The sequence below is a fragment of the Schistocerca nitens genome, chromosome 5, assembly GCF_023898315.1.
Source record: "Schistocerca nitens isolate TAMUIC-IGC-003100 chromosome 5, iqSchNite1.1, whole genome shotgun sequence".
Lineage (NCBI taxonomy): Eukaryota > Metazoa > Arthropoda > Insecta > Orthoptera > Acrididae > Schistocerca > Schistocerca nitens.
Window position 1 is genome coordinate 457,087,224 of NC_064618.1, and position 144,179 is coordinate 457,231,402.

Below are 144,179 nucleotides of genomic sequence, written 5' to 3' on the forward strand. Positions count from 1 at the left end.
CTTTCACTTGCGATGGTGTTGCCGACGAAAATCCACGATACTACACAGTTACACTTTGAGCTGCGCTACATTTTAAAAATTTTTACTTGGATACTATTTACACTGCCACAAGTGCTCCAGAAAGAAGTGCATTTAACAGAGTGAGGCGATGAATAGCTCTTCTTAGTCGCGAACTTACTGGTGTTGTGTTAAAACATGACAGTTTCGGATCACATCTTGAATCCAGTAACCGAACTACTGACTCGAAGCTTTGAGAATGCAGGCGCCGGACTTGCTAATATTTGAAGCAGATTGGCCATTGACGATTTTGTTGTGGTTGCGGAAAACATCGTGCCAACAGATACAGATACCGAACTGGATACCGTGTACGCTGGGACACTGGAACATGATGCCTGCTTGATACTCAGATCAGGTGAGTGAATCACAACATTGGTTACAAATTGTAAATTGCGAGATTGTGGCGTGTTGCGGCGTGCTACGATCTAGCCTGTGGCGACTAATACGAGAGGAGATTTACGACAAGCTGTTCTGATTAAACAGACTTCAGACGGATACGTACTAGTAGGTAACGATGACTCGAAATGTAAATTTGCCCCGCTGTTACTGCAGCTATCTTTGGATCTCCGAACGTCATCACATTTGAACCAAGTTCCCTGCGATATTTATTGCCCCAGTGGCGAGTCAGACATATTTAAACGACCGTCTGACATCTGTGGTCTATATTCTTCATCACATAAAGGCACTAACCTAGACAAGCAATCACATAAGTGGCAACAAGAGGTTTTTCCAATCACGGAGATCCAGCGCCAAAGTATTGTAGCTAGACGTGCAGGGAAGTTCTTCGTTTGTTAACTGTGACAATGCTATACGGTTGGATGAACATGACGTGGAGACATCGAATGTTCATAACAATATCAAAATCGGGAACTATGCCAATCGTAAACAATATAAACGGATGACTTCAAAGTCCTTGGACAAAAGGTGATTAACTTTTGAATTTTTATGTTTTGCAAAATTTCTAAAACGTTTCATTTAGTATATATTTTATGAAAAAAAGATTTTATATCGACATGTATAAATAATTTTGACAGTCCTATTTTTATTTAATAATTTCTAAATTAAAAGCTGCAAAATATGCAGGGAAGGAGGAGAGGGGATGGTTCACACAAATGTGACCACTGTGACAAGGAGGGGAATGGGGGAGGGGGCTCTCCAAAAATCATTAAATTCGTGTGACGTAAGTTATGGATGGCCTCTAACTAGAACGGCAGAGTTTGAGCACATCGAGAGAAATCAGGTGTGAAGTATGCCATTGAGACGTTACAACGGCCGTTCGGCACTACTAAACGTGAACAAAGAAAGGACCAAGCTCTCGCATTTATGATACAGCACTCCACACTCTGACAGATGAGTTGGATGAGAATCACCAGAGGAGCGTATTAATCCCATGTGGCAAGGGTAAGAAAAATTGATTCAGAAAGTGTTACGTATGCGCAGAAAATACATGTTTTAGGATTCTCGTTATTAGCTTTGCTGTTTCCTAAATCTGGTTTTAAGTATTCGCCTCTCCTTAAATCGTTCCAGACGCACACCGCTACATAATTTACGATTCTGACATATCGGTCGTCGGTGGTCTGTTTCAAACCATTTAGGATTCACGCTACACATTACATTTTTCACATTTTTTATAAAATAACCCAACAATATTTTTTCCATTACATACTAAAAATATTTTTGAAAATTCTGATGAATCAATATGTACTGACTCCCTCGTGTAGAATATACCGAACTCGCTGATTGAGGATTTGAAATTCTCTCGATGTTGACTTTCGTTGGCAGTTCGAGAGCATTAATAGTCGACAGTCACTTTCAGTTTGAATGTGACTTTGTCGCTGCGTTCACTCCATACTCGTGTCTTCGAAGCAGTAACGTTTCCACAAAAGGCATTTAACGAAGCAAGAGCGCTCCTGAGAAATTCGGCTTGTGCAACTGTTCTCGGCTGCGTCGCTTCCTCGGCTCATTTCACCCGAACGAGTTCCTGCCCGGTACTTACCGCCACCATTAGGCGCCCAAAGTGGGCCCAAGTTTCTCCCGCGTTAGTTCCCGCCCCACGCCGGTTGTCGCTAGACTAGAGGTTTCCACACTACGCTTCTACAGGTGTTACTCCATGCTGCGCGTAATGGCAGAGCTCACTCATTTAAGCAGCAAATCGAAAAAATAAAGATGCGTTATTGCCGTGGGAATAAGCTGCAGAACTGGTTCTTACGTCTCCAGATTCTCTTTATTTTCATTTAGCTTCATAGAAATAACACAGACATTTTACTCTCATTGTGATGTAACGTTGAAAAAGTTTAACATAGTGGGGATCAGGTTAAGAGACCAGACTTGTACTGGAGAACAGTGTGGTTAAAATGTTTTTCGCCGAGGCTTCATCCAAAGCACGACCCATTCCCTCCTCCATATTTTTTTTTTTTCCAAACCGATTTCGCATTTCGTCTTTCATACTATTGCCGTTGATGAGATGTTAAAAAAAGTAGTCTTGGACTCAGCACTAGACTAGAAAGATAATACCGAATAAAAACAAAGTATTTTCATCTGTATAAATTTATGATTTCGCAGCTTGAGTTTATCGCCGGCACTTTGGGAACTTCTAGGCAACTTAAGGGAATTAATTTTTTATGAAGTCGGAGTAGAAGAAGACTTATTTGAGTTTCAATTTAATGTCAGCAAATTAACGGAGGGTTGTCATATTCCCATGTGCAGTCAATGAATAGGCCTTTTTATAATCGTTAAATGAATCGAGACAGTGTTGCAGTTCATCATGAACCTTACGTCTTTCTTGATAGCATAGTTATTTGTTGTCAGTTCTTCTATTTTTAGGTTTAATAAATTAATTCTAGTATAATTTTTCATCTACAAATCCATGATTATAACAAGTCATAAAAACTGATGTGTTATAAAAAATGTGACAATTTGAACTCAGGTTGTGTTTAGCAGTATTCTCATATTCATCAGTGTTGTATTTCCATTCCATCGTCTCTTTCTCACCCTCTGTTCTAAAACAAACGAGATACTAATATTTCATTAATTATATTACACTGATATAAAAGCAAAATTAAGAGTATTCCCTCAATTTCAGTTAGATATGAATTATTTTGCTACCATCAGATCTTAAGAATTCAGTTTAATATATTAACGTCCTAACTCAATTGCGCCGGTTCCAAACCCGGGTCCTCACCACACAAGAGGTGAGGAAGGAGTAGGGGGAGGAGTAACAACCTCGTTAAAAAAACAAGGTTTACCTGAGACTGGTGATAGTACCTTGTAAGGGCTCCTTGCTAGGACTACAGTGAAGACCTCAATGGTAGTGAAGGCGGAGGGGCCGGCCGGTGTGGCCGAGTGGTTCTAGGCGCTTCAGTCTGGAACCGCGCAACCGCTACGGGCGCAGGTTCGAATCCTGCCTCGGGCATGGATGTGTGTGATGTCCTTAGGTTAGTTAGGTTTAAGCGGTTGTAAGTTCTAGGGGACTGATGACCTCAGATGTTAAGTCCCATAGTGCTCAGAGCCATTTGAACCATTTGAAGGCGGAGGGAATAGTTCTCGGTATGGCGGAACTAGCAGAAGAGGCAACCAAAGGAAAAAAATCCACTTGGCGTCTGTCTTGAAACAAGCGGCTAAGTGGTCAGCGTCTGTTCACCAGTAGTGCGGCTGAAATCCGTTCCCTTGAGCTAACAACCTCGAGAAGAGTCCTTAGGAGACTTGTTCCCCTAACCCAACAAACAAGCAGGAATGGATACGCACCCTGTAAGAGATTTTACCCCAGTGAGTAACTTCTAAGGAAGTTAAAAGTAGGCATTCGGATTCTGGGGGCCTACAGCAATATGCGAAGGATGAGTCGGAGCATCCTGAAACCTGCCTTAAGCAAGCAACAAACGAAATTAAACACAAAAATATAAACTATTTGGCAGCTTTCAACGTAAACTCACTTCTAAAAATAGTAAAACTTAAAACGTTAATAAATTTTATAAAACAGAAAAATATAATGATAACAGCACTCCTAGAAACAAGGTATACTGATGAACATTCATTTGATTCAGAGGGCTTCAGAATCTTCAAAGGGAAGCCGGAAAAAAGAGTTATGAAGAATTTGGAACAGGATTAATTGCAAACCAAAATATATTAAACTTAATAGTAGAATTTAAACCTATCAATGAAATACTTTCAACATTAACCTTCAAATCAGTAAACAAACTGTATACCATTATAAATACAGATGCTACAACAAATGAGGAAACCAGAACACAAAAAGAACAAATAGAATTTTTTTGGCAGGAACTGTCAAACACCTTAGACCAGATTTCATCCAAAAACACAATAATATTTCTGGGAGACTTAAATGCTCAAATCGGCAAAGAACGTCATCACCAACCCATAGTAGGCAAATTCCCTGCACATAAAAGAACCAATGCAAATGGAGAAAGACTTATTAGTTTATGCAGAGAACATGACATAGTTCTAAAATCTACATTTTTGAAAAAACTCCCTAGGAAATAGACTACGGATGCCTCCGAAACCAGTCTGTGGGGAGAAACAACTTGACCATGTTGCTATAAGCAGACAGTCTACATGAGAGATATTCAAGGTAAAAGTTGCTAAGAGTGCAGGTTTGGATTCAGATCACTATCTATCTATCGTTAAATTCAAAATTAGGCCAATATATAAAAGAAAGAGCCAATATCAACCTAAAAAGTTTGACACTCAGAAGTTAACTAAGGCAGATAATTTCAGGACACTTTTGGAAAAGAGCACATCTAAAACATGATAACAACTTCAGAAAGACATGGTACAGACAGCAGAAGAAACCATTCTCCTTACCAAAAAATGGAAACATGCCTAGTGGAATGATGAGTGTGACGAACTAATCCTAACAAGGCAACGAACTTGGAACACATGCAATGCAAATAAAAATGATAAAAACAGGAACTCCCTAAAAGAAGCCTGGAAGCAAGCATCAAAAGGCCTTAAAAAGATCAAAGTACAATACATGAAAGACCAACTAGAATCAATAGACTCCAACTTCAAACAGAACAATTCTAGGGACTTTTACAAAACTTTCAAAAGTAGCTTAAAGAAATACACTCCACCTGGTCTATTTTTCACGGACCCAAAAACGCAGAAAACTGCATATAATAGCGCAGAGAACTGTAGAATACCTGCCGAATGCTTTGAAGAACAACGAAACTGCGATCCACCGAAAGTAAAATTTAATTTTGATATTGTAAACCAACACTACCAGACTCAAAGCCGCCAACCATAGAAAAAATAAAAGAAATCATAGAAGACCTTAAAAATAATAAAGCGCCTGGAGAGGATAATGTAGTTGCTGAAATATGGAAGTACTCTAGTGACAACATGATACAATGTCTATCAGAAACAATCAAAGAAATCTGGACAACACACAGCTTACCACCAGAATGGACATCTGTACTAATACATCCACTACATAAAAAGGGAAGAAAACAGACCCTAACAATTATAGGGGAATCTCCCTCTTACCAGTGACCCATAAGATCTTAGCTAAGGCGCTTTTAAAAAGAGCACAAGAAATACTTGAACAACTACGGGAGTATCAGGCTGGATTTAGGAAGGGAAGGTCATGTGCAGAACAAATATTAAACTTAAAGAAAATAATGGAAATGAGGAAAATCAGGAACTTAAAATATGTAACTATTTTTGTAGATTTTAAAAAAGCCTGTGATTCAATTGACAGAAATACACTGCTTGATATCTTAAAAGAATTGGGACTCGATACTAAAACAACTGAAATAATTAAAGCTACTTTGACAAATACATTAGAGAAAGTAAAAATTAAGGGAGAGCTCTCAAAATCGTTTGAAATAATGTCAGGTGTCCGAAAGGGAGATGGTTTGTCACCTCTGCTTTTCAGTTGTGTGTTAGAGAATGGCGGAAGGCCATCAATACTAAAGGGATTCAACTAGGAATAAATCCAAACAAGATCCCTGTCGACTGTTTAGCTTTTGCAGATGACATGGCATTGATTACAGGTTCGCTAGATAATGTCGAAGAACAAATAAGAGAACTGAAAATAGAAGCAGCCAAAGTAGGACGAAAAATGTCCTTTGAAAAAACAATGTTCATGACAAACATCTGTGATGCTCCTCAAAATATTGCAGTTGACAACAATACAATACACAAAACAGATTCCTTTAAATTCCTAGGAGATTGGGTTACAAACAATGCAATAGAAATGACAGCTATAGAAACTAGAGTGCAGAAAATGGAAAGAGTATTTCATATGATCAAAAACGTTTAAACAAAAAATCCTTGTCCTTGAACACGAAATTAAGACACTACTAAACAGTGGCCAGACCTGAAGCTCTGTACGACGCAGAACCACTTAATCTAACAAGAAATGGAGATCTTGAGATATAGAGAAGGTCGAAAGAAGAATTTTAAGGAAAATACAGGGAGCTAAAAGAAACGATAATGCTGAATATAGGTTAAGACCAAACAGAGAACTATACTTAAAAACTGAAAAACTAACTGATGTAATGAGGGAGAGAAGACGACAGTTTTGGGCATATATTCACAATGGATAACAACAGACTAACCAAGCGGATATTCACATTACTCAATAGCTACAAATCCAAGCCAACATGGTTCATAGAGACTGAAAAGGACATGGAAAACGCTGGAATTACAATAGACACAGTAGAAAACAGAACAAATTTCAGAAAGGCAGTTCAAAAGGCAGAATTTCAGGAGAGAAAGAAAACAGCTAGACGAAAGTGAACTCAAGAAGAAAGGGAACAACACTCTAAAAGGATGAAGGAAATTTGGAAACTAAGGAAATCTAATACATTAAAGAGTAGCCAAAGTTGATTCATCGTACACTCCAAACGGGTTGTTCGAAAGAATAAGATATTAACGTACTAATCTCGAGGTAGCCATCCAGTTCCTCCGATGTTATTACTTCATATACGCTGCCATTATACCCAAAAATTTCGGCTTCTGAGTACTTAAGTAGTGCCTTAATGTTCAGAATTAGGAACTGTAGGTATGTATACAATTTCTTTCTGGGAAAGAGCTGTTTTTATTTTCTCTATTAACACTCGCTTTTAGCTTTGCTAGGTGACTGAAATACGCTAGTTGACTGGGATACTCTCGATCAGATGTTGAAACATAAGGAGCGAAACGTCATCTATTACTTGTGCAGAAACTAGGCAGCATTTGCAAGAGCTGAAAGACATGAAAGAGGTGTAGTAGTTGGAAAGGCAGTGAGGTGCTGTCGTAACCTGACTCCGATGCTATTCAACCTGTACACTGAGCAGGCTGTGAAGGAGGCTAAGGAGACATTTTGGAAATAATTAAAATTTTGAGGTTTACCGATGACGCTGCAACTCTATCAGCGACCTAGGAAGAGAAGCTGAACAGAATAAATAGCATATTGAAAACTGTATGATGAACGTCAACAAGGAAACGAATTAATTGAAATGGAATGTTGATGAATTAAGTCAGGCGATGCTGGGGTACTAGATTAGGAAATGAGACAGTAGAATTAGTTGTCGAGTTTTGTTATTTGTACAAAAAAATAACTGGAGGTGTCTGAAGTAAAGGGGATATAAAAAGCAGACCGGAAATGGCAAAGCGAGAATATCTAAGAACTAGAAATTTGTCAATGTCGAATACAAATTTAAGTAAATCTGTGTTTGGATAAGTTCCGCCTTAAGCAAACATATTTTTCTTCTTTTCTGCTCAGAAATGATTCGCTGAAGTTACCTCATCACAGAGTTTTTAATTTGATTCCCATTAAATAAAAGGAAAATTGGTTTTCTATATGTGCATGCAGAAACTCGGTTCATAGTTTAATATTCAAAAAACTGGAGACAGAGAAAGAAACAAAAAACATTTTGTAGCTTGTTATCACTTAATGAAATTTCTGGACTTTACTGTACCTTGCATTGCAACTGCCGTTTTCAAAGTTTGTCCTCTGCAACCATAGAGTATTCATTGTACAAAAAATTAGATTGAAAGTTTACGAATGAGAACACTAGACTGTTGTCGTTAAACTTACTTCTTTAGTCTACATGGAAGATTGTAAGTGTTTGTATTTGCGCGCGCGCGCGCGCGCGCGCGCGCGCGTGTGTGTGTGTGTGTGTGTGTATGTGTACGGTTCCACATTGTCTTGACCGTGAATCCGTGCATTAAACTTGCACTGTGTCACTGTTCACAAAGTATGAAAACAAGATGCGACCTTAATGTGTTCTGGTCATGAATTATAAATCTTGTTTTGGTCTTAGGCTTTGAAAAGTCTCTCTCTCTCTGCGTGTGTGTGTGTCTGTGTGTGTGTGTGTGTTCGTGCGTGCTTGCGTAATTTTATGAGTTTGGGTCAAATGTCGAAGTTCTTCAGAGAACAGAGTTGCATAGCAGAGGGCTGTGTATTCATTTACTAATTTACTATTTCTTTTCTTTATGCCATCGAATTCTGTAATCGATAGCAGAGGGCTGTGTATTCATTTACTAATTTACTATTTCTTTTCTTTCTGCTATCGAATTCTGTAATCGATAGCAGAGGGCTGTGTATTCATTTACTAATTTACTATTTCTTTTCTTTCTGCTATCGATTTCTGTAATCGATAGTTTTCTTCAGTTATTAGTTTCGCGCGCGGGGGGTGGGGTGGTGGGACGGGAGGGGTGGGGGTTCCGTAGATGTATTTGAAAATTTTAGTCTACTGTTGATGTCTGCTGGTCTGAGATCCAAACTGTGATATATCCTGTAAGAAGATCTGAATAACCATGGAATACTAGACTATGTTTTACGTGAGACTGCTAATTGTTCGGAGGTAGGATGAGTCACAATGGGTTGAGCAGCAGTAAAGAATATCATGTTTCATTTTGCAGTCGGGATTTGATTCAAACAAATATCCACACTGAACATGAATGTGTGCTTTGTTACCTGTCAAATTTCCTGTTATGATGAAACCAGGTGCATATATCGCTGTACGAAAGTGGTAAGTCGGGTGGTAGTGGTCCTTGTTAATATGCAGTGGAATGCGATAATATACGACGCAACGTGTAGCAGGAATAATTGCACTTCATATATAAAATACTTTGAACTGCAAGTTCTAATAGAAAGGATGCCAGCATGCATGTGATAGCTCGCTGATGGCGCATAACTGTGGCATTACCAGATTTCTGTTTCTCACAGAATTAAGCAGCTGAAATACAAAATAAATCTGGTTAAGGCACTTAGTAATAAAATGACGAATTTTCACCCAATGTACACATTATTCACAATTAATTTAGAGATACAATAGCGGCAATTTTACGTTTATAGAGAAAGTAGTGGGAAACAATGAGGACTGTAGGAGAGCGTTCTTTATTTATTACAAAAGAACAACATAACAGTTCCGTCGACTCTAATATCTTGAGTCCAAGGAAATACACTGCCGAAAAAAATTATTACACCTTTTAGAGATCTCCAATTCACTCAAGATTTATTGTTGCAACAGTGGCCATAGAGTACATGAGATGATTATATCTGCGGATCAACAGCATAAGCAGTTATTAGGTATCAGCTATCGAACCATGCTGAATGACTCATATTACTACTTGGTGTAATCTCCACTCGTTGAAATGCAGTCGCTGACTCTGGCATCTAGTCCATCCCACAGATGTCAAGTACTGTCCTGGGATGCCACGCCTGCTCGACCTGTTACGTACTTCTGTTACATACTAATGTAAGAGCTGTTAGTTGATATGTTGAATGAGTCACATCTCGTCCTATAATATCTCACAGGTGCTTCCTTGGAAACAATTCCGGAAGTCGTGGTGACCAGGAAAGTTGTTGCACATCTTGTAGAGCCTGTTGAGTTTCACAGGGAGTGTATAGGTGGACTAACCTTGTTGGAACAACACATCACCATCCTCTTGAAAGAACAGCAAAAGAACAGGTCTAAAAACATTCTCATGTACCGAGTACTGGTTAGCGTCCCCTCCAGAAACACAAAAGGTGAACGGTATTTGTAGCTTATCACATCCCAGATCATAAGGACTGAGGTGGGGTCATTGTGTCTTGGACGAAAGCACTATATGAGACAGCGCTCACCATTTCTATGCCAAACGTGCGAACGAACGCCACTTATGTGCAGACAGAATCTGATATCATCGCTGAAGACCATTGCGCGCCATTGCAACTTCCAAGTGGTCCTCTGACGTCATCAGTTGGGCCGTGCACGTTGATGCTGTGGCATGACTGGAAGATGGGCTACAGGTGTGTGTGTGCACATAGTCCCACTGCTGATAATCGGTTCTCAACAGTTTGTGTTGACACATTTGGGCTCACAAGCTGTGCTGTGGTAACTGTACAATCTGCCACTGCTACCCTTACAATGTACAACGATCCTTGTCTGTGCTGTATGGATGTCCAGAATCTCTTCTACGGGTGAGAGAACGTTCACATGACCACTGATGCCAGCATCGTTACACAACTGCAGCAGCACATCTGACTTGTGTGTCAATTCTCCGAAAGGACCATCCCGCCACTCGGAGGGCTACAATTTGACCCCTTTGAAACTTGCTCATTCGGCTGCAGGAAGCCCAAGTGCATCTCTGTGACATGGTTGTCTGCTTGCTTCATTTGTTTGCACCACACCGACACAGATGGCGCTCTGGTAGCTGTTCCACTACACTATCTGTTGGTGGATGACACTGCAGTATATCTACTGTCACCCAGGTGGCATTTAGCATCACTGGATCAAAATCGCTGTTGTCTTTCCAGATGCACTAATTTTTTTCTGGAAGTGTATTTCTTAGCGTGCTACTTAATTACATGACAAAATTTAATCTGGTATGATACCTCTAAAGTGTTCTGCGAATCAGGAATGTCAGCTATTGTTTTTTAACGATTTTTCCGTTCTGAGAACCTAATACTAAAATTTCTACTTCTCCCTCCGATACACATTGAATTACAGTCATGACGTGTTAGCTGATGAGTACCAGAAGTATTGTATTTGTTTGTGTTGGTACTGATTTTCCTTAATTTCCTCTGCATTGAGTTATCTGTTTTGGAGGCTATTTTCAGTCTTTGTTTTTATCTATACTGTGATCTGTTTGTGGTTGTAAGGGAGGGTGCACCATTTTTTACTTTTGTGGATGCTTCTCGATCATGTGTAGTTGTGTTCTGTATTTTTATGTTCTTTGTACATATGCATCTATGTTCTTTATATCTTTGTATGTTGGTGATGACTGTTTTTGAGTGTTAGTCGTTCCTTTTCTCTTTGTTTTAATTTTGTGATTAATTTGTCTATAATACTTATGCCATATCCATTCTCAACAGCTGTTACTTTGATTATCTGCAGTTCATTTTTATAATTTTCTTCATTTAGTGGAGCTTTATTGAGTCTGTACTGTATCTATAGTGCATGCCGTATACTATGGCCGTAAGATGTCCAGACGGCAGGGCATGCGTGGAGAGAGCGGAGTGGTAGGGTTGCGGGCAGGCACTGTAGGGGAAGTGCCGTTCTAAACTGTTGCCTACATTCACATTTCTGTAAATATTCAGTGGAGCCCCTTCATGCATATGCTTGCGTGGTAACCATTCTTTGGTCAGTATCTAAAAATAATTCTGCCAAAAATGCAGCGATTTATTATGGCCTTGTTTGTTAACCATTTGTAACTTTTAGAGAAGTGTCACAAGTGTGGAATGTTGAGTAAAACCTACACATTACTCTTATTGCCATCTTAAAATTTGCTTCTTTTGCCAAAACTCAACGGAGTTTATACTGTCTCACCTCACTAAAATGTTGTGCAGACGCAACTGCGAGAGATTTCTGAAACAGTGGTTTATTAAGTTTATTAGTTGAGGAACTGAGGAAAAGTAAGGTCAGCATCTTATGGAAAAGCACATCCTCGGTACAAAACAAATGTATAATGACTTTACTTACGTTGTTCAAAAACCTGTAGCATCTTTCGTTTCACCAGCTGTCGGTGGCCCTCGAAAATTACATTCTTTCATCGAAAAGTATGTAGTAAGTGGAGTAACACGGTAGATAGTGAAGTTTTGCGTAAGAACGATATGGCAAAATACTCTCCTCTTTGTGTGCTATGGTTTTCCAAATTCTAATTTAAGTATCAGAAACCGTTTGTGAAATATGAGGAGTGTTATGGATATATCATTCTGGCTTTATCGCTGGCGCGTTGCCATCGCAAATCAGTGTGCAACGTCAGATCAGTTTTTTCAGACACTGGTGACAGATAGGGACCTCCACTCAAGTCTAAAGAAAAATTCAATACGTTAGCTAAATCTCATACCCAACAACGTATTATGTAATATGCACCAAACGCAAAATCATAGCTATTCCCATTTTTCATTGAAAACTTTTTCAAATTTCGCATAGTGCCTTATTTCCATGTAAATATCACAATAACTATGATCATTAAGGAAATGATGGGCACATCATAATGAACCTCACACATGAAACTACAAGTAAAGCAAAAATGAATTTTTTTTACTGAACAGCATCTGTAAAATGGTTTGAGAAACACAGCACGGCGTGCGTTTCTGTCATCGCCGACCGACCGAAAGGTGACAGACGTTGGTCGGAGTCCCCTTCTGAACAAACGAATAAACTCGCCTAGTGGTTTGGACGAAAACTGGTCAATGTGCATCGGCCACCATATTATGCGTGACCTTGATCAGGAACGTGCTTGTTAGTGTGTCATAGGCTGGTTGAGTTTCTTGCGTATGGCTGCGCTAGTAGTATCGAGTTTCCTGTGTATGGAGAATTGATGTTGGTTCTTGTGTCTGTGTATTGTGAGGTTAAGAAAATTTAACGTTTGTCTTTTTCCATTTCTAAGGAGAATTTTAATTTTGTATGGACTGTGTGTATGTCATTGTGGAGTTGTTGAGTGTGACTGAGTGTTTCATCTAGAAAGCATTTGTGATGTCATCAGCTTAGCTATGTCTGTATACAATTATGTATTGTTTGCGTCCTACTAAGGTTTCTAATGTTTGTTTCTCTCTGTGATTAAGGCATGTGTTGGCTAGGAGTGATAACATGCGAATTCCATCTTGTTGTGAATGGGACTGGTTGTCAGTTAGGCTTTGTGATACATTTTGGAATGTTTGTTATTTCTTTAGTGTTTGGTTTGGTAATGTCTTTCTGTTGTTCTAGGTGCTGTTTGGTGATGTTGATGCTCTCTATGATAGGGACATTGCTGTTTGTGGGTATGTCTGATGTCGATTGATCTGAGTGTGGCTATTGTGATATGTTGATATGTTTGGTCTTTTGTATCAGCACTTCAGTGTTGTGTATGCTTCTTCTGTTCATGTATACATAATGTTTCTGTAATTATGAGTGTAGAAGTAGAGAGGATATAAAATGTAGACTGGCAATGGCAAGGAAATCGTTTCTGAAGAAGAGAAATTTGTTAACATCGAGTATAGATTTAAGTGTCAGGAAGTCGTTTCTGAAAGTATTTGTATGGAGTGTAGCCATGTATGGTAGTGAAACATGGACGATAACCAGTTTGGACAAGAAGAGAATAGAAGCTTCCGAAATGTGGTGCTACAGAAGAATGCTGAAGATAAGGTGGGTAGATCACGTAACTAATGAGGAGTTATTGAATAGGATTGGGGAGAAGAGAAGTTTGTGGCACAACTTGACTAGAAGGGATCGGTTGGTAGGACATGTTTTGAGGCATCAAGGGATCACAAATTTAGCATTGGAGGGCAGCGTGGAGGGTAAAAATCGTAGAGGGAGACCAAGAGATAAATAAACTAAGCAGATTCAGAAGGATGTAGGTTGCAGTAGGTACTGGGAGATGAAGAAGCTTGCACAGGATAGAGTAGCATAGAGAGCTGCATCAAACCAGTCTCAGGACTGGAGACCACAACAACAACAACAATTATGGGTATATTTCCCTGGCTAGGTGATACGTAGGTGTATTACTGAAATTTACAAGTGATCTGATTGGTACATCCTTCTTATGGATTTCTGGTGGGCTATATAGAGTGGGCGCCTTGGGTTACCTTTTGTTGCAGCTATTTCATTTTCTGTTGCAGCTATTTCTGTTCCTGCATGAAATCCTCTTTAAAAGTATCTGTGTATTTATCTGGTAAGTTTCAAATGGCTCTGAGCACTATGGGACTTAACATCTGAGGTCATCAGTCCCCTAGACTTAGAACTACTTAAACCTAACTAACCTAAGGACATCACACACATCCATGCCCAAGACAGGATTCGAATCTACGACCGTAGAGTTCCAGACTGAAGCGCCTAGAACCGCTCGGCCACACCGGCCGGCTCTGGTAAGTTTGTTTTGGGCTACTTGTAATCACTTATCCATCTTCTAGTATAGTGCAGGGTGATTTAACAAGAAAGAACAGATTTCAATTGTTTGTTGCAGATAAACGATGGAAGACAGAAATAAATTGTGCATGCTACTGGGTAGAGGAAGGTCCAAAACTTTATGTTCGCATAGACACTATACCATACACTCAACATGAGCAGCATGCATTGCTTGAGAAACACCATTCCGATCACGGATCGACAGGTACCTGTTTATTGAACTGACGTGTTCAACAATTCGATTTCTCTGCTCTTGAAGAGTTGCTCCAATAGGTGGACAAAGTCTCTGCCTTTTATGTGCCCCACTGCAAAAATCGCTAGGTGTGAATCATGTTGATGTGGGAGGCCAAAAACAATGAAAGCAGTGTTGGTGTCCACCTCCTCCAATCCGATGTTGTGGGATGATGGTGTTAAGATAACAGCAAACCTCAAAGTGAAAGTGAGTTGAGGCGCCATCAGGACTATAAGTGAAATCATTGGAATCTTTGTGAAGTAGGGGAAACAACCTATTTTACGGCATGTCAATGTGTGACATTCGTGTCACAGTTTCCTTTGTAAAAAGGGAAAGGTTCGTAAACCTTGTGAACAGAAATGGCACAAAACTCATTCAGTTTCTGAGAGGCTCTTCCATATTCGACGATGACACCAGGATTTTGCGATCCTCAAATTCTTACATTATCGTGGTTTACTTTACCCGATAGATTAAATGTTTTATCGGAAAAGATGAATTATTCAGAAAAAGTCTCCTTTACCATATCATGGAAAACTGAAATGCAAAATTCGTACTTTCTGTTATGGTCACCGGGACAGAATTGCTACAGTAACTACAACTTGTAAGGTTCATATTCAGGGGTCGTTTCAGAACACACCACACCATTATCTGAGGAATTTGAAGTTCCTAGCCTGACCATCTTGTGAACTTTCGAGTGCTTCGCGTGAACACAGATACGCATACATTTTCATCCGATGCGTGTGGCTGACCAGTATTCTTCCCTCTGGATATGCAACGAACTTCCAAGAATTCTGTATGCCACTCTTAAATCTGCTTGTGCAGACACGAGTTCTTATTCAATGGACGGCTGAATGCACGTTTCACTTGAACAATCGACTGATTTCGTGCAAATTCCGACACATCATGTTTCTACAAACAAACAAAGCTCTGAATCTTTCTCAAGTTATACCTTAGTAAGCCATCTGAACTTTGAAAGGACTCAACCAATAGGAAGCTTGGAGGCAGAATCAGTTCTCGAGGCCTAGTGCCTGACACAGGAAGACAGACTCCGGTCATCCGCCTGCTTCCATGATGTCGAGGTGCAGATTCTGCTATGTAGTAAAGACCCTTTGTTCTGTAATAATGTATAATTGCATAGGTCGTATTGCACCTACAGATTGTAAACGATAACTGTTTATGACGCAGTCACACGCCTCCAGTTAAGCCGTTAACTTTACCATTTATAAAATGTACTTTTGTGAAAATTTTGCCTCGTAGTTTTATAAATTTGAACAACGCATAATTAACAATTAAATCTTTTTGTTTCCCTGGCCTTCCTGGCAGGACACTGCTGTGCAAATAAGGGTTAAGTTTAGATCGAATTGGAAACATAATTAGTTTTTGCATAACGTGCTCAAAAGCCTTTTCCTTTCATTAGGCTCATAGGAAAAGCCGGTAGCATAATAGGACAAGAGAACATATATAATTTCGCGCGGGGCGCTTGCTTTGTAGCTTAGGTGGCTTTTGTAGGCCAGTTTGAGGCTGTTTCCCAACTTGATAGACCACAAGTGGCTTACATCAAATTTTTCATCTCGAGTTAACCTACACTACACTACAATGGTAAACAGTAAATAGTTATCGTTTGCACCCTGTATAAGATGCAATTCTTGTACATGTCTAGTAAGTTGTTGCATGAGGTCTATTGTAAGGGTTATAGTTCCAGTTTTGTCTTCGTTAACTTTTCTTATCCCCCTACAATTCTTCCGCTGCGCTTTGTGAAAGTTGTCACCAACATGAAACTTAAAACAAAATCAGATTACGGTTGTTCACATATGGGTCAGATATTATACTGTATAATGGAGTAACGTTTCAGGTTTAAAAACCATGGTCAAGAATGGAGACCTCGGTGGTATGGACACGTTGTGCGGGCACCACCTACCGCTGTCATCAGCTCCGCCCATTATCTCACTATTGAAGCGTGTAGGCAGTGTGGCAGACATTGTAAACGCAGATGTAAGATCAAGAAGCCTAAAGCCACAGGAAGCGTTAAACCGGAAGAAATGGCATGCGTTAACCCAAAATGCAGACCCTGTTCTAATGGGCGCTAAGAAGAAGAAAGGAAGAAAAGAAGAAGAAGAAGAAGAAAAAGATAGTCTCTTAAGAGCTTACGGGTTAGAGTAAACAGTAGTGGAAGGCTTTCAGCAGGTATCCGTGCAGATTTAAGAGTTACATAGTTTTGATTGGGCAAGCACTGCAGGAGAGTCGTTGTACATCAGAGAGAGGTTTACTGTTAATATAACGAGAACGTTCGATGCAAGAATAACTAGGCAACATATTGCTCCCTCTCAGATACATCTCTCAAAAAGTCCATAAAGAGAGAATCAGCGACATCAGAGCTCATACTGAGACTTACCATCAAAAGTTTACCATCAAAATTTCTTTCCCTGTACCATTTACAACCGTAGCATGAACAAGGGCAAATCATAGTTGTACAGAAACACCCTCCGCCACACACTAAAAGTTGTTTTATGGAGTTCAGATGTATATGCAGATATCTGAAAGAGAAATTAAATAAGTTTGTACCGGGCGAGGTTTCCTGGAGTTTTCCTCATTTGTAAGACAAATTCTGGAATTGGTAGTCTTCCTACCCCAACCCCATCGTGCTTGCATCTGGATGAAAAGATCTACGCCTTACACAGGCCTGGAATGTCAAACAGGCCGATTTTAAAATTAGGTTAAGCAATCCAAAAAATTTAAAAAAGTAGCCGAAAAGTTTTTTTCTGTGTTTGGTGTCAGAAAAAAGATCTAATTAGTGACCAAGAATACAGCGCGATCAAAAATTTTCATTTAAGTTCCCGAAATTACGTTGCTTATATTCTCAGATATAAGATATGCTGTTTTACAGCTCGTTATCGTTATCTTGTCACAGTTAACGTGCATTTCACTTGTGGGATTGCAGAGTACCTACACACTATCGCAATATTTCATACACTATACGTTCACATAAATATATATTCAGTTTAAAGACAAGATTTTAAATTTAAAAGTTGGCTTTTGGTTAGATGTTCTGTCAAATGAACAAATCGTGTGTTGTTTTCTGCTGAACGTAGTTACGAAGGACGTTGAGTAAGTAATGGAACACTTTTTTCCGCAAATTTCGCTCGAAAAAATGCGAAATTTGCAATGGGTCATCGTGGTATATTCCAGCTTCAGCCCCTACAGTTTCGAAGTTTCTCTATCTGGTGGCGCTACACATAGCCTTCAGAATGGCGTCTGTAGCGGAGGTGCGTTGCAAGCAGAGAAACGTCATCGAGTATCTTTTGGCGGAAAACCGGAGTATCGCAGATATTCATAGGCGCTTGCAGAATGTGAACAAAGACCTGGCAGTGAACAAAAGCACGGCGAGCCGTTGGCCGAGACCTCTGTCATCACCGCACAGCTTCATTGGACTGTTCATCCCCATCCACCCTGCAGCTCGGATCTCGCACTTTCCGACTTTCAACTGTTTGGCCTAATGAAGGATGCATTCCACGTGAAGCAGTACACAGATGATGTGTAGGTTATTGATCAGCAAGACGTGGGCTCCGACATCGACCAGCAGAAGTGGTACCACGTAGGGATACCATCTCTCCCAGAAAGATGGCGTAAGGCCATCGCACTAAAATAAGCTTATGTTGAAAAACAGGGTCTTGTAGCCAAGATAGTGGGGAATAATGTGGTGTATTATATTCTCGAATAAAACCAATCTGCTTTCAGAAAAAAAGGCCTCTCGTGTTTTCGACAGATCGTAGCAACTGTCTGCTTGAACATTTTCGAAGAACAGTTGTGTTACCGTTCTACGGGCATTTTAAAGGCGATTCGGACATTGTGAGTGACTTGTGACGTCAGCCCAATGGCGGAATAAGGAATTCTGTTTTGGGAGTACATCTGTCGTGAAAGTAAAGGACTTACTAGGGCTGAAGTAAAAGTGAAGATACACTCGATGAAGTGCACGGAAGTTCCTTACTGAAGCGAAAGAGAAATTGTGTGATGAGAACTAGCGAATGTTTGCCGTTAACAATATAAATAGAAGAAATATTCGACGGAACCAACATCAGAATATTTTGTGAAAACGTTGTATGGAAGAAAAACTATTGCCTAATGATATAAGGGCAAGCACCTTGGGAGAAAAGTACGGACATTGCAGAACAAGATGAGTGTGTGCTGGAAGGTCTCATCACGGCATAACTCACAATGGAGGAACAGATGTTCATTTTCCATCAACTCGACACACCTCTAGAATGGTACACAAATCTGAATAAAGCACTTGCCAGGTCGATTGACTGATCGTACATCGCAAACCAACTGATTTCTGGGTGTGTTGTCTTTCTAGGCCATTTCTGCAAGAATGAAGTTTAGTTCTCGTTACATCTCGTGTTACCAAATTAACCGCCGGCTTGGGTGGCCGAGCGGTTCTAGGCACTACAGTCTGGAACCGCGCGACCGCTACGGTCGCAGGTTCGAATCCTGCCTCGGGAATGGATGTGTGTGATGTCCTTAGGTTTGTTAGGTTTAAGTAGTTCTAAGTTCTACGGGACTGATGACCTCAGAAGTCAAGTCCCATAGTGCTTAGAGCCATTTGAACCAACCAAATTGACCAGACACATCGCCAGTTTCTGAGAAGGCAATACAAGCGATGAGAGGGCTTGACGGACGCTGTACTACACTTGTGGCCCAAGTTAGATCCCTGTAAGGGCGGAGCCGGCCGGTGTGGCCGTGCGGTTAAAGGCGCTTCAGTCTGGAACCGCGTGACCGCTACGGTCGCAGGTTCGAATCCTGCCTCGGGCATGGATGTGTGTGATGTCCTTAGGTTAGTTAGGTTTAAGTAGTTCTAAGTTCTAGGGGACTTATGACCACAGATGTTGAGTCCCATAGTGCTCAGAGCCATTTTTTTTGTAAGGGCGGACTAAATGCTTCAGACTTCAGACTTACAGGTGTCAGATCACGTATTATGTTCCGCTGTGGTGCAAACACAGCCTCATGAAATCGTCAAATAATTTGTAATCAGTCTCTACATTTTCGCTAATCCTTTTCTACAGCAATATGTGCTGTGCGAAACACAGGCCCAGTGACCGCGAACGTACGTCTAACATATTTTACATATTCAGTGGTGCTACAGCTTAGCGTCCTGCCACTGTGTCCCTTGTTTAGTTGCCGGTCAAGGCGCTTTCTCGACTTGCAACGCAGCACTAGAGACGCAACGCCCGAAGGCCAGAATACAAATCAACGGCAATACGCCCCGCTCGAGGCTACGTGACAGAAGAAGGCTTTCTGGGAGCAAACAAAAACGCACAGTCTGCGGCGCCTCCGGTCGTCACTTTCTCCGTTCGTTCCTGCTCTTTTCTTTTCCTTTTGACGACCGGCGCCTCGCTAGTGACGAATGGTAAACAGCACGGGCGGCTGAGTCCGGCACTTAAAGAAGACTGGAGTCAAAGGAAACATCACGACTGAAGCAGCGCTCCGTTAACGAGTGTGTTTGTGAAATCTCTCTCTCTGTTACAGTTACAATAGGTAACGTAATGGGAGAATAAAACAAACCAAGGCCACACACTCCGGCAGTGTCTTCCCTCTGCTGTTCCGTGAAGCCCAACACTTACCGTAAGCATTTGTTCTTCTCAAACAGCTCTCAGTCTGTGAAACTTTAAACTTCATGTTGCAGACGAGGTTTATCGGCACGAACGAAAAATGAAGAGAAGAGGAAGTTATCTCTGAAACCGAACTTCCACAGCACAGTTTCCCACGGAAGTGAATCATGGTAAATGTAAATAAAAGACGGAAAACATTTTTAATTGCTACTAATTATAGAGTTTTTTTTCCATCATCAGTATTCTAACTGGTTTGATGTGGCCCGCCACGAATTCCTCCCCTGTGACATCCTCTTCATCTCAGAGTAGCACTTGCAACCTACGTCCTCAATTGTTTGCTGGATGTATTCCAATCTCTGTCTTCCTCTACAGTTTTTGTCCTAATAAACTCCCTCTAATACCATGGAAGTCATTCCCTGATCTCTTAACAGATGTCCTATCATACTGTCCTTAGCCGGCCGCGGTGGTCTAGCGGTTCTAGGCGCTCAGTCCGGAACCGCGCGACTGCTCCGGTCGCAGGTTCGAATCCTGCCTCGGGCATGGATGTGTGTGATGTCCTTAGGTTAGTTAGGTTTAAGTAGTTCTAATTTCTAGGGGACTGATAACCACAGATGTTAAGTCCCATAGTGCTCAGAGCCATTTGAACCATTTGCCATACTGTCCTTTCTCCTTGTCAGTAATTTCCACATATTCCCTTGCTCTCCTATTCTGCGCAGAACCTCGTCCTTTCTTACCTTATAAGTACACCTAATTTTCGCCTGGAGCACCACATGTCTAATGCTTCGATACTCTTCTGTTCCGGTTTTCACACAGTCCATGTTTCACTACCATACAATACTGTGATCAACATATACATTCTCAGAAATTTCTTCCTCAAATCAAGGACTGTGTTTTATACTAGTAGCTTCTCTTGGCCAGGAATGCTCTTTCTGACAGTGCTAGTCTTCTTTTAACGTCCTCCTTGCTCCGTCCGTCATTGGTTGCTTTGCTGTATATGTAGCAGAGTTCCTTAACTTCATCTACTTCGTGACCATTAATCCTGATGTTCCGTTTCTCGCTGTTCTCATTTCTTCTACTTCTCCCTACTTTCGTCATTCTACGATTTACTCTCAGTCCACATTCTATACTCATTAGTTCATTCCATTCAGCACATCATGTAATTCTTCTTCACTTTCACTCAGGATAGCAATGTCATCAGCGAATCGTATCATACATAACCTTTCTTTTATTTCCATCATTGGTTATTCGTTGTACAGATTGAACAGTACGGGCGAGAGACAGCATACTTGTCTTACCCTTTTTAATCCGAGCGCTTCGTTCCTGGTCGTCCACTCTTAATATTTCCTCTTGGCTCATGCACATATTGTATATTACCCGTCTCTCCCTATAGCTTACCCCTATTTATCTCAGAATTTCGAACATTTTGGACAATTTTACATTGTCGAACGCTTTTTTCCGATCGACAAATCCTATGAATGTGTTTCGAGTTTTCTTTCGTCTTGCTTCCATTATCAACCGCAATGTCAGAATTGCCTCTCTGGTGCCTTTTCCTTTCCTAGAGCCAAACTGATCGTCATTTAGCAGATCCTTAATACAGAGGTACTAGATTAAAAAGGTGAGGAACCTAGTCAATAGATGAATGGTAGGTGCAGAACATTTTTATGCTCCGAGGACTTGGTTTTCGTAGGGGCAGCAAAGTGGAAAAATCGTAGGGAAAAACATTGATTAAGTTATGTTAAGAAGGGTTATAGAGGATATTGCGTAGTACATGGAGACTTGAAAAGATTGTAAAAAGAGAAGAAGAGATAGGAAAAGTCATCTATGTAATCGAGAGACTATAGAATTTAAAAAAAAATTTTTTTCGGGAGAATAAAAAAATACAGTGTGAGACCAGAACCGGTCTACAGGCGGCACCACACAAGGAGATAAGATGGTTGGTAAACATACACTATGTGATCAAAAGTATTCGGACACCTGGCTGAAAATGACTCACAAGTTCCTGACGCCCTCCATCGGTAATGCTGGAATTCAATATGGTATTGACCCACCCTTACCCTTGATGACAGCTTCCACTCTCGCAGGCATACGCTCAATCAGGTGCTGGAAGGTTTCTTGCGGAATGGCAGCCCATTCTTTACGGAGTGCTGCACTGAGGAGAGGTATCGATGTCCATCGGTGAGGCCTGGCACGAAGTCGGCGTAACAAAACATCCCAAAGGTGTTCTTTAGGATTCAGGCGAGGACTCAGTGCATGCCAGCCCATTACAGGGATGACATTGTCGTGTAACCACTCCGCGACAGGCCTCGATCGTGTTGAAAGATGCAACCACCATCCCCGAATTGCTCTTCAACAATGGGAAGCAAGAAGGTGCTTAAAACATGAATGTAGGCCTGTGCTGTGCTGGTGCCACGCAAAACAACAACGGGTGCAAGCCCCCTCCATGAAAACCACGATCAGACCATAACACCACCGCCACCGAATTTTACTTTTGGCACTACACACGCTGGAAGATGATGTTCACCGGGCATTCGCCATACCCATGCCCTGCCATCGGATCGCCACATTGTGTACCGTGATTTGTTACTCTACACAACGTTTTTCTATTGTTCAATCGTCCAATGTTCACGCTCCTTACACCAAGCGAGGCGTCGTTTGGCATTTATCGCCGTGATGTGTGGCTTAAGAGCAGCCGCTCTACAATCAAATGCAAGTTTTCTCACCTCCCGCCTAACTGTCATAGCACTTGCGGTACATCCTGTGCCTATTACACATTACGACCCTCTTCAACTGTCGGCGGTCGCTGTCAGTCAACAGACGAGGTCGGCCTGTACGCTTTAGTGCGTACGTTTCCACTTCAGTATCACATCGGAAACAGTGGACCAAGGGATGTTTAGGAGTGTGTAAATCTCGCGTACAGACGTATGACGCAAGTTACGCCCAATCACCTGACCACGTTCGAAGTCCGTGAGTTACGCGGAGCGCCCCATTCTGCTCTCTCACGATGTCTAATGACTACTGAGGTAGCTGATATGGAGTACCTGTGGAGTAGGTGGCAGCACAATGCACCTAATTTGAAAAAAACTATGTTTTTGGGGGTGTGGGGATACTTTTGATCACATAGTGTATCTTCTTTTGCAGTCCCGTATTAATCAGCAGTTGAGTACGACCTCCTCTCACATAAATTGGTAAACAGAGTTATTCAGCTAAGCTGTTGATCCAAGATATCTCCTGAACCGTTTAAGATATCACAATCGTATTTTCCACCCTAACGAACTGTGAAAATTTCCTCATTAAAAGAGGTCCGAGGTATGTTTAAAAAATTCCGGAACTTTGTCCACAGAATTTTTCGACACTTTATTTTTACTTATTGTAGACGGTCTCTTTTAGAAATACTCTCCTCTTCAATTGATACATCGCTACCAATGTTGTTTCCAGTTCCGGAAGCTGGATCGCGCAAAGCACCGTCTGAGATTTTTTTTTTTATCTCGTCTATCGTCGCAAATCTTCGTTCTTTTCAACTGGGTTTTCAACCTTGCGAATTAAAAAAAAAAAAAAAAAAAAAAAAAAAAAAAAAAAAAGCCTGAAGTGTCCAGGTGGGGAGAGTACGTAGGATGAGGCAGCACAATGATTTAGCGTTTTGTTCAATAATCACGCACCAACAGGGATGAATGTGCGGGTGCGTTATCGTGATGCAAGAGCCATGAATTAACTATCTCGCCACATATCAGGCCACTTCCTTCTCACATTTTCGCGTAGGCGCGTCCCGATAGTACCGTCTATTAACAGTTTGTATTTATGGCACGAATTCGTGATGAACTAATCCTTCAAAGTCAAAGAAAACTATCAGCATGGTTTTGAATTTTGACCAGACCTGACAAGTTTTTCTTGGTCTTAAAGAACCGTTCCCGACCTATTGTGAAGATTGAACCGAGGTCTCAAAATCATAAACGTAGACCAACGTTATCACCATTTATGACCCTCTTAAGGAACATCTCGTTCTCATCTGCGCGATCCTAAAGCTCCCCACAGATTGCGAGGTCTTTCTGGTCTTGACTCACGAGCCGCTGCTCGAACTTGGCGGCACCGCGATGCGTTCCAAGTTGCTGTGTCAGGATTTCATGACTTGATCCAACTGAATTGTTACATCCTTCTGCAATCTCTCGGTCAGTCAGTCTTCGATTGGCACGCACAATTCCGTTCACATTCCTGACATGAGCGTCGTCGGTAGACGTCGAAGGGCGCCCTGAACGAGGGTCATCTGTAACTTCCGTCCGACCATTTTTAAACCAAGTAAACCATTCGTAACACTGAGTAAGGCGTAATCACTCATCAGCGTAGATTCCTGCATCATTTAATGTGTCTCTGTAAAGGTTTTCTTGAGTTTCAGCAAAATTTAATGCAGACTCGTCGCTCCCCTAACTCTGTTATCTCGAAATTCGCGAACTGTGCGACACAACGTTCTACTCAATACAGCAGTGAGCAATAACCATCAGACATACGACAATGAAACTTCCGGTAGTTACACATTAAACACAGGCGTGTGCGGGGATGCCAACTGCATCTCGCAGACCACTGGCGCGAAATGACGAATGTTCCGGAATTTTTGAACAGGCCTTGTATAGTTTCTTTCCATTGCTATATTAATGACACAGATATCACTAACAACATCGTTGTTTCGAATGGAAATACACTAACTTATAGTGTTAGTACTGTTGTCCCAAACGAGAGAAATTCAACCACGTCTCAGTCTTCAAAATACGATTATAAGTTTCGAAGAAATTAGAATATTTAGAATTTAGGCTTTATCTGGTTTGAACATAAAACAGATCACTGCCCGCACGGGAATTCGTGTTGTTATATGGAACTGTCACTTCAAAATGAAGAGGCGCTCCAGCTTTATGTAGCTAGGAGGGTCTACTTACAAAAGCGGAATAATGGAGATAGCTGTAGTTTAAAACTGACACTAATTGAAGTTCGTTACATGTTGTTGGAGCAACATACCAACTCGAAGGCAGAAGACGTGGCACCTAGGGATGATCCACCAGTTAACTACGGCAAAACTTCTGTTGGCGTTTCTGCCAGAGCAATCAGAGGATGACGCACTTCAAAAATTGACTGGATTTGTAAAACGAGAAATTTGAGGTGTAAATATTGCTAAATAATAACTTCTTGTCGTGATGTTTAATATCAATATCCACATTCACGTGCAATATTATACTATCAACAGAACCAAAAAGATATCACAGAAGATGATGGATGTAAACAGTTACCTAAAATTTCATTTGTGCCACCAAGTTTCCGAAATGCCAACCGTCTATTGCAATGCACGTTTTCAGGCGCTGCTGCAAGGATTTTTGGAAAGACGGAAGAGGTCCCTAGGGTGTCATTGCACATGCTGTAACAGTGTGGTGTTTCAAAACCCTCTTAGGTCGTCGGAACTTGTGAACAGACATCATCTTTTAGTTTATCCCAGAGGAAGAAATACAGTAACGACAAATCAGGCGACCGTACAGGGCAACTGATAGCGCCTTCACGTTCTGTCCAATGACCAGGACAGAGACGGATAACCGCTTTTCTAGTGATAAACGAGTTGTGAACCGGGTACCCATCATGCTGGACCCACATACATTTACGTAATTCAAGTAGTACTGTTTCTAGCAACGTCGGAAAGTATTCGGTAACAATTTGTGCATATATTTTATCTGTTAAGATGAACACCGTGGTCTAGGGGTAAAGTCTTTGACTAGTAATCAAAACGTCCTAAGCCGATAACTTCCAGCAGAACCGTCTAAGGCTCTGATTCAGAGCCTCCACTCGGCTCTGTACCAGAGGTCCGCAATCGGTCATGTCGACTATCCTGCTAATGGTCAGCTCTGCTTTCATCTTTTGACTGGCAGCTTTTACCACTTCTGTTAGCCGCTCTAAACCAGAGAGAATCTCTTCTGATCCAAAGTGACACACATCATTGGTACCGACGTGAGCAACCACCAGCAGTTGGCTGCACACGGAGTGCACATTGGTTTTCTTACCCTTGTTATCAGCCAAGTCCCTAACGGGCCCCATAACGCGCCTAACGTTGGAGCTCCCAACTACCAATAATCCCACCCTCTGTGATTCCCCGGATCTTGCAGTCTGAGTGGTTTCCTCTGAAACAGGACAGGCGACAGTGTCAGCCACAGGCAGCAAGTGGAACTTGTTTGTCAGACAAACCGGGGAGGGCTTACGTGCAGCCGCCTGGGAAGTCTTTCGCCGTGTGCTTCGCCCCGGGGCTACCTCCGACTCGACCACAGATGAGGGGTGCGAGTAGTAACTGGGTTGGCCACCGGTGAGAACCGATCGGAGGACTCTAACATCCTGGACGTCCGTTGGATCCCCACGGTCGGCCCACAACAGTGCTGTCCATCCACTTGGGCGAAACGATAAAATACCTGACGGCTTACCAGAGAGAACATCAGCATCGTTGATAAAGAACGTCCGTCCTCAGAGACCAAAAACAGGAAAATTTAACGTAATATTGGTAAACTGCAGGAGTATCCAGGGCAAGGTTCCTGAATTAGTATCGCTTATTGAAGGAAATAGTGCGCATATAGTATTAGGAACGGAAAGTTGGTTAAAACCGGAAGTGAACAGTAACGAAATCCTAGACACAGAATGGAATATATACCGCAAGGATAGGATAAACGCCAATGGTGGAGGAGTATTTATAGCAGTAAAGAATTCAATAATATCCAGTGAAGTTATTAGCGAATGCGAATGTGAAATAATCTGGGTTAAGTTAAGTATCAAAGGTGGGTCAGATATGATAGTCGGATGCTTCTATAGACCACCTGCATCAGCAACCGTAGTAGTTGAGCGCCTCAGAGAGAACCTGCAGAACGTCGTGAAGAAGTTTCGTGATCATACTATTGTAATAGGGGGAGACTTCAATCTACCAGGTATAGAATGGGATAGTCACACAATCAGAACTGGAGCCAGGGACAGAGACTCTTGTGACATTATCCTGACTGCCTTGTCCGAGAATTACTTCGAGCAGATAGTTAGAGAACCAACTCGTGAAGCTAACGTTTTAGACCTCATAGCAACAAATAGACCGGAACTTTTCGACTCCGTGAATGTAGAAGAGGGTATCAGTGATCATAAGTCAGTGGTTGCATCAATGACTACAAGTGTAATAAGAAATGCCAAGAAAGGAAGGAAAATATATTTGCTTAACAAGAGTGATAGGGCACAAATCGCAGAATATCTGAGTGACCACCATCAAACGTTCATTTCTGAGGAAGAGGATGTGGAACAAAAATGGAAAAAATTCAGAAACATCGTCCAGTACGCCTTAGATAAGTTCGTACCGACTAAGGTCCAAAGCGAGGGGAAAGATCCACCATGGTATAACAATCATGTACGAAAGGTACTACGGAAACAAAGAAAGCTTCATCATAGGTTTAAGAGTAGTCGAATCATAGCTGATAAGGAAAAGCTGAACGAAGCGAAAAAGAGCGTAAAGAGAGCAATGAGAGAAGCATTCAACGAATTCGAACATAAAACATTGGCAAACAATCTAAACAAGAACCCTAAAAAGTTTTGGTCATATGTAAAATCGGTAAGCGGATCTAAATCCCCTATTCAGTCACTCGTTGACCACGATGGCACCGAAACAGAGGACGACCGAAGAAAGGCAGAAATACTGAATTCAGTGTTCCGAAACTGTTTCACTGCGGAAAATCGTAACACGGTCCCTGACTTCAGCCGTCGCACGGACGCCGAAATGGAAAATATTGAAATAAACGATATCGGAATTGAAAAACAACTGCTATCACTTAGTAGCGGAAAAGCATCCGGACCAGACGAGATACCCGTAAGATTCTACAGTGATTATGCTAAAGAACTTGCCCCCTTTCTATCAGCAATTTATCGTAGATCTCTGGAAGAACGTAAAGTACCTAGCGACTGGAAGAAAGCGCAGGTCGTTCCCATTTTCAAGAAGGGTCATAAATCAGATGCGAATAATTATAGGCCTATTTCGCTTACGTCAGTCTGTTGTAGAATAATGGAACATGTTTTATGTTCTCGTATTATGACGTTCTTAGATAATACAAATCTCCTTCATCATAACCAACATGGATTCCGCAAACAGAGATCATGTGAAACTCAGCTCGCCCTATTTGTCCAAGAAATTCACAGTGCCGTAGACACTGGCGAGCAGATTGATGCCGTATTCCTGGACTTCAGGAAGGCATTTGATACGGTTCCGCACTTACGTTTAGTGAAAAAAATACGAGCTTACGGAATATCGGACCAGGTTTGTGATTGGATTCAGGATTTCCTAGAAGAAAGAACACAACATGTCATTCTTAACGGTTCAAAATCTGCAGATGTAGAGGTAATTTCGGGAGTACCGCAAGGAAGCGTGATAGGACCTTTATTGTTTACAATATACATAAATGACTTAGTTGACAACATCGGTAGCTCCGTGAGGCTATTGGCAGATGACACGGTTGTCTACAAGAAAGTAGCTACATCAGAAGACTCGTACGTACTCCAGGAAGACCTGCAGAGGATTAATGAATGGTGCGACAGCTGGCAGCTTTCCCTAAACGTAGATAAATGTAATATAATGCGCATACATAGGGGCAGAAATCCATTCCAGTACGATTATGCCATAGGTGGTAAATCATTGGAAGCGGTAACGACCGTAAAATACTTAGGAGTTACTATCCGGAGCGATCTGAAGTGGAATGATCACATAAAACAAATAGTGGGAAAAGCAGGCGCCAGGTTGAGATTCATAGGAAGAATTCTAAGAAAATGTGACTCATCGACGAAAGAAGTAGCTTACAAAACGCTTGTTCGTCCGATTCTTGAGTATTGCTCATCAGTATGGGACCCTTACCAGGTTGGATTAATAGAAGAGATAGACATGATCCAGCGAAAAGCAGCGCGATTCGTCATGGGGACATTTAGTCAGCGCGAGAGCGTTACGGAGATGCTGAACAAGCTCCAGTGGCGGACACTTCAAGAAAGGCGTTACGCAATACGGAGAGGTTTATTATCGAAATTACGAGAGAGCACATTCCGGGAAGAGATGGGCAACATATTACTACCGCCCACATATATCTCGCGTAATGATCACAACGAAAAGATCCGAGAAATTAGAGCAAATACGGAGACTTACAACCAGTCGTTCTTCCCACGCACAATTCGTGAATGGAACAGGGAAGGGGGGATCAGATAGTGGTACAATAAGTACCCTCCGCCACACACCGTAAGGTGGCTCGCGGAGTACAGATGTAGATGTAGTAGAAGTGTCACCAACTCGGCTCGCATCTGCGCACAGCAATCGCAGTCTCTGTCCGTACTAAAGACCGTGGAAAACTAAACTATGAAGATAAACGGACTATCGGCACGTGCTGCGCAACTCTACTGTAGACCCTGACGAAAACGCACGAACTGCGTCTAGTAATATGCAGATATTCAAAAACCTAACTACCGAAGCACTCAGGTGAAACTAAATAATTTCCCCCTGATTAAGAACTTGTAATACGTCACAAAAACGGTTTGCTTTCCGACGCAAACGAAAACGCGAGAACTGTGACTAGTAGATATTAAACTTACACGCAGAAACTCAAGAAACTAAACTATTATAGCACATAGACGGTATAATTAAATTCACTTCTGGTTAGGAACTCGTAAATGTCACAAAAGCGTTTACTTCCCTGTTGCTGCGTCTGTCTCGGTCGGCTACTACTGCCTGTCTATGGGCATGTTGGATATGTTCTTTAGCGCAAGCTTCACCTGCTGGACACTAGGACACAGGCAAATTGGTGTTCGTATTTTCTACTGTATGCAGGTGATTTAAACGGTTCTGATATGTTTTATTTATTAAGACAGAGGGTTTGAATTAGCACAACCTTTAAAATTTTGACGCGCATGAGTATGTGTCCCGGGCTGCACATTATGTTCACGAGTGTCTCGCGCATACCACAACTGCCCTCTCTCAGTGAAACTGTCTGCCTTAGTGCTTCCACACCCTCTTCACGCTAGTTCACAGACTAAGTACTGATAGTATGCCGCGTTTACATCGACCATCTCTTCATGATTATGCTGCACACATGGAGGTGATATTTTAATTTTAACTACTGGTGACGCCTTTGGCAAGATTGTTTTATGCATCTCCACTGCAGGATGTGATTTTAGTAAGTGAATAAAAGTTTTTGTGCTTGTAACACTTTGGTAATTTTCATGGTTACATAAAGCTATAAGCGGTTTTTTTTTCTTCTATCTCAGTTATGTTGCCAAGTTTTTTTGCTAATGAAGGTGTCTTCCCGTTTAGGTGTATTTTTGCTTCTTAGGACGATATATTTAGATATACCGAAATCGTGGTCACGAATTTCAAAAAATCTTTATCCTGCAACTGTTTGGCTGTTATCATTTACCGTGAAGATTTTTAACAATTGCTGCTTCAGCCATGTTTAAAATTTTGGAGTTACTAGTTTTCATAGACAGATCCAGTTACGAGTTTTCGTTGCCCATCATCGATATGTCTTAATTTGAGCAAAAAATTTCTGAGAATATGCATTTGGCGACCAGTATTGTATGGTTGTGAGATGTGGACTGTGGGAAAGTTGAAAAAGAATAGAATCAAAGGATCTGAGATGAGGTGCTACAGAAGAATGTTGAAAATTAAGTGGACTATAAGAAGAGATTCTCTGCGGAATCGATGAGGAAAGGAACATATGGAAAACATTGGCAAGAAGAAGGGGCAGGATTATAGGTGTTAAGATATCAGGGAATAGCTTCCATGGTACCAGAAGGAGCCGTAGAGGGTAAAAACTGTAGACGAATACAGAGATTGGAATACATCCAGCTATTGATAATATATCTATTACTACAAAGAGCGGAGTAGATGCGCAAATTATTCTTCTTGTAAGTGCTGTTCTGAGACGAAAAGGTTGGCACAGGAGCAAAATTTGTGGTGGGCCACATCAAACATTCAGAACACTGATGACGCAAGAAAAAGGTTTCTTCAGTGAAGTTGGAACCAATCACACAGTCTCCACTCATGCACCACTGCCTCTGATGTTCAGCCTGTCTGCGGCATTCTCAGCGGCCGCTATTGATTATGTCATTCTACGGATGCCGCATCTCGTCGACGTCTCCAGCGCTCATATTGAACGAATTGTTTAAGAGAAGGCTAATAATAAAATCAACATTATGCCATTCTCACCTGTTTCTCCTTTCCCGCCCACGTTCCATTTCTAATCCATTGCATATGGAAACATTTATATACGTCTTTCTTGCATTCACAGCGCCAGATTTGCATCTGGTGGCCAAAACTGAAACTAATTTTTTTATCAGCGTAGATCGGTTCCGCATTAAAGCACTAGCATGTCTACTAAGTTTCGCTCCCATACGATAATTACAGCCCACACCTCTGTGAATAGCTGGACTTAAATTATAGCCGCCGGTTACATTTGTTATGTAGCGCTTTTATGCCGGTCTTGTAACACTACGTTTCCTTCTCTTCCAATGTGACGTATTGCCTTATTTGCGTTTGAAATCACGAAGACAGCAATCGATTTGAGGTTCAAAACAGATATAACCTAAGTTGTAAATACTGTAACTGCTCCAAAACTAGACCCGTAAGCGGATTTGGAAGACTGAAACGCCACTGAATTGCTAGAGCTCAATACCGATATTTGTGTAATTGATATAGCTAAGAGTAGAGAATGTGTGTCGTTTGGTGAGGACTTTCTCGCAGTTCATCTGGGTGAAAAGAGAGCTACAATATCTTCAACGGTTTCGATAATGTCCAAGGTGAACAGCTCAACTGACTTCCCTTTGTAACGCACAATTATCGAAAGTTTTTTTTCCGATGCCAGGTGGAAAAAGACTTCCACAGCAAATGTCGCAACAATACTGATCGCCACTTCAGAGCTGTTACCTTGAAAGTGGCTGAAACAAATTCACCCTTGAGGTCTATTATGTACAGAAGAACTCTCTGCTATCCTTTTTCGTCTGTACATTGCACTGTATGGGAAAGATGCCTCCAAAAGCGAGAGCCACTATTATTATGTCCCGCAAAAAATAGCGGCTGACGAATGCAATATGAACATTGTGAAAGCAATATCCGACGCATCGCTGTGGGTCGTTCTTCAACCATTAGAATCAGGGCAACGTCCGTAGACGATGCAATAACCTTAGTGTTCTGCTTCTACTACAGTAGACAGAGGAAAATACCCCGCATTGTGCGAAACATTTATAGAGGTTCTAATAGTAGCCGATGGCATGTAAAATCCGACATCCATGACGGATTTCTTCGCTTTAGTAATCGAAGAAACAGGTGAACATACCTAAAATAATGAAAAAAAGGTCGGTTACACGATAAATCACACAAATATAAATGTTGTCAGTTCAACTAAGTACCTACGGATAACACCTAAGCAACTACAATCATCTGAAGTTGGAACAGTCGCATAGGTAATGTTGTGGGGAAGGCGAAACAAAGACTGCGTTATATTGGCAGAACATTTGGAAGGTGCAACAGATCTTCCAAATGGACCGCCTACACTACGATTTTTCATCTTCTGGCGTATTTCTTCTCTGCACGGGCCCCTTACCCCGTAGGATATCGAAAAAGTTCAAAGAAGGGCAGCCAGAGTTGCAGTAGCGCTGTAGAAGGGAGAGAGTGTCACGGATATGATTCACAAGTTGGGTGAGAATCATTAAAACAAAGGCGTCTTTCGATGCGGCGGATGTTTTCACGAAATTTTGATCTCCAACTTCCTGCTCCTAGAGGGAAAATATTTTGTTAACGCCAACCTATATAGGGAGAAATGATCTTCCTACTAAAATAAGAAAAATCAGAGGTCGCACGGAGAGATTAAAGTGTTCGTTTATCCCATGCGGTGCTTGAGAACGGAGTGGCAGAGAAATAGTATGAATTTTTTTTCCTTTATTATAATTTCCATTCCCCATCTGGGGCGGGCTGGCAGAAGCATAAGAGCTGCTCTTCAGCCGAGAGACATAAATAGACGGGAAGACATGTAAAACAATATAAAGAAGACAACTTGGCGGAATATAGAAACAAAAAAAGGCGGAACAGAAGAAAAGAAAGCATACAAAGCGATGACTATAAATCGGAGATAAAAATCTAAAAATTAGTATGTCACACAAAAAACACACACTAGATTAAAAGGCACCAGGCAAATTACGGCTGGAGCATAAAAGTCATAGAACGACGAAAACAGCCATGTGATGGACAGTGTAGCATGGAATATTCATAGACGAAAAACAGGTCGAGCACACAATTAAAACCACGTCATTAGAGGGCACTGTATAACGGCACCGAAACACAACACTAATGCATCACACTGGTAATGTATAAAAACATGGGAGGATCTGCCAGGGGGGGGACTTGGGAAAAGGGAATAGGGGAAAAGGAGGCGAGGAGGAGGGGAGAGAAAGGGGGGCGCGCTAAAGGAGGGCCAGGGAGGAAGGGATGGGTGAGGAAAACAGCTGAGGAGGGGGTGCAGAGACTCAGGGAGGAAAATCCGCTCTGGGAGAAGGAGCGACGAGGAGAAAAGGGGGCCCTGGGGAGGGGGGTAACAACGTCAGGTTACAGTTGGAAGTAAGGGTAGTTGTCACGGCAAAGGTCAACATCTTGGAGGGGGAGGTGCTGGAAATTGCCCTGATGAAGGAGATGGAGGGTGTGGAGGTGGAGTGAGGGAGGGATACAGCGATAGAGGTGCAGCAATGTGCAGGGGGTGAAGAGGAAGGAGGAAACCAGGGGGTGGGGAGGATCAAGCCTGCAGACAGTGTAAAGGATGCAGAGATGTTGGAGGAAAAGGCGGAGGTGAGGGAAGGGAATGAGGTGTAAAGGAGCTGTGTGGGGGAAGGAAGGCAGATACGGAAGGCAAGGTGGAGTGCATGGCATTCGAGGATTTGGATGGCCTTGTAAAAGTGGGTGGGTGCAGAGATCCAGGCAATGCTGGCATAACAGAGGATAGGACAGATGAGGGATTTGTAGGTGTGTAGGATGGTGGAATGGAGTAATCTCCATGTCTGGCCAGTCGGAGGTGGGAATGGGCTTTTTGCTTAGATGGTCAGGAGGTGAGGGCTCCAGGTGAGGTGATGGTCGAGGGTGAGGTCAAGATATATCACGGTGGGGGTGAGATAAATGGGACATCCACAAAGTATGAGGTAGTAGTGATGGAGATGGAAGGAGCAGGTGGTGCAGCCCATGGTGGAGGGGTTGAGACGAAGGAACCACTGCTTCCACCAAGTGGTGAACTGGTCAAGGTGGGTTTGGAGGGTGTGTTGGGAATGTTGAAGGGTATGGTTCAATGAACCTTCTACCAGGCATTTAAGTGTGAAATACAGAGTAATCATGTACGAGTGCATTCTGAATAGTAGTGCTCTGAATTTTTTGTGTGAAAACTCTTAATGCTCTTTAACATTCTGCAGCTTTATTCTTCATGTCTACGTATCTGCACCTCTGTCGCTGGAGTGCTCCGAACACTAGCGTGTAGTATGCTAGTGTCTACCGAAACTATGTCTGTGCATGAGAAACAGCGTGCTGTAATCGAGTTTCGTATTCCTTAGGCATGACGATGTCAAACCACACGCGAGATCTGCTACATCTGCAACAATCCGCCATTGTCGTCGGTCATCCTCCATGTAGTTCCAACTTTGTCCCGTCCGATTTTCAACTGTTTCGTGTTCTTAGATAACACCACCGAGAACTTCACTTTGGTAGTGATTAAGAGATACAGTCAGTTCCACAAGAAAGTGAACGCCATAATTTTAAATGTAACGTCCGCAGCTACATCTATGGTAGTGGTCTCGAATCTGTAGTCAATGCGCTTTTGCACAGTGTATAGATAACCAGTGTGAAAGTTTAATGTTTTGTTTTGTCGGTTGCAGTTTAAAATTAGTGCAAAATATCTGAAGCGTCACGAGGCCTCCTTGTAAATCATCCAAAGGGACCAAAGCTTTCATATGGAGCTGCTGCTAAAATTCTTAGACAATCAAAGACATTCGTTGCGAAGTGGGTCAGAAGATATTTAGAGGCTAGAAACGTGCTTAACGTGGCTATTTGCACTTATTAACAGCCAATTTAAACGCTTAAAAAAATATTCAGTATTTATCAAAAATGGATTCTGAGGTCCGTTAAGAAGCTGTTTGGTTCGAACGAGGCAAACTGAGTGCTTCAAGAGAATAATGGTCCGAAACATCGCAGCCGTCTCCGTACAGCGTTGAAACAAGACAATGGGGTGTCCACGATAGATTGGCCTGCAATGTCTGCAGATGCCAATCCGATCGCAAATGTTTGGTCGTATATTAAGATGAAGCCTAAAGAAAAGCCAGTATATATTATGAAGCAGCTGTCATATAAAATCAGGGCGAGATCGTTACAGAGAGAACATGACGAAAGTCTCGTGAAAAGCGCGCCAAAAAGGTGCCAAGCTATAATCGGTAGTGGCGGCAATTGGATTAACTACTAGGTAATTGTGCAGTTAGTAATAACATGTATTTCATGTAAACATATGTTTATAACAGTGCCTTTATCTCATACAGATAGCGGCGTACACTTTCTTATGCAACTGACTGTATAAGCAGCGGCGCGTCTGTGGTTCCGTCAACAAAGTCAAACATTCTGTTGGGAGAAACGTGTTCGTCTCCAGGCTGACTATATTGAGAAATAAATATGTAGGCATGAGGAATAAAGATGTAGAATGTTAATGACTTTTATTTTATTTTAGAAGCTTTAAGAATTTTCGCATGCTAAATTCGGAGGCACGTCCTCGCAGATGTTGACAAAAAGGCCTTTACTGGACGACATCTTTGTGAATTGCTTTCCTGGATCCATTTATAATGGGCCAAATCACCAGTGATCTACGAACAGACATAATCATATTATTAATTTTTACGAATTTTCGGTGTTACTGTTAATGTGGCCGTCTTTCACTGAAACTGACCACTCACATATTTCAGAGGTTGATACGCTAATTCTCCTTATCAAGAAGTCAAAAAAATGGTTCAAATGGTTCAAATGGCTCTGAGCACTATGGGACTTAACTTCGGAGGTCATCAGTCCCCTGTAACTTAGAACTACTTATACCTAACTAATCTAAGGACATCACACACACCCATGCCCTAGGCAGGATTCGAACCTGCGACCGTAGCGGTCGCGCGGTTCCAGACTGTTATCAAGAAGTCGTTCAGTACACTGCTCTGTAAGTGAAAATCTGGGTCAGGGTTTCCAGTGGCAGTTTTTTGCTCTACGTCTGCCAATCTTATGTAGTTGGTGGTGGTTCCTCAAAAGATGGATGCGCGAGATAATTCTCTGAGAAGAGGAATTTGCCTTTATAAAACTGTAGCCTTTTTGGTCCATCGACAGGTAGTGAGCCTGGCATTCTCATTCCCCTGGACACGCTCCAGAAGGAATGGTGAAAGGCATTCCTCCAGCAAAGGAACCATCGAATTCTTCGCAGAGGCCCTTTTAGCAGGATAAGAAATCTCTAGGAAGGTGGGCTTCTCTCCGGGCGTGCAAATGTCCATTACGACACATGGGAGTAACGTCCAGTGTAAACTTCAAAATACAGCCTCCTGATTGGCTTACGCTGTCATTTTCGGCAGAGCTCGCGCTTTTGCGCTGTGCCTACGTGCAAAGCTTGTTACTCGTCCATTTCAGAGTCACGTTATGGAGTTCGAGGAATCTGGCTCTATCTGCCCGCCTCTGAACGATTGGCTGAAGTACCCTAATGAGGCAGAAAATAGTAGGAGATTGTGAATTTTAATTCCTCGGAAATTAGAATCTGGCAGAAAGACAGACGAGTTGCAGACGGGTCTTGGAGAGCTCACTTTTTCTCAGGTTGTTGTAGACTGAGCACACCGCTTTAGGTCTTTATTCATTGATGTCTTTGCTTGAGGCTTTGAGCAATGAAGGTGATCGACGAGACGGGCCTTGCTAACGCTGGAAAGATGTCTGTGCTTCAGCTTCAAATACTAAAAGAAGCCTGAATTCGTATCTTCCAGCCGTTGCTGTCGCCATCCTGTTTTGGTAAGATGGCACACTTCGCGCTCGCCAAGGTGTTTAGAAAAAAATCTAGCTCTCTCCCCTCGGGAGGCGAGTCAGCCCTCTTAAGGTCACGCATCCAGATTTTTGCTCTCAGTGCGCGTTGCGGCAATTTAATGGTGTTCACTGCTGTCTTCCTGTGTTGTTTGTACACCCAATTAACAAGCTATGCAGTCACTGTTCGTGACCGCGACTATTAACGTAGCTGCGTTTTATCCTTCCTACCCACGGTGCCAACGCTATACTTAAAGTAGTATTTCTTTACCCAACTGTTCATGGTTCTTTTTAAGATGTCAGTGGGTAATTTTCGTGTTCAAAGACAACAAACCTCTTTGTTATGGTGTCCATTTGTTTCTATTCATAGCGCCTCCATTTAATGGCTCAAATGGCTATAAGCACTATGCCACAGCTGAGGTCATCAGTCGCCTAGAACTTAGAACTACTTAAACCTGACTAACCTAAGGACATCACACACATCCATGCCCGAGGCACGGTTCGAACCTGCGACCGTAGCAGCCGCGTCGTTCCGGACTGAAGCGCCTAGAACCGCTCGGCCACCGCAGCCGGCTCCATTTAATTTATCTATGTGATTGGTGAGGTATCCATTAGTTTCATATTTAACTGGGCCACCACTACTAATAATCCTTTAAATAAGACGTTTTCCGTTTCGCGACAGTATACTTGTTTTCAGTTTATTTGGATAAACATTTGGGGTGGTTTCTCATTCTGTAGCGCACCAGAATTTGGTTTTATGCATCCTAGGGGTATGCTACAATCACAACCGCCATCCCGCATTACGAATGTACATCACACGGTAGTGTGGCATGTGCTGCGTAAACGGCCAGACTTGTGCTGTCACAAAATGTTTAGCGAACGGCTGTGTAACAGCGAAAGTATTTTTTAACTTGGATGTTGTGTTGTTTCAAGGCACGTCAGTGTTTCAAGTGGTGTGTAAGCTTAATTTGTTATTAAGTCTTAAATGTTATAAATTATTTCTGTTGACCACTGTGTGGGAAATACGAACATTGCGTGAGACAATGTATTCTGTTATAGTGTGTTAGATGTACGATGCCATAACTTATTCCTTGGAGGGCGTTCACAGCATTGTAGCTTCCAGTGTTGACAAAAGCGTGTGGTTGCTTTAAGGGAAAGGGAAGAATCAGAAGTGAACACGGTAATGCCGAATTCAGCTCCGTAGCCAAAGTCGCTTACGGTGTGCGGTGGCGCTCGACTCGGAGATCTTCAGCGCCAGTATTTAGAGGACGAGGGGAGCAAGTGGTGGTTTTACAGTTCATTTGTGCCAGTGTCCCGAATTAAATTCCGAACCTCCTTCCAGTGTCCCATGACACTACTTATAGTGGTCCGTTAGTCGGATGGCGACGTCTGGTCTGGCGGCCGTCTTGCTGCTGTTCAAGAGGAGAAGGCTATGTACTGGCAACCTGTTGCACCCTCTCCCTTTTGTCATCATCATACATCAAGAAAATAACACTATGCTATTCACTCATTCGTTACTGTCAACTACTGTCGCCGGCCGCGGTGGTCTAGCGGTTCAGGCGCTCAGTCCGGAACCGCGGGACTGCTACGGTCGCAGGTTCGAATCCTGACTCGGGCATGGATGTGTGTGATGTCCTTAGGTTAGTTAGGTTTAAGTAGTTCTAAGTTCTAGGGGACTGATGACCACAGATGTTAAGTCCCATAGTGCTCAGAGCCATTTGAACCATTTTTCAACTACTCTCAGTAGATGTACTTCAAACACAACTCTCACACGGCGTCAGAACAGCGGCCATTGTGTGCAGAGGAAGAAAGTCCTTTCCCGTAAGGAGGCTGAACTTACCCTTTATCCCAGCAAACAATGACATACGATTCTCTCTTTCCGTTAATGAAGGTCCAAAAATTCCAAAAGTCACTCGCGTAGTAACTTCAGGATGTACACCAAAGTTTATGTAAATTCCTATGCCAAGGAGGGGGATACATGTGATTGCAATCGTATAAATGTAGTGCTACCAAAACAAAGAGGACCAGAAATAATCATAGAGAATCTCCGTCTAAACTGTTTATATGTGACAGTACACACCACATCACCATCAACACAGGTTACTGGCATGTGCTGAGGAACTTTCCCAAGTATCCGTGTCTCAGTTCGATGTGTTGTCAGGCGAGCCTACTAGCCTGAGGAGGAGTGGTATCTGTTGTCCTTTGGACAAGGCTTGCACCTTCTGCTCCATGTGTAGCCGGACATTGTGGTGCTGAAGTATGACACGTGATGTTCTCCGAAAAGGAATAAGTAGAATGTGTGCATTATTGCGTGGCCCCTAGACACACAGGTGGCGCGCTAGGGGAGGAGATGGCGGTGGTGGTAGGGACTCTTGCAGAAGGAACAGCGTTGTTGCGGAGATGAATTTCTACAGCGTAAGCCTTTACACAAACGCATATCGCGCAGAACTTGTAGGCTAAACTAGTGAGTCTGCAAACGATCATAATAACATTCAAATTCGACAAGCCATCCGTTTATTATTAAAAAAATGGGTACAGCATTACACTGAATTTGAAACAGATTTATTGTGGCCTACCTTATACGCCTTTTTTTCTCTTGTTACCATGTTAAAATTAGCTTTTTCCCCAAAACAGAGCGATGTTTATATAATTTCACACTACTAAGTGCTAATGCAGTTGCAATTGCAACAGAATCCAGAAACACTCTACTTTTAATCACACAACCGAGGACAAGTAAGGTCGATAGCTTATGAAAATCTTATGGTCGGTATGAAAATGGAACTGCATTCCTTCAATTAAGTTGTGACAAACCCATACTAATTCTCATTTCACTAGCTATCGATGGCTCTTCTAACAATTACATTACTTCATTGAAAAAATCTGTAATGACTCGTATATCACCATAGATAAGAAAGTTTCGTATGTCAGCTGTGTTGCAAATACTCTGCCCCTTACATGTCATCATTTGCCAAAAATTCGTTTCGTATCTCGATCTATTTGTCTAATATGAGGGATGATGTGAAAACTTCACTTCCAGTCCATCATTTGCGCACCCGATCACAAGTGAGTGTACTACATACTGCCCATTTTCTCGAGATTGGCGCTAGGTATAAGTCTCGACTCAAAAACTTTTTTCCGTACTTCGCACTATGTGATACAACGTCCATCAAATGCAGAGTCATATCGATCACTATTTTTCATTGAAAACTATTCGAATTTTGCACAGCACCTTACGAAATACAAATTATCACAGTAACTCTGACCATTAGCGAAATCATATGCAGTACATCTGACAAATGAGGCTATTATAATATGGACGAGATATTTTTTGCAGAATCGTTTGAGAGAGGTTGTAGTCCGTTGGCATGCAGACACCTCCATTCCCACAATGTAGCCGAGGTGTGCAGAGAATATTTCGTTGATAACGGACGAAATGCACAAGTCAGTAGGCGACAGGCCAATGAGGTTGCGTCCCTGTCGCAGCAGCGCTGAGAACGAGGGTGCATTTCGGTGCGTGGGTCAAGTTATCTTGCGTGAGCTCTACTGCAGGCTCAAAAATCTTTGAAATGTAGTAGCTGCTGATCAAACTCTCCTCTAACGTAGGATCTAGGAGTATTGTGTCATACAAAAACACTATGCATTTGACCGCTTTGCTACTCATTAACGCACTTTGAAAGAGTTGTGCGCATCACAGTAGCCAGCTATCACGTATGAAACCATCACTGTAGGGTTGGAAATAACATGTTACACGTTTTATTAAATGTCTAAGCTCTGCAGCATTTGTCATTATTACAGATAATAGAAAACTTTGGAGGTGAAAACGTCAAAAAGCTGACTTCCATTTCCTTTTTTCACTCACCAGTGTCTTATGATATCACATCGTACTACGCCACTTTTGAAGGAACAAATTCGCTAACTGTGTAAGCAACACTATACCCAGACATCACGTAAATATATTTACGTAACACTGTACCTCTTTCGACAACTGGCCTTGTTAAGCAGTCACAATGAATATCCGCTGTTCTTTTTTTATTTCTTACAGGATCACTACTTGAATACGCAACCATGAACACTATACACTAACATGCTACACTATGTGATCAAAAGTATCCGGACACCTGGCTGAAAATGACTTACAAGTGCGTGGCGCCCTCCATCAGTAATGCAGGAAATCAATACGGTGTTGGCCCACTCTTAACCTTGATGTCAGCTTCCACTCTCGCAGGAGTACGTTCAATAAGGTGCTGGATGGTTTCTTTGGCAATAGCAGCCCATTCTTCACGGAGTGCTGCACTGAGGAGAGGTATCGATGTCGGTCGGTGAGACCTGGCACGAAGTCGGCGTTCCAAAACATCCCAAAGGCGTGCAGTAGGATTCATGTCAGGACTCTGTGCAGGCCAGTCCATTACAGGGATGTTACTGTCGTGTAACCACTCCGCCAGAGGCCGTGCATTATGAACAGATGCTCGATCGTGTTGAAAGATGCAATCGCCATCCCCGAATTGCTCTTCAACAGTGAGAAGCAAGAAGGTGCTTAAAACATCAATGTAGACCTGTGCTGTGACAGTGCCACGCAAAACAACAAGGGGTGCAAGCCCCCTCCATGAAAAACTCGACCATAACCTTAACACCACCCCATCCGAGTTTTACTTTTGGCACTACACACGCTGGCAGATGACGTTCACCGGGCATTCGCCATAACCACACCCTTCCATCGAATCGCCACATTGTGTACCGTGATTCGTTACTCCACACAACGTTTTTTCACTGTTCAGTCGTCCAATGTTTACACTCCTTACACCAAGCGAGGCGTCGTTTGGCATTTACCGGCGTGATGTGTGGCTTAAGAGCAGCCATGAAATCCAAGTTTTCTCACCTCCCTCCTATCATAGTACTTGCAGTGGATTCTGATGCAGTCTGGAATTCCTGTGTGATGGTCTGTATAGTTGTCTGCCTATTACACATTACGATTCTCTTCAACTGTCGGCGCTCTCTGTCAGTCAACGGACGAGGTCGGCCTGTACGCTTTTGTGCTGTCCGTGCCCCTTCACGTTTTCACTTGACTATCACATCGGAAACAGTGGACCTAGGGATGTTTAGGAGTGTGTAAATTTCGCGTACAGACGTATGACACAAGTGACACCCAATCACCTGAGCACGTTCGAAGTCCGTGAGTTCCGCGGAGCGCCCCATTCTGCTCTCTTACAATGTCTAATGACTACTGAGATCGCTGATATGGAGTACCTGGCAGCAGGTTGCAGCACAATGCACCTAATATGAAAAACGTATGTTTTTGGGGGTGTCTGGATACTTTTGAACACATAGAGTATGTGTATTGTTTTATGGTGGCCTTAAGTCTTTATCTAACAACATCCCTACCAAGCGTAATATGTAACACTGATTGGAATACAAACACTGTTTTAAGGAAGATATTCCACCTTAGTACTGCATAATTTATGAACAAATTGCCTCTACCGGATGTAGCACTTCGGCACTAACCACTATTGATAATTCGTATTGTGCTTCGTATTACTCACGTCACTCCGTGAGTGATCAACATCACAGTAAATAGAGCTTTACAAGAATTATTCGATTACAAGATAGTATTAATTGAGACATATACAGTCCTACAATGCTGCACTTGAATACTAGCTGTGCCAACTTCGAATGTAGTGCATGTTCATACTATTTCCGTAAAAGCGAAACGCTGTTCCTGTACTGACTGATTTTCTACGAGAAGACCTTGCCATGCTATCACTCCTACACTCCAACTATTTCGAAGATCATGTGTAATTTGACTTAGCCTTTTCTACGCTCAACTTCCAAGATAAATTCCACGTATACTATGCTTAAACACTTACACATTCCGTCTAATAACTTCATAACAGTATTCAAAAGAAGTAGCACACTAGTAAAAAATCAATCTCCTCGTAATGAGTTTTGTCACTTATAACCACAATGCTGTGCGGAATACCTCTCACAGAATTATATCTTCCGAACAAATGAAATACCGGGAGGTTTAACGTCCCATCGACAACGAAATCATTAGAGACGGAGAATAAGCTCGGATCACGGAAAGATAGGGAAAGAAAACGGCCATGCTCTTTCAAAAGAACCATCCCGGCATTTGCTTGAAGCGATTTACGAAAAACACGCAAAACCTAAATCAGGATGGCCGAACGTGGATTTGAATCGTCGCCCTCCCCAATTCCAGTCCAGTGTGCCAACCACTGCACCATCTCGCTCGGTAAATGAAGTACCAGTTTGACGGTAAAGTGATTTGTTAAAGAAATCTTCAGTTATCAGTATGACGATACACAATCGTCCATCAGATGTCATTTTGCACAGAAAGCCCGTTTTGGGACTATGTAACTTAATAACAAATAGTTCTTGCCGTTCATAATTTCAGTACACGACACTCAAAGACTTACTTTTAAACCTCGTAGGATTATATCGCGATCCACTTTATGTAACTCACCGCCCAGCAGAGTAAATGTTCATTAAATCATACGCCATTAAAGTAACGTTCTTCAAAAAATCGATAGATATTTTTATTCCGATGTTCATAGGGCAAATCAAGGCTTAAAATTCTCATTTAAAGAGTACAAATCTTTCCTCTAAAGTCAGCAATGAATGTAACTGCACGCCATAGGTGTACACTGAAGAGCGAAAGAAACTGATACACCTGCCTAATATTCTGTAGGGCCTCCGCGAGCAGGCAGAAGTGCCGCAACACGACGTGGCATGGTGTCGAATAATGTCTGAAGTGGTGCTGGACGGAAATGACTGCATGAATCCTGCAGGGCTGTCCATAAATTCGTAAGAATACGAGGGAGTGGAGATCTCTTCTGAACAGATATGTTCAATGATATTCATGTCTGGGGACTCTGGTGATCAGCGATAGGGTTTAAATTCAGAAGAGTGTTCCTGGAGCCACTTCCAAAACCTTCACGTACCGTTCGATAGTCACCGTATCATCAAGAAATATCGCACCGGTTATTCCGTGTGACTGGACATTGCACACCACACAGTCACCCGATGAGGATGAGGAGACTTCTCTATTGCGAAGTGCAGATTCTCAGTCCCCCACATGCGCCAATTTTGCTTATTGACGAACACATCCAAAACAAAGTGGGCTTCGTTGCCAATTAAAAACATACAGCGCGTACAAATTCCCGTCATACCCCGCGGCCGACGGTGCAGTTTGAACGTCCTAAAGCAAACCGTTCAGAAGTTAATGACGATTCTAATTGATATAGTTCAATAATTGTCACCCTGTAAATCAAATACATATATGAACAACAAACACATTTACATTTAACACACTTATAAGGCTTTAATTCACCTACAGTTAACCACCAACGTGTTTGAGACGACCAAAACTGATGGAAAAAAAAATAATGCTCCTACAAGTTTTGGGGAAAAAAAATAATGCTCCTACAAGTTTTGGCATCAACAAAAGCAAAACGAGGATAATGGAATGTAGTCGAATTAAGTCGGGTGATGTTGAGGGTATTAGATTAGGAAATGAGACACTTAAAGTAGTAAAGGAGTTTTGCTATTTGGGGAGCAAAATAACTGATGATGGTCCAAGTAGAGAGGATATAAAATGTAGACTGGCAATGGCAAGGAAAGCGTTTCTGAAGAAGAGAAATTTGTTAACATCGAGTATAGATTTAAGTGTCAGGAAGTCTTTTCTGAAAGTATTTGTATGGAGTGTAGCCATGTATGGAAGTGAAACATGGACGATAAATAGTTTGGACAAGAAGAGAATAGAAGCTTTCGAAATGTGGTGCTACAGAAGAATGCTGAAGATTAGATGGGTAGATCACATAACTAATGAGGAGGTACTGAATAGGATTGGGGAGAAGAGGAGTTTGTGGAACAACTTGACCAGAAGAAGGGATCGGTTGGTAGGACATGTTCTGAGGCATCAAGGGATCACCAATTTAGTATTGGAGGGCAGCGTGGAGGGTAAAAATCGTAGGGGGAGACCAAGAGATGCATACACTAAGCAGATTCAGAAGGATGTAGGTTGCAGTAGGTACTGGGAGATGAAGAAGCTTGCACAGGATAGAGTAGCATGGAGAGCTGCATCAAACCAGTCTCAGGACTGAAGACCACAACAACAACAACAACAAGTTTTGGACGCTTACAAGTTCCTTGCTCTGGAGTATGTAATAAGGATATGTGCTGTTCACTTCAGAACCTATAGTTGACAGACATTTAAACATTTAGGCGCACTGACTCCCTTATGATATTTGTTGCCAACAAGTTCTAGCAGTTCGAAAGTAAGAGTAACGTCATGAGATCCAATATTAGGAGGAGGAGCGTCTTACGCCACACATCACTCAGCTTTAGTATGGCACAAAAAGGAGCGAGGTATATAGCCACAAAAATCTTTGAGCGCTTACTGAGGTGAAAAATCTACTGTAAGATTAAAATTAACTTCAAACGTAGTGAAGTGATATGTGTTTGACATCTTCTTTTACTCCGTATAAGAACTTCGTAATGTGCAATGCAATAACGTGTGTGTGTGTGTGTGTGTGTGTCTGTGTGTGTGTGTGTGTGTGTGTGTGTGTGTGTGTGTGTGTGTGTGTGTATGTGAAAAGGTAGAAAGGTTCAAATGGCTCTGAGCACCATGGGACTTAACTTCTGAGGTTATCAGTCCCCTAGAACTTAGAACTACTTAAACCTAACTAACCTAAGGACATCACACACATCCATGCCCGCGGCAGCATTCGAACCTGCGACCGTAGCGGTAGCGCGGTTCCAGACTGTAGCGCCTAGAACCGCTCGGCCACTCCGGCCGGCTGAAAGGGTAGAAAGCGAGAGAGAGAAAGAGAGAGAGAGATAGAGACGGGAAGACTCTGCAAAGAGCTAGTCCCACTCACCAAGTGGTTTATATAAAGATTGCAACTTATTTTGGTCCAAGGAGCTTGCAAATAACTACAGAACTAATTCACTTTAAGCTGAAGCGCTAAAACGCTGCAGTCTGGTACTTGGCAAGAAACTGGGTTAACAGAACGAATTTCTAGAAGTTTGGTGCCTGGTACAGACTTGAAAAATACAACCTCTGATGTGAGAAGGCGATTCCTCTCTGAGAGATTTCTCTCGCGAGACGCAACGTCTCACTATTGCCGCAGGTGCGTTCGTTCTCGAGCGATGTGAAAGGGGTCTTGTGATAGCGTCTGCTGGCCGCAAAACGCTTCATTTGAGAAGCGTGACGCCGCTGCGTGGCGTTTGGCAACAGATGTGCTCCAGTTAGCGCTAACAGGGACGTGCGAACGTCCGCCCCGCGCCGAACCAAGAGTCCCCTCCGCCCAATGATCTGCCGATCACTTGCCACATTACTCTGCAGCTTTGGCCGCTCCGAGCTGACAGCTCACGTTCTTACTTGACAAATCATTCACGGATATCCTACATTTTGCAGAAATATGTAGTAAAGCGTTCTCTTCAAGGCATATCAGGTGTCTTGCTCCTACTTTCTCCTTTAGGTCTGTTGCCTCACACGGTAATAGAGATGATGATTCTGGTAGGATTACTAACATAATAAAACACTCTCACGCAACTCTCAGCTTATTCACTGGAGAATATAAAACTGTTTTTGGAATGCTGTGTATCGGTGTGTTGAAAGAACTCTGCTAAACTGAAAGCAAAATAAGCAGATCTCAAGAATTAGAGCAATTTTCTAAGGATGTACGTCTGGAGCACAGCATTGTACGTAAGTGAATTATGGGAAAATGGGATAAAAAGACAATCGAAGCGTCTGAGATGTGATACTATGCAAGTTACGTACGCTGATAAGAAATACGCACGTTCTCCACGGGATCGCCGAAGAGAGGAGCATGTGGAAAATATCGACAAGAAGAAGGGATGGGGTAGTAAGACGCACCACGAAGGAATTATTCGAATAGGACAGTAATTGGTAGAGACAACCAAATGATTAAAATTTCAGAAAAATTTGATGATTTATTTCAGAGAAAGAGATTCACAAATTGAGCAACTCAATAACGCGCTGGTCCACCTCTGACCCTCACGCAAGCGATTTTTCGACTTAGCACTGATTGACAGAATTTTTGGATGTTCTCCTGAGCGTTATCGTGCCAAATTCTGTCCAGATGGCCGTTACATCGTCAAAATCTCGAACTGGTTGGAAGACCCTGCCAATAATGCTCCAAACGTTCTGGACTGGTGAGAGATTCGGCGACCTTACCGGCCAAGGTAGGGTTTGGCAAGCACGGAGGCAAGCAGTAGAAACTCTCACCGTGTGCGGGCTGGCGTTGTCTTGCTGAAACGTAAAATCAGGAAGGCTTGCCATGATGGGTAATAAAACGAGCCTAGAATATCTCGACGTACCGCTGTGCTCCAAAGGTGTCGCGGATAGAAACCAAAGGGGTCCTTCCATGAAAAGATATGGCGCCCTAGACCATCACTACAGGATGTCAGGCCATATGGCGGGCAACAGTCAGCATTACATCCAACCACTGTCCGGGGTGTCTCCAGACTGTCTTTGGCCTGGAATCTCATTGACTGGAGTAGAACTGTCTTCAGTGATGAGTCGCGCTTCGAACTGAGTACTGATGGCCAGCGAAAACGTTTCTAGAGAAGCTCCAAACAGTGGTGGGATACAAAGCTGATTGACGACCGCTATATTGCCCGACAACCAGGAGTGATGGTCTGGGATGCCAATTCTTTTCATAGCAGGATCCCTCTGGTTTTCTTAAGGTGTATATAGATTAAATGATAGAAGCGAAATAAACCTGAGAGAGACTCTCCCCCCCCCCCCCTCCCACACACACACACCAAAAAAGAGGTCTGTGTCAGGTTTCACGCTGTCCCTTCCCTTCAGTCTACATCTACATCTGCATAATACATACTCCACAAACCACCATACGGACCATGGCGGAGGATACCTTGTACCACTGCTAGCCATTCCCCCATTCCCACTCCTGTCCCACTCGCAAATAGAACGATGGAAAAACGACTTTCTTTACGGTTCCTTACGAGCGCTGATTTCTCTTATGTTGTCTTCGCGGTCTTTACGTGAGATCTACGTTGGTGGCTGTAGGACCTTTCAGCAGTCTGTCGCAAATGACCGTTCTGTATCCGTTCTCAATAGTGTTTCGCTTGAAGAACGTCCTTCGTTCCAGGGATTCCCATTTTAGTTTTCGGATCATTTCCGTAATACTCGCGTGTTTATCGAACCTACGGTAACAAGTTTTTTGCAAACCTCTGAACTGTTTCGGTGCCAACCTTTAATCAGACCTGGAGGGAAGCAGTACTCAAGAATGGGTCACAATAGTGTTCTGTATGCGTTCTCCTTTGTACATCAGCTGCATTTTCCTAGGATACTCCCAATAAACCGGAGTCAACCAACTATTCGTCTCCCCTACAACTGATCTTAACGTCCTCGACCTGACTGTGTTAAACAGCACTCCACTTATTCTGTATTCGAACATTATATAATTTTTTACTTACTCAACTGCATTAGCCTCCACTAATACAGATTTAGATCAAGCTTCCATGGTCAGACCAAATAGAAAGTCTGTCAAAATCCCTCTCTATACTCCTATAGTCACTGGACTATGATACTTCCTCGTACACTACAGCGTCATCAACAAACAGTCGCTGGCTGCTGCACACCATGTCTGTCCGATCCTTTACGTGTGTAGAGAGCAATAGCGGTCCTCCTGACGATAGCTTCTTCTCTGAAGAACGCTCGCCATTCAGAACAACGTACTTGGTTCTATTACTCGAAAAGGCTTCGAGCCGTTCATATATCTGAGAACCTGTTCCGTATGCTCGGACTTAGATTGACCGTCTGCAGTACGGCACAGTGCCAAACGCTTTCTGGAAATATAGGAGTATGGAATCTACCTGTTGCCTTCATCCATGATCCACAGGATATCGCATGACAAAAGGGCAAACTGAGTTTCGCATGAGCGATACTTTCTAAACCCTTGCTAAGTTATGGATTGAAGCTATTTATACATCTCTCAAGAATATTATTATATTTGAAATCAGAATACGCTTAAAAAGTTTATAGGAAGTGGACTTTAAGGGGCCGGCCGAAGTGTCCGTGCGGTTCTAGGCGCTACAGTCTGGAGCCGGGCGACTGCTACGGTCGCAGGTTCGAATCCTGCCTCGGGCATGGATGTGTGTGATGTCCTTAGGTTAGTTAGGTTTAAGTAGTTCTAAGTTCTAGGCGACTGATGACCTCAGAAGTTAAGTTGCATAGTGCTCAGAGTCATTTGAACCATTTGACTTTAAGGGTACTTATATCTTACTTTTGCCGATCATTTCTTTTACCTTTCTCCCGTACAGGAGTAACATGTGCTTTTCCCCAGTCGCCTGTGACTTTGCGCCAAGCGAGGGATTAGCATTAAATGCTAGTTAAATATGCCAAACAGTAAGCTCTGTAAATGGAGATTCCGTTCGCATCTAGCGGCTTATTCGTTGTCAGCCCTTTCAGTTCTTCAGTCATTCAGAGTTCTATATCTATAGCTCTACTCTGGAAACCACTGTGAAGTGAATGGGAGAGTGTGCTTCCCGTTGCACCACCTATTAGGGCTTCTTCCGTTCCATTCGCGATTCAAGTGCTTAAAGAATGATTGTTTAAACACCTCAGTGTGCGTTGTAATTAGTCTAATCTTGTCTTCGCGAACGCTACGGAGGCAGTATGTAGTGGTTCTAGTAGATCCCTAGATTCCTCATGCAAATAAGGTTCTTGAAACGCTGAAACTAGGTTTTCACGCGATAATAGCGTTTACTTTCAAGTATCCTCCAGTTCAGTTTTTTCATCATTTCTGTAACGCTCTTCCATGCGCCGAACAAACCGGTGACCATTCATATTACCCTTCTTTGTACACGTCCAATATACTCTGTTACTCCTTTTAATCCATGGCCCACAAACTTGAACAATATTCAGAGATGCGTCGCACAAGTGTTTTGTAAGTAACCCACATCCGACCATCCAGATTTAGATTTTCCGTGATTTCTCTAAATCGCTCCAGGCAAATGCCGGAATGGTTCCTTTGAAAGGGCACGACCGATTCCCTGCTCAATCTTTGACACAAATCGAGCTTGCGCTCCACCTCCAATGACCTCGATGTCGATGGGATTCTAAATCCAATCTTTGTTTTGTAAACAATGGTTATGTAGATTTATTGCACCACCATGGTATCCTTCAAATGAACCTATGCCCGCCACCTGCTTTACCTGTGACAGCCTATGTGATGGTTCCTTTTCATATCGTACAAATTGTTACACCCAGATATCTATACAGCTGACTAATTCCATTTGTGACACATTGAAACTGTGGTCACAGGAGTCAACGTTTTTTAGTTGAAGTGTACAATTTTGGATTTTTTATCATTTAAAGAAAAACGGTTTAAATGACGATTTAAAGCAAGTTCGCAATCTTCCCACCACTTTGAAATTATATCAATATCTGAGATAATATTCGTGCAGCTTTTTCCGGACAGTGGTTCATTATAGATAACTGCATCTGTGAAAATTCTGAGGCAACACACTTCCCTGGGGAACACCCGAAGTTAATTCTACATCTATCGGTGACCCTCCGTCCAAGATAACACACTGCATTCTCCCTGCCAAGAAATCCTCAATCTAGTCACAAATTTCGCTTTATCCTTCATACGACAGTATCTCCGATCATAAGGATAGGTGTGGTACTGAGTCAAATGCTTGCCGAATCAGCTGCTGCCGTGATAGTGCAGCCGCAATGGCGCCACGTCAGCGACTTCGTAATGTCGCGAGACAGCTGCAGTACGGCACCAGCTGTGGAGCCTCACACAGGGGGCCGGGCCGGCCGAATACGAGCACTGCAGCCTATCCTCTTGGATACGTGCAGTTCTTAAGTGGACCACACACTTCATGTTACACTTCACAAATCTGGACTTAGAAAAACAAAGCATTACGACTACAAATAGCACAATTTGTTTTCTTCCAGTCGCCATTATGTGCCAGTGACCAGGCCGTTACTACTAAGAATAGTAAAACTGAATTCCTGTTTGAAAATAGTAATAAAATCCATAGTAATAATAATAATAACAATAAGAGGAAGAAGAGGAAAATACTATGGGATGAGGAGTGGTAAAGTGTAGCCATCTAAGCACAACTCAAATCGACTTTCGCCGAGAATGATGTGGAAACAATCGACTCAGGATGTCTCATGTAAGTGGTCCGACAGTTCAACGATTACCGTTCATGGCTTATTATGACTTTTGACCTGTTGTTTGCTTTCGTACTGATTCGATATCGGGCTATTTGTAGACAGAATGAAATTTTCACTCTACAGCGGAGTGTACGCTGATATGAAACTTCCTGGCAGATTAAAACTGTGTGCTGGACCGGGACTCGAACTCGGGACCTTTGCCTTTCGCGGGCAAGTGCTCTACCAACTGAGCTATCCAAGCACGACTCACGCCCCGTCCTCACGAGGTACTGGCAGAATTAAAGCTGTGAGGACGGGGCGTGAGTCGTGCTTGGATAGCTCAGTTGGTAGAGCACTTGCCCGCAAAAGGCAAAGGTCCCGAGTTTGAGTCTCGGTCCGACACACAGTTTTAATCAGCGAGGAAGTTTCATATCAGCGCACACTCCGCTGTAGAGAGAAAATTTCATTCTAGAAACATATCCCAGGCTGTGGCTAAGCCATGTCTCCGCAATATCTGTTCTTCCAGGAGTGCTAGTCCTGCAGGTTCACAGGAGAGCTTCTGTGAAGTTTGGAAGGTTGGAGACGAGGTACTGGCGGAATTAAAGCTGTGAGGACGGGGCGTGAGTTGTGCTTGGATAGCTCAGTTGGTAGAGCACTTGCCCGCGAAAGGCAAAGGTCCAGAGTTCGAGTCTCGGTCCGGCACGCAGTTTTAATCTGTTTGTAGATAGCTTTACCAGAACAAACTTACTCCCGAGGTACACCTATCACTAATCTTCCACAACAGTGTGTCTATGTGACAACGTGTCCTCTCAATCTGCTACTTCAACTCTTCAATATGACTTACTCAACGAACATACTACACTGTTGTCCAAAATTAAGGCAACAAACGGAAATTTTGCAAGGTTGCGTTCATTTTGCCACGAAACAGTACAAACAGACGATAGAAAAATAGAAACAATGTAAAGAATACGCAACGTAATCAACTGCAACATGTATAACGGTAGATAAAAATGTTCTTCGTTTTTTTTCCAACAAGGGATTTGCACACACATTCTGACAACTGATTAATGTGCTCAGTGTGGGGTGTGACCACCTCTGGCACCAGTACTGGCCTGACAACGAGGGGCCTTCTGTGAATGATATCGTTGATCTCATGTTGAGACAAAAACGCCCATTCTTCCTACAGAGCTGCTCGCAAGTCTTGGAGAGTGGTTGTTGGATGCTGTCATGATGCAACGAATCCCAGACATGCTCTATGACATTCAAATCGGGAGAGCGAGCAGGCCACGCCAAGTGCGCGATATCTTACATATCCAAAGAAAAAAAAAAGAAAAGAAAAAAGTCAACCACCCGTGCTCTATGAGGTCGAGCATTATCGTCCATCAACAAAAAGTCTGGGTCCACAGCACCTCGCAACAACCGCGCATGAGATCCCAAGATCTTCTCACAGTACCTAACAGCAGTTAAATCTTGCTGATTTACCCGTACAATTTCATGAAGATGTGTTCGAGTGGTCAACATAATCCCTGCCCACACCATTACGTTGCGTCCTCGATATCGGTCACTTTCCACAATGTTTGGGTCCCGAAATCGTGTTCCACGTGCCCTCCAGACATGAATCCGTCGAGAATCACTCTCCAGGCCAAATCGGGACTCATCTGTGAAGAGAACATTGGCCCACCGTTCGACTGTCCAGGTGGCTTGTTGACGGCTCCATTCTAGACGTTCCCTTCTGTGAAGTAAATATTCATACCCGTTTTGTCATAAAGTAATTTGATATATTATAGCTCCATCTCCTCCCAGATCAAAGCAGACGATCCACCGTTGTATTGGCGAGTATGTTCTCGTCCGCCTCGACCGCTACGGTCGTAGGTTCGAATCCTGCCTCGGGCATGGATGTGTGTGATGTCCTTAGGTTAGTTGGGTTTAAGTAGTTCTAAGTTCTAGGGGACTGATGACCACAGATGTTAAGTCCCATAGTGCTCAGAGCCATTTGAACCATTTAAACAGGCAGCAGGTCTCCAACAATAAAAGCCACTCTGTTGAAGCCATCCATACACTGCTTGCCTCGATACAACACGTCCAGAGGATGCTGCGAGGTCGGATGCCAGTTGCAGTGCAGTAGTAAGCCGGTACCGTCGTGCCCTTGCAGCCAAATAACGGTCCAGTCTCTCTCATGTCACACGTGAACGACCCTGTACCGGTCTCCGGGTTACAGTTTCAGTCTCTATACACTCTCGCCACATCCGAGAAACAACAGAACGATTCACATTAAGCCATCGGGCCACATCAATTTGTGACCCTCCTCCTTCCATTCTTCCTACGGCAGCCCACAGGAGAGAGTCAGTAAGGCGTCTTCTCCGTGCCACACTGTGTATGGGACTACCCCGCGAACACTATCCCGCTTGATAGGTGCTCTGCAGTCATTGCTGGCGTGGTTGTCCGTTGATCGGAATGCCATCTTCCGTGCAGAACACGATCCTAACAACATCTGTTCACAGTTCGTATGATTATATCGTGAATTAGACACAGAACGGAGAAATATCAGTTTGTTGCTTTAATTTTGACACACGTGTATTATCAAAAGAGATCTTGAAAACAGTTTACGGTTAACACTGGGTTTATTATGTCTCCAGTTCGGAAAAAGGATGCCTACGTCGATCTAAAGTCCACTCAGAATACGTGAACAAGCACACTAGTCACATTTGCACTTACGTTATCTGATAAAAAGCATCCGGACACCTCTGTATAATGCGGAATTGACCACTAGATGTCACGAGAGACGAATGCACCAGTATAAAAGGAGGCTGGGCGTGTCATGTTGTCAGTAGAGAAGGAGTAATAGCAGAATGGATCGGTCAAGAGATTTCAGTGACTTGAGAGGTGGACTAGTCTTTAAATGTCACCTGAGTAACAAATCCATCGGTGGCATTACAAGCTTTCCATTGGTGCCCAAGTCGACTGTTAGTGATGTTATTGTAATGTGGTGTTGTCTCGTGAACGTGAGTGTGATGTGTGTGGTTGTAGTCTACGGTTGTTGATGGCGGTTAAAGATGGGTGAAACTTCGTGCTGTCTCATGTTCTACTTCTCTTGAGTAGTGTTCAGGATGCCTCCAAAACAACCTCCGCGTCAGATTGGCGGATTACCATCTAAAGCGTCACATACCCTCACTCCATGACATTGCGCAGAGGTTTGGAATGAATGACTGAAATTAGCGCAAAATATGGTGATCGCCGTTTTACATTACTATCTTTTTCTCCCCTTGCTGGCCAAATGCTCGCCATTACAGAATTTTGTGGAGCAAGAATTAGAATTAGATGTCATATTAGTGCATGGTGTCTTTATTTGTCCCTGTCTGTATCAGTTCTTGGTGTCAAACAGCACAGAATTGGCCACATTACTAATACAATGGCGTTCTGGTCCAAAGAGTATGTTGACAGAAGTGCGTCATTATATCTTCCAATAATACATAGTCGCTACGTAAAACTATATCCACATATACAGGGACTCTCGAAAGCCGTAGCATGTGAGCTCACCAACATAAATGGACGGTTTTTGAATTCAAATGGCTCTGAGCACTATGGGACTTAACTGCTGTGGTCATGAGTCCCCTAGAACTTAGAACTACTTCAACCTAACTAACTTAAGGACATCACACACATCCATGCCCGAGGCAGCATTCGAACCTGCGACCGTAGAGGTGGAGGCGGACGAGAACATACTCGTCAATACAACGGTGGATCGTCTGCTTTGATCTGGGAGGAGATGGAGCTATAATATATCAAATTACGTTATGACAAAACGGGTATGAATATTTACTTAACTTCGTACATTTCATTTCCATAGGAATGCTCTGCGTTTTACTAATGTATATGAATATTAAAGCATCACTCTATACAGACGAATTTACAATTCTTCTCTTGAAATACAATTGACATAATGTTCACATCATGCTCTGCCTAAGACCTTAATACACTGGCTACCTATCTAAGACAATGTTTTCGTCTTGATCAGTGACTGCGAACTGGGCCGAGCGTTCCTCTCATCAGCTGTGGTTAGACCATCGATTGTGGTGACGTAGAGAAGCTGTAGGAGGCCTTCCCACGCCAGCGTTTCTCGTTCGTCGGTGCAGATGCAGCGATATATATTCTGTGGTTTGGGTGCGAGGTGCCCACCTTACTTTCAGACCCCTTTCCTCGGACGACACCACACGGAGCACATAAGAAATTCAAGTGCAAAATCTCTTCCAAGTGTGCCACGTGTGAAAACCATGCTCACAAATGTCTTTATTCCACTTGTTCAGCATTTCCATACAGATAAACTGTGTGAATTTAAAGCAAATTAATCAGATGTAGAGCACGTAGGAGTGACTTTAGGACTTCACCAAGCAACTGTCTTCGAAGGACCATTAGAAACTCCATATCCCTAGGATAAGCGTGGATTGATTACCTAGACACGTCCACAGTTGTTTCCAAACCTTCTGAAGGTGTAGCAAGTGTTGTAATCTGACGACAAACCACATCAAGTGCAAATTGCTGTGGGCATTCTTGTCCGTTTCTGTGAACGCGGCGATTTCCTAGACAATGCAGACTTTTCACATGAATCCACTTTTCACGTGTGCGAAGAGTAAGCAAGCATATCGCTCATCTCTGGACCACCACAAGTTCACATACTATAGGGGAAGTGAATATGTTGTGTTGTTTGACGTAGGAACATTATATTTTCAAGGAAAGCTGTTAATTCGATTGATCACCTTGACGTGTTATAACTATAAAAAAGTTGATAATGAACCAAGAACCATTTTACAGCAATCACCACATTAGGCCAAGAGTGTAAGACGTGTCCAAGGCCAGGCTTTTCCAGGACGTTGGACTGACATAGATGGCCAAACTTCCTGGCCTCCTGGGAGACCACACTGTAAGCTCTCGAACTTTGTACAAGTGGATGTGTCAAAGATAAAATTTTCCAAACAGCGGTGAACGGAATCATTTATTTGCAGGTACGAGTAATTTCTAACGTCGCCACAGTGGAAGAACATATGCCGGGTGTGCATTTAGCTCGGACACAGCGCAGGTGAAGTGAATCATATATGGAAAAAACGATTCGTTTTTGATACTTACTTCGATACCGTAATACAATGAAGCTGAAAAGTACTTTTAGTGACTATGTACAAACCCCCTCCCAAGCCGCTGTACAGTCTCTTGCGGAGGTTATTTCTTACCTGTATTAACACTCTCCACCCAATTTTACTCGCATAAGGAATGAGGGAAGAATAAACGTTTCTGCCTTTCTATGTGCTGTAATTTTTTTTAACCTTTTCGCAGAATGTCTAAGTGAGGTATATGTTTGAGGAAGTTAATTCTTGCACAGTTTGCTGCAAAAATCGATTATCTAAACTTACGTAACACTGTTTCTTCCATTTTCTTACAGCAGTTGTCATTTAACTTTTCTGAACTTTCTCAAGTGGGATCTACCGTTCAAGCAATGCGTTTCTGAATTTCTTCAACTTTTTTCTTAAGATCATGTTTGCAAAGGCTAAAAACACTAGAACAGTACTACAGAACAAATTGCACTCGAGAAGTGTATGTGGATACTTCATCAATCCGCTGCAAATTCGCAAAGTCCTCAGAGGAAATCTGTGTCCTTTATTGCCTTCCCCAATGCTGACGTCAACTAATTGTTTAATTTCTCAATAGTACCTTGTAATAGTAAGTATTTTACTTTGTGATATGTCCCAGGACTTTAGTACTAAAGCAGCAATCTTATACTGATAGGTTCTCCTTCTTCATTTTGCTCATTATCTTGTATTTACTCGATCCGGCCGCTGTGGCCGAGCAGTTCTAGGTGCTTCAGTCCGGAACTGCGCTGCTGCTACGATTGCAGGTTCGAATCCTGCCTCGGGCATAGATGTGTGTGATGTCCTTGAGTTAGTTAGGTTTAAGTAGTTCTAAGTTCTGGGGGACTGATGACCTCAGATGTTAAGTCCCATAGTGCTTAAGAGACATTTGAACCATTTGTATTTACTTGAATTTATCTGCAATTAACAAGGGCTGTCGTCAAATACGCTATACCAAACTGATGTCACATCTAATGTTCCAATTCGCAACAATCATTCAGTGCTGTTATTTTATTTTAGACAGCAGCATCGTCAGCGAATAATTTGAATGTGCTGCTAACCGCATAGGTCTAACGAATACAGGCAACGAGCTAAAAGGCAACTGCACTGCTTTGATGTCGTCGAACAGTGCTTCAAAAACAGGATGATTGCGATAACTTTGTCAATGTTCAAATTTTTTCAGAAATTTTAACTCACTTAATTATACTTATATCCCTTATTTTCCTATTTTCTTGTGTTATTGAGACATTTGCAGCGAATTATAATATCAGAAACTTCCTGCAGATTAAAACTGTGTGTCGCCGAGGCTTGGAGCCTGGCCTTTCCCGGGCTATTGCGCTACCGACTACATTATCTAAGCATAACTCGTGGTCTATGGCTGTCGCTAAGCCAATTATCCGTAGTTTATCTTCTTCCAGATACTCTAGTCCGGAAAAGCATGCAGGGGAAGTTACGTAAACGTTGGAAGGTTGGGGAGAGGTCCTGGCAGAAGTAAAGCTGTGAGGCTGCATAGTGTACCGTGTTTACAGAGCTGAAACGCTGTGTTGTGGCGCCTAAGTGAGGCAAGTGATAATGTGGAATCGAGAGTGCCAAGTGATAATATGAAATTTGGAAGTGATGGAAGCATGGATGGCGTTGCTCTAGGGGACACAGAGAGAGAAGTTCGATGTGGCTGATCTGTTATGTGAAGCATGTGAACCACTTAAATAGGGAGTATTCACAAAAATTCAGAGGGAAACTATACCAATAGTTCTGCAAGACAAAGATGTTATTGGACTTGCAGAAACAGGTTCAGCGAAAATTGATGAATTTCACTTCCAATGCTGTAGGCCTCTTTGCAGATTTCACAGCTATATCTTGCTCTCGTACTTACTCAAACGAAGGAATTGGCCTTCCAGATGTCAAAACAGCCTGAAACACTTTGTTCCAGTACTGAATTCAAGTGTGCTGAGAATGTTGATGGTATGGATATGATGGCTCAAGCATTAATGTTTGCCAAGAAGCCACACGTTCTTATAGTAACTCCAGGACGCCTTGTAGATCACCTTGAAAACACCAAAAGTATCAATCTTATAGCAATCATATACTTGGTAATACACGAAGCGTGCCACATACTAAATATAGATTTTGGTTAGAAGCGGACAAAGTACTGAAAGTTATTCTCCGCGTACGATGGACCAATCTCTTTTCAGCCACAATGGCAACGTCGTGAAAATCCGAAGAACTTTACTGCAGTATCCACTTAAAGTAGAAATATCAAAAAAGTATCAGGCAGTTGAGAAACTGCAACAGCATTATGTATTCAATTCCAGTGAAAGTCAAGGACGTTTATTTAGTCCATACACTAAATGAAAGCTGGTAACTCCTTTACGATGTTTTGGTCAATCTGAAGAATACAGTTCGTACAGCCGTACTGCTTTCGGGCCTGGGATTTCCTGCCGGGCCTCAGCCTGGACAGATGCCACAAAAGTAAGCATCTTGGTACCCCAAATACGTTTGAGACATAAAACCGCTTCATATCGATATCCTCTGATGTAGCTAGTCGGTGTCTGCACATCCCCCCTGTAGATATTGTTGTCAATTCACGGCGTTTGTAAGACAGCACGTACCCGGCGTTCTGGGAAAGCTACAACCTTAGAAAGAAAGTATGATGTCGAAATATGCCACCCAACTAAACATGTGATTGGGAAGTAGGTTCCACTATTTAACCTACAAGACGATGAAGTAACACTGTTGCAAGAAAAGAGAGACCGAAGCCCAGAGGATGGCAGAAACGCAATTTAAAAAAAGTGGATGAGGATAAGGGTGGCAAGAAAGAGTAAAGACGCTGTTGATGACAGTGATGACAAGGAAGAAGTGAAAGGTGTTAGGAAAAGACTCATAGGGAAGAAGACGAGGAAACACCTATGACACATTGTGAACAAATAACCTTCATTGTTTAAGGTAAGTTAGTATATTACTGTCATCTTTGCACTAGTTTAAAAAAATCACGCGGAGAAATAGGAAAATCGATAGAATACTGGCACGTGAAAGAAAAAGCCGCCACGTGAAGTCCCGGTCTGGTACACAGTGCAGAAAGTTTCAGATCACCGCACACTGCTTTTCAGAGTGAAAAGCATTCCGAGTGGTAATATCGAACTGATAAGTGAACACTTAAACCTTATTAATATTTGTAGTGTTATTAAAGGTGCATACCAATATTGTTTAATAAAGAGAATATTCAAGACTTGTCTGGTAAATTGTTTTTACTTATTGAGAAAGTTATTTTCTGTATCAGCTGTCCTTCGGGCACTTTTCACTTTTGTTTTGTATTAAATATTAGTCGTCAGGTACAGTAAACAGCATCGCCTTAACTGACTTATGGAAACCTCAGAAAACGGAAATTAGGACAGCTCGTCTGGGGTTCAACAGCGCGCCTCCAGAATGCGAGTACAGTGTCCTAACCCTAAAAGCATCCAGCTTATGGGATGCGGGTATGACTTACGTACAATCTTCAGAGTACGGAAGCAGATGCGACGTATTTTAGCTACAAAAGTCGTCATCTGCTCCAGCTACTGAAGGGATTCTAAAAGATCCAAGTATATCAAGCTATTAGAAAAATGTACTACATTCTATCATCACAAAATTCTTTGAGCCAGTCATGTGTAGTGAAGAATACTCAACAATCCTCGCAGATTGGAAGAGCTGCAGCAGTACATTGCAGACACAGTTGGAGCTTCCCCTCAGGCAGTGATGCTACGCGTGTCTCACACTTTGAAAAATAGAGTACAGTACTGCATCGATGTCAACAATGGCCAATTCCAGCACCTTGTGTGATGTCCATTAATAAGGGTCAATCCAGCATCAGTATTATTGTAAATACACTAGTGCACAAAACCTAAGGACGTAAGTTCAAATGGTTCAAATGGTTCTGAGCACTATGGGACTTAACATCTGTGGTCATCAGTCCCCTAGAACTTAGAACTACTTAAACCTTACTAACCTAAGGACATCACACACATCCATGCCCGAGGCAGGATTCGAACCTGCGACCGTAGCAGTCGCGCGGTTCCGGACTGCGCGTCTAGAACCGCTAGACCACCGCGGCCGGCGGACGTAAGATAACTTAGGCATTATGCGTCACTGTCAAGTAACGTAGCTCGATGAAACATGGACCATACATAGAAAGAACTGCTACAGTATAGTACACAAAGTACCCGAAAGAAATAAATAATGATACCAACAGAAATGACACTTTCATTCAAAAATAATAATTACTCTGAAGTTACAATGAAATGAATACCCCTATCTGCATACAGGCGTTGATATAAGTCAACGGGGACAGTTGGAAATGTGTGCCCCGACCGGAACTTGAACCCGGGATCTCCTGCTTACATGGCAGACGCTCTATCCATCTGAGCCACTGAGGACACATAGGATAGTACGACTGCAGGGACTTGTCTCTGGCACGCATCCGTGAGACCCACATTCCCAACTTATTGTCCCGCACTATACTCATAGTGCCCCTGCCCATCATACTCATTACTCGCGGCTTTTTGCCGATTCCCGTATGAGTTCGGGCACTGTTTGTGCATCCGCACAGAAGAAGATGGTCAAAAGGCCGGTGAGCCTTAACTATATACATCTGAAGATGGTATCTGTTCTTTCGGACATGTCCGAAAGAACAGATACCATCTTCATATATACTCTGAAGTTACCGCGATTTATGGCGATTCCTTGGACATTACGAAAGGCGGGACATGGTTCTTAATAGGGTTTTTATCCCAACGGACGGTAGTGCATGCACTGCAACGTGCTTCTAAGTTGACCAGGGCATTCTGCACGAGCCCAGTAATATTTAAGTCGGGTGTGGGGGAGTTGAGGGGGGGGGGGGGGGGCGGGAGGAGAGTGCAGGCCCGTTCGCTGGTCGAATATCCCCTTGTTCCTCCGACTGCACTGCTCGATGAGTTTATAAATAAAAATGAAATCAGGATCGAGTTAGCCCAGAACAGACGCACTTGACGAAGGAATACAGTGTAACAATAACTTTGGCCAGAGAGTGTACAGTATTGAAATATTTGGAGATCAGTACCCCCGGGCAACATCGCGCCTCTACACGCCATAGTACAAGGGTCATGAAAACGATCACGTTCGAGAATATTGCTGGGAACATTACTTCTCGTTTTGTGAGGGTGCGTCCAGCATTTGGTTCAAATGGCTCTGAGCACTATGGGACAACTGCTGTGGTCATCAGTCCTCTAGAACTTAGAACTGCTTAAACCTTACTAACGTAAGGACATCACACACATCCATGCCCGAGGCAGGATTCGAACCTGCGAACGTAGCGGTCGCGCGGTTCCAGACTGTAGCGCCTAGAACCGCTCAGACAATCCGGCCGGCGCCTAGCATTTGTCGAACAAGCTCGTTTTCGTAGTCCATATGTTATTGTTTGGGATACATAATGTTGAATGGGAGTGATGATATCCAAGTCTTTAAGTCCGAAACACTAATCGCTAAATGTTATTATGAGTCTGTATTCCTTCCCCATGTGCATCTTTTCAGGGTGCATACAGTAGCGTTCGGTCCTGACTTCATTTTATGGATGACGATGTGCGATCGCAACGTACAGGACAGTTGGAGGAGGTCTTGAAACGAGAGAGGATATTCAGCGAATGGATTGGCCTGCCGGTTCTTTCGACTTAAATCTGTCGAGCAGGGGTAAGGTTCGTTGGAAAGACGTATTACAGCACTCTCGCGTGCACCAACGGCCGTCCAGTAGTTGTCTACGGCGCTGGTGGAGGAATGGATTGCCCTATTACGAGAACCCCCTACCAGTCTCTTGTCGAACATGGGAACACTCCGCAGAGCATGCACTGCCGTATATGGTGAATTACTGGAAGAATATTAATAACATACAGTTACTTACCTACTTAATCCTTGGCGCTACAGCCCTTGTAGGGTCTTGGCCTCTCTGATGATCACAGTCCAATCCTAACGATTTTTTGCTCGTTTCTTCCATCTCCTGACTCCAATCTTTCTCAAATCATTTTACACGTCCTCCAGCCATCGTTTCCACGGTCTCCCTTTGCTCCTTTTGCCACCAGGATTTCCGGTGTAAATCTTTTTGACATCTCGATCCTCCGACATTCTCTCTACATGGCCCAGCCATCTCAATCTGTTACACTTAATTTCAGTCACCAAGTCAGGATTTCTATACAGTTCTACCAGTTCCTTGTTTCTCCTTATCCTCTTCGCCCAGCCTCATACACGGCTCCAAAAATCTTTCTTAATATTTTCCTCTCCCATCTTCTCAAGAGCTCGTCTTCTGCTTCAGTCATTGTTCATGTTTCTGAGCCATACATTACCACCGGTCTTAGACTGTTCGATAGACAGTCACCTTCGATATTCTGCTCAAGCTACATGACTGAAGGATCTTGATCAGATCCCAGTAAGCTCTATTTCCTGCAGCAATCCTAAATTTTATTTCTTCTCTTATTCTGCTATCCTCCGTAACGAGCACTCCCAGGTATTGGAACTTCTCACGTCTCTCATAATTGCCTCTGTTCAACTTAATATATTTCTCTTTCACAACAGCATTTTTCCTGGAAGCAAAGACATACTGTGTTTTTGTGTTGTTTACTCTAAGTCCCAACTATTCTGCCTCATTTTCCAGTCTGCCAAAACCTTCTTCCATTTCTTTCAAACTTCTAGACAGCATACGCACATCGTCAGCATAAGCTAGATTTTGGAGCATACGGTTAAACAGAGGGCCACCTCGGTTATCAGTCTCCACCCTTCGCAACTCTTTCTCCAACACTATGTTGAAGAGTAGTGCGGATAATACATCGCTCTGTCTTAACCCTTGGTTGACCGCAGATTCTTTAGAAACTTTTCCTTCTACTTTTACCTGGCATTTTGTGCTGGTGAGGGTCATTTGTACCCGTCTAATAAGTTTACTTGGGAATTCCATCTCCTTTAAGGTGTCATATAGCTTTTCCCTTTAACACTATCATAGGCTGTATAAGGTCTACAAAAAGCTGTTGTACATACACATTATATTCATAACACTTTTCCATTATTTGCCTCATAATGACATCAATAACATATAGTACTTGACTAATGAAAATTGAAAACAACAGCTGTATTGTAATTCAAACGTCGTTTATTCAAAACATGCTACCAGTTTACACGCGAAAGAGCGTTATTTTCAGGCCCCAAGAGTAAACTGCTATCAACGTACGAACCACAATGACAAAGGCCAGCGTAGTCATTGTTGTTTGTACATGAAAGCAGGTTACGCTTGGAAGTGAAGATGTTTTTTCGCGTCGAAACTGGTAGCATCTTTTGAATAAACGACGTTTGAATTACAGTACAGCTCTTTGTTTCAGTCTCATTAGACAAGTAGTTCAAGCCCGTCTCTGCCCCACTGTCCTCGATGGATTACCAGAGTATTAAGAATATGTCCCACCTTTTGTAATGTCCATGAGATCATCATAAATAAAGATGACTTCATTGTAATTATTGTCTTTTAGAATAAATTTGTTCACCTCATCTCGTATTTCTCTCGGTTCCCTCCGTACAGTACTGTAGCAGATGTTTCTGAGTATGTATAGTCCAAGTTTCATCAAGCTACGTTACTTCACCATGCCACATCACGTGAAAGTTAGTTTCATCCTTCAGTTCTGTATCTCAGTTTATTTTATAGACCAGTTTTACATGCCCACCGTGAATATGCGAAGATACTACACCGAAGCGGCAAAGAAACTGGTATAGCCATTCGTATTCAAATACAGAGATAAGTAAACAGACTGCTATGTAAGACAAGTGTCTGGCGCAGTTTTTAGATCGGTTACTGCTGCAACAATGCCAAGTTATCAAGATTTAAGCGTGTTTGAACGTAGTGTTAAAGCTGGCGCACGACCAATAGGACACAGCATTTCCGAGATAGCGGTGAAGTGGGGATTTTCCCGCAGGACCATTTCACGAGTGTACCGTGAATATCGGGAATCCGGTAAAACATCAGATCTCCGACATCGCTGCTGCCGGAAAATGATCCTGCAAGAACGGTACCAACGATGACTGAAGAGAATCGTTCAACGTGACAGAAGTGCGATCCTTACCAAAATTGCTACAGGTTTCGATGCAGGGCCATCAAAAAGTGCCAGCGTGCGAACCATTCAACGAAACAATAACGATATGGGCTTTCGTAGCCGAAGGCCCATTCGTGTACCCTTGATGACTGCACGACACAAAGCCTTACGCCTCGCCTGGGCCCGTCAATACCGACATTGACTGTTGATGACCGGAAACGTGTTGCCTGGTCGGACGAGTCTCGTTACAATTTGTATCGAGAGGATGCTTGTGTACGGGTATGGGGACAACCGCATGAATCCATGGACCCTGCATGTCAGCAGGGGACTGTCCAAGCTGGTGGAGGCTCTGTATTGGAGTGAGGCGTGTGCAGTTGGAGTGATATGGGACCCTTGAGACGTTTAGATGCGACGCTAACAGGTGACATGTACGTAAGCATCCTATCTGATCACCTGAATCAATTCATGCACATTGTGCATACCGACGATGCGACACCCCACCCGTCCAGAGTCGCTACAGAGTGGCTCCAGGAGTTTAAACACTTCCGCTGGCCACTAAACTCCGCAGACATAAACATTATTGAGAATATATGGGATTCCTTGCAAGGTGCTTTTCAGAAGAGATCTCCACCTCGTCGTACTCTTATGGATTTCTAGACAGCCCTGCACGATTCACAATGTCACTTCCCTCCAGCACTACTTCGGACATTAGTCGAGTCCATGCCACGCCAGATTGCGGGACATCTGTGTGCTCGCGGGGGCCCTACGCGGTATTAGGCAGGTGTACTAGTTTCTTTGCCTCTTCTACGTCTACATCTACATTTATACTCCGCAAGCCACCCAACGGTGTGTGGCGGAGGGCACTTTACGTGCCACTGTCATTACCTCCCTTTCCTGTTCCAGTCGAGTATGGTTGACGGGAAGAACGACTGCCGGAAAGCCTCCGTGCGCGCTCGAATCTCTCTAATTTTACATTCGTGATCTCCTCTGGAGGTATAAGTAGGGGGAAGCAATATATTCGCTACCTCATCCAGAAACGGACCCTCTCGAAACCTGGACAGCAAGCTACACCGCGATGCAGATCGCCTCTCTTGCAGAGTCTGCCACTTGAGTTTGCTGAACATCTCCGTAACGCTATCACGCTTACCAAATAACCCTGTGACGAAACGCGCCGCTCTTCTTTGGATCTTCTCTATCTCCTCTGTCAACCCGACCTGATACGGATCCCACACTGATGAGTAATACTCAAATATAGGTCGAACGAATGTTTTGTAAGCCACCTCCTTTGTTGATGGACTATATTTTCTAAGGACTCTCCCAATGAATCTCAACCTGGTGCCGGCCGAAGTGGCCGTGCGGTTAACGGCGCTGCAGTCTGGAACCGCAAGACCGCTACGGTCGCAGGTTCGAATCCTGCCTTGGGCATGGATGTTTGTGATGTCCTTAGGTTAGTTAGGTTTAACTAGTTCTAAGTTCTAGGGGACTAATGACCTCAGCAGTTGAGTCCCATAGTGCTCAGAGCCATTTGAACCATTTTGAACTCAACCTGGCACCCGCCTTACCAACAATTAATTTTATATAATCATTCCACTTCAAATCGTTCCGTACGCATACTCCCAGATATTTTACAGAAGTAACTGCCACCAGTGTTTGTTCCGCTATCATATAATCATACAATAAAGGATCCTTCTTTCTATGTATTCGCAATACATTACATTTGTCTATGTTAAGGGTCAGTTGCCACTCCCTGCACCATGTGCCTATCCGCTGCAGATCTTCGTGCATTTCGCTGCAATTTTCTAATGGTGCAACTTCTCTATATACTACAGCATCGTCCACGAAAAGCCGCATGGAACTTCCGACACTATCTACTAGGTCATTTATATTTATTGTGGAAAGCAATGGTCCCATAACACTCCCCTGTGGCACGTCATTGAGAACAACAAGCTGTGTTCTCAGCATTTTTTAGTTAATTCTCTTGCACTACTGGACTCCAGCGCCGACTTCAGCGTTTTGTTTGCGGACGGCGCCGCAGTTACGTAGGGAGCGGCCGGCCTTGAGCTCTCCGCTGAATATCCTGCTCCACTTATTCGACACATAGGCGAGTGAAACGGGGAGCGCCTGCTCTGCCAGCAGAGATGACGCTCCCACGATCTCACGGCCCGATTTGCGAGCAGCGGTTGCGAATCGCAGCCTTCGTGAAAGAGCCGCTTGCGACCACCTTGGCCGTGCGAGGCGGCCTCCGCAGTCGGTGGCTGCGCGGTTAATTACACCGCAAGGAGAGGAGGCGAGAAGCCGGTTGCGACATCACGCTGGTCGTGACGTGTTGTGGGCGCTACCAGAGGCGCCAGGAAGGCGTCGGCGCCACAAAGGAGTGACCGCGGTCTGCCGAGGCCGCAGCGCGTCCACATTGGTGCGCTAATTGCCGACGATAACAACGGCTCAATGAGTTGCAGCGCGCCGGTGCAGGGCGTGCGGTCCGGGATCTCGGCAGCTATTCACACCCTGCCGGATGCCGCTCATCTGCGCTGTGTGAGTGCTAGCAACAGGCGTCTGGAGATAGTATCGTGGCGGACCCTCAACTACCGAGCAAATCGACAGATGTCGCTATGGTCACGCTTCCGTGATTCTTTGTGAGTCGAGGGTGGCGAGGGTGACGTTTCGTAACAGTAGTAGGAGTTACATACAACAAAGGTGTTCACTATTCCACATCACAAATGTCGCAGATACAATTGCTGAATTTAGCAATAACAATTCAACCACAGACTTAGATAATGATGAAGTCCCATACTTCTTTGCAGAGCGTAGGGGAACGACGCGGGAGACCCGCGCCGCCTTACTAGGCAAGGTCCTAGTGGAGGTGGTTTGCTATTGCCTTCCTCCGACCGTAATGGGGATGAATGACGATGATGATGACGACACAACAAAACCCAGTCATCTCGAGGCAGGAAAAAATCCCTAACCCCGTCGGGACTCGAACCCGGGACCCCGTGCTCGGGAAGCGAGAACGCTACCGGGAGACCACGAGCTGCGGACGCAGACTTAGATACACAGCTGTATTATTAAGCTCATGAATTACAAGATACTCATCACATATTGTATTTCCATCTCAAATACTTACTCAGACGAAATTAAACTGTGGTGTGTGGCATACGTGCGCAAATGGAATACGGACATTAGTTTTGAGTCAATATTATATTTTGGTTATAGGATTTGGCAGATAGATATTTAGAATAGCCCGAAGACTAGATTTGGTTACAAAATGACAGTTTGATGATAACGTCGCGAAGTCAACGAATGTGTTGTCATTAGAATAACTGTAGTTATTATTATGGTTACGCACGTTGCAGTCGAAGAGTCATTTATGTCCGCTGTTCTGATGACGGTGGTATCAACTGCTTCAGTTAGTCTCGGGAAACGATGAGCATTTAACCCGTGAAAATTACTGTGACATAACTATTCAAGTTGCATCTGTACGGCATCAGTGCAGAATACAACACCGGAATCGAAACAAATTTCGCGCGACCGTTATGGTCGCAGGTTCGAATCCTGTCTCGGGCGATGGATGTGTGTGATGTCCTTACGTTAGTTAGATTTAAGTAGTTCTAAATTCTAGGGGACTGATGACCTCAGATGTTAAGTCCCATAGTGCTCAGATAGATATTTAGAATAGCCCGAAGACTAGATTAGCTTAAAAAATGACAGATTGGTGATAACGTCGCGAAGTCAGCGAATGTGTTGTCATTACAATAACTAGTTATAATTATGGTTACGCATGTTGCAGTCGAAGAGTCATTTATTTCCGCTGTTCTGATGACAGTGGTATCAACTGCTTCAGTTAATATCGGGAAACGATGATCATTTAACCCGTGAGAATTACAGTGACATAACAATTCGAGTTGCATGTGTAAGACGTCAGTGCAGAGTACAACACCGAAATCGAAACAAATAAATTTTTCAGGAGGTTGAATATTCAATACTGCATTATACCGCCACGAGCGGTCTTAAAATAAGAATAGGCACAGAAAACATAATAGAGACGTTTAGATTAGAAGTACCTGGACTACTTTACAAATCCCCCCCACATGTCTCGAAAGAAACAGAAGTTACCTTCTCAAAACATGCCCCTTCTCGTACTATAAATTGCAAAATTCATGAATATTTCCGTCTACATTACGTTATTGCGCTTTAAAGTTTAAGGAAAGAGCCACGTTGTAAACCCCTATCCCCTCGCATTTTTCATTGTTTATGTAATATGCATCAGACTACCTAAACACGTTCATGATCTAATATAGGTTCTCTGAATTACTTTGCAATGTCAACAGAATCTTCCGTCGGTTCTTGATAGAACAACATTATAATGAATGAAAAGCACCAGTTTGATTTTGTTCTACAATATTACTTTTACTGTGTTAACCGGTTTTCGGCTTACAAGGCTATCTTCAGACATTTATTGAGTATTGTGACCAACGAAAACCAGTTAACACAGCAAAAGTAATATTGTAGAACAAAAGCAAACTGGTGCTTTTCATTTACTACCTTGCAATTACAGTTTTTGTGACGAAAGGTTTGGCAAATATGACAAAAACTATTATACGTAGTGTGAAGGTAAACATAGGTAACGTAACACGTCAGTCTGTTCCCACAACCTTTGTTTAGTATTCGTGTTCATTGGCTTCTCCAACTCACAACCAAAAGTATCACCTCCCAACATATCCTATTATTCGGGATACGCTACACATCAGTCAATCATCACAACCAAAGCTTCAGTAGGGGGTACAATACCACACGCTAGCCCCTTTTAATTCATTACAGTTCCGTTTACTTTTTTTTCTTTTCTTTATTGTAATTTCATCTCCTTCGTCCCGTATTGGCTGGGTGTGGGCTGTCAGCGGTACAATTCTCCGATCTTTAGCCTGGCGAGTTAAATAATTTACAACGAGAAATACAAACATAATTTGGGGCTGTTTTCTATTTTAAATTAAAAAACAAAGTTGTACAGTTAAAAACAAGGTAAATGTACATATTTTAAAACATGTCGCAGGAAGGTAAAATCCTTCAGATAAAAACACTGGAGCACAGTACTTTCACATAAAATCTGAAGAAAAGTTATGGAGCAGAAAGGTAGGAGCTGAGGCGGATAGGGGGAAATGCAGTCGGTGAGAAAGACAGAGGGGGAGGAATAGTTTGTAGTGTGGGTAGGGAAGTGGTTGCCAGAGGAAAGGGGGGACTTGGATGGAGGGGGAAATGAGAGGGGAGTCCTGATGTGGATTGGAAGAGGTGGGGAAGAGTTAAAGTTGGTAGGAGCGATAAATCCTGCTGAAAGAGGAAAGGGATGGGGGTAGCTGGGGAGGGAAAGGAGAGAGGAAACCTGATGTAGAATGGGAGAGGTGGGGAAGAGTTAAAGTTGGTAAGAGGGGTAAATATTGGGGCGGATCTCATTGTCTGGAAGAGAGAGTTAGCTAAAGTTGCATTGGGATAGTGTGTGGTATGTGTGGAAGTGTAAGGACGAAGGGATGTTTTGTGAAGGCGCAGCAGAATAACAGATGATTGGAAACTAGTTTGCGCATAGTACAGCAAATGCTTAGGTGTTAGATGAGGGTGAAGAGGGTTAGAATTTGAGAGGAAGGGGGAGGGGGGGATAGGAATGTAAATGGATTCAGAAAGCGAGACGGAGCGCATAGCGCTCGAGGATTTGGAGGGATTTTAGAACTTTGGTGGGACGGAGATCCGTGCAACATTTGCATAACAGAAGACGGGTCGGATCAGGGTTTTGTAGGTGTGGAGAACAGCGGAGGGGTGTAATCCACAAGTTCAGCCTGTTAATATTTTTAGTCTATTGTGGGCTTTCTGATGGATGTTAATAGGTGAGGGTTCCACGTTAGTTGCCAGTCGAGGGTCAGTTCAAGATATTTTAGTGTGTCAGTTAGCTTTATAGGACGGCTGTCAATGGTAAGATAGAAGTCATGAAGGTAGAAGGTGCAGGTGGTTCGTCCTATAATTATTGCCTCGGATTTGGAGGTTCTGATCTTGAGAAGCCATTAGTTACACCTGGAAGTAATCTGACTGAGGTGAATTTGGAGGGGTCGTAGGGATTTTTGGAGTGTAGGGTAGAGGGCAAGGAAAGCAGTGTCATCATAATACTGACGAAGGTGGACTGGTGGGTGTAGTTTGAGGGTATCAGCAGTGTAGAGGAGGTAAAGAAGAGGAGAGAAGACTCGGTGTTGGAGCACTCCTGCAGTGGGCTAGTAGGTAAAGGAATTGGTACTGTTTATAGTAACAAAGGTTGGGCGGTTAGACAGGAAGGATGTAATAAGGCAGACATAGTTAACTGGAAGTGTGTATTTCTGGAGTATGAAAAGCAGACCAAAATGTCAGACGCAGTCATAGGCTTTCTCTAGGTCGAGGGAAACTAAAATAGCGGATTTACAGGAGTTGAGTTGGTGGAATAGAAGGTGGATAAGGTGCAGCAGCTGGTTATCACAAGAGAAATTTGGATGGAAGCCACATTCATTATCGGGAAGAAGATGATATTGGTTCTAGGGTTGATGGACGCGCTGGGAGAGGATGGATTCGAAGAGCTTGCTAAACACTGAGGTAAGGCAGATGGGGCGGTAGGAGGAGGTATCAGTAGGAGGTTTTTAGGATTGAGGAAAAGTAGGCTTTTCTATGGTTTCCATTGTTGAGGATAGTGACCTACGGAGAGGACAGTGGTGTAAAAGGTTGCAAGAGTGATGAGAAAGTAGAGGGGAATTCTTTAAGGTGTCAATAAGTACTCATAATGCAGCCGTGACAGGGGGAAGGGAAGTGTTGCGTTTTTTGTGGAGTCCTTGTTTTATGTCGCTTTGTGTAACTGGTGTACTTAATTCTGTGTGCGTGGTATGATGTGCAAGTACTGAAAACTGAGTGCCAAGGGTGGGACAGCGGTATTTGCACGTTCATAGAGGGCAAGAAAAAGAGAGTAATCAAAATGTAGGTAATCAGGGATCGAGAAGATGCAAGATAGATAAGAAACAAAGTGGTTAGCTTTGCTCAGGTTGTCAGGTAAGGGGTGGTTTTCGTGGAGAAGTGTGTAGTAAGGTATGGAGCTATAGCCAGTGAGTCGATGGAATGCTTTCCAGTACTTGGAAGAGTTAAAGGGGAGTGTAGTGTTGAGTTTGGTGCGTGTCTGGTGCCAGTCCCGGTGTTTTTCTTGCATTTAATAAATTCCTGATAAGTCTTTGTATTTGTATTGAGTGTATCCCCGCCACAAGTCTGCAAAAAGGGGCGGTACATACACGTACGATGGAATTCTCGGAGGAGCAGTAGGGCTTGTGGGTGCGGGATTGGGGAGGGGGGGAGGGGGAGGGAGGTGCAGTGAGGATATATGGTCTTCGCAGGAATATGGGTGGATATAGAGTCTGACAAGGCCTGTTGCAGGAAAGATGTGGTATGATGGATATCGTCAGGTTGCTGAAAGGGCAGGGGGTGGCTTCCAATCTGTGTTTCTATGGACGCTCAATAGGCATTCCAGTTGGCGCTGGAGTAGTCTTCGATAATTCTTGGATGCAAGGGACAGGGATAAGGGTTTGTGGAGAAGATAGTAAGAAGTACAGGTAGGTGGTCAATTCCAGTTAGCTCGAGGACGTGTGCTGTGAGGAGTCCTAGGATCTTAAGAGATTCTACCATGACATATGGGCGGTGTTGCTTTCAGGACGGGTGTGGAGTTGGATGGGAACAATGTCACCTTGCAGGGAATGAGTAAAGTGATACCACCACTTGAGTTATACGGGATATCTTCTATGGATGTTGAGGTCTGCGGCAATATATACGTGGAAAAGGTGCGATCTAGGTGGGTGAGGAAGTCAAACAGGATGGGGGATTAGATTGTATGTAGATGGTGGCACAGATAACGATTAGGGTTTGGAAGACGAGGGTAAGAATGAGGGGTTAGGTGGGAGTATAGTATAAGGACTGTGGCCAAACAGGGATTTTCTTGTTGTGGCCAATTGCAGCCCCGTCTCCGGCAAGCAGAAAGACGTTATCTGTACAGTGGGGGTACAATGAGAACTTCGGACGATGTGATGTATGCACTAAAAGGTGTTTATTGGTGAGGAGGGAGAGGATGTTGTGGTACACGATTTTGTAGTGCTATCGCATCATCATAAGATATCGGAGTTATTTGTGTAGATGAGGTCTGAGGAGGTTCGGACAAGGGTGACGAGGCAAGTAAAAACGAAGTAGACCTGGTTTTCGTTTAAGTAGGGAAACTTGATTTTATACGAATCGCATTCCAACGCCTTCGTTTCAACAACGACGTTCATTTGGAGTTGCGAGCTTTCGAGTGAATTTTCAAACTATGTGCTTATATATTCTATAGAAAAAGACACGTTTCGGAAATCGGAATGACCTAAACTGTTTTCTTAAGCTGACGCTTTAATTAATCTGTAAGGGATCACGGTAGCGACATCTATCGGTTTGCTCGGTATTTGACGCCCCCTTACGATGTTGCCTCCAGACGCCTGTGTGCTGGCGCTGCCAAAGCGTAGTGCACTACGTGTAGCACGTCAAGACCAGTTCAAGGGAACACCGTGTCACACCGCCACTAACTAGCAGTAGCTGTGACGTGAACAAACAGGGTCGAAGAGGAAACGTCTACCAGAACGAATCGGAATTCGACAACGATGGGACACTGTCGTACTGAGATAGCGACCTATCTTTCCGCGGCGTTACTGTACACTATATTACGGATCCTACCACTGTCATGGCAGACACGGAATCGATTGATTTGGCAGGCACGTACTCATCGCTACGCAGAGCCTCAACATCCCATCGCAATTAGTGCCCTAGAAGATAGATATATTTTTTACTCAGCCATGCAGTACCATACGGGCACGTCACGTACCATGGATCAGGGAATGGGCTTGTTTATGGCAAGAAAAGTGTCCTCACGGACATATTTTTTATTTATTATTGAAAGTTTGTTGTTGCTGTGGTCTTCAGCCCTAAGACTGGTTTGATGCAGCTCTCCATGCTACTCTATCAAAAATGGTTCAAATGGCTCTGAGCACTATGGGACTCAACTGCTGAGGTCATTAGTCCCCTAGAACTTAGAACTAGTTAAACCTAACTAACCTAAGGACATCACAAACATCCATGCCCGAGGCAGGATTCGAACCTGCGACCGTAGTGGTCCTGCGGTTCCAGACTGCAGCGCCTTTAACCGCACGGCCACTTCGGCCGGCTGCTACTCTATCCTGCGCAAGCTTCTTCATCTCCCAGTACCTATTGCAACCTACATCCTTCTGAATCTGCTTAGCGTATTCATCTCTTGGTCCACCTCTACGATTTTTACCCTCCACGCTGTCCTCCAACACTAAATTGGTGATCCCTTGATGCCTCACAACATGCCCTACCAACCGATCCCTTCTTCTAGTCAAGTTGTGCCACAAATTTCTCTTCTCCCAAATTCTACACAATACCTCCTCATTAGTTATGTGATCTACCCATCTAATCTTCAGCATTCTTCTGTAGCACCACATTTCGAAAGCTTCTATTCTCTTCTTCTCCGAACTACTTATCGTCCATGTTTCACTTCCATACATGGCTACACTCCATACAAATACTCTCAGAAACGACTTCCTGACACTTAAACCTATACTCGATGTAAACAAATTTCTCTTCTTCAGAAACACTTTCCTTGCCATTGCCAGTCTACATTTTATATCCTCTCTACTTCGACCATTGTCAGTTATTTTGCTACCCAAATGGCAAAACTCCTTTACTACTTTAAGTGTCTCATTTCCCAATCTAATTTCCTCAGCATCACCCGACTTAATTCGGCTACATTCCATCATCCTCGCTTTGCTTTTGTTAATGTTCATCTTATATCCTTCTTTCAAGACACTGTCCATTCCGTTCAACTGCTCTTCCAAGTCCTTTCCTGTCTCTTACAGAATTACAATGTCATCGGCGAACCTCTAAGTTTTTATTTCTTCTCCATGGATTTTAATACCTACTCCGATTTTATCTTTTGTTTCCTTTACTGCTTGCTCAATATACACATTGAATAACATCGGGGAGAGGCTACAACCCTGTCTCACTCCCTTCCCAACCATTGCTTCCCTTTCATGTCCCTCGACTCTTATAACTGCCATCTGCTTTCTGTACAAATTGTAAATGGCCTTTCGCTCCCTATATTTTACTCCTGCCACCTTCTAGCCATGCCTGGTTAGCAATTTTGCACTTCCTGTCGATCTTATTTTTGAGACGTTTGTATTCCTTTTTGCCTGCTTCATTTACTGCATTTTTATATTTTCGCCTTTCATCAATTAAATTCAATATTTCTTCTGTCACCCAAGAATTTCTACTAGCCCTCGTCTTTTTACCTACTTGATCCTCTGCTGCCTTCACTACTTCATCCCTCAAAGCTAACCATTCTTCTTCTACTGTATTTCTTCCCCCCCCCCCCCCTTCTTGTCAATTGTTCCCTTATGCTCTCCCTGAAACTCTCTACAACCTCTGGTTTAGTCAGTTCATCCAGGTCACATCTCCTTAAATTCCCACCTTTTTATAGTTTCTTCAGTTTTAATCTACAGTTCATAACCAATAGATTGTGGTCAGAGGCCACATCTGCCCTGGAAATGTCTTACAATTTAAAACCTGGTCCCTAAATCTCTGTCTCACCATTACGTAATCTATCTGAAACCTGTCAGTACCTCCAGGCTTCTTCCATGTATACAACCTTCTTTCATGATTCTTGAACCAAGTGTTAGCTATAATTAAGTTATGCTCTGTGCAAAATTCTACCAGGCGGTCTCCTCTTTCATTTCTTCCCCCCAATCTTTATTCACCTACTACGTTTTCTTCTCTCACTTTTACTACTATCGAATTCCTGTCACCCATAACTGTTAAATATTCGTCTCCCTTCACTATCTGAATAATTTCTTTTATCTCATCATACATTACATCAATCTCTTCGTCACCTGCAGAGCTAGTTGGCATATAAACTTGTACTACTGTAGTAGGCGTGGGCTTCGTGTCTATCTTGGCCACAATAATGCGTTCACTATGCTGTTTGTAGTAGCTTACCCGCCCTCCTATTTTTTTATTCATTATTAAACCTACTCCTGCATTACCCCTATTTGATTTTGTATTTATAGCCCTGTATTCACCTAACCAAAACTCTTGTTCTTCCTGCCACCGAACTTCGCTAATTACCACTATATCTAACTTTAACCTATCAATTTCACTTTTTAAATTTTCTAACCTACCTGCCAGATTAAGGGATCTGACATTCCACGCTCCGATCCGTTGAACGTCAGTTTTCTTTCTCCTGATAACGACGTCCTCCTGAGTAGTCCACGCCCGGAGATCCGAATGGGGGACTATTTTACCTCCGGAATATTTTACCCAAGAGGACGCCATCATCATTTAACCATACAGTAAAGCTGCATGCCCTCGGGAAAAATTACGGCTGTAGTTTCCCTTTGCTTTCAGCCGTTCGCAGTACCAGCACAGCAAGGCCGTTTTGGTTAGTGTTACAAGACCAGGTCAGTCAATCATCCAGACTGTTGCCCCTGCAACTACTGAATAGGCTGCTGCCCCTCTTCAGGAACCACACGTTTGTCTGGCCTCTCAACAGATACCCCTCCGTTGTGATTGCACCTATCGCTGTATCGCTGAGGCACGCAAGCCTCCCCACCAACGGCAAGGTCTATGGTTCATGGGGGGTTATTGAAAGTAATCGTAATAAATGAAAAAGATAAAGAAGATTATGTGAATGTGCACTTGTTTGCTTTACTTCTGAATTGTCTCTTTCTGAATGTACAGCATTTTTATGAATTCAGATTGTTGCATACCAAATAATTCCATTCACAGAAAAGAAATATATACATAAGGTAACTTCACTTTTATAGTTACGAACTAAATCTGTCTGCAAGAATGAGAAGTAAATGTGATTGCGAGATCGTAATTGAAATATGCCCTGTCTGAACCAACACTGTCTGTTACAAAAATATTAATTCTGAATTTTAATGAGAGTAATTAAACTGGACTCTGTTAACTGACCCTGTGAAATTAAAAAATCGTGTCTCCTGTACATGGCTTACCTACGTCGCCAAAAAATGCTGTGCAACTGCTCTAAACAGAAAAGGAGAAAATGCGCGATGTAATAGGATATTTGACTGTTTTCTGGAAATCGTCTTAAATGGTTAAGTATGTCATTTTATGCTCACGACATACTTTTTCCTTTCTTGAAATTCAGTATTTTTTTATAGAAACGGAAATGAAATTCAAGTGATTTGAAATCCCGCTAAAACGCTCCATTCGAGTCATGTGATGCCTGTGACGTCACTTGCTAGATCGCTAAAGCTAATTCACAGTGATGCTTTGTTTTGGAATCAACGTTTCGGAAAATTTATTACAAATGGTATGTAGAATCACACTGTACAAATACATCCATAAAACTCTTGAAAAATTGTTTTTGGATGGTTCAGAGAATGAAAAGGAGGTTAAAAATTGGTTGCACTGTACCGGCAAAATGCCCAAGATCCCTTACTTAATTAAAAATGTCTTACACTCTGAAGATAAGATTAATTTACCTTCGAGATACGCTGTCCCACTATTACGAAGGAGCATAGCGTCAGTCGACGAAATTAAAACTCTCAGTAAAAATTATCATTGTACCGAATTTATTATATACAATTGGTAGCTCGGTTGGTAGAGCGCTGGACGGTCGAATATGAAAAGATAATATCTGTGGTGCACCGCCAGACACCACACTTGCTAGGTGGTAGCCTTTAAATCGGCCGCGGTCCATTAGTATACGTCGGACCCGCGTGTCGCCACTGTCAGTGATTGCAGACCGAGCGCCACCACACGGCAGGTCTAGAGAGACGTCCTGGCACTCGCCCCAGTTGTACAGCTGACTTTGCTAGGAAAGGTTCACTGACAAATACGCTCTCATTTGCCGAGACGATAGTTAGCATAGCCTTCAGCTACGTCATTTGCTACGACCTAGCAAGGCGCCATTACAAGTTTATATTGAGATTCTTATTAACGAATCAACAAGAGCGATGTACACCAGTTATGGATTAAAGTTAAGTATTCCAAGAACTACGTTCTTTTCTTATTAGACTCAACTCCTTTAATTGTTCCAGACCTCACGCCAGTCTGCGTGAGCTTTGAACGCGTGCATTTCGGCCTCCTCTAGCAACACGGTGTTGGCTCTTCTGCCAACACAGCAATATCCATAGATCCCTGGTTACAATCTAGCGTGCGACAATATTTTAACTCATTTATAAAACAACTCAACAGTACTTTAATATTAAAACCAAATCACAATTAAAAAACTCCACTACACCGAGGAGAAACAGAGAATTATTGTGTTTTCCTTGGCGTTTACATGCGCTCACATTTGCAGTAGCTGTTCACACACAACATTTTCTAGTTAATGTTACTACACTTTTCCATCTTCGTACTGTTCAGCTAAGATCCTTATTGTTTAAGCTTTTGAAGTTTCATCAGCTTACATAAGACCAAGCTAAGTCTGCTTCAGATGTTAGTTTACATTCACAAGCAGTACAGCCGTTACGTTCGTGTTACATGCTTGTTGCACATGCGTTATATCTCTTCGCGTACAAAATCTTATGGTCCTACACCTCGTTTTACGGCGGGAGTACGGTGATATCCTCGATACTATAACAATGCTTTCCAAAAAAATTAATCATTTGTGAGCAAAGTAGATACATTTATCCTTAGTTGTCCATTTCTCAGACTAGGATTAAATGTGAAACTGTATAAATACATTCCACCATCGAAACAACTGCTGTAATGAGTTCTTGCTAACGCTGTTTTCATATTTCGTGTAAAACTTTTAAAAATTTACAACCCTTCTGGGATTCGAACCAGTTATCCGTAGTTACATGCTCCATCCATTGTATTATAGAGTCTGTGCTGCTTACCAAGCGTGTACTGAGCATCTTCTATAACGGAAAGCACTAAGATTCACCAAGAATAATTTTATTGTTCTTTGGGTCGTATTTAGTAACTGATAATTGATCATATAGATATAAGATACAGATCCATTTGCAAAAGTTCCACAATTCCTTGGTTTTGAGAGGATTTAATGATGTTGCAGGGAGCAGGGAAAAGAATGTCGGTCCTTGAACATATCGCCGCTCTGACTGAGTGGAGCATAAACGCACCAATATTCCTAAGGTTTCCACTATCAGCGTTCACCAATTTTCTTTCTATTGTTATTTAAAAATCATAAATCCGTTTTACATCAGTAAATAGCTAAATTATTTGCAGAAAAAATACGCAGAAACCTAGTAACTACGGCTAACACTCCTTTAACACACATGTGGCTTTGTCTTACTCCTAGCCTGTGACGTCACCAGAGCGTCAGCCAATAACAGAGCGTTTTTGATCACGTGATTCGCAAACACATAGAAAACTTTCACACACTTTCACATGGGATAACACCAGACGCAGACAGGTGGGGTACACAGATACCTTCCCTTGCGGTAGAGGTGGCTACAGGAAGGGCATCCGCACACTCTCTACCACTGACGTTGCCAAACCCAGTAATTAACATGCCGACACAGTGAAGATACGGGATAAAGACAAAGAAAAACAGGGGGAGGGGGATACTTCCAGTTGATCAAGTACTGTTCCCTATTCCAGTCGGCCTCTGTGGCCGAGCGGTTCTAGGCGCTTCAGTCCGGAACCGCGCTGCTGCTACGGTCGCAGGTTCAAATCCCGCCTTGGCCATGGATGTGTGGGATGTACTTAGGTTAGTTAGGTTTAAATAGTTCTAAGTCTAGGGGACTGATGACCTCAGATGTTAAGTCCCATAGTGGTTAGAGCCATTATAACCATTTTAACCCTATTCAAGCAATTAGTTTTCTGTTCAAAAATGGCTCTGAGCACTATGGGACTAAACATCTATGGTCATCAGTCCCCTAGAACTTAGAACTACTTTAACCTAACTAACCTAAGGACATCACACAACACCCAGCCATCACGAGGCAGAGAAAATCCCTGACCCCGCCGGGAATCGAACCCGGGAACCCGAGCGTGGGGGAAGCGAGAACGCTACCGCACGACCACGAGATGCGGGCTAGTTTTCTGTGATCGTTCCACTTCAGATCAGTCCAGATCATTACTCCTTAATATATCAAAGATGCTAACGCTTCCAGTGATTTTTCCTCAATAGTGTAATCGAACATTACGGGGTCTTTGCTTCTGTTTATGTACAATACGCCACTGCACCAACCGCGGAACCTCTGCAGATATTTCTGCATTTTACTACAATTAAATGGCGTGACGACTTTACTATGTAATAATAGTCTCAACTACGTACAGCTTGGCAGGGTTTCGTACGATAGCTGAACTGCCAGTTAATATATAGGTAGCAAATTTATTATGCATTTAACAAACAACAGACGCAGGTAGAAAAACCGAGTTTACCATCCTACAGTTGCGAAAGCTCTTCGATATAATACTACATGTAACTGAGATCAGAAGTATTATTCTCTATAGCAACGTTTCGAATACATGTTGTCTCGAAGGATTTCTAATTGATAAAACGGAGTGCATACATTTAGTTATTATTCGTCTTGTTGATGGGCTCGACAACTTGGAAATTAACGCTCTTTCGTGGATTAATGCTAAGTCACGTAAAAATAATCTGTAAAAAAAAGATTTCAAAGCATCAGAAATGAACCTAATAAACAGAAACAAACACATATTAAAAGCCAAAATACAAACGAGAAACCGAAAAAAGTGCATGTAGAGATAATATATGCCAACTATCAAGAGTTTGCTCTTAGAATCAGTATGAGGCACAAAAATTATCTAAGCGACTCTCATAAAACTTCGAATGGAATGTTGGATGTTACACAAAACCATGGGCTGCCATGTCATTGCAAATTCAACGCAGTCTTACAAAAGGTGTTGTACTGATGTCAGGATATTACAAACATCGCACAGAATGTTGGTTGTCTCACTGGTGTAGGAATCCATGAGTCAAGTGTAGGCCGTAGGGTCAAACCCGAAGGCTAGTAAGGATGATGCACATCCCCCCGGCCGACTGGGCTCAAGAAGCTACGTAACGTATCGCGCTTTAATCTGTAAGTAAGGAATATTTTCATTCTTTTCTATCTTCAACAGATGCAAACAGCAAAATCTGATATCAGCTGCATATTATGAACTGACTGCAATATCTCCGCAAAGCTAGTTACGGGAACCTGAAACTCAGTTGACAATTAATAACGAAGAGCTTCGACGAGCATCTTCTCAAAGATGACTGATGACAGTTACGTTGTGTTAAACACAAACTACAGAAAATTAGAGTAAATTACACCAAGCATAAAAACCAGTGTTCAGCACAAAAAATGGTTCAAATGGCTCTGAGCACTATGGGACTCAACTGCTGTGGTCATAAGTCCCCTAGAACTTAGAACTACTTAAACCTAACTAACCTAAGGACAGCACACAACACCCAGCCATCACGAGGCAGAGAAAATCCCTGACCCCGCCGGGAATCGAACCCGGGAACCCGGGCGTGGGAAGCGAGAACGCTACCGCACGACCACGAGATACGGGCTAGTGTTCAGCACAAACCGAGTGTTAATGTTCGTAGTAAATTGGATCCCAAAGAGGTCGGTGTAATTGGCTTACCACAGATCTGGGTTAGCGGTGATGACAAATGGCAAAAAAACAGGGAGGCATGTAATTCGTCATGAAATGAAAATATCCTTCTAATTTACAGACATTATTTATGAAATTGTTACGGGAAAGTGGCTAAAGCAGAAAAAGGATGTCTAACATCTCGTGATCGTGTGTTTATAACCATACTCTGCAATCATGTTTTATTGGCCCCATGAGGACAAATTCTAGGTAACTTAAAAAGGAAGACACGCTTTATTACATTGTGCCTACAGCGTAGTATTTTCAGAAGGATATTGATGGTCTAACGCACTCCGTCTTCAGGCCTCAAGTGGCCCATGGGGACCATCTGACCGCCGTGTCATCCTCAACTGAGGATGCGGATAGAAGGGGCGTGTGTTCAGCACACCGCTCTCCCGATGGTTATGATGGTTTTCTTTGACCGGAGCCGCTACTATTCGGTCGAGTAGCTCCTCAATTGGCATCAAGAGACTGAGTACACCCCGAAAAATGGCAACAGCACATGCCGGCTAGGATGGTCACCTATCCAGGTGCCAGCCACGCCCGACAGCGCTGAATTCGTTGATCTGACGGTAAGGCCGTTGCCGATGGTCTAATACGTTGTTTAAAACAACGTTAATAATTAAGTTCTCGTCAATGTGATATCCCCCTTTCTAATACAAAACAGGATGAATAAAATAGGTGATATTGACCGTAAATATGAAAGAAGGGCAAGTCGGTAGCAGTGAGTTAAGGGTTTAGAAATTAAGAGCCGAGGGAGGTATTTAAAACCAACAAGAGGATGAGAATTAATAACTTATGTTAAACCACAAAATAAATGGGAATAATGGCTGTTTCCGGTTTCATATATATGCTGAAAACATGTGATAAGAGTGTGAAAACGAGTTGCTCTAATATTTATGGCTGTGCTACTTTATGGTATAAAAATGGATCACGAATGTATTTTGAAGTAATTCAGTTAACTGGACTTGATAGCAGACGGCTATCTTTGTAATTTTTACGTGTGTTTTGCCTCCTAGTCTAGAGTTTGGAGTGCAGCTACGTATTTAGGAAAATGGTTCAAATGGCTCTGAGCACTACGGGACTTAACTTCTGAGGTCATCAGTACCCTAGAACTTAGAACTACTTAAACCTAACTAACCTAAGGACATCACACACATCCATGCCCGAGGCAGGATTCGAACCTGCGACCGTAGCGGTCTCGCGGTTCCAGACTGTAGCGCCTAGAACCGCTCGGCCACCCCGGCCGGCCGTATTTAGGAGCAAATGATTTCAGAAAGCACTCACCTTACAAGAGGCAAGACGTTGGGAACTTCTGATAAACTCAGAAGAAAATTAAAAACTCGACTCACTGGTCCAGATTGTACAGATTAACGGATTATCTCGATTCAAGGACAGTAGTGATTGTAAATCTACATTATGTTGTCCATTCGACCCATTTTTTTTTCCAAACTGTGTTTTTGGGGGACGCTCAAACGACCCGCTTTTTGGCTAACGTATTTTACCCTGTAAATTTTCTGCACAAGTATATAAGCTAGGAAGCACCACTTGTACAACTTTCTCTACAATTGTTTTTATTTATGTTAATGTTTTGCACTGTTGGTAGTACCGATACATGTTGAGTTGTATTTTCAATTTGTTTAGATAGTAAGAATTTCTGTTTCCGTTGTGTTAAGCAGTCTGAAGAACCTAACAGGATACGTGACAATTGCTGTTTAATTACGCTGAAACGAAAGTGTAATTTTAACTGAAGTATAAAAAGTGAGCTTCCTTTTATCCCCGATAGTGGAGAAACTGTTGAAGGTGGCTTTATGCTGCTTCCCCATCACTACCCGTTAACAGCACTCTCACCCCAGGCGGTTAATATGGAAGCAGCTAGTCCAGTTCACAGACAGGGTAGGGATCATAGTACACTCGCATTCTAATTATGATTATCTATTCAGTGTCTGGCCGTGTAACGCGTTGGAAACAGCTCTTACTTGCAAGGGGCTCTTGATTATTACGGACGATGAGGAATATTAGAGGGGAAAGATCGCAATTATGCGTACTAGTTGGAGGCGACTTCAACCGACTGAATGTAGATTGGGATGTCTGTGGAATCATTGCGGGGGTACAGGTAGACAGCCGTGCGAAGTACTTTTGCACAATTTTTCTGGAAACACTCTTGAGCAGCTACTTCGGCAGACAGCACCCAATGGAAATATCTTACGCATGGTAACTGCAAATAGGCCAGACCTTATAGAAATGAGGATTAGCGACCATGATGTCATTATAGCAACTAAGGTTACGAAAGTTAATAAAATGGTCAAGAAGGCTAGGAGAGTGTCTCTGCTAGAAAGAGAAAATAAGCAGTTGTTAGCATCTTAGTTACTGAATTGACATCACTAAGCTCCAGTAACATGGACATAGAGGAATTATGGGCATTGTTTAAGCAGATTGTAAATCGTGATTTGGACACTTATGTGCCTAGTAAGTGGATTAAGGCTGGAAAAGACCCACCATGGTTTAATAACATAATCCTGAAAATACTTAGGAAGCAGAGGCTGTTGCAATTTTGGTTCAGAAGAGAACGCACATATGACGACAAGCGAAGGTTAGTAGAGATTCGTGCACCCGTGAAAATACCTATGCGCGAAGCATAAAACAGTTACCACTGTCATTCCTTAGCAAAAGATCTGGCACTGAACCCGAGAAAATTCTGGTCGTATGTAAAATTGACAAGGCTTGCCTACAGTCCCTTGTTGACCAGTCTGGTGTGGCAGATGAAGATAGCAAAACGCCGCGTGGGTAGCTCCGCGGTCTTTGGCGACTTGTCACGGAACGCGTGGCTTCCGTCCCCGTCGGACGTTCGAGTCCTCCCTCGGGCATGGGTGTTTGTGCTGTCCCTAGCGTAAGTTATTTTAAGTTAGATTAAGTAGTGTGTAAGTCTAGGGACCGATGACCTGAGCAGTTTCGTCCCAGAGAAGCTTACCACAAATTTCCAAAGATAGCAAAACGAAAGCTGAAGTCTCTAATTTCGCGTTCAAGAAGTCGCTCATGCAGGAGAATCGTACAAACATACTGTCATTTGACCGACGAACAGACTCCCTTATGGACGACATAGTAAAAAGTACCCCTGGCATAGAGAAAGAACTGAAAGATTTGAAAGCAAATACACTGATGAACCAAAACATTACGACCACCCGCTTAATAGCTTGTTTGTCCTTATTTATAACGAAATAAATCACTGATTCTGCGTATAAGGGATCCGACAAATTGTTGTTAGGTTTGTGGAGGTATGTGGCATTAGATGTCTACGCACAGGTCACGTAATTCAAGTAAGGAACGGCCGCTGACTCGCGGACGCGGTGATGGTACCCTACAGCGACCCAGGTGGGTTCCATAGGATTTAAATCAGGTGAATTTAGTCGCCGATACATCAACGTGATTTCACTATAATGCTCCTCAATCCACTGTAGCACGATTCTGGCTCCGACGCACGGACAATTATACTGCTGAAAAATGACATCAAGCATATAAAACAGATAGTGAGAAAAGCAGACACCAGACTCAGATTCATCGGCAGACTCTTAAGGAAATGCAGCTCATCCACGAAGAAGTGGCATATAAAGCGCTTGAATATTGTTCATCTGTCTGGGATCCCTATCAGGTAGGACTGATAGAAGAGATAGAGAAGATCCAACGAAAAGAGCTGCGTTTGGTCACCGGATCGTTTAGCTGGCGAGAGAGCGTTACGGAAATGCTAAACAAACTCCACTGGCAGACGTTACAAGAGAGGCGTTGTGCATCACGGAGAGAGTTACTATTGAAATTTGGGGACAGTATTTTTCAGGAGGAATCGGACAACATATTACTTTCCCCCACATACACCTCGCGTCTTGACCACAAGTCAAAAATTCGAGAAATTACAGCAAAATAGAGGCTTACCGACACTCATTCTTCCCACGCACTATTCGCGAGTGGAACAGGATTCGAGGGATCAGATAGAGGTACCGCCACACACCACTAGGTGGCTTGAGGTGTGTGATGTAGATGTAGAAGGGATGCAAGAGGTTTGCAGCTGTCGGAGTGTCTTCGATTACTACCACAAGTGTCATGCGAGCACAGGAGAATGTCTTCCATAGCATAATATTGCTCCCACCAGCCTTCGTCCGTAGCGCGCTGCACGTTTCTAGCCGCCGTTCGCCTCAATGACGGCGTCTGTGGAGACGACCGTCGACCTAGTGTAGCAAAAACGTGATTCACCCGGAAAACCGACACATTTCCATTGATCAACAATCGAAGGCCGGTAGACCCGTGCCCATTGCAATCGCAATTGACGATATCGTTGGGTCAATATGTGAACACGTAGGGGTCGTCAGCTGCGGTGCTCCATGTTCCACAATGTGTGACGAACGGTGCGCTCCGAAACACTTGTGCGTGCACCAGCCTTGTGCTCTTTCGGCAGAGATGCCACAGATCACCATCTGCCCCTCCGAACGCCACGTTGTGTAAAGAGTCGTAGACGTCCAACTATTTGGCGCCTAGTGGTAGTTCCACTGTCCTTCTACATCTTTCTGTAGATATTCACAACAGCAGCACATGGACATTCGGCCAGTTTCGCCGTTTTCGAGATACGCCATGTGATCAAAAGTATCCGGACTTCCCAAAGACATACATTTTTCATATTAGGTGCACTGTGCTGCCACATACGACCAGGTATTCCATATCAGCGACCTCAGTGGTCATTACACATCGTGAGAGAGCAGAATGGGGCTCTCCGCGGAACTCACGGACTTCGAACGTAGTCCTGTGATTGGGTGTCACTTGTGTCATACGCCTGTACGCGAGACTTCCACACTCCTAAACATCCCTAGGTCCACTGTTTCTGATGTGATAGTGAAGTGGAAACGTGAAGGGACACGTGCAGCACTAAAGTGTACAGGCCGATCTCGTCTGTTGACTGACAGAGACCGCGGACAGTTGAAGAGGGTCGTATGTGTAATAGGCAGACATCTATCCATACCATCACACAGACATTCCAAACTGCATCAGGATCCATTGAAAGTGCTACGACAGCTAGGCGGGAGGTGAGTAAACTTGGGTTTCATGGTCGAGCGGCTCCACATAAGCCATACATCACGCCAGTAAATGCCAAACGATGCCTCGCTTGGCGTAAGAAGCGGAAACATTGGCCGATTGGACAGTGGAAAAACGTTGTGTGGAGTGACGAATCACGGTGCACAACGTGGCGATTCAATGGCAGGGTGTGGCTATGGCGAATGCCCGGTGAACGTCATCTGCCAGCGTGTGTAGTGCCAACAGTAAAATTTGGAGGCGGTGGTGTTATGGTGTGGTCGTGTTTTTGATGGAAGGAGCTCACACGCCTCGTCTTGCGTGGCACTTTTTTTGCTTCCCACTGTTGAAAAGCAATTCGGGGATGGCGATTGCATCTTTGAACACGATCGAACACCTGTTCATAATGCACCAACTCTGGCGGAGTGGTTACACGACAATAAGATCCCTGTAATGGACTGGCCTGCACAGAGTCCTGACCTGAAACCTATAGAACGCCTTTGGGATGTTCTGGAACGCCGACTTCGTGTCAGGCCTCACCGACCGACATCGATACCTCTCCTCAGTGCAGCACTCCGCGAAGAATGGGCTGTCATCCCCCAAGAAACCTTCCAGCACCTGGTTGAACGTATGCCTGCGAGACTGGAAGCTGTCATCAAGGCTAAGGGTTGGCGAACACCATATTGAATTCCAGTATTGCCGATGGAGGGCGCCACGAACTTGTAAGTCATTTTCAGCCAGGTGTTCGGATACTTTTGATCACATAGTGTAGTTGACCACAGGCTTTGCGTAATAATAATCTGTTCTTTGATAAAGTTGCTTATCTCAGTGGATTTCGCCATTTTCAGCCCACATCGTCGCTAGGGTGATCCCCCAAATCGTCTCTACTGTTCATACATACTCGTACTTCTGTTGTCGCGTACCGCGCCCGCAGCGTAACTAGGCAACTTTCAACCCGCGGTGGGCAGTGTCATAATGTTTTGGCTTATCAGTGTAAGTCACCAGGTCCGTAAGGGGTTTCCAGTTCGGTTTTACAAAGAGTACTTTACAGGTTCAAATGGTTCAAATGGTTCAAATGGCTCTGAGCACTATGGGACTCAACATCTTAGGTCATAAGTCCCCTAGAACTTAGAACTACTTAAACCTAACTAACCTAAGGACATCACACACACCCATGCCCGAGGCAGGATTCGAACCTGTGACCGTAGCAGTCCCGCGGTTCCGGACTGCAGCGCCAGAACCGCTAGACCACCGCGGCCGGCGTACTTTACAGCATTGGCCTCTTATGTAGCTTGCATTTATCGCGAATCTCTCGCCAATTGTAAAGTCCCACGCGAATGGAGAAAAAAAAACGCCGGTGATTCCCGTATATGAGAAGGGTAAAAGAACGGACCCGCAAAATTACAGACAAATGTTCCCTACTTCGGTTTGCTGCAGAATCCTTGAACATATTCTTAGTTGGAATACAAGAAATTTTCTTGAGAGCGAGAAGCTTACGTCTACGAATCAGCGAGCTATGGATCAAGGGGAACAGGCAGATTCAATATTTCTAGATTTCCGGAAAGGTTTTGACATGATGCTTCATTGCAGACTGTTAACGAAGGTTCTCAGAAGCCTTTTGTTGCCAGAAGCCTTTTTAAGCTATAGAACCCAGTTTGTTGTCCTGACGGCGAATGTTCAGAGGCAATAATATCGTCAGGAGTACCCCAGGGAAGTCTGACGGAACTGCTTTTCTCTATATGTGTAAATGATTTCGAATTCAAGGTGGACAGCAGTCTGCGGTTGTTTGCTAATGATACTGTGGTGCACGCTAAAGTGTCGATATTGAGTGACTGTAGGAGAATACAATATTACTTAGACAACATTTCTAGTTGGTGTGATGAATGGTTCTACATGTAGAAAAATGTACGTTAATGCAGATAAATAGGAAAAACAAACCCGTAATATTCGGATACCGCGTTAATAATGTCCTGTTTGACACTGTCACGTCCTTTAAATATCTGGGCGTAGCTCTGAAAAGTGATATGAAATGGAACTAGCATGTAGAGACAATGGTGGGGGAGGCTAGTGGCCAACTTTGGTTTATTGAGAGAATTTTAGAGAAGTGTGGTTCATCTGTAAGGGAGACGTATACAGGGTGGTCCATTGATCGTGACCGGGCCAAATATCTCACGAAATAAGCGTCAAACGAAAAACCTACAAAGAACGAAACTTTTGTAGCTTGAAGGGGGAAACCAGATGGCGCTATGGTTGGCCCGCTAGATGGCGCTGCCATAGGTCAAACGGATATCAACAACGGTTTTTTTAAAATAGGAACCCCCTTTTTTATTACATATTCGTGTAGTACGTAAAGAAATATGAATGTTTTAGTTGGACCACTTTTTTCGCTTTGTGGTAGATGGCGCTGTAATAATCACAAACATATGGCTCACAATTTTAGGCGAACAGTTGGTAACAGGTAGGGTTTTTAAATTAAAATACAGAACGTAGGTACGTTTGAACATTTTATTTCGGTTGTTCCAATGTGGTACACGTGCCTTTGTGAACTTATCATTGCTGAGAACGCATGCTGTTACAGCGTGATTACCTGTAAGTATCACATTAAAGCAATAAATGCTCAAAATGGTGTCCGTCAACCTCAATGCATTTGGCAATACGTGTAACGACATTCCTCTCAACAGCGAGTAGTTCGCCTTCCGTAATGTTCGCACATGCATTGACAATGCGCTGACGCATGTTGTCAGGAGTTGTGGATGGATCACGATGGCAAATATCCTTCAACTTTCCCCACAGAAAGAAATCAAGGGACGTCAGATCCGGTGAACGAGCGGGCCATGGTATGGTGCTTCGACAACCAATCCACCTGTCATGAAATATGCTACTCAATACTGTGAAACGTCCCCTTTGCACAATTATACATGACTGTGCTTAAACTGACACACAATATTCTTTAGCGCAACGCAATCTGACTTTCAATAATCCCTACAAAAGAATGGCCCTGACTAACATTAACCTATACCTTTCACAAATCACTTACCTCACCAAAAATCTTCGTTACTCGAACTACTGCAATACAGCGAGCGCCACTACTGCCAGCTAAATAAAAGATTCAAACTACTGAAGGCACTAACTACTAATAGGCATAGTTAGCAAATGAAAGATTTTAATAGAGAACAAACAATGTATTTACCTTAATAGTGTTGAAAAATCATAATATACATAGCAGTTCATGACATCCAGTCTTACAAATTTCAAAACACCGCCATTTCTCTCCCCACATCCACCACTGCTGGCGGCTCACCTCCAACTGTGCAACGCTACGCGCTGTTAACATCCAGCTGCCCAACACTACAATGGCAGACAACAATGCAAACTAGCCACAGACTGCACACAGCACAGCCAGTGATTTTCATACAGAGCGCTACGTAACGTTGCCAATAAGAAAACATAAACAGCCTACTTACATAGCCCACATGCTCCCCACAAAAAAATTTTACAAATTGTTTTGGTCAGTGGCCAATAATGATTTGATAAAATTTTTCATAATTACAATAACAAAGATATCAAATGCACACACTTATTGATACAATGTTGGTCAACAGCTAAAATTTTCTGACAGTCCATAAAGACAGTCCTGATCATTCATCACAGTAAAATTGCAGTGTTTTCTCAAAGGCTGAGCAGTAAAAGAAAATGCACACGGAAGTAGTGGATTTCCATGCAGTCTTGAAGAAGTAGTGTTGTCCTTCCAACGGAAGGACAGTGCTGACTCTCGACATGCAGACAGGTAATGGTCCACAACAGAGCAAACCCACCACAGAGGCAGTCGAAGTTTTGAAGAATATTGGTAGGTAGGTCGTCACAGAGCAGACCCACTGTAGTCCTGGTAGAGATTACGGTATTGGTGGGCCATCAAAGATGCAGACCCACTATAGTCCTTGTAGAGATAATGGTGTTGGTGGGCCATCAAAGATGCAGACCCACTGTAGTCCTTGTAGAGACGGCTAGCAACCATCTGTTGTGACTGCGCAGGTGCACAATCACCATCGAAGAGTCTTGCGGAGAATACAGCAAGTCCATAAACCACCACTTGCCCACTCACAAAAAAATTGTTTGAAATGTCCTTAGAACCAGCAATGCTGTTAACCAGTCCCTCGCTGAATTATTAACACACGTGCAAACACTAACAATCCCAACATCTCACATACTGTGCATATATTATGACCAACAGAAACGTGTGCAGTGAAATGATACTTAATTTGAAGAACTGGTGTCTATACAATTATAAATTTACAACATAATAATACAATTACAAAGGTACAAAACGCATCATTAAAGAACGTAACAATACAGATAACATTTGTAGTAAAACAGGCTTTACAAAAGAATAGAAATAAACATGCACATCAATGTTACAAGAATTATGACATAAGTACATATATAAAAGATCAGAATAACTTTTGAAACATCAACTTCACACATGAGCATTAAAACAGAACAGAATAAATAATGTCTAAACATCTTTACAAAGAAAACAACATATTATCAGAAAAATTCTACAACATAACTCCTATTACCTAAACACATAAAGACAGGAAAAACACAAATATACAAGAGTACACAAACACATAGCAGAATAACACAGGGGGAAAGGACAGGGTTTGTTTTCAGTGTGACATTTGGTACTGCAGTCCAACCCAAAACTTCGTTCTGTAGATCTTTCCTCTTATTTCAACATTTGTTCGCACCAAAAAAAAAAAAAAAGTCCTATCCAAGCATACTTTCTGTATTTATATGTTCACATATGTCTTACCTCATTATTTATTTTCCATTATCTTACCTCATCATTTATTTCCAAGAAAATCCTACCTAAACCTGTTGTCCCTAAACCCTACTTTTTTGTTCATATCCTCTTTCAAAATACTTTTTTGGCCAAACCATTTTCTTATAGCTTCTCAATGCATTTCTTCCAATTCATCACAACTCGTTCTCCTATATAGCCTACCCCATCTTAAGCTAACTTAAATCTACTGAGCTCAGATGCTAAACTAAGAAACAAGGCAATGCAGCAGCACAAAACAATTAACACAAACAGCAATGACAAAAAAATACAAATGGCAAAGCAAGCAGCATAAATTATCAAAGCAAATGCAATATTACAACTAATATAAGGCAATGTGCAGAAAACAAGAAAAATAAATCCGTAGTAAAACTGGCTTAACAGAGTAATACAAAGTGAAATTTAGTAGCACTGTGCCTGGCAAATAGCAGCAGTAAATGCTATAACTTATACCTAAGCATGACAAAGCTCAAGCAGAAAAAATAGTACACTAAAGACAACAATGCACATAAAGGAAATGTATAATCACATCTTAATATCTATGTAATTCAAGTGGTGCACCACAACTATTTCTACAAAAGAAATTACCAAGTACTTGAAAAGAAAATTATATATGCAGTTACTGTCATTAGTCCCTTCTTATTGTTCTTTCCATTCCAAGAGCTCCTTTTTCGAAGAATGTGGGTTATAAAATAATTATTTCATAGATCTGTTGACAGAAAGTGTTCACCTTAGCAAATACATTTAATTTTATTTTATAAAACCAATGCTGCAACGTAGCTGGAAACCAGATATCAAATGAAGTAAGCAATTACAAAAACCAAATCACAAAAATATCATTCAATAGTCATGTGACATTTCATAAGTTAGTAGAAATTCTCTCAACTCTCATAGAAAGACGCTTGTCATAATCAGGTCTGCAGATGTAAGTATCTTTCCAAGTAATGAGCGTGTCGTATTTGCGATGCTTTCTACAAAGGAATGTCAATAGCGAGGATAATGGCCTCCTTTTTTTTTCTCCACCTGTGCCCCTGAAAGGCACACACTAATGGCTTTTTCTCCAGGCGACTGGCACACCTGGGCGCCACCTGGGTCACTTAGCTTCCTTACCGAAATATTTACGACAGCAGTTTGCACTACAGTGACAGTCTCATATAAAAAATATTTCAGAGGTCGAGAATTTGCGTTACGAATGTGTAGAAACAAAATCCTATAAATATAACAGCATCCAAAAACTTTTTCTGGCATTGTGATACATTACACATATACACACATTTCATAACTCTTAAAGTATGATTCTTGGTTTCCAACATCCTTTTTCACAAGTCAGAGTCCCTAACCACTACTCATTATTCCTTACCTTATTACACATATACATATTCGTCGACACTTCTTCAATATTTCATCATAATAAATACGTAGCATAATCAAATTTCTCATATAGCATCAGCTTATAGTTCATAAACATACCTCACCAGCATAATACACATCGTCGTCGTAAAAATAACATCATAACACCTCAGTCAAATCTCAAAAACGTCGTAGCTTTCTGCAATAATTTCAAAGCCTAAAAAAAGTTCTCTGCTCATTTAAATAGTGTCATCTACCTCAAACGCACTATAAAAATCATGATCCCATATCAAATATATCATTCAAAGCTCTCATAGTATCACAATGGTTCCGAAAAAATATGAACAGTTCACAAAGTACAGACAAAATACAATTTCATAAGTGTGAAATTATCCAACTGTGTAATTGCGTAAACATGTGTCACTGACATAAAAAAATTTTTGTTTTTCTGTTAAATAATCAGATAGCTGTGTAATTCTGTGTTGGAGAAATATGGTACCGATGTGTAAAGTTGTATAAGCAAATACCATATTAGCTAGGGCTCCTTGTGCTTGCCCCACACATGGTACACAAAGTAAGCGTGTAACCCCCTGAGGATTAATGTAATTATACCCTCAGGTGTTACAGATTACAGCAATGGAATGAAATGTATCACGGAAAACTTTATTTGTAATTCAAAAATCTTTAAAAATAAATGTTTTAAGTATAAAATTAATCACTCAAATACGTGTACTGCAGCGCTAAACTGTGCGTCTTGTTGCAACATAATCTCTGTGGAAGTGTCGTAGTTATCGTCCTCCGAAAGCTAAGTTCTGCAGAAGTCAATGTACTTACCTCATGATAAACAAAAGTGAAATGCTTTGCGTATAGATATCGTAGTTATTATGCTTATTGGCGTGATGAAGAAAGTACTTTACAGTAACGTATTGTTGTGCCACGAAAAAGGCTGTCTCAAAAGCAACATTGTAAATTGTCACTCATTAGTTGCGTCGTGATAAAACCGTGTAGTTGTCACATAAACCAACCACTGTGTCGTCTGGTAACTCACAGAAAGTACTTTAAATCCAGAATGTATTTTCAAGTAAACCAAAATGTTGCATTAAAATCTCATTAGCAGTACCAATATATGTTCTAAGTATGTAAGCCTTATAGTCGTTACGTAATCGTGCAACTAACAAGCAATAATGTACACACACAATAGCACTGTCACGTCTGTTCACTATAACAATGCATTCGTAATTTCTGTTTCAATAAGTTCTCTTGGTTCTTGACTGGATATTTAACTTCAAACATTGTTGCATGTTAACAGATTCTAAGTCTGACAAGCATACTAGTAATGTAAAGTGAAAAGTTATATGGCAAAGACAAAGTTAAAAAGCAGATTATCTTTCAATAAACGGTTTTACATGTGAAATGTGGTGCAATCCTTTACTCTTCCTAGTACGCAGAGTTTCAACTTCAACGCAATTATCATGTGGTATACGTCGGATTCTGTAAGGTCCATTGTAAACTAGAAATAATTTGTGACTCAAGTGTTTCTTTTTATGTGATAATGAATGAGCTTTAATGAGAACTTTCTGACCAATGTATAATTTCTTTGCATTTGCTTTACCGTGTAGTTTTCTCCTTTTGTCTGCTGCAGATTTTATATTTTTAATAGCCAAATCAATTATGTCCTTGTGTCGAAGTTTACGTGTATTCGGGAAAGGTACAAGCTCTCTGATTCTGTTCAGTGGTTCTTCATTCTTCAGTACAAGAGTAGGTAGTAAAGCAGTGGAATCATGAGGCATTTCATTCAGAACATTTTGAAATAAGTGTAAATATCTGTCCCAATGCTGATGCTTTCTGTGACAATAAAGTCTGCAAAGCTTATTGATTTCTTTCATAATCCTTTCAGACGGGTTACAATGTGCTGAGTACAATGAAATAAAAACAGGTTTGATTTTATGATTCCGAAGCATGCGTGACCAAACAGCAGATCTGAATTGCGGTCCGTTATCTGAAATGACTTTAGCAACGTGGCCAACTTCACGTAAGAAATTTTTAATAAAGGCGTTGGATACAGACCGTCCAGTGGCTTTACTTAACGGAGTGAAAGAAACAAATTTTGAAGTAAGTTCAACAGTGACTAGAACATACGAAAATCCATTCGATGTTCTGACAAGGGGTCCCAAGAGATCAACAGCAGCAAATTCTTTTAATTTAGAAAGAATGATAGGAAACAACGGAGCACGATGTGAGATAGTAGATGGTTTCGCCTTTTGACAAAGTTAACAAATAGACAAGACTCTTCGAATTCTCTTTTCCATATAGTTAAAATAACAAGTCGTCCGAAGAATATGATAATATTTTCGTGGACCAAAATGTGCATAGCTGAAATGAATGTACCAAATGAGCTTATTAACAAAATCGTCAGGAATGCAAAGTACCCATAGCTTGTCATCAACAGTGCAGCGTTTGAACAGTATGTTGTTTGTAACCAGATAATAATGCCGATTCTGAGTGTGCGGCTTTTCATGCCATTTACTTTTGATGTCTTTCCAAATCGGATCTTTATCTTGTTCATGAGCAATGTCCTTTAAAGATGTGGTGATGAAGTTTTCAAAGGCGACTTTCTGAATGTAAAGAATACTGAAATTTTTCTCGAGGTTGCCTTCTGTGTTACTTTTCTCAAGCCCAGCCGGTGCGCGTGACAGTGCGTCCGCAACAATGTTCTCCTTGCTGGGAATGTAGACTATAGTGAAGTGGAATTCTTGCAGAAACAATGCCCAACGTTTTAACCTGTCATGATTTAATTTTGAAGACATAAGAAATTGTAATGCACGATGATCACTGTATACTTTTACGTGCTTACCAGAAAGAAAGAAACCGAATTTGTTAAATGCCCAAACGATAGCTAAAGCTTCTAATTCAGTAACGGAATATTTTTTACAGATTTTGTTAGCACTCGGCTAGCAAAAGCAATGGTTTTCTGAACGGTAGTGTCATTTTCTGTGGCTTCTTGAAATAAATGGGCACCAAGACCGACTTTAGAAGAATCCGTGCTAAGGCAGAAATCTTGTGACAGATCTGGATGAGCTAGTATTGGCGCGTTAAGTAGCGATTCTTTCAAAGAATTGAATTCCAACTGTGCTTGTTCGTCCCAGTTCCAAATAGTATTTTTTCCAGTGAGAGAACAAAGTTTTGGTGTAACTAGAATTTGCATATCCAGAAAACGACGGTAAAAATTTACGAGACCTAGAAAACTGCGGACTTGTCTTTTTGTGGATGGAACTGGAATGGCTCTGATTGCTTCTAACTTTTCAAGATCCGGCTCAATGCCTTCAGAAGAAATAATATGTCCCAAAAACCTCACCTTTGACCTACCGAATTCAGACTTTTCCAAGTTAACTGTAATTCCATATTCTGCAAAAATACGTAACAAACTGTTCAGGATGCGATTATGTTGTTCCCATGAAGCTTCTGCTATTAGAATATCGTCCACATTTAAGGTGATGTGACGTTTTAAGAACTCAGGTAATATGGAATTTAGCCGGCGAATGAATGCTGCCGAAGAAATGTTCAAACCAAAAGGAAGTTTCCGAAACTGATAACAAACGCCGAAACAAAGGAAAGCTGTGTATTTTCTACATTCTAGATGAAGTTCGATCTGATAAAAGCTGGATCTGAGATCAATGGAAGACAACACTTTTACACCATTAAAATTTTGAAGAAGTTCTTCCAACGTTTGCGGCCTGTCTGTTTCAGGAATGATGATAGTATTGATTTGTCTCGAATCTAAGACAAGCCTGATCGATCCATTTTTCTTCTCAACAACATGTAATGGACTGTTGTATGAGCTTACTGCAGGCTCAATAATCCCCTCGTTAAGCATAGATTGTACTTCTGTTCTAACACGGTCCCTATAATGCGCCAGAATTACGTATGGTCTAACACAAAATTTAGTATGCTCACGAACACGAAATTGGTATTGAAATCCCTTGATTGTTCCTGTTTTGTGAGTAAAAACTGAAGAATGTGCTTGTAAAATCTCAAAAAGGTCCTGCCTATCAGTGTCATTACAATTCTCAATTGTTTGAATTTTATTCTGAATTAACTCATTAGTATCAAATGCGCTGTCGATATCATCCCTGTCAGTACTTGCAGAGTGATTGTTAGTGTCAAGTTCCGTCGAAAATTCCGAACTGTTGTCTAACAGGAGGTAAAGACGATTAATTTCTTCGTCATGGTTTGAGAGCCAATCTTCAAATTTCAAAGCTACTGACTTACCTTCTTTTTCTAAACTTATTTCAGCATCGTGAAAGTTTAAGATTGCTTTGTATTCATTCAAAAAGTCTACTCCCAGTATAATTTCCGTCGACAATAATGGAACAATAAGAAAGTTCATAGAGAAGCTGTGGCTTTGACAAAAGAATTCTAAATTGGTTTGTTGGCGTACATCTACACTTTTTCCAAAGATTGCACCTTGTAATTTAATCTTACGTAACGGAAGTGTGGGGCAATCGTTCGATTTGTTGCATTTGCTAAAGGCTGTTTCACTAATTACTGAAATGGGACTGCCAGAGTCAAGTACTGCCGTAAATTTTACGTCATTTACTGTAATGTGAATCACAGGATATGCAATGTTGTTATGTTTTACGTCGTGTTCTTGGAGTAAGATGTCCCTAATGTCTCCCATTTTTACGTAATTACTAGCTACGGCAGCTGCGTCGTTAGTTTCATACGTACGTTTTGTGGCTGCCAGCGGTATGAGTCATTGCCTATTGTCTCTTTGTTGGCGCGCGTCGTTATTGGGTTTTGGAGACCTAACTTCTACGAATTCACCTTGTCGAGTGGGCCCTGCCCTGTTTAAATCCCGCCAGTTGTGATGCAATTCAGGTCTGTCGTTACGATCATATCATCTGTCGTCATGTCGGTAGATTCCATAATTTCGTTCTTGTCGATCACGTGGTGGAGAATTTCTTCCTGAATCCTAACTGCGCACTGGACCGTTGCGTCTAAAGTTATTCTGTCTCCCTTGATAATATTTATTTTGGTTCCCATATTGTCTGTTTCTCTGATTGTCTCTGTGATAGTCATTACTGCGGAGAGGTGATCTTTCCCTGTAATTATTATTACTCTGCCAATGGTTGTCATACAGGTGGTGTCTGTTTTGGTCACGATTTGTGTTGTGAGAATATCCTTGTCGTGTCCAGTTATTATTTCTTTCATCTCGGAATTGTGACGGATGTGACCTGTAACTGTTGTGCTCCTGTTTTCGCGTTCGGCGATTGTCAGTGTCAATTTCCAATTCTTGTAACAGTCCCTGAAAAGCTTCAATGTCGTCTTTGCAACGTCCTGCCAAAATAATATGTCGTAAATGTTCAGGTAATTTGATTAAGCAAATGCGGATGAGTTCTGAGGGGCTGTATGGGTTTGACAGGTACTGATTCATGTGCAACATGTCTTCAAAATATTTCACAAGACTGGAAAATTCAGATTGTTCGAAATGTTTCATCATTATGATGCTATGTTTTACTCGGTCTTGTGTAGCTTGATACCAATATGCTGAGAGGAAGGCATGATAAAATTCTCCTTCACTGTGACAATCGTGAATGACCGATCGCATTCTTACAGCTGGTTCATTCTCTAAGTAGCCACACATAAATTCTAATCTGTGTTCTAACGACCAGTTGGAAGGAAAACAATGAGAGAATTGATGGAGCCATGCTTGTGGATGAATGTCGTTGCCAGAATTCTTAAATGTTTTGAATTTACGTGTAGTAATGAACAGCTTATAGTCAATATCATCATGTCGGCGAGTCGCATGTCGGTCATTGTTACGTCGTTTCTACGGTTCCATCTCAAAATTCGGTGTGCCTTGCCAATTTCTTTCATAATTTCCGAAGTGTCCTGTGTTATTATTTTGTGGTTGTTCCGTATTTCTAAGTCCCTCTTCCCGTGTTGGAGCGCGAGTGTCCTCTGAAATATGTAATTTTTGTATTACTTGTGCCAACTGATCTTGTAATTCCCGGATTTCTCTTTTGTGTTGCGTATTAATTTGATTCTGATTTTGTTTGAATTTCTTAATTTGTTCATACTCTTCTGTGTCAGTGATGACTACAGGTCTTGTGTCATTCAGATCATCATCTACCTTTGTAGATAAGTTAGTGAACTGATCCGAAAGTTGGGCTACTTTCTCCGATAGAGTGCTTATTTCCTCAGTGTGTTTTTCTGAACCAAGTTTCAGGGTATCTACTGTGTCCTTTAAGTTTTCCTGAGTTTTTGCAAGTTGCATAACCGAATCGGTAGATGCAACTGAGTCAATTTTAGGTTGCAAGGTGTCGTGATTTTCATGAACAATGGTTTGCAGTTCTTTTATGGCTGCTTCGTGATTCTGTAATGCATTTTCATGCCGCGAACAAATTGGTTGAAAATGCTCACAAATTTGTGTTTTTACGTCATTACAGACTTTTCGACATTTCGATTCAATGTTATGTAACTCAGTAATTAAATCTTCACGTGTTTGTTCAAGTGTGGTGTCTAACTTTTGAAGTTTTTGCTGTGTTTGTCTCTGATTTTGTTCCAGTGTGTCTAACTGTTGCTGTATTTGTCTCTGATGTTGTTCCATTGCGTCTAACTTTTGAAGATTTTGTTCCATTGTGTCTAACTTTTGAAGATTTTGTTCCATTGTGTCTAACTTTTGAAGCTTTTGCTGTGTTTGTCTCTGATTTTGTTCCATTTGTTGCATTAGCTGTAATAGCAATGCATTAGTGTCTGGAATCTGTTCCTCTACGCTTTTCGGCAGTGCATTTGCACCGGCAACATTCACATTTTGACAAGCAGAAAATGTGTCTTGACTTATTTGAGAAAACGGTGAGGACGCAAAACCTGAATCTACAGTATTTGCAAAATTGTGTCCTGTCATTTCGGATTCCTGAGGCGAGCTGTTGCCGAGCGATCGATCGATAATGCTTCCCTGTTCACTAATTGTTTCACTGCCTACGCCATTGTTTGCCGCCCGCTCCATTTCCCTATGCACAATTACCAAATTACTATGTTGAACATTAGCTAATTCATTACACGGTTTCGCTAACACACTGCTTTCGTCTTCACTGTCATTTCTCAGTTTACTTTGGAGCCCAGTATTACGTTTTTCACACGCCATAACAGTACAATATTTCACACGATAACACAGAAAAGCACAATTTGAAGAGCAAAATAAGATAACACATTAAAATAGCAATGGAAATAATGTCTACTTAATTGCAAGCGCAGCTGCGAAATACTTGGTGCAAATCTACATGCATGTTACAACTGTTTTACTGTACAACAATGAAAAACTACAATTACAAAGGAAATTCTCTCTATGATTACGCGCTAGCAGTAAACAAAGGCTATGCTAATTACACAAACTACAAGAAAAAAAATCAGAAGATTCCAGTGAGGTATCCTCGACTAAGGGTCGACATATGAAACGTCCCCTTTTGAAAAATTATACATGACTGTGCTTAAACTGACACACAATATTCTTTAGCGCAACGCAATCTGACTTTCAATAATCCCTACAAAAGAATGGCCCTGACTAACATTAACCTACACCTTTCACAAATCACTTACCTCACCAAAAATCTTCGTTACTTTAACTACTGCAATACAGCGAGCGCCACTACTGCCAGCTAAATACAAGATTCAAACTACTGAAGGCACTAACTACTAATAGGCATAGTTAGCAAATGAAAGATTTTAATAGAGAACAAACAATGTATTTACCTTAATAGTGTTGAAAAATCATAATATACATAGCAGTTCATGACATCCAGTCTTACAAATTTCAAAACTCCGCCATTTCTCTCCCCACATCCACCACTGCTGGCGGCTCACCTCCAACTGTGCAACGCTACGCGCTGTTAACATCCAGCTGCCCAACACTACAATGGCAGACAACAATGCAAACTAGCCACAGACTGCACACAGCACAGCCAGTGATTTTCATACAGAGCGCTACATAACGTTGCCAATAAGAAAACATAAACAGCCTACTTACAACCGCTTCAGCCGCACGCGAGCTATGTGCCGGACATCCATCATGTTGGAAGTACATAGCCATTCTGTCACGCAGTGAAACATCTTGTAGTAACATCGGTAGAACATTACGTAGGAAATCAGCATACAATGCACGATTTAGATTGCCATCGACAAAATGGGGTCAATTATCCTTCCTCCCATAATGCAGCACCATACATTAACCCGCCAAGGTCCCTGATGTTTCACTTGTCGCAGCCATTGTGGATTTTCCGTTGCCCAATAGTGCATATTATGCCGGTTTACGTCACCGCTGTTAGTGAATGACACGTCGTCGCTAAATAGAACGCTTGCAAAATATCTGTCATCGTCCCGTAATTTCTCTTGTGCCCAGTGGCAGAACTGTACACGACGTTCAAAGTCGTCGCCATGCAATTCCTGGTGCATAGAAATATGGTATGGGTGCAATCGATGTTGATGTAGCATTCTCAACACTGACGTTTTTGAGATTCCCGATTATCGCGCAATTTGTCTGCTACTGATGTGCGGATTAGCCGCGACAGCAGCTAAAACACCTACTTGGGCACCATCATTTTTTGCAGGTCGTGGCTGACGTTTCACATGTGGCTGAACACTTCCTGTTTCCTTAAATAACGTAACTATCCGGCGAACGGTCTGTACACTTGGATGATGTCTTCCAGGATACCGAGCAGCATACATAGCACACGCCCGTTGGGCATTTTGATCACAATAGCCATACATCAACACGATATCGAGCTTTTCCGCAATTGGTAAACGGTGCATTTTAACACGGGTAATGCATCACGAAGCAAATACCGTCCGCATTGGTGGAATGTTACGTGATACCACGTACTTATACGTTTGTGACTATTACAGCGCCATCTATCACAAAGCGAAAAAAGTGGTCCAACTAAAACATTCATATTTCTTTACGTACTACACGAACATGTAATAAAAAATGGGGGTTCCTATTTAAATAAACGCAGTTGATATCCGTTTGACCTATGGCAGCGCCATCTAGCGGGCCAACCATAGCGCCATCTGGTTTCCCCCTTAAAGCTACACAAGATTCGTTCTTTGTAGTTTTTTCGTTTGATGCTTATTTCGTGAGATATTTGGCCCGGTCGCGATCAATGTAGCATTGCTATTCTTGAGCCCTGTTCGAGTGTTTGGAAAGCGTACCAGGTCGGATTGAGGAAAGTCAGTGATGCAATTCAGAGGCTGGCTGCTAGATTTGTTACCGGTAATTTCGAACGACCGTGTTACAGAAATGCTTCGGGAACTCAAACGGGAGTCCCTGGAGGGAAGGCGATGTTCATTTCTGGGAACACTATTGAGAAAATTTAGAGAACCGGTATTTGAAGCTGGCTGCCGAACGATTCCATTGGCGCCAACATACATTTCGTGTAAGAACCACGAAGATAAGATACGAGAAATTAGGGCTCAAACGGAGACATGTAGACAGTCGTTTTTGCCTCGCTCTGTTTGCCAGTGGAACTGGAAGGGAAACGATTGGTAGTGGGACAGGGTGTCCGCCACCTCGCACCATACGGTGGTTTGTCGTGTATATATGTAGATGGAGATGTAGAAAAAATACAGAATAGCTAGTTTAACAGATCAAAATGGGTGTATTCAAAAATTAAAGGTTCGCAATATTTACTTGATGGTATCCTTCAGTAACGGTAAGCAATACTATAATCGGATTGATATAGGTAGATCTCTGAGAGTTGCAGTGGACTGGGGGCCGCAGCTATCTGAACCAGTCACGTCACACGACTTTGGAAATAAAAATAAAATAGTAAATAAACAAGACTATGTCATAAGAGTATATGATTAAAGACCTTGGACGAAGTGCGCATGAACCTCACAACTTTTTGCAACGTTACTCGCGTTCAACAAAGGCCAGTACTGTGCCTCACGGAGAATGTTTAAGGGTATTCGATTAACCCTAAGAGAGAGAACTGGACCCCAAGACACCCATCAGGGTGACAAAATGTGAGGTCACGGTGAAATCTTCCCGCAAGGCTGGCGTCATCAAGTTTGTGGTCGTAGCGCGAGATAGGCGCGCTCGCCGTCCGAAAGAGGCGGTACACGTGCGCAAGTGACATTGCCGAGTTCTGTTCAAGTTAAACTCTTATTAAATGTAAGGTAGCAAGTGCCTATAGCAGAATAGTCCGCGACGGGGATGAAACTGCTTATATTCGTCCGTATCAAAGCTGAAATTGAATGAGGCTGGAAAGGTGACAGTCCGGTCTTTCATGACTGTGGAGGTGCCACTCTCTAGTGAGAGACCTTGGCAATTTACTTGAAGGGGCAGGGGCCAAACTCTACCTGCTATGACTTAGGCAACTGATTACGTCTTTTACCGACAGGATATTCACATTCTGTATGTCCCAACTGACAGAAACGCTGTCCTTACTGTGTTCCTATGCCTCTGCATGCAAGAAGAAGGAGCTGTTTAAACTAGAAGAGTTTTAAACGGTTGCCGCTATTTTGAGTAAGTCATCTTCTCTCATGAAGATCGTATGTGAAATCCGTATCCAGTATTCGGTTCCTTAGTACGTCAAGAATAGTTATAATATGTATTAACGTCTCTTTCTATGAGAATTTTGTATTAACTAGTAAAATCGCAATTATAAATTAATGTAACTTGAAATAAAACTGGTATCAAAGAAATTAGTACAGGCGTGGGTTGTCCATTATCAAAAGATTCTGAATGTCTAATCCAGATTACATGATACTTGATTGAGTACTATAATTTTCTTTCTTTGTTTCAAAGCTAAAGCGGGCCCATACATTCACGTTACGACACGTAGCGTTACAACTTATGGAGTGTAGATGTAGACGTAGTTTCATAAATCTTTCATAAAAGACGTTCGAAGGAGGTAGGCAGACAGTTTTTGCCGTCTATGTGACACTAGAATTATTAATGAAGTTTTAGTAGATATTGTCTGTACACAGTTTTCGAGTAGAGATTACAGACAGCTACGGAAAGAAATACGCATTAAAAGCGCAGTAATGCGCAGTGGAAGCAACGTCAAGCCTCTGCTTGAAATTCCATCACAGAGTACTTGAAGTTATTAAGCCGTGACAGCATAATTACAGATCTTTGGTGGCTGGTATCGAGGACTAGCGGATTACGGGCTCTGCCACCGCAGCCACACAAATTAGCTCTCGGTGGTCGGTCGTATGTAACGATGCTTTCCCGTGAAAGCTCACCGAAGCTACTCACGCCGTGACCCCTTCGTGGCTTCGAACTTGTTAACTGTACTTTTATCCCCACCTCCGTCCACCTTTCTCCCTTAAAAAGTATTAGCGACCAGTTTTTGAGGCTTTGGAAAGTGGAAAGGCATGTGAAAGAATAAACACGACACTTGTCAGGTATTCGTCTGCAGGCGGTTTGTTCACCATCTGGCTGTCACTGTTTATCGGTCATTTTCACAGGTACAGAGTAAGGCACGCATCTCTTACGCATTAGAAAACTGGTCGAGCCTTAAGTGGTCAGTTCATCTTGCATTAGTACGCAGTGTCACGATCACGAGGTATATCAGTCACATAACAGACACTATTAAAAGAAACCTCAGACCATTTCTAATCGATTTATTTATCTATAATGAAGTAAAATGTGAAGAAAGTGCTCCCTCAGTATTTAGTGGGACTTTGATGAAAAAACGTAATACCCGATGAGTCACAGTTGGAACTATTCGACAGACATACAAGCATCGAAGTGCGAAAGCGTAGTGATGACAATGGCTCACTCAGTCCTAAAAAAATGTACGTTAGATGTAAGGCAGGTAACAGACTTCGGTTTGTATGAGGAACGCTAAAAAATGCAGGGAGCCTACGAAGGAGATTCCTTACAAAACACTCGTGCGACAAATTCTGGAGTATTGCCCACATGCCTGGGACCCATGATATGTAAGACTAACAGGGTATATTGAAGCTGTACGTGACATGTAAGAAAACCCTACATCATATCAGGAGATAGCGTGTTTAGATCTCGTCTCATGCCACCTGCAAGCAGTGAAGCACATTCACTGTGATTGGAAGACTTTTGCAGAAATACTAGAATAATACGACAGTGTGAGCTTTATACTACTAAGAGAATGTCTAAACACTTATTAGTTATATTTCTGTCACTGTACCTTCTCCTGATCAGAAAATTATTAATGTTATTTTTTAAACTCGAACAGAATCAAAAGAAAAACTTCCACAGCAAGAAAAATACTCCGGAAACTACTACCACCAACATGTAGCACAACATCCTAAAAAATTATATTCGGTTGCAGTCTTATCAAGGCGAAGTGAGTTTATATGTTATTGTGTCATTTCAAAGGAAAGTGATAGAAAGTCGATAGTGAGTGTGTAACAGTCGGAGTTACAATATGCAAAATGAGCGCCTTCTTGATCCATTACATTCATTAAATGTTGTTTGCATTGATTTCCGAATGTCTAAAAAGCATGAAAACATAGGGAAAGACTACTTTCATACCTAACGAAGACGTGTATACTTCGCTATACTAGTGGTTTAGTTACACAGGAGTGTACTCAGCACACACGTATTAGGCAGGGCATACCGAAATATAATTAATATATGAACCAGTGTGAAAATTTTTCTACATTTAGATCAACAGATGAACCTTTGGTAGGTAGGGACTCTAACCAAAAGATTTTCCTTTCACAGACAGTACAATAGTGGGAGAATATCCACACATGTCTCATGAATTAATTTTAAGATGGAATAGCTCCGGATATTTTCCTACGCCCGGAACCTAAGGGACTCTTCATGACCAACAGTCCTGAGAGAAAGAATATAATAGATGAATGCTTAGGCCCCTTTTTTCAGCATGAAGCTTCTACTCTGCAGGTAAATATAATCCTAAAAGAATGTAACTGTCAGATCGAGGAAACTTACCTGAATCATTCTGTGCTCCAAAAAAATAGTTGCTCTCCTTGCGGTGTGACAAACAGATTTAATCTACCAGATATATGTCATTTTGTACCATTTTAGCATATTAAACAATATTTAATTAAAAATTATGGTGCTACCAAGTGTAGAGATTATCGTTGGCAGAAAATTAACTTCAAACATGAGAAACTTATATAAGAATTTTTATATACAAAAAACATAAATTCCATTGATTAGCAGAAACTGGTATAGTTAGCTTGGAAATAAGACTATCAGGGAGCGCAAAGGAGCAAATAGCCTCCATGGTACTACAGGGAGCCGTAGAGGGTAAATATTTTAGAGAAATTCAGATTGAAAAACACGCAACTAATAATTGAGGACGTAGATTGCAAGTGTTACTCTGGGATGAATAGGTTGGCATGGGAGAGAAGTTCATGACGGATAGCAGCAAACTAGTCACAAGACTAACAACTCAAAAAAATTAAAAATGGCTTGATGTGTAGGAAAAGAGCAGATATATGACTCGAATGCTTTACAAGCCCATACGGAAAAGATCGTGTAGTAATAGTTAAAACATGAGAAGTGGCATCACGTACAAAATTTTTAAAATGTAAACACATGGCATCGCATTCCAGCTACTAACGCTGTGACACGTCCACTATTATCACATACACTGAGGTGGCAAAAGTCATGGGCTCGCGATATGCTTATATTCAGATGGCGGTAGTATCACATACACTAGGTACAAAAGGGCAGTGCAATGGGGAAGCTGTCATTTGTACTCAGGTGATCAATATAAAACGGCTTCCGTCGTGATTATGACTGCACGACCGGAATTAAATGGTTCAAATGGCTCTGAGCACTATGGGACTTAACATCTGAGGTCATCAGTCCCCTAGAACTTAGAACTACTTAAACCTAACTAACCTAGGGACAGCACACACATCCATGCCCGAGGCAGGATTCGAACCTGCGACCGTAGCAGTCCCGCGGTTCCGGACTGTAGCGTCTAGAACCGCACGGCCACACTGGCCGGCGACCGGAATTGAAAATACGCTTTGAACGCGGACTGGTCGTTGTAGCTAGACGCATGGGACATTCCATTCCGGAAATCGTCAGGGAATTTACTTTTCCGAGATCCACATTATCAAGAGTGTACCGAGAATACCAAATTGCAGGCGTTATCTCTCACCACGGACAACGCAGTGGCTGACGGTCTTCACTTAACGACCGAGAGCAGCGGCGTTTGCTTAGAGTCGTCAGTGTTAACTGACAAGCAACACCGCGTGAAATGGCCGCAGAAAGCAATGTGGGACGTACGACGAACGAATCCGTTAGGACAGTGCAGTGAAATTTGGCGTTAATGGGCTGTGGCAGTACACGACCGAAGCCAGTGCCTTTGCTAACAGCACGACATCGTCATAGCCTCTCCTCGGCTTGTGACCATGTCGGTTGGACCCTAGACTAATAGAAAACAGTGGCCTGGTCAGATGAGCCCCGATTTCGGTAAAAGCTGATGGTAGGGTTCCGATGTGGCGCAGACGTCACAAATCCATGTGTCCAGGTTACCAATAAGGCACTGTGCAAGCTGGTGGAGGCCCCATAGTGGTATGGGATGTGTTTGCATGGAATGGGCCGGTCCTCTAGTCCAGCCGAACCGAACACTGTCTGGAAATGTTTATTTTTGGCTACTTGGAGACCATCTGCAGCTATTCGTCGACTTTATCTTCCCAGAAAACGATGGAATCTTCATGGATGACAATGTGCACTCTGGGCCACAATTGTTCGCGATTGGTTTGAAGAACATTGTGGAAAGTTCGAGCGAATGATTTGGCCAACCAGATCGTCCGACATGAATCCCATCTAATATTTGTAGGACATAATCTAGAGGTCAGTTCGAGCACAAAATCCTGCACTGGCACCGCTTCCACAAATACCGTCGGCTGTAGAGGCAGCATGGCTCAGTATTTTTGGGGGGGACTTCCAGCGACTTGAGTCCATGCCGCGTCGATCTACTGCACTACGCCGGGCAAAAGGAAGTCCGACACGATATTCGGAGGTATCCAAAGAGTTTTGTCATCTCATTGTAAATAGCGTAAGCTGCAAGCTACAGTGTGCGAATTTCCTTGTCTTTTGTGAAATGGGAAGAGGATTAGGATATAATATTTCGTCTTGTCATCAGAGCTCAATTGTAGAAGAAGTTATTCTTGACCTCGCTGAAAGAACGTTCTTGTTCTTTGCTTGTATTAATTTAGAGGAGCTTCAGAAAACTGAAATCAGAACAGCTGGGCAGAGGTTTCGTTCCCATTTCTCCTGTGTCTTAGCCACTGTGCCAGCTAGCACGGTTTTAAATGTAGTAATTATGAAACACGAAAATTAACAGAGACGGCAGATGATGTATCATTTTCTGCACTACACTAAACTAGCACGGGTCGTAAGGGTCAGAAAAAGTAATTGTCACACAAATAGACTACCACACTCGAGATTCATAGGAAGAATGTCATATATTTATTAGCTAGTCACACGGTAACAGAAATAAATTTAAATACTGAATCTCCGCTAATGTAAATGAGAGAACGTGATCAAAGTAATAGACTGTGCCGACTGTTTCGTAACAGGAATTACCATTGTTGTACACACCACAGATTGAAACATAAGAATAATGGTAACAAATACTAGCTAGGTCAACGATAAAACAGCATATGCCAAAACAAAACCCTAATTCTGTTGACTGTCTATGACTTCGATGATAATATCGAAATACATGGCATGGCAAATAACAAGTTTTCAATCCGTAGATACAGAATTGTCTCACAAAATACAAAATATGATGAACTCAGTCACACGCCCCTATTCTAAAAAGAGGATTGTGGAATAGTTGCTTCTGTTCCACTGTTAACGAAATAAGCACTTGAAAAAAACAAAAGTAACGCTACTTCATCTTAAAGTTTAACGGAGTAGATAAAATAACGTAACTACTAGCAAAAGTAGTATTCGTAATAGATCAGTACTTTGCCCCTGAAAAGCAAATGCTGAAACTGGAGAGGAAAAATTTGAATCGGGAGTCTGACGTACACGGTACTTAAAATGTGTCCCACATTCTTATAAAAATAGTACTGGACAAAAGTGCAACAAAAAAAACAACAAACGTATGTCCGGAAACAAATTTGTTGAGTATGGGCCAATTCTGTCCTATGATAGTCATCTTCTCTTGATATTAAAGTGGTTGTTCATTGTGTTTATCCTGCAGCCGTGGTTGTCAAAGAATCATGAACTCACGAGAACACATTTGGTTGCTCTTGTGTTTGATCACGTGCAAGGGACACACGCTCCAGTAACGCGGCCGCGTTATCGGTAGGTGTGGAATATTGCAACGACTTTAAATGTTCCTTTAGCCACAGATCTAAGGGACTGAGCAAACTAGCTCAAATTAGTGGAAGGCCGTGCTATTCGACCTCCTCGACAAATTAATACCTCATTGAATGTTTGTGCTAAGTGCGTTGTAAGAGACGAAAAAAATGATGTGACGCCCCGTCGTTCATAAGCCATATCCATTGTCATTGTGGTTGGATAAATTTCTCCAACAGAGCGTGTAATTTGTTGCGCAGAAACTGATGTTAAACAGGACCTGTCCTTTTCTCAAGTAAGTGCATGATCCTATGAATCTGGCACTGACACGGTGTTACTAAAGCAAACCTGAGTTAGCTTTCACGACTGCTCGAGGGTTTGTATCTTGTTCTTTTGGCAATTTATTATCCCAATCTGTGTGAATCGCGACCTTCATAACTAAAAACCAACCTCTCATCTGTGGATATTCAGCACACTGCCGTAATTGTATTCTGGCATGATGACGTTGTGGTCTGACCGCTTGCACATGCTGTGAATGATGTGCATAAAGTAAGTTGGGTGTTTGTCGTCCTTGATCGAGAGGGAAGTGCGTCTTTGACTTCTGTCATGATATGACGTTGCTAAAAATACATTTTTGCTTATTACATCTGAACATTGAACCAAATTACCATGAAATGACACACAGAAAAGTTATAGTCCATGGGAAAATAGACAAAACTCTCCCCAGACAATAAACAGATCTACAGGGTGTTACGAAAAGGTACGGCCAAACTTTCAGGAAATATTCCTCACACACAAATGAAGAAAAGATGTTATGTGGACATGTGTCCGGAAACGCTTAATTTCCATGTTAGAGCTCATTTTAGTTTCGTCAGTATGTACTGTACTTTCTCGATTCATCACCATGGTTTCATGCTGCTAGAACATGTGCCTTTACAAGTACGACACAACATGTGGTTCATGCACGATGGAGCTCCTGCACATTTCAGACGAAGTGTTCGTACGCTTCTCAACAACAGATTCGGTGACCGATGGATAGGTAGATGCGGACCAATTCCATGGCCTCCACGCTCTCCTGACCTCAACCCTCTTGACTTTCATTTATGGGGGCATTTGAAAGCTCTTGTCTACGCAACCCCGGTACCAAATGTAGAGACTCTTCGTGCTCGTATTGTGGACGGCTGTGATTCAATACGCCATTCTCCAGGGCTGCATCAGCGCATCAGGGATTCCATGCGACGGAGGGTGGATGCATGTATCCTCGCTAACGGAGGACATTTTGAAGATTTCCTGTAACAAAGTGTTTGAAGTCACGCTGGTACGTTCTGTCTCTGTGTGTTTCCATTCCATGACTAACGTGATTTGAAGATAAGTAATAAAATGAGCTCTAACATGGAAAGTAAGCGTTTCCGGACACATGTCCACATAACATATTTTCTTTCTTTGTGTGTGAGGAATGTTTCCTGAAAGTTTGGCCGTACCTTTTTGTAACAACCTGAATAATCACGCTAGAGAAGCGAGTGCAATGCTCGGCTCATTGCCTCTGCTGAATAATAAGTAATTAATTCATTGTTAAGTTTCACCACTGTGCACGACTATAACACCAACGCAGTGAAATCAACAAATTTAGGTGTACAACCTGTCAACTTTGTTAGTGGGTCGCCTAATCACGGAAAAGTCGTAGGACAATTAAAGGATCTTGAAATTTAAGCCCGGTCTGCTTACAGGAACATTTCATTTGCTCTTACTGGTGGAGACGATTCGCGAGAAGTTGATGGAGAGCAAATTTATCTAAAACATCCATTGGATTTACACAAAATGACAGTAACACTATGGAGAGGTACCAAGTTATATGGAAAACTGCGTACAAAAAACACAACAAAATATCCGTCCCTGAGCAGTTCACGAACTCAAAGTTAATGAGACAAAATCAGAAATTGAAAGTCAGATCGCCAACTCAAGTTTCGCATCAGAACAAGCCAGTAGAGAGCTGCTCAGAATATGGATCGCACTACTGCGCACTGCGACACTTACATTTCCTCAAAATCAGCAAAGCGTCCTCCCATCAGCGTCAGATGGTGCCCTAGAGATGAATAGCCATGTAACTTCTTGCTCCCTCGTCAACTCTCTAGCTCCCAAAAAATCTACACGGAGGGAATGAATAAATACTGTTGCCAGTGTGACGAACAAGAATATCCCTTATTTCAGGAAAAAAACAGAGGGACATAGCAAAAACTTCCCACTATTACAATACAAAATGCACATTAGCAAAGTTGGGGTTGCTACTGGCTTGGATCATGGTCTCGTCGATTTGTCAGGTTAATTACTCCAAGTTCCAAGTACAGTGGCCGGGGGTGACACAGAAAAAGTTTTGAAGCAAAATCAGTGATTATCCCACATTGCCCGGATGGCGCCATGGCGCCTCATCCTTTGATGTTCTTGTGGAAAAGGTAAAAATGTCATGCTCAATTATACTTTTGGGACAGATGTGACAGTACATCGTCCTCTCCCCTCAACGAGGTCAGGTACTGACTCTGTCCACAGAAGCGCAGAGCAGATCACACCCTACTTGAACCAAAACTACCTTCTCCTTGGGGAGGCTCGGCACTCAAATGGTTCAAATGGCACTGAGCACTATGGGACTTAACATCTGACGTCATCAGTCCCCTAGAACTTAGAACTACTTAAACCTAACTAACCTAAGGACATCACACACATCCATGCCCGGGGCAGGATTCGAACCTGCGACCGTAGCGGTCGTACGGTTCCAGACTGAAGCGCCTAGAACCGCTCGGCCACAATGGCCGGCCACTCGGCACTCCTAATGAGGTTGACCGACTACCTTCTGCCCACAAATAAGAACCTGACTCCACACCAGGAATGCACCTTCCCAGTTTTCCTCCTTAGCAAATATGTCCAGTACTCACAATAAAATATTCACGAAAAAGTGGCTGAAAAAACAAAGGATGGTGGCAGAAAAACAAACGATATTACTTAGCGGTATGTGACAGCAATATCACACTATTCATGTAAAACTGAGCATGAAAAGTGTGCTTTATGCCTTCAGCAGCTCAACTTCTTCGCACAGGATTTTCAGGTTTATCTTCCACTAGCAGCAACACCTACATTCCGTAGTCAGCGTGCAAACCGTGTGAAGTCTACCGCGATACCTTGTCATTATTAATAATTAGCTCATGTCTGAAAGTCAGTGGAACAATGAAATGGAAGTGTTTACAAAAGAAATGCATTTTTTTATGTATTTGAGCGTTCAAGAGACTTGCCTATTCATTATCACCGTTGGATAAACTGTAGCTGAATACCATATCAGAATACTGCGCTTGTCATCCCTAGCGTGAGACAATACGACTATTTTTCATTATTTACGTTGATCATTTTTGATACAATCGTTAATTCTGATCTAATGTCACGACAATCTGGAAAGTATGTGCAGGAAACGGCTGTTATGGAAGACATTTGTACGTGCTTATAGTGTGTCTCGCAGCTGCGACACCGCCAGAGGACTACGAACTGAGACACACCCCACCAATAGTAAGTGAGCAACGGACGTCAACAGGAAGATCGACTACGCGATAAAGTACTGGCCGCTCTTGACGCAAGCAACATTGTTCGTACCTCAACTAGAAAGTTACTTTTTTCGTGATACATGTATATTGGACTTTTTTCCAGGTTTAATCAGTATTATCTCCTGTAAGAATCTGAGACTTTTTTTAGTTTCCCCTGCACACTTCCCCGCAAAAAAATTAAGCGCTCTTAAGGTGAGGAGAAAACGAAATGAAAATTTCGTGTGTTTACAGGGCATGCGATATTGTTGTTGCTGTTGTCTTCAGCCCTGAGACTAGTTTTATGCAGCTCTCCATGCTACTCTATCCTGCGCAAGCTTCTTCATCTCCCAGTACCTATTGCTACCTACATCCTTCTAAATCTGCTTAGCGTATTCATCTCTTGGTCCCCCTCTACGATTTTTACCCTCCACGCTGCCCTCCAACACTAAATTGGTGATCCCTTGATGCCTCAGAACATGTCCTACCAACGGATTCCTTCTTCTAGTCAAGTTGTGCCACAATCTCCTCTTCTCCCCAATTCTATTCAATACCTCCTCATTAGTTATGTGATCTACCCATCTAATCTTCAGTATTCTTCTGTAGCACCACATTTCGAAAGCTTCTAATCTCTTCTTGTCTAAACTATTTATCGTCCACGTTTCACTTCCAGACATGGCTGCACTCCATACAAATACTTTCAGAAACGACTTCCTAACACTTAAATCTATACTCGATGTAAACAAATTTCTCTTCTTCAGAAACACTTTCCTTGCCATTGTCAGTCTACATTTTATATCCTCTCTACTTCGACCATCTTTAGTTATTTTGCTCCCTAAATAGCAAAATCAATTCCTAATCTAATTCCCTCAGCATCACCCGACTTAATTCGACTACATTCCATTATCCTAGTTTTGCTTTTGTTGTTGTTCATCTTATACCCTCCATTCAAGACACTGTCCATTCCGTTCAACTGCTCCTCCAAGTCCTTTGCTGTCTCTGACAGAATTACAATGTCATCGGCGAACCGCAAAGTTTTTATTTCTTCTCCGTGGATTTTAATACCTACTCCGAATTTTTATTTTGTTTCCTTTACTACTTGCTCAATATACAGATTGAATAACATCGGGGAGAGGCTACAACCCTGTCTCACTCCCTTCCCAACCACTGCTTCCCTTTCGTGTCCCTCGACTCTTATAAATGCCATCTGGTTCCGGTACAAATTGTAAATAGCCTTTCGCTCCCTGTATTTTACCCCTGCCACCTTCAGAATTTGAAAGAGAGTATTCCAGTCAACATTGTCAAAAGCTTTCTCTAAGTCTACACATGCTAGAACCGTAGGTTTGCCTTTCTTTAATCTATCTTCTAAGATAAATCGTAGGGTCAGTATTGCCTCACGTGTTCCAATATTTCTGCGGAATCCAAACTGTTCTTCCCCGAGGTCGGTTTCTACCAGATTTACCATCCATTTGTAAAGAATTCGTCTTAACATTTTGCAGTCGTGACTTATTTGTATTGCCTCACGTGTTCCAATATTTCTGCGGAATCCAAACTGATCTTCCCCGAGGTCGGCTTCTACCAGTTTTTCCATCCATTTGTAAAGAATTCGTGTTAACATTTTGCAGTCGTGACTTATTTAATTGATAGTTCGGTAATTTTGACATCTGTCAACACCTGCTTTCTTTGGGATTGGAATTATTATATTCTTCTTCAGTCTGAGGGTATTTCGCCTGTCTCATACATCTCGCTCGCCAGATGGTAAAGTTTTGTCAGGGCTGGCTCTCCCAACGCTGTCAGTCGTTCTAATGGAATGTTGTCTACTCCCGGGGCCTTGTTTCGACTCAGGTCTTTCAGTGCTGTGTCAAACTCATCGCACAGTATCATATCTCCCATTTCATCTTCATCTACATCCTCTTCCATTTCCATAATATTGTCCCCAAGTATATCGCCCATATATAGACCCTCCATATACTCCTTCCACCTTTCTGCTTTCCCTTCTTTGCTTAGAACTGGGTTTCCATCTGAGCTCTTGATATTCATACAAGTGGTTCTCTTCTCTCCAAAGGTCTCTTTAATTTTCCTGTAGGCAGTATCTATCTTACCCCTAGTGATATACACCTCTACATCCTTACATTTGTCCTCTAGCCATCCCTGCTTAGCCATTTTGCACTTCCTGTCGATCTCATTTTTGAGAGGTCTGTATTCCTTTTTGTCTGCTTCATTTACTGCATTTTTGTATTTTCTCCTTTCATCAATTAAATTCAGTATCCCTTCTGTTACCCAAGAATTTCTATTAGCCCTCATCTTTTTGCCTACTCGATACTCAACTGCCTTCACTATTTCATCTCCCAAAGCTACCCATTCTCCTTGTGCTGTATTTCTTTCCTCCATTCTTGTCAATCGCTCCCTAATGCTCTCCCTGAAACTCTACAATCTCTGGTTTAGTCAGTTTATCCAGGTCCCATCTCCTTAAATTGCCACCTTTTTATAGTTTGTTCAGTTTTAATCTACAGTTTATAACCAATAGATTGTGGTCAGAGTCCACATCTGTCCCTGGTAATGTCTTACAATTTAAAACCTGGTTCCTAAATCTCTGTCTTGCCATTATATAATCTATCTGATATCTTCTAGTATCTCCAGGCTCCTTCCATGTATACAACCTTTTTTCATGATTCTTGAACCAAGTGTTAGCCATGATTAAGTTATGCTCTGTGCAAAATTCTACCAGGCGGCTTCCTCCTTCATTTCTTACTCCCAATCCCTTTTCACCTACTACGTTTCCTTCTATCCCTTTTCCTACTATCGAATTCCAGTCACCCATGACTATTAAATTTTCTTCTCCCTTCACTGTCTGAATAATTTCTTTTATCTCATCATACATTTCACCAATTTCTTCGTCATCTGCAGAGCTAGTTGGCATATAAACTTGTACTACTGTAGTAGGCTTGGGCTTCGTGTCTATCTTGGCCACAATAATGCGTTCACTATGCTGTTTGTAGTACCTTACCCGCACTCCAGTTTTTTTTATTCATTATAAACGTGCTCCTGCATTACCCCTATTTGATTTTGCTGGGCTGCTACGGTCGAAGGTTCGAATCCTGCCTCGGGCATGGGTGTGTGTGATGTCCTTAGGTTAGTTAGGTTTAAGTAGTTCTAAGTTCTAGGGGACTTATGACCTCAGCAGTTGAGTCCCATAGTGCTCAGAACCAGAACCTATTTGATTTTGTATTTATAATCCTGTATTCACATGGCAAAGAGTCTTGTTCCTCCAGCCACCGAACGTCACTAATTCCCACTATATCCAATTTTAATCTACCCATTTTCCTTTTTAAATTTTCTAACCTACCTGCCCGATTAAGGGATCTGACATTCCACGCCCCGATCCGTAGAACGCCAGTTTTCTTTCTCCTGATAACGACGTCCTCCTGAGTAGTCCCCGCCCGGAGTTCCGAATGGGGGACTATTTTACCTCCGGAATATTTTACCCAAGAGGACGCCATCATCATTTAACCACACAGTAAAGCTGCATGCCCTCGGGAAAAATTACGGCTGTAGTTTCCCCTTGCTTTAAGCTGTTTGCAGTACCAGGACAGCAAGGCCGTTTTGGTTAGTCTTACAAGGCCAGATCAGTCAATCATCCAGACTGTTGCCCCTGTAACTACTGAAAAGGCTGCTGCCCCTCTTCAGGCACCACACGTTTGTCTGGCCTCTCAACAGATACCCCTGAGTTGTGGTTGCACCCACGGTACGGCTATCTGTATCGCTGAGGCACGCAAGCCTCCCAACCAACGGCAAGGTCCATGGTTCATGCGATATTAACGAGTCAAATTTACAAATAATTATGCACGCACTCTGTCGTCGTTGCATGCAATGATCCGGTTGGGAGGGGTGTCTCAAAGCCTGTTACGGTCTCCTGTCCGAAGCTGGTCCACAACTGTTGTCACGGGTCGTCAATATCCTGGATATTGGCACTGGGACAGAGTTGACATCCGAGCTGATCCATCATATGTTCTATTTCGGACAGATCTGTGGACCTTGCTGGAAACAGGAATACCTCAACATCACGTACACAATTCTTCGAGGCACGTGTCATGTGTTCAAAAATGGTACAACGATATTGCCTCATGAGAGGTAACACATGAGGTAGGATGTCAGTGACAACCGCTGCGCCGTTAAGAGTCCCCTCAGTCACTACAAGCCGTGACCTCGAGTCTTACACGATGCCTGTCCACATCAGGACGTCAGGAGTACCACCACTGCACCTCGCCAAAATTGGAAGAATGGGACGTCTCCCCGGGTCGCAGCCATACTTGCCGACGATGGTCAACAGGGAAGCCAAACACCACGGTCATCGCTGAACACAATGCAAGGCCTTTCACCAGCAGTCCGTGCTTCCAGCTCACTACAACACTAATATGGGACACAAATTTTCTAGTCCAGCTGCTGCTTATCTCCGAGTATCAGTGTGTAATGACACAGAATGTTGCTGCGAGTATCCGTTCTAGGAGAGCAAGCATAAATGTGAAGGATTTCCATGTGATTGGTGCACAGTACGGCCAACTCTCTTATAGTGGTCAGATGTGGTCAACGGGAAACATAACGATGTACACTACTGGCCATTAAAATTGCTACACCAAGAAGGAATACAGATGATAAACGAGTATTCATTAGACAAATATATTATACTAGAACTGACATGTGATTACATTTTCACGCAAATTGGGTGCATAGATCCTGAGAAATCAGTACCCACAACAACCACCTCTGGCCGTAATAACGGCCTTGATACGCCTGGGAATTGAGTCAAACAGAGCTTTGATGGCGTGTACAGGTACAGCTGCCCATGCAGCTTCAACACGATACCACGGTTCATCAAGAGTAGTGACTGGCGTATTGTGACGAGCCAGTTGCTCGGCCACCATTGACCAGACGTTTTCAATTGGTGAGAGATCTGGAGAATGTGCTGACCAGGGCACCAGTCGTACATTTTCTGTATCCAGAAAGGCCCGTACAGGACCTGCAACATGCGGTCGTGCATTATCCTGCTGAAATGTGGGGTTTCGCAGGGATTGAATGAAGGGTAGAGCCACGGGTCGTAACACATGTGAAATGTAACGTCCACTGTTCAAAGTGCCGTCAATACGAAAAAGAGGTTGTAATGTCTCTTGCAGCGGTCTCTACGCGATATTTTCAGAAATTTTATAAATTATATAACTCAGTACATATCTCGAAATATCTCTTCTTATCTTACCGATTATCAATGAAAGTAGTTTCAAGCCCAATTATTCCTTGGAGCGTCCATTTACTCCATGGAATAGCTTCTCTGCTATCTATGTTTTCTCTTATGAAAAAGAATGAAGGAATTCTTGCCGATTAGTCGTGAAAGAAGGAGGATGTATATGTATGTATTGTTGAGCTAGTCGCCATCTTGATGAGATTCTGTATGAGAAGGAATTTAATACATGAACTAAACTAAAGTAAGTGTGTTCGCGTATTATTTAACTGATTATTATTGACAGTGTCTGCTTACTACGCTGTGTTGCACGGGATCAGTGGGGAACGACTGATTTACACTGGACGAACCTGCCGTTTTGTATGCTCAAGATATCCAGTTACTTCAAATAAATAGGCTAACACGGTCTTACCAGCAGGTCTCTGGTCTTCCCCATGTGATCACCGAAAGTTAATAATTATTACAAATGTTTCCAGGAGATCGACTGACAATTTTCGTCGCACCGAGACTTCGAAATTGCTTCACTGCCTTATGGAATTTAAGTTAAGCTCAATTTAATCAGGATAGAACAGTATTGAACTATGTGAATGTGATAAGCCTGCTTTGTGAATGAAAATTCCCTTAACATACGCATGTTTTTACTATCCGGATCAGTGAAGTTAAATCAGGCCGGTGTGAGAGAGTTTTTTAAATTTTAGATTCCACAAAAAAATATTAAATTTGGCTTCACTGTGACAGGACACATTTTTGAGCATTACTTAAACATTGTGTGAATTTTATGTTGCATGTGCACGAGAGAAAAGAAGACGAGGCCTGTTCCAGAAGTCACAGTTTCGCCTCAACCTACGAGAACGTCGTTCGGGCCAGACAACATAGAATTAAATTTTTGTAGATAGAAATTTAGAATAACTATTTAAATGTCTATCGGGTTGAATCAGATTGATTAAGTGAATGTTGGGTTGAACTTTAGATAGGAAGTGTTTATTATAAGTGAGTATTACGCAAAGTTTAGGTCAGTGATATTATTAACTCAGATGCGAGTGACTTGTTCTGTGTATTAATGGTTCTTACTAGGGCGGCTTATAAAATGACAATGTAACAGCAGAGCGAATCACAACAGCCCTCAGCTGTTTCTGAGGTTAGTGACACATTAGACGCTAGCTTAACTGAAGTACTGCCTAGCGGCAGCATTAGTCAGGCCCCACAACAAAGCTTAAGTGTTTCGATGTCATCTGAGCAGGACGAAATAAACCCATTGACTGTAATCTGGCAGCAGTTAACACTGTTAGCCAAAAATGTAACAGACTTAACTAAAGCGCAAATAGAGACTAAAAGGGAATTGAATGAACAATTAGCAGCCAATCAAGTGAAAGTCCAGGAGCAATTAGAAGCTAATCAAGCGGAATTAAATAATAAATTAGTAGAGAGTTTTCAGAAACTTGATGATAAATTAAATAAAACTGCGGAAGAATTGAAAATTCAGAATGAAAAGACAGAATTAAAATTAGCTGCTCAAATTGAGCAAGTCACTCAGCAGTGTAATGAAAATGCGAAGAAGTCACTCCTAGAGCTAACCGAGTATGTTGCTACTAAGCTTGATACTATTAAAGAGCAGGTCGAGTCAATCCCACAGATAGTTCAAGCACAAGAACAGATGCAATGTTCTATCGCAGTAATTCCGGTATTAGTTGAAGTTCAAGATGAGTTAAAGCAACAAGTAAATGAGATGTCAGCAGATATGCAGTATTTGAGACAGTCACAAGACAAGATCCCGAAGGACATCCAAAATTTGGATAAATCCATAAATAACATAAAGGAGAGACAAGACGAGGTTGATCATAAGGTAAACATTCTCGCGGGAAAATTCTCGCAGTTAAGTTTGGAAAGGCATAGCATTTCTTCAGGCAATATTGAAGATACGGTCAGGGCAGCTATACAATCTATAACCGAGAGCTCTGAAGAATATTTATTTAATAAAGGTTTTAGAGAAGCCAGAGAACAACTAGGCGAAGAACTTGAACAATGGAAAGAAAACATTGAGAGATCTGTAAATCTATCTCGAGAAGATTTGTTATCCGATCAAGTACAGACAGGAACATTAATGCGCACGTTCGTTCCATAACAAGATCTATCAATGAAGCTACATTATTATCCGATCAAGTACAGACAGCAACATTAATGCACACGTTCGTTTTTGCAATGGAAAGAAAACATTGAGAGGCCGGCCGCGGTGGCCGTGCGGTTCTGGCGCTGCAGTCCGGAACCGCGGGACTGCTACGGTCGCAGGTTCGAATCCTGCCTCGGGCATGGGTGTGTGTGCTGTCTTTAGGTTAGTTAGGTTTAAGTAGTTCTAAGTTCTAGGGGACTTATGACCTAAGATGTTGAGTCCCATAGTGCTCAGAGCCATTTGAACCATTTTTTTGAAAACATTGAGAGATCTGTAAATCTATCTCGAGAAGATTTGTGTTCCACACAAGGAAATGAACCCATAACAAGATCTATCAATGAAGCTACATTATTATCCGATCAAGTACAGACAGGAACATTAATGCACACGTTCGTTTTTGCAGTCAACATCAATCACGTGTTCCACGCAAGGAAATGAACCCATAACAAGACCTATCAATGAAGCTACATTATTTAACCGATCAAGTACAGACAGAAACATTAATGCACTCGTTCGTTTTTGCAGTCAACATCAATCACGTGTTCCACGCAAGGAAATGAACCCATAACAAGACCTATCAATGAAGCTACATTATTTAACCGATCAAGTACAGACAGAAACATTAATACACTCGTTCGTTTTTGCAGTCAACATCAATCACAACACTATGAGGGTAGTCATAATGACTGTAATTGTAAAAGCAATACTAAGGAGAAAATGCTGAAACAACGTCAATTCCAGATCTACAGCCAGACAAGAAAAATGTTCATCCTGTAGTGTTTATAAGAAGTTTTAGGGGAGTATTGCCAAAAAATTGGACTGAGTGGCAAAAGGTTAGTTTCGTGACCGGTTATATTCAGGGGTCAGGAGCTATATGGGCATCTGATATGATATCAACTTGGGACACATATGAAGATTTTGAACGAGCGTTTTTATCCAGATACTGATCCAAAGGAGTACAAGAACGTTTAAGGCAGGAGGTATTATACCCGGAACCTTTTTCCTTTTCACGTGGGTCTTTAAAGAAATACTTTGAGAAATATATAAACAAATCGCGGTATTGGGATAAGCCTATGCCTCTAACAAGACGTGATTGGCATATTAAAATCTCGACTTCCGGCCAGCATCAGAAATAGAATGCTGTATATTAATTAGCATGACCTTAACTCTTTCATGACTACGCTTGACACTATAGATATGATCGAGGAAGATGAACATCGACCAAGACAACCGGTTATGCAGAGGAGAGCGATTGAGGCGCCAAACGCAAACCGGAACGGAAACGGATTTAATAATTATTATGCTAGGAATAGTCAGAGATTCAACGGAAACAATTGCAACGGAAATGGAAATTTCAATAACAGTGCTGCGAGGGGAAGATTCAGAGACAATCTAACAGGTCGCAGATACAACCCAATGTTTGGAAATACAAGAGATTATCAGAACCAGCTGTTTTCAAATAATAATAATAATGCGTAGAAATTCTGACCCTCGATTTGAAGCAAATAACACAACCAGTCATCAACAACAACCAGTCATAACAGAAGTAGTAGATGATTCAAGAGGAAATAATAATCGACATTTAAACTGAAGAGGGCCGCTTTATGCTCCGTAAAGTCGGCCGGGGAATACAAAAGGGGCATACCTGTTTTAAACGAAATTAATTCCGTGGCAATGTTGAGATATAATGAAGGCGAATTAATGACGGATGAATTGACGAGAGACTTAGAGGCCTGTGTTGTCGAAGATAAAAGGGTTCCTGTGTCTGAGATCATCACAGAAGTGGGAGGAATTTTAACCAATGTTGTATTGGACACAGCTTCATCTACAGACGTATTATCCGGAACTTTGATTCACAGAATTAGTAAAATTAAGAAAATCCCTGTCCTACCAGTGCAAAATTGCCGAGTTATAGGTGCAGTGGGAGCAAAATCCCGGAACGTCAAGATACAAACGCTTATAGAGATAAAATTGGGAAATGTAGCTAAACAACGCACATTCCTTGTAGTGGAAAAGTTGTTAGTAGATTGTATTCTTGGAATTGGAACTTTGCAAGCCTGCAATTGCAAGTTGTACTTGGTAGAAGGAAAGGTGCATTTTAAAATCGAAGATCAATTTGTTACACTGATCTTACTGAAAAAGGAGGCAGTGTATGAGCGATATTTCCGTGGTGCTGCTGTGCAGTTGATTTCTGCTGAAAATAATAATATGTACCGACTACCGATCAAGTCAATTCAAGTAGAGGATTTCAGACAAACAGTCGAACAGAAGATTGCTGAGTCAGATTGCCTAACGGATAGTCAGAGGGAACAATTATTCAATATATTAACAGAATAAAAGTCAGTTTTCGATGAAAAGCCCGGAATTATTAGAGGATATGTTTGTACATTACAGATTAAGCCCCATAAGACATTTTGCCGCACACACTATCCCATTCCCTGGCGATTAAAACAACCAGTTCAGGAAGAGATACAAAAAATGTTAAACTGGAATCTTATTGAACCGCCGAACAGCCCATATTGTTCTCCGTTGCTTGTTGTACCAAAGCCAGGAGGAAAAGTTCGATTGGTATTAGATGTAATGGAAATTAACAAAATTATAGTACCTGTGCGCACACATCCGGAGAACATCGATGAGTTAATACAGAAATTTCAAGATGTATCCTATTTAACCAGTATTGATTTGAGAAGTTCTTTCTGGCAAGTCCAGTTAGACAAGGACTCAAGAAAATATACTGCTTTTATATATGGAGGGAGAAGCTATCAGTTCAAGGTCGTTCCGTTTGGTCTCAATATCAGCTCTGGAGTTTTTATTTCTGCGTTGGACTATGCCCTTGGACCAGAACTACGTAGTTGAATAACAATTTTTGTGGACGATCTATTAATTGCCTCTAAAACTTGGGAGGAACATGTACAACTTATTAGGAGGATTTTTGCTGTGTTCAAACAAACTGGTATAACTGCTAATCTAAAAAAATCCCAATTTTCTCTACAGAGAATTAAATTCTTAGGACATATGATTACTGCAAGAGGCATTCTTCCAACAGAAGCGAAGATTAGTGCGATAAAAAATTTTCCAACTCCAAGAAACAGAAGACAACTGAAAGGCTTTATAGGCTTGGCTTCATTTTTTCGTCGATTTATTAAAACTCAAGCAATGAACTCTGAAGCACTAAACCGGCTCCTGTGGAAAGATGTACCATGGCAATGGTCTAATGATTGTGAAAAGGCTTTTTGTGAAATTAAGGATCAACTGATAAATGCTCCGTTATTATACCACCCTGATATGAATGTCGGATTCTGTTTAGCCACTGATTCATGAGATGTGGGATTAGGATCTTGTTTATTTCAAATTAGGTTCATCGATGGTGTAAAAACCTTTTGTCCAATTGCATTTGCTAGCAGAGTTTTATCCACCTGTGAAAGAGCATATACCACTACGGAATTGGAAGCTTAAGCAGTTATTTGGTCTTTGAAAAGGTTTAATTATTATGTATATGGCTCAAGGATAGCCGTTTATTGTGACCACCAATCACTAGCCTTTTTACAAACTTGTAAGTTACTGCATCCTCGCTTGTCAAGGTGGACGCTGGCGCTGCAAGAATATCAGTTTCAAATTATTCATGTAGCCGGAAAAGAAAATATTATAGCTGACGCGTTGTCATGATCTCCAGAGGGAATAACACCTGAACTGAATGTAAATAATAAGGCTGAATTTCCAGTGCTTCTTCTTCAAGAAAATAATTACAAGTTATATTATATTCATTTATGTAAGACAATGGCTCAGCTTCAGAAGAAGGATCGACGATGGAATGTTATAATACGACAATTCAATCAACAAAATCCTATGGTCAATTTGCAATACTACCGGCTTGTGAATAATATTTTATTTTTTAAATCTGGGAAGGCTGAGAATCCAAAGTGGTGTGTCTGCATACCCGAAGAATATGAAGAACGATGAATTTGGTTTACACATTTGACCTGGGGTCATGTTGGTGTTGTAAAGTGTGCTAATAAGATTAGATATTATTGTTACTTCCCAAATATAAGGCGAAAAGTGCCCAAAGTCATACAGAAATGTGTTCTCTGTCAAAAGGCTAAGCCGGACAACAAGGGAAATAAAATTGCGCTTCACTCAATAATACCTGAAGCACCAAGATCACTTATATCATGTGATATTTGTGGACCACTTCCTAGAGCCAGATTTCTCTGCCTCGTGATGACTGGGTGTTGTGTGATGTCCTTAGGTTAGTTAGGTTTAAGTAGTTCTAAGTTCTAGGGGACTGATGACCATAGATGCTAAGTCCCATAGTGCTCAGAGCCATTTGAACCATTTGAACCTAGTGCCAGAGGTGGTGTTAAGTACATTATTGGATTCTGTGATGTGTTTACAAAATATGTTAAAAAAGACTTACGGATTATCTGTCTACACGATGATCACCAAAGAAGCTTGTGCGTGTGACATAATATACATTCAGGGAGTGTTAATCTCCAGTGAGAATAAGTTTACTGAAACTATATGATCGAATACGGCCCTTGCGTGTGAAGTTAGTGTTTGTAAACTGACAGTTCACAGGAGAACAAATGAACCGCGTTAGGAAATTAGAATCGATTGCTACTGTCCACAGATATAAAGACTCGCTGGATTTTTTTTTTTTTTTGGCGCGAGCTAAATTCTATTCAAGAGAATTTAATTAACTACCTTGGTGTGTGTTTATAAAATTAGAGTTAATAAGAAAGTTCTTCATTGAATTTATAATAATGTGTCATTTTCCAGTTGGATTTGTTTATTGTTATATTGCATTCATATATGTTCATGAGAAAATGCGGCAATCGGAGTATAAAAGAGAAAAATTTGATCGTCAATCAATAATAACAAAGATTAATTTCAGCTGGAGAGGTCATGCAGCAAGAATTAATTAAACGTTCACTTTCAGCAAAATTTCATTTCAATCATGTATGAGTAAGATATAATTTTTTTTGGAAATTGTCTCAAATAAAAAAGTTTTTAACTTTCTTACATGCTATCCACATTCGTACTTGAAACCAAATTAGGAAAGATTCAGATCTACTTCCATCTGGAAAAGCCAACGAAAAAAGAAAGAAAGAAATAAATAAATAAATAATTAAAACCAGGATTAGAACCTTTCGGCTTACTCAAGAAGATGGATGAAATTACCCATGTTTTCAAAATTGTTTTCCGATCTGGAGTTGTGATATTGTGCAACTACAGTATCGATTAAGACACCTAGGTGTGGAAAGTATAAGACGAATGGATTTTCCCATTCCTCAGATGGAAGATTGGATGGATCAGGTCCATATTTGAGTTCAAAATGAATCTGGAGAAATTCGACTAACCCTTCTCTTCCAGAAATCTTTAATAGTTGACCATTCCTTAGACGAATTTCGATTGTTTCATGCCACAATCCTGAGTACCTGTTCCTGAGGTTCCTTCTGGTCTCTCAAATCCGTTACGTCTCCTGATGAATCCGGTACGCCAATGCGACGCCTGTCCTCCGTGCCGTATCCCATGTTCCTGTTCGATCAGTTTCACCGCAGTTCAGCAAGACATCGATGAAGAAAATTTTTCAGAAGATTGTAAAAAATTTGCATGTGTAAAGATTTTTTTTTTTTGGCTATGAGGCATATTTTATCTTTCCTATGAATTCTAGGATATCTCTAAAATTTCTAAATTATTCTGTCTTTCCTATCATCTGTGACACCTAGTTGGGGTCTAAGCCTCCAGGTTTTCCGGGGTTTCCCTGTGAAGGCCAGTTCCTGAATAGGTAGACCTGATTAACAACTATGTAAGTCCATCTTCCCTGGTTGTGTACGTGGGATGCGGGTATGCCCCAGTACACGTGAAAGCAACAACTAGGTATCTAGGTAACGAAGATACCAAATCTCATTCAATTCTTGTAATCAAAAAATTCTTACTAACTTCTTAAAATTTATAGGAACGTATGATCCACAAATTCTAACGAGTTAGCTAAGCCAATAGTTAGCTCGCAAAGTGGATACATATCAACTTTGCTCGCTGCGAGGGGCGATGTAATGTCTCTTGCAGCGGTCTCTACGCGATATTTTCAGAAATTTTATTAATTATATAACTCAGTACATATCTCGAAATATCTCTTCTTATCTTACCGATTATCAATCAAAGTAGTTTCAAGCCCAATTATTCCTTGGAGCGTCCATTTACTCCATGGAATAGCTTCTCTGCTATCTATGTTTTCTCTTATGAAAAAGAATGAAGGAATTCTTGCCGATTAGTCGTGAAAGAAGGAGGATGTATATGTATGTATTGTTGAGCTAGTCGCCATCTTGATGAGATTCTGTATGAGAAGGAATTTAATACATGAACTAAACTAAAGTAAGTATGTTCGCGTATTATTTAACTGATTATTATTGACAGTGTCTGCTTACTACGCTGTGTTGCACGGGATCAGTGGGGAACGTCTGATTTACACTGGACGAACCTGCCGTTTTGTATGCTCAAGATATCCAGTTACTTCAAATAAATAGGCTAACACGGTCTTACCAGCAGATCTCCGGTCTTCCCCATGTGATCACCGAAAGTTAATAATTATTACAAATGTTTCCAGGAGATCGACTTACAATTTTCGTCGCACCGAGACTTCGAAATTGCTTCACTGCCTTATGGAATTTAAGTTAAGCTCAATTTAATCAGGATAGAACAGTACTGAACTGTGTGAATGTGATAAGCCTGCTTTGTGAATGAAAATTCCCTTAACATACACATGTTTTTATTATCCTGATCAGTGAAGCTAAATCAGGCCGGTGTGAGAGAGTTTTTTAAATTTTAGATTCCACAAAAAAATATTAAAAGGTCACCGAGACGTGTAACCAATGGCACCCCATACCATCACGCAGGGTGATAACGCCAGAATGGCGATGACGAATACAAGCTTCCAATGTGCGTTCACCGCATGTCGCCAAACACTGATGCGCCCGCATGATGCTGTAAACAGAACCTGGATTCATCCGAAAAAAAGACTTTTTGCATTCGTGCTCCCAGGTTCGTCGTTGAGTACACCATCGCAGGCGCTCCTGTCTGTGATGCAGCGCCAAGGGTAACCGCAGCCATGGTCTCCGAGCTGATAGTCCATGCTGCTGCAAACGTCGTCGAACTGTTCGTGCAGATAGTTGTTGTCTTGCAAACGTCCCCATCTGTTGACTCAGGGATCGAGACGTGGCTGCACGATCCGTTACAGCCATGCGGATAAGATGCCGGTCATCTCGACTGCTATCGAGGCCGTTGGCATCCAGCACGGCGTTCCGTATTACCCTCCTGAAGCCACTGATTCCAAATTCTGCTAACAGTCATTGGATCTCGACCAACGCGAGCAGCAATGTCGCGATACGTTAAACCGCAATCGCGATAGGCTACAATCCGACCTTTATCAAAGTCGGAAACGTGACGGTACGCATTTCTCCTACTTTCACGAGGCATCACAACAACGTTTCACCAGACAAAGCCGGTCAGCTGCTGTTTGTGTATGAGAAATCGGTTGGAAACTTTTTTCTCTTTAGGGTCATCAGTCTTCTGAGCGGTGCGGTGTGGATCACCATATTCCTATCCTGTGCCACCCTCTTTATCTCAGACTAGCATCGTACGTCCTCATTTTTTTGGTAGATGTATTCCAATCTTTGTTTTTCTCTACAATTTTTACCCTCTACAGCTCCCTCTAGTATCACGAAAGTTATTCCGCTATGTCTCAACAGATTTCCTACCATCCTGTCCCTCCCCCTTGTCAGTGCTCTTCATATGTTTCTTTCCTCGCCGATTCTCCGGAGAACCTCCTGATTCCTTATCTAATCTTCTTCTTATTATTCAGTAGCACTAGAGCCCTTGGTGAACTTTGGCTTCTTCAACGATCTTTCACCACACTCCTTGGTTATTTTCTGCTCTTTTCAAAAAAAATGGTTCAAGTGGCTCTGAGCCCTATGGGATTCAACTGCTGTAGTCATAAGTCCCCTAGAACTTAGAACTACTTAAACCTAACTAACCTAAGGACAGCACACAACACCCAGCCATCACGAGGCAGAGAAAATCCCTGACCCCGCCGGGAATCGAACCCGGGAACCCGGGAACCCGGGCGTGGGAAGCGAGAACGCTACCGCACGACCACGAGATGCGGGCTCTGCTCTTTTCCACCCCCAGACTCCCATACTGGAGAGAGCCTCTATTACGGCGTCAGTTCATCTTCTTCTAGGTCTTCCTTTTCGCCTAGCTGAATGGATCACATCTTTCACCATTTTCTTTGGAATTCCACCCTCTGCCATTCTCTTCACGTGGCCTAGCCATCGTATGCGCTGTGATTTCGCTTACTATTTCTCAAACTTGTATTAGTCTAACTCTTGTAATTTGGCATTGTAGCTTATTCTGCAGCCTTCTTCCTCTCTTATTGGACCACAGACTTTGCGCAGTATTTTCCGCTCAAAGGGTCTTAGTGCATTTTTATCAATCTCTGTCATTGTCCATATCTCTGGTCAGTATGTGATAAGTGGGCGGACTAGGAAGTTATATATTAGCAGTTTTTTTTTTAACAAGGCTATTTCTGAAAAGTTGCATAGATCAGAGTTTCTATCCATATCTACGCTGTGTCGTATGGTGTCTCATCCACCATTTTGATGCATCAGTAGTCAAAAGACGATGAGTTTAATCGTAAATTTGAAAGGCCATTGCATTTAGCAGTTATATAAACAAGAGAAGCTACAATATTGCAGCTTTTTAAGTTTTCCGCGTCACTCACGACGACTGACGAAACATATTGGCGGCGACTCACCGTACTTTTAGGTTTCCGCCGGTCAGTTAATGACGACTAGCTCTAGAATTATGAACCCACGTGTACGCCAGCACCTGCTACACCACAGTACCAAACCAACAACCTACCTGATATTAGCTTCCTCTTCCCGAATAAGCCGTCCTGCAGAAATCCTTATTAAGCAGGACCGGCTTTCGGATCGTTGCAACTGCTTTCTCTTACGTGGCGCCGCGTAATCTCGCGAGACGTTGCCCGGTAGCCAGCCAGCCTCGCTCTCCCCTGATTATTGGTTTGGCCCCTCTTCCGCCATTCGGTTCGTGCGGCTAATTGTAACCGAGGGCTGCCTAGAGCACGTTCTGCATTTTCTCTAGTAAACTCCCCGGGAACTAGACAACTACCCTGCCGGATACCATGCCTGCAACGCTGCTTATATACAGTTGTATACAATTTTTGTACGCTCTTGTTCGACGTAATCAGGGATGCTACAATGAATTATTTTTAAGAAGTTAGTGTAGTTGTACGGATCCATAATGTGACGATTTTACTTACTAGAGTGAGAAGCCGTACGGAACTCTACGTTACATATATGTGAAATGTTTGAGATACGTAAACGTAAATTCTGCCCACAGGCCCCGGCGAGCCCATCGGCCCCTACTGACAACCGTGTCATCCTGTGCCACTTTCGTCACCGGATGTGGTATTCTAACAATACCACCACTTGAAAAGTAGGTTAGAAATCAGATTAATAATGTTGCTCACGCAGCATATGTTCGCCTTATCGGGCAACAACAAAGTTATTGACTGTGGATGGTATGTCAGAATGGAAATAATGAAGTCACTGTAAAAAGTCATTTATTTTGGCACTTACCTTGGATGGATTCCCACGTAGATTTCGTCGAAATTGTTATGGCTCATCTTGCTGATTCTAGGGTGATTCCACTTCGACTGCTAGAAGGTCCAGATCTGTTCAAATGTGTGTGAAATCTTATGGGACTTAACTGCTAAGGTCATCAGTCCCTAAGCTTACACACTACTTAACCTAAATTATCCTAAGGGCAAACACACACACCCTTGCCCGAGGGAGGACTCGAACCTTCTCCGGGACGAGCCGCACAGTCCATGACTGCAGCGCCTCAGACCGCTCGGCTAATCCCGCGCGGCTTCCAGATCTGTATTTTAGCAATATTTGAAGACCTAACAAATGCGTTTTTCAGGAAATTCTTAATGATCAAACAATCCCAGATGAGAACAATGGTATGGTAGAAATAGTTTTTGACTTGGTGTTCACGATCTACATTTTTATTAAACTTCTTGTAAATTCACATATACTTCTTCTTAATTGTCACATCATCAAGAAAACAGTTTTGTATCAGTCTTCATATATTTAATTTCCATTTTAACCAAACGCAAGACTTCACTGTTCTTTTACAAAGCAAAATAATAACTTAACTTCTGCAAAGTGAAACAAAGACTGCTCTGTGCGCATTCGCGCCAAAACGGTTACAAGTAAGTCACAGATTATGACGGTCTCACAGAAATGAATACACACAAGAATCATATCACTGTAATATATCGATACATCGGAGTACCTATACATTAATAAAACCAAATGTGAATATTGTCACAAAAATATGTCTGTTACTTCGCAGAAAAGTAGTACGATATTACTGGTATCGAGAATTGGGGTTGGAGTGCGGTAATGGTCACGTAAATAAAGAACCATTACAGTATGCAGGGGCTTGAGGTGAGCAAAAGCGTTTTCGCAGTCATTGTCAGTTTTTGTGACCTGGAGCCGCTGTTTCTCGGTCAAGTAGCTCTCAACTGACATCACGAGGCTGAGAGTACTCTGCTCCAATCCTCCCACCAAGGAAATATCCCTGGCAGTATCGGGAATCGAACCCTTAGGTCCTCCACATGGTACTCAGCGTCGCTGACCTCTTAGCTAACGAGACGGACATGATGGGATCCTGTTAAACCACTACTTTACGTAATTTATCATTTACATACCAGGTCTATTCGCAAAGTAAGCTCCCATCGGTGGCGAAATGGGAGCGACAGTGAAAATCAAAAATGTTTCATTAGCAACAGTTAGCTACACCTTCCAGGTACGTCTCTACATAGTTGCCGCTCCGACTGAGACATCAGTCGTAACATTGTACTAACAACACAGGGTGAAAATTATTTAAACGGACAAACTCTGGGAGGTTGTAGGGGACATCAAAACAAATATTTTTCCCTAATGTCATTTTTTCCTATGGGGATTATTTAAACCAGTGGAGGCCGTATTACGCTTTTCAGTTGTTAGAGGCCGTATTACGATCTTTAGTTGTTAGAGGGCGTATTAATTCAGTTGTAGGCAACTGCTGTCCACCAGTGTAGTAGTGCATTGTCTCTGTTTACTAATTGAGCGATACACCTTGAGTGAGTTCACTGATATGGTTGGTGCGTACTACGTAGCGCACCACAACGGACGAGCTGCACAGCGGGTTTATTAACAACAATATCCTAATCGCTGTATCCTGCATCATACGACCTTTGCTGCTGTTTACCAACGTCTGCGTGAGACCGGGTCATTTAGCAGATTACCTAGACAGGGAGGCCGTCGCACTTTAAGAACGCTGCAATTTGAGGAAGCTGTCTTGCAGCATGTGGAGCGGGATCCTTCAAAATGTTCAGATGTGTGTGAAATCGTATGGGACTTAACTGTTAAGGTCATCAGTCCCTAAGCTTACACACTACTTAACCTAAATTATCCTAAGGACAAACACACACACCCATGCCCGAGGGAGGACTCGAACCTCCGCCGGGACCAGCCGTACAGTCCATGACTGCAGCGCGATCCTTCAATCAGCGCTCGTGCAATTGCACGAAACATGGGGACGAATCAGACGACTGCAAGAACAGTCCTTCGAGAGCAATTGTAACGTCCATTTCACTTACAGCGTGTCCACAACCTAGAACCAGTTGATTATCCACCCAGAGCACAGTTTTCGCAATGGTACCTGGAACAGTGTGAAATGCATCCTACATTTCCATCCTCTGTGTTGTTTACCGATGAAGCAACGTTCGGGCGTGATGGAGTCTTCAACATGCACAATTCGCATGTTTGGAGTGAGGATAACCCACATACCACAGTTACTAGCTCTCATCAAGTGCGGTTCTTCGTTAATGTGTGGGTCGGTGTTGTTGGGGACTGTTTAATTGGGCCGTATCTGCTACCTAGGCCATTAAATGGCAGGCACTATTCCAATTTTCTCTCTAGAGCATTGCCAGCATTGCTGGAAGACGTCCCGCTCCCTACAAGACAACACATGTGGTTCCAACATGACGGGGCGATGGCACATTTCAGTCGTCGTGTGCGTCGATTCCTAGACCGACGGTTCCCAGAAACGTGGATTGGCAGAGGTGATCCTGTACCAAGGCCTGCTTGATCCCCGGATAGCCCCCTCTGGACTTTTTTGTGTGGGGAGAGATGCGCAACCTTGTTTACGCAACTCCTCTTGCATCAGAAGAGGATCTGGTTGCCCGGATAGTAGCAGCAGCAGTAGCAATTCAGGATACTCCTGGGGTTTTTGCCCGTGTCGGACAGAACATGATCCGACGGTGTAACCTTTGTTTACATGTCAATGGAGGCATTTTTGAAAATCTACTGTAATTGAAATTGGGTTCTGTTAATGTGTTGTCTCTTGGTCATAAAAAATGGAAAAGTATTTGTTGGTTTAATTAATTTGCCGCCAGAGAAATATTCCTCTACCGTTATAAATACTCCTCATAGGAAAAAATAACATAAGGGAAAAATATTTGTTTTGATGTCCCCTACAACCTCCCAGAGTTTATCGGTTTAAATACTTTTCACCCTGTATACTACCCTCGTCAGAGGAGAGAGCAGCCTGTGCTTTGCGCCACTTCTCTACACTGGTCTACAGTTCGTTGACTGTGCCAAAATTTTGTCTTCATAGTCAGCGCTTCATGTGAGCAGAGCTGAAAATCAGAGGCACCAAGTCCGAGCTGTATCGTGGGTGACGAAACACTTATCATCGAAAACGCTGCAGTAGGGTCCTCATTGCTCCTACAGTGTACGACCGAGAATTGTCATGAAGAAGGAAATGCATGACAGTTACGTTGTGTGCGCATGAAATCAGGCGAAATCTCTCACAGGCACTCATATTTGGAGGGAGACACTATTTTCTAGGCATCTTTACCTGGTCACTGCGCTCTCAGAACTGAAAAGAATGACGTGACGCCATCGACAGGCATGCTAGACACACTGTCGAATACATCTATGCATAGCTTCATCGTATTTACACTGTGGTTTCCATTTCGCGATCGATCGGACCTTATTCTACGAATAGTGCTTGTAGCTTATAGAACTGAATCTAAATGGACTTCGCCCGGAATTCAGCAACGGCAACTGAACCGCCTTCTGCCCCCATCAGCTTTTCATCACTGCGTGACTCAAGGGCACTGGCGCAGGAGATCCAACGTCTGTTCTACTACGCAGTCACGTAGCTCGGTTCTTTGGAATAGCCTCATTTGACAAGGTTATGTCAGGATTCACCAACACCTGACCTTAGCCAATTCCATGTTCTCCAAGTAGACCAGTCTAAAGTACCTGCACATCTAGCCGCCGACAGTTGTTCTTTGGCAGCGTGCGGACACATGGGTAGCGCTGACGTTGCACTGAGGGATTTTCTTCTGGATATCAATCCTAATCTTGGTGGTTGGTGGCTATGGAGTTGATGTGAATGATTTAGTTCAACATTTTTCCTTTCGACATCAGCAGCTCCCTTACGACGCATATCTGGAGCAGAGCCTGCCAAGCGATAAACCCTGTCTGTAGGTGTCGGATTCAGACATCTAGCGATCAGTCATACAGTTTCATTCAGAGTGACGAACACTTGTTTTTGTTTGGACAGAGCTCTACCATACAGGCCACGCATGCTTCCCTGCAGAGAAACAGAGAGTTAGGGAAGAGGATTTCATGAGTTTAGGTTGCTATCCCCAGGTATGGCTAGTGCGTTTCCGAATCATGTTACTTCGAGATGCGCGGTCTTGGGCGTCTTACCACGATTCGCGCGGCTCCCTCCGACGGAGGTTCGAGTCCTCCCTCGGGCAAGGGTGTGTGTGTTGTCCTTAGCGTAAGTTAGTTTAAGTTAGATTAAGTAGTGTGTAATCCTAGGGACCGATGATCTCAGCAGTTTGGTCCCATAGGAACTTACCACCACCATCACCACCACCACTTCGGGCTGGTACCTTTTTTGGTGTGTTTGTGGTATTGCAAAGACCTGTCTAAAGCGATCCAAGGTATTTAAATGTAAAGCATTGTTCCAACTCGGTGGCTCACAGTCAAATTTATCGTTTATATTTGCCTATGCCTTTCAGAGATGAACAGCGCAGACCTGCTTCATTAGGATGAGGTTTCGGGTGGTTCTATCCATAATCCCAAGTGAAAGTTCTGAGCGCTGTCGTAAGAACTTGTTCAACTTCCTCAGGCTACTTTCGTTGGGTTGCTGAAGCAAGGATATTTGTATGTACTTGCACGATCACTCTAAACGTATCGATGACATACGAGCGTAAGTGAGCCAAAGAATATACTGCATAGTAGATATCGCTAAACTAAGTGTGTCACAGAAATAAATTATAAATTAAGGCATTAGTTAGTAGGTAAAAGACATTTCTAACACTTTAAACATATATAACAGGCAAGAAATTTAAATATTTGATCGAACACAGGAAAATATTAAAATATTTGTTTGACATTAAGCATGACATTTTCTTGATGATTATCTTGTAGTAACGGAGTGGTTAAGGAGAGGATCAGTACTAAAAGCAAAAAGAAAAAGTTTTCATAACAGTATATCGTTTGGGGTTTGACCGATGAGACGTATAGTTAATTTTGAGCTATACTGTGTTTGTTCACAGGTAGCGAACAACGAAGTTTTATACATCGACAATAACCTAATAGGTCCCAGTAGCGTCTGATATATTGAATTCGAGTGCTCACGCAGAGTTGGAGAAGAAAACTGGATGTGTTCTTTCCAAGGCTCTATCGTCTCATTCGTCTTAATGGATTATGGGAAACCACGGATAACCTAAATCTGGATGGCTGGAGGATAATGAGGGTAATTTGAATGCGAGACCATTCCCCTTTTTAATAAAATGTCACAAAAATGGGAAATAAGGACGGATAGAACAGCTACGTAAAAACAGTATTTATCAATATTCATAACAACACACAGCATCCTGCAACGGTTTTTATGCTGTATCAATGACTGACAGATATTTTTTCTCCCACGAAGTCTGTTTCTGTATTGGAGGTTAGTGTGACAGAGGTCCAGAAAATATTTCACTCAATATCTACAACAGACACGAGTCTGACGCTTCCACACTACACCATTTTCTTTCTCGCTTGCAGTTTCTCATATTTAACGCCTATGAAAGATATGCTCACTCGATGTGATCAATAATTAAACTGTGTTTTTGCCTTTGTGTAAGCTAGCAAAATACGATGGACAGCTTTGCGTTATTATTCACAGGTTTTTCTTCATTGTTAAACTTCTCATATTAAAAATTGCGATTAAAGAAGTGGATGTAACGTAAATATTAACTGTAATTATTTGTTTGATTGACAATGGAGAGCTCGTATTAAGTTTATACATTTTTTCAGCTGTTCACGCACGTTCTGGGTTAGGTTCTGTCAGCCAGATGCGTTGGTGTGTGTAGGGGTGGGAGTCTGGTGGCGGAGCGCCGAGCTAAGAGAGCGTGTGCCTAGAGGCACCGCCTGACAGTGGCAGCGGCAGTCGAGGAATTTCTATTGTAGGACTTGAAGTGTATCTGGGATGGGGTGAGGGGAGGGGAGGCGGAGGGTGCGAGTTTAGGGAATTTCTTTTACTGTAGTAGACGATACAATTGTCTAATACAGCACCTGATACGAACTTAAATCTGAACTGTGCGATACATGCGGTCACCCATAAGTACTTATTTCATTCAGTGTGTGTTGTAATTAGTAAACGCTCTTATTTTTAACGGCAGTTGAGTGTAATACGTATGTCTGACACGTAGCAATGAAAGTTCTTCATTACATCACTTATTTTTGGAATACAGAAGGTAATTAGAAATGAAAAGAAGCAGCTAACCATTCCGATAAACATTTCCTTTTCTTTTATACGGTCCACTGGATACGTAAGGTTTGGGTAGTATATTCAAAAAACTGTCGAAATTTCACAAAATAAATGTTTAAAATTAAATTTTATGTTTCCTTGTTTTCTTATGCCTTCTGATTGTAACAGTGCAGTTAGTTTTTTTAAAGACATTTTATTGAAAGAAATACATAATAAAATTACGATGTATATAAGTACATATTACATAAAATTTCTACACAGACAAAAAAATTTATATTCATATCCACACATCAACTGAAATATTTCTATCCACTTCTGGAAGAAAAATTCTTTTTTTTTTTTCAAAAATATTTTGTTTAAAAACTTACTAACAAACGTTTCTAATTCCAGAAGATTCCTTTGTAAAATTGAAAAAGATTTGAATAACTTACATTATATTCATGTGGCTCTAACTTTCGTGTTTCAAAAATTAACATCTTAACCCTACCTGTACGAAGGCATATTTCATAAGACACTGAAGCGTAAGTAGATTCTAGAAACTGAAAATACCTTTTAGTGCAGTCTAAACGATATCAAAGGGCTTTCAGTAACTTCATGACTTCCACAAAAAAATTGAAAATATAATCTCACTCCTTGTTGATGACTTTTACTGTCAATATACTTTTTAAAGAGATTTTTATGTGTATATAAAGCCCCGAACCTGGAAATACTAAATACGACATCCATTCGGGAAAGTGACACCTACTACTGAGACTTAAGTTTTTTGATTAAATTTAACTGAAAAATTTAAAACATATACGAGATCTAGTAGAATAATTCATTAAAAATAATAAATGTTTGTTTCAAAATTTTAAATTGTAGAGTAACTGATCTACACCGGAATGTTTTCAAAAGGTGAGCATAAAGCACCCCACCATTCCGGTTGGTACAGCGAGGTTTAATGATAAAATTATTATTCCGCATTACATTTCACTGAGGCGACCATTACATACCACAGTTTGAAGAGCGACCTCCAAGCGCGAATGACGTGTAACGAGACTGTAATACTGTATCAACTGCTTTCATTGTTGAGCCATTTAGTTCAGCGTGTGGTCAATCTCTGTATAATTTCATTTTGTATAAATTGCTGCTTTTGGCGATAAACAGCTGGTGACACTTTTGTTGCACAGCGTTTTCATGACAGAGTGATGTGGTCATTACCGCGGTGGCACTGGTAAAACGCTGGGCTGTCATGGCGGAGGACAGAGGTTCAAATCTATGTTCGGCAATGTAGATTTGTATTTACCGTAGATTTTCTAAATCGAGATAGGCAAACGAAGGGTTGTCGCTCTGAAAATGATACCATCGATTTCTGTACGCCTTTTTCCACCAATCCAGACTTACATGTCTTCCTTACTTGAAACACTCATTCAAGGAATTTCCGTCAAGAAAATGAGCTTCGGACAGTAATGAGCATCAGTTACAACCACAGCAAAACCATAAGTTGAATTAGGCAGTTCCTCCCCGACAAAACGTGATTGGTGTGTTGATTCTGGGCCTCGACGTGCTTTAGCAGAATAACCGTGGTTTGCAGAGTTTGTGGTGACTCTTTTCTCAATAATTTTTTCTCAAGTTTCAGATTCGATAACCGTTTTTATAAAAGGCTGTTAACTCGGAAAAAAATAATTACGATTTTTTTTTTTTCACCAGTGACAGATTCTGCTCAACGGATCATTTAACATGTATATGTTCCTTTTCTTCTAAACGTCTGTCAAAGAGACAAGAAAGGCAAATATTACAAAGCGTTTATAAATCTGGCATTACATGTGAATGCGCCAGTAATAGGAGTACGAATGTCATTCTCAACAATTTTGTGGTATTACACCTTTTTACCGCAGATTATTTGTAAATGCTTGTGGATTTCATTTCAAATGTTCTCCTGTTGTATTTCACTTCTTTATTGCAAGTTAAAGTATTCCATTTAAGAAGAGACGCTGGTGTGAAAAAATAGCTCGTTTCTTTGCATCCAAATTGCACTAGGACTGCGGCGGGTGTGAGTCAAGTACTGCGTCGGTTGACGCCACGGAAACTTCGCAGTGTTTCGTCACAGCATCTTGTCATCTGCGAGGAAAGAGATGTCTGAGGATGATGAGCAGGCGTTGTGTCGAAATATTGCGAAGTTCCCGCACTCCATCCGCAGCAACACTTGAGAACCTCGCCAGCATTTACCTTGTACTTATTGCATCGCGATCTTGTGGGAGGAGGTGCTGGTGGGAGGGAGGGAGAGGGGGGGGGGGGGAACAGAGAGGGAGGCGGCGCGTAGTTTTTAGCACTCTCTGTACTGGTTGTTAAGGAATTTTGTAAATGCCTTTACAAAATTATTACTGCGACGCTTTCAGATTTATGCTTCCGATTTTATGGTAACTCATTATATTAGGGGGATTTTGTGAGCACGACAGTAATACTTCAACAAGTAGTTTCTGAAAAGCTAAAAACGATTTTTCCCTGTCTAGTCAGTGTTTAACATATTGTCCCTAAACTTATCCTTTGCGATGAAAAATGTGTCTAGAATAGATGAGACTAAAATCACATTATGATTAATCGCGGCTTTGGTTTTGACTTTTAGGAAAATAAACATTTTCAGCCTAGGACCGCAGTGACTGTGTGAAAACAAGTAGAAATCGGCAAACAGAGACATGATTTTACTAATATGACCCATGCTTCAAGGCCTGATCTTTCACCTTCGTGTGGTCTACGTTTGGCCTGTGCCATTTGGATAGGAATCTATCTGGATGGTGTTCTTGTTGAGTTACAGAGAGACATAGAAATATCACGCAACGTATTTGAAAATAGCCCTAAGAACATGTTAGATCTGCAATCTAATAGTAACGTAACACAAATACCATTTTTCCATTGCCAGACGAACGGAGCCTCGTAACAAACCTTCTACAGATGTCTACTTTCTCAACATTTTTAAGGAATGATTTCATTATCCTTAAGCAAAGTCTCTATGGGTAATGATAACTGGCACTAAGAAAATAGACAATTACATATATAATCACAAATAATTCAAGTTTTGATGTTCCTAAAATAACTTTTAATTTAAGTACCTATTAAACAATTTATTATTAAAAAAACTTTAAGTTGTTTTTACTCATTTGACAGAACTTTTTACTGCGCCTTAATGACTCGGTTCAGTTCTTCAACTGTTTTACTCTGCACATAAATCGTCTTGGCGTTGTATTTCATAATCATTCGTTCGCTTTGTGATTATGACACAAAATTGGGGCAAAATTTCCATTCGAAGGTGATTATCATAGCTTTTCGTCATCTCACAGTGTGTAATATGAGCTATGGCTGCCATCTCTGTTTGCTATGATTCATTACCTGTCTGTCTCGGCTGGCGACTGTAATTATTCGCCACTTTCGTTAGTGACTTCTCTTTGTATACACATTTTAATGTTACTTGGTTTTTAATGCGTTCCACTATTTGTTATAAAGTTCAGAGTAGAATGACATTCGATATATGGGTGAAGTGTTTACATGGAGAATCATGTTGACTACAAAATTTCATTAAGTCCCACAGACAGGGACGAAAACAAACGTGTTAAAATTTGCAGTGTTGTGCGTTTTATATCATAAGGGTTGTTATCCAACAGAGCTAAGACGAGACAGAGACTTGCTTCGTCTCTAGGGGATCAAAAGTCATAAAGTAAACAAATTGCTCATAACGTGTAAGTTAATACGAATTATGATAGAAAGGTAATGCATCTCTGTTATTGGAAAATTTCAGTATGGGAATAAGGGAGCTACGGCTCCGCTTTTAATTTTTCCAAGACGGCGGAGCATCCCCCACCCATGGCTCCCCTTGGTGTAGATGTAGCAACACTACACTCTTGATACCAAATAAATCAACTCATTAATTAAATTGATCAATGAATTACCCCCACTCCCCCTCCCCTATCTCCACCCCTCCCCTAACACATCCTCTCCCCTGTCTTCTCCTACAGCTGAAAAACTGGCGGGAAATTAGACAATGGGTGGGAAATTCAAATTTTCGTGGTAAATTCTAATTTTCGAGGTAAATTCAAAAGCTAATTACATTGCATTGCAGAAGACAAGATAGTAAATAATAATAATATATTCTTTATTTATAAAAATTCAGATTGTACATCGCTGGTGTGGAGGAATGTAGGATACTCTCTTTATCTCATCATCTTTGGAATTACGGTTTAGTCTAACTATGATGTCAAAATCTAAGATGGCCGACCAAGAATACTGGCAGAGTCTAACTCCCCTCCCCTCCTCCTATTGGCAGGAATTTCAAAAATCAGTTGAAAAATTCAAAGTTTCTTCTCAGACTTTGAAGCATTTGAGTTGGGGAGGGGTAGTTGCCATTGACAGAGCACTAGAGGATGGAAGAGTAGCTCTAGCCAGTCCCATCAATAACTTTTGGATGTAGAGAGGATATTTTCGCTATTAGTCTAGCCAATAGACCTATGTGGGAAGGATGGGGATAGCCGGCCGGAGTGGCCGTGCGGTTCTTGGCGCTACAGTCTGGAGCAGAGCGACCGCTACGGTCGCAGGTTCGAATCCTGCCTCGGGCATGGATGTGTGTGATGTGCTTAGGTTAGTTAGGTTTAATTAGTTCTAAGTTCTAGGCGACTGATGACCTCAGACGTTAAGTCGCATAGTGCTCAGAGCCATTTGAACCATTTTTGAAGGATGGGGATAATAATAGGGCAGCAGAATATCACAGAAGTACAGAAGTGTAGCCTCCTGCCAATCTAGAAGCAAGCAGCTGGTGGGAAGAACATAAGGATGAGTAATAATAATAATAGTACACCGACCTATCACCGAGGTGCAGAGGACTAGCCTCCTGCCGTTCTGCAAAGTGAAGCGCTGCTAGAGGAGACATAAGGATTGGTAATGGTATTAGGACTGCGACCAACTGTCCCAATGAGGCTATTTTTTGTCTTTATTGCATTTCGATCCATATCTTATGACTCCAAGCTAGCACTGCATTTTTAGCGCCCCCTCATATATGACTACATGACCGTAACAGAATGGCACTGAAAACTGAGGGTACATCTTGAAACCACTTCGGACAGTACATTTTATATCTAACTCACTCTCTGGATGTAGCTTTATGCTTTTATCCTTGCAAAGGTAGTCAGGTGCATCGCCACTTTCGATTGCTTTTATGGCGTGATGTACATAATGTGGAGCTTGGTGTTTATCATGTGTTGTGTACTCTGGTGTGTGCTGTGTATATGATTCTGTTTAGCTATGTGTGTAGTGTGTGGTCTGTGGTGTTTACACTGACAAGAGCAGGAATTGATTCCTGGAACACCTGTGCCAGAAGTGTTTCCTGTGAACAATAGTACCCCCTCCCAAACATTTCAGAGCATGCAGAACTGTGGTGTATGCTTGAAAAACTTCCCTTCTCTAAACATCTGATCACTAAATGGAAACGTTCTGAATACGAACATGGAAGACCTGGACCAGAAATTCTTAGCAGTATCATAACCCCCAGATTTTCAAAAGCTCTAAAAATCTGTGTCCCTGACGTTTTCAAAGACCTGAATATTTAGCATAATTATCAGGAAATGAAATGAATGCAATAAAAAATACAGCCTTCGTGCAGGGCTGCTTCAATAGCAAAACAGCATATTGAGACATTATGGCATTTCTGTCCCTTGCATATAGCGGTAATATCATATTATCATAGCCATCAGCTGAACAAAAGCAAACAAAAAATTCGTTACCCCACCGCATGTCAGAGAAAAACATGGTTTTCCAAACCGAAACATGCTAGAAATGCTGACTTTTTGAATGACCCCATTCCAAACATGTCTGTGCTCACAGACCTGGAGTTCATATCTTACCACCATGCAGAAGCGTTCCTATTGGTCCCCACCCAATACGTCACTGACCTCCAAATGTGGGAAATCCCCAGTCATCCCACTGCTCCACCTCTCCCAATCCTCCCCCTCCCCTCCTTTCCCCCACTTGGAAGTTGGTGGAAAAAGCTTAGTTTGTGCTGAGCTGTTGGTGTGGAACTAGTTGTGTGTGTGCACAATGTGTTCAACTGATGAGATGTTGGCGTCACACAGAGAGGACTTTAATAATTGTATTACCTGTAAGCATGCACACACACACACACACACACACACATATGCACACATGACAGTTTTGAACATGAGTGCATAGGAGGAAACGAATACGAAAGTGATGGAGTTTAAGACGGAATATAACAGTGTAGAATTCAGGTGTACTGATTCAGACTTGAGATACTGGCGAAGATGTGTCAGAACCCGAGTTCTGGAATACTGGCACTGTACAGAAAAATGTGCTGTAATAGTTCAAATGACAACATAATCGAAGAGCCGTTAAGACATATCCACCATAGACAGTCTCTTCATAGTGATCCATGTTGCAGAGTACAAGCACCACAGATTCACCACAAGTGAATGCTTAAACATACATGTCAGAGGCACATATTCCTTCTCCCATTGCCACATATGCCAGTGGAGTCAAAAGGGACTAACAGTGATATAAGATATTCTCCACAATGTGTTGTATCCAGGCTCACTACCCTTCGATAATATACTGGAGCAACACAGCATCGATGTCTTTCACACTGCACACAACACACACTAGTTAAAAGTGTAACACCACATGTGGTGAGTGACTTAGATACCAAATGAACTGTCCTCTGTGGTTTCAATATGTACCCACAGTTCTCAGAGCAACTCTGCTCTGGTTGTATGGTCCTACATGAGGAGTCGCTGAAAATGCAGTGCTTGGCTAGAGTCGTAAGATACAGTACAAAATCCTTAGACTGACTGACCTCTGACAGCAGAAATGTCTGCGACTTCGAACTGTATGTGATGAATTCAACTGCACACTTGCGTTGGACCGTATGGGGACGCTTGACCAGCGTGTGGCCTGTGACCAGGAGCGCTGGACGCGCGAAGCCACAGAATCATGAGTCACACTACTGTCGATAGTTCCAACTTTGTTGCTAAATCGGCTGGAGGCTACTTGCCTATTATCACCCATCCTTATGTGCTTCCCACTCTCCCCTCCTTCTTTTTTCGTCTACTGTCCTGTTGTTGTTGTTGTAGTCTTCAGTCCTGAGACTGGTTTGATGCAGCTCTCCATGCTACTCTATCCTGTGCAAGCTTCTTCATCTCCCAGTGCCTACTGCAACCTACATCCTTCTGAATCTGTTTAGTGTATTCATGTCATGGTCTCCCTCTACATTTTTACCCCCCGTGCTGCCCTCCAATACTAAATTGGTGATACCTTGACGCCTCAGAATATGCCCAACGAACCGATCCCTTCTTCTAGTCAATTTGTACCACAAATTTCTCTACTCCCTAATTCTATTCAATACCTCCTCATTAGTTATGTGATGTACCCATCTAATCTTCAGCATTCTTCTGTAGCACCACATTTCGAAAGCTTCTATTCTCTTCTTGTCCAAACTAGTTATCGTCCATGTTTCACTTCCATACATGGCTACACTCCATACAAATACTTACAGAAACGACTTCCTGACACTTAAATCTATACTCGATGTTGTTAACAAATTTCTCTTCTTCAGAAACGCTTTCCTTGCCATTGCCAGTCTACATTTTATATCGTCTTTACTTCGACCATCATCAGTTATTTTGCTCCACAAATAGCAAGACTCCTTTACTACTTTAAGTGTCTCATTTCTTAATCTGATTCCCTCAGCATCACCCGACTTAATTCGACTACATTCCATTATCCTCGTTTTGCTTTTGTGGATATTCATCTTATGTCCTCCTTTCAAGACACTGTCCATTCCGTTCATCTGCTCTTCCAGGTGTTTTGCTGTCTCTGACAGAATTACAATGTCATTGGCGAACCTCAAAGTTTTTATTTCTTCTCCGTGGATTTTAATACCTATTCCGAATTTTTCTTTTGTATACTTCACTGCTTGATCAATATACAGATTGAGGCTACAACCCTGTCTCACTCCCTTCCCAACCACTGCTTCCCTTTCATGCCCCTCGACTCTTATAACTGCCATCTGGTTTCTGTAAAAATTGTAAATAGCCTTTCGCTCCGTGCATTTTACCCCTGCCACCTTCAGAATTTCAAAGATAGTATTCCAGTCAACATTGTCAAAAGCTTTATCTAATTCTACAAATGCTAGAAACGTAGGTTTGCCTTTCCTTAATCTAGCTTCTAAGATCAGTCGTAGAGTCAGTATTGCCTCACGTGTTCCTATATTTCTACGGAATCCAAACTGATCTTCCCCGAGGTCGGCTTCTACCAGTTTTTTCATTCGTCTGTAAAGAATGCGAGTTAGTATTTTGCATCCGTGACTTATTAAACTGGTCGTTCGGTAATTTTCACATCTGTCAGCACCTGCTTTCTTTGGGACTGGAATTATTATATTCTTCTTGAAGTCTGAGGGTATTTCGCTTGTCTCATACATCTTGTTCACCAGATGGT